Below are 144,179 nucleotides of genomic sequence, written 5' to 3' on the forward strand. Positions count from 1 at the left end.
AATTCTTTCCGTAGTTGAAATAATTCAACTATAAAGTTCATTTATACAGGATGTTTGAAGTCAATCGATTGAATTAAGTCGATATGAGGGTACTTTAGTAAAAGCATCATATGAATAAAAATCTTTTTGAGTATTATTCAAATCAACCATTCAGTCAGTGTATAAATAGTTTATAGCTTATACACAAAAAGCAATGTATTTCCTCTTGAATAGACAATTTGACGACCACTGGAGCTTAATTTATTCATGATATAATTTCTATAATTGCTTATTTGACACGTTTAGCCCAGCTAATTCCCTTAATCTCTGTCTTGCTCTGTGTGTGTGTGTGTGTTCGGTCTAAAATGAAGGTCGTGTACGTGATGATGGATTTTATTTTCTCTCTCCACTGTTCACCTGATAATCAACAAAAACGAAGTATTAACCAATGTAATATATCAAGAAATTATTTAAGTCTTAAACATTGAGCTACTGTATATCACTGTTTCTTGTTGCAATGGTTAAGAACCGAAAATAAATAACTCGTAAACCCTCCAGATGCAGGTACATCCAGTTGACGAATCCCAAATAGCACGAAACGCGCCTCCTGGATTCCACTCCTAGCCACCATTCAATTTCGCTTATAAATTTAAAACAATTACAATATTTAACGTGGATACTAGACTCTACACATATCTCTTTTTAAAAAATAATGAAAGATAAGATTAAGTACACACAAGAGAATGATTGAAAAGTACTAAGATTTGTATCTCAAGAAAATATGTTTATCTAAAATGTAAGCAAAGGGTTCATTTTTTACAATAGTGATGTTGAGTCAAGAAATATAGGAAACGTAAATTACACATACAACTCAATCAGACCATTATTTTTAATTCTTTCACATAACTAATCATATATGGGGGAAATATTCGAAATACCTAGAATGTCGCATACAAATAACTACCATAATAAAATAAACAGGATATCTTTTATGTATTCAAGATGTGTATTTGTAAATAGATTGTTTGGACACAAATCCGTTCACAGGATTTTTTGAGATACATATGTGATTCTTCATACAAGTGCACGTGTATGTTTGTGGGACAGAAGACGAATAAAAAGAGGGATAGCCAGATTGGTGGAGATGGGCCCCTGTCATAAAATATTTTCATAAGCATACTACAATATGAAGAAGATAGTTTCAAAAAAAAACTTTGATTTGACAAATACTTTTAATCTTATTCCCATAAAAAAAATATACATTTTTTAAAGATTTTCCGATCTTGTATGCATAAATAAGCACATATACAAGCAAATACTTAGTGTATATGAACAAAAGGAATGATTGAATAGTGGTAGAAAATGTACCTTTTCTTCTTAAACATACGTGAGAATAGATTGTTCGCTTACTATATGAGAGTGAAACGACAAATACCTTGTTTAGTTTCGATAATTAATCGAAATTAGGTTACAGTGAACAATAACGTATTTATTACCAAGCTTATAGTTGTTGACTTTTAATGTCACCATTTTCGGGAAGTTATTTGGCGTTAAATTGTTGTCATTTCTGTTTTAGATATGATGGGCGTAGGCTTGGCATTTACGATCTACTTTCTGTTGATATGATGAATTGGGGATAGATAGTAATAATTTTAACATTTGACGTTCCTATCTTAACTACATGAAAATATAGGTGCAAATACTTGATGACACTCGAACTCTTTCAGTAATTAAGTTTTACTACAAACTGAAAAAGAAATTATTCATTGTAAAATGAGCTAATTTACCCTTTTGTCTTTTCATGTATGTATTTCATCACGTATATGTTAACTGGTCTATTCATACGAAGTTAAAAAGAAAGGAAGACTTATCTACTTTTAGTCACTCTGAACAGAAGTTATTTTATTACAAGTTGACTAGTCCAGAAATTAAACAATAAATCTTTAATATCAGAAGAGGTTTTGTGGATATTATAGTAATTTTAATAGTTGAGATCATGAGGCTAGACAACCATGGAAAACCTGTAAGCACTGGACGGCCGTTGTGAGGAAGTAACCACTGATGACAATCGTGGATGTGCCGCTCACTTTTTTGGATTAAAGTTAGACATTAACACCGTTGAATGCCGGCTCAGTGGTTTAGAGGTTGAGCGTTCGTACATGAGACCGGTAGGTGCTAGGTTCGAATCTCGCGAGGCGGGATCGTGGATGAGCGTTGCTGAGGATTCCCACAGTAGAGCGAAACGGCTGTCCAGTGCTTCCAGGTTTTCCATAGTGGTCTAGATTCAGTTGACTCATGATCTCAACTAAAATCTTCACAACACGCCTTCTGATATTAAAATAAATCTTTAATGAGACACTTATTCTGTGGTTGGATAATAATTCATTTCATAAACTATATCATTTTAGTGATTATTTCAATATTTTCAATGATTGTGAATAATCATATCATACATACAATGATGTTTCGTTTTAATTTAATATGTTAGTATTGTTTTTGTTTTTTTGTTGTTGTTCGACACAATAACAACACCAATAACAACGATTAAGATAACTGCAGTGATAAAACGGATATCTAGATTTATGTAAGATTATAACAACAATAATTGTTTACTAAATTGTTTTAATATTATGAAACATTTCACTATTATTATCTTTTATTCATAAATGAATTTTTAATGAAAACGGCTGAAATCAAAGGCGTATACCAGAAAAAAAACCAGTGAATAAATTTCAATGAATTTGTGATACATACATGTAAATGTATATTTTTAACATAATGAACTAGTACTTATCAAACAGCCATAGAGAATTGGTGAAAGTTGATTACTTAACAATGATTAGCAATGCTGTGATTTGGTCGTTAAATAATCGATCCTTACGTAAACCAGCTTCTCGATCTTAAAAGTAGACGTCAACTGGATTTTTTATTCGGTTCAATAACACTCTTTTTAAAAGTTTGCATGATACTGAGATTAGTCCAATTTCTTTTTAGCTCTCACACTTACAAGAGAACATGAAACATAATCACAGTTACCTATGTATTTCATTTCAATTCTTCAGCTAGTATGCTGTCTGATTTTGATAGTTTGCCATTCTTGATTCGGCTAATGGACTGGTTAGCTTCTACTGTTGGCGTGTTAACGTCTGTAGGGACGTCTGTATGTGCTGCCTCAATGTTCAGTGGGTTTAATGGTGATGGTCTATTCGACAGTACACACTTACTAAATTACTCAATTGCCTGCGTAAGCCTGGCACCCATCTTAGGCTATAGGTTGCTGACTAGAGATCCCCTAGTAACTTTGATCTGGACTTTCTTTTTCAGTTGTTGTCTAGTGCTATTTGTGGTCTTGATGCTACCCCCTAATTCTCTGTACTGTCTTTTATTAACCTCTTTTGGTTCTGAAGGCATCATATTCTTTTTGTTTATCAGTGGTGATACCTAGGTACGTGGAGGCTTTGCCATCAATTTTAATTTGATTAGCCCTTGCCGTTTTGCAATTTAAGTTCTTACTTTTGCTCTTGCAAATGTTTAGGGAGGCATTTGTCTAACTTGTACTTGTCTAACTGTACTGACTGCCTTCACATACATTCTTTGTTATGTATGCAATATCTGCCTCCGTGTCCAGCGGGTTCAGTAGTAATGGTCCATTCGAGAGTTGTTCAAGGTGTTGCACTCACCTGTTCTGTTCCCCTTGAGCCCCAGTAACCGGTTTCCTTTTTTGTTCCTGACTGGTTGCCCTGGTGTGCCTTATTTCCATTTTGACCTCTTCGCTATATCATATAGTTCTTACGTATCTTCTCTTACAGCTTGTACTGTTGTAGTTGCTCGGTCCTCTATAAATCTCCACTTGTCAGTTCTAATGCTCTTCTTCACTCATTTGTTTGCTTCAGTGTATTCGGCTGTTGCCTTATTGTTCTTCTTTCCTTGAATCCTACCCAGGCTGTCTACAGAGATTTATTGCTTATTTTGGCGCTTTTCAGGGTTCAGTATCTCCTGATACGTTGGAGTTACTACTCCTTCGAACCCTTTTCAGTTGCTTGCCATAATGTTTACAACTTCTTCAATTAAATTTTGCAAGGCTCGGGACTTGTTATTGGAAGCTATCTTGGATTCAAAGATCCCGTTTTCATCTTGAATAAAGAATGTGTCGAACTTTATAGCTCATCTTCGTATCCTTAGATTTATTTTGGCCACCCCCAGGTGATGATGTAAAGCTATACCAGCTGCCCACTTTATTCTTAGGTCTTCGATCGACTTTCCATATGCTTTACTAGTACCTATGTGACCAATCTGTTTCTCTTTAGTGTAGTACGATGAAGGCCATGTATATTTGAATTTTAGGCACCTCATGGCCATGTTGTTGACAGCCTATAGACCTACCATTTTCGTTCGTTTCCCTAATCCATGTGGCCGCTGATGAGATCATGTACTATGATTTTCATCTTAACCTTGCGTTTAGGTCCCCTATCAGAATAGTCAAGTTTCTTCCTGACGATTTATCCAGAATGGACTGCGGCTTCCCATAAAACTAGTTTTTATCATTTTCATTACTACTTTTTGTGGGTGCTTAACAGTGGATGACATTCATCTTGATCCTTCCGTTTTTTTTGTTGGATGCTTTGCTGACCGTAAATCTATGATTTTCTCATCCTACGAAGGCTTTTGCGTTTCTTTCTGGTATTTCGGCGCTACTTCATGTATGTGTGTGGGACATTTGCCTCTTAATGGATAGAAACCAATACCTCTCCAGAAACTAATCTTTTCTTTTCAGCTTGTATCCAATGAGGATTACTTATACCGAACACAGCCATGTAGTACCTTTTTAAGTCTGAGGTCATTTGAATGATCCTCTCGGTCACTTACATTGTTTTGACATCCCATATCCCTTCTCAGATTGTTGGTTCGGTCACCAGAGGGGGGCATCAGCATCGTGACATTCGAAGAATCTCAGTTTTAGCCATGAGGTTTCATGACTATTTTGTGTCAAAGCTCTTCAAATCCTAACACAGAGTTACATTAGTTTTTTCCCGACTCGTTTCTCTGGTGCGGTTCTATTTTACAAGGTAGGGCTAATAACCCTAGACCTAATTATCCTTCATCTGGGTTTAGGTTTGACAGTAAACTATGTGAGCTCTAAGGGAAGTTTCTTTATGGCTATTCATGTTTATTTAAGTAGAAAAAAGAGAAAACTTTCAGTCCACACTTTCGACCAATCACAGAATGTCGTACAAAGTTCTTAACAATGTAAATCACATTTTGTTACTAAATTGTATAAAACAAATTCACTAATAACTATTGAAGTTAATGAAATAAAACAAATAATTTAAAGTTGACAACAATGTGACAAATGAGAAACATCTTTGAATCATATTCATACTTACTTATCTACACATGTATACAATATGGATAATAAGTTTTATGCATAAAAATCACTGTTAAATTAACGTAACATTTTTATTCTCTGCTAATATCTAGAATGTATTAAACAAAAAACAACAACATTCAAATCCTTCCATTCATTCACCCTTTTTGTTCACTTATCATTAAAACGCTTTTATGACATTAATCCTTATTAAGTAGAATAAGCAAATTATTCACTAGAAAGAAAGAAAGAAAGATAAGATAAAATTAGTTGATAATTTTCATTAAGTTTTGTACATAATTAACTTCATATTACAGTAAATTTCAAAATGAGCCTGATTGTATATTTATACAATGATACAAGTTCACAAGACGTTTACTACAAACATTTAAGTTATTTTTCATCACAAAGAAGCTTTCTTTAATATCATCCGTAAGATAAAAATGTTGAAACATTAATTTAATTGATCAGTTTTATAGTTGGATTCATGAGTCCATTGAAACTAGACCACCATGGTAAACCTGGAAGCACTGGACGACCGTTTCTTCCTAGTGTGGGACTCCTCAGCAGTGCGTGTTCACGATCCCGCCTCGCGAGGTTCGAACCCAGCACCTGTCAGTCTTGCGCGAGCACTAAAACTCTAGACCATTTAGCCGGCATCCAAGGATCGTGTGTGCACACTGCTAAGGAGTCCCATAGTAGGACAAAACGGCCGTCCAGTGCTTCCAGGTTTTCCATCGTGGTCTAGCTTCAATTGACTCATGATCTAAACTATTGAAATTACTAAAATCTCCACAAAACCCCTTCTGATAATGATCAGTTTTAAACAAGAAAAAGAAAACTATTTAGAGATTTTTATGATTCTTCATTGAAACATTTATACACTACTTAAAAGTAGACATTCAGTCGTACAAAATAAGCCAATTTTCTGTTCTTTTCTTACCTAAAAATGGGTAGGTCATGATTTTTTTTAAATAAATGGGTTCGATATTTTTTGAAGCTACTTTTCATAAAACTTTAAATAAACATATATGAGAAAAATTCTGCACATCAAAAAAACATTTTTGCTTGTGTGAAGGTCTCTAAATAAACGGTGATAATTTTGTTCGGAACACTAATGATGGAAGTTCGGCAAAGATACTTTTAATAAAACATATCTAAATAAATGCTATAAAAGAGTCACAGACTTTCAATAATCGACGATAAAGTTTTTTCTCACTTCGTTGAATATATTGTCTATTACTGTAACGAATTGTAAATTAATCTAATCGACTAATTACACTATCCAAATTGCTGATCTGGTCAGTATTTACATGTAGCTTGACTGAGCATTCGAATGCGTGGATTTAATAATGACCATCCAGTAATAAGGTCTTCTCTGTTTATTGACATTTCTATCCAAAAGAAATTTTTAAGCATAACAATCTCTACCGAAGTTTACTATTTGTTAAAGCTAAATGATATAATTCACTTAAATAGAATTAAAGCCAAAAATTCATAAACTATATTACTTAGATAAAATTAATTCAGATAGTCAGCAATGAGTTAGATTATAACTTGCGAGAAAACTTTAGATTGAGAACAAATTTCCTCTTTTTAAAATAGTAGGCTAATTTAAATAAATTTTGCATTACATAACTTTTCATTAAAAAATAGTAAAGTTACAAGGAATTCCATGAATGTATACGAAATGTCAAGGTCAAGGGATAATACACTCCTAACACAGAACCTATGATCATCAATGTCATCTATAGTCATCGATCAGTAATTTCCATTATTAGATTAACAGCGCTATGCTTATATATAATCACAAAATAGTTTTATTAATAAGCAAAGAGTAGATATTTCATAAATTTAACATTTTCTTCTTCATTAATCATTCGAATACATTTTGCATCTATTCACTTCATTAATTTCACATTGTTACATAAACACATCAAGATAACATCGATAACCTATGAGAGAGAAAGAGAAAGAAAGAGTGAGGGGGGAACAGAGACTGGTATAGATCATATTTCGATTTCATTTTGAGTATATTTATATATTGTTTACATGCACTTGAATATTTTCAATATATAATCCCCAAAAAATAAAAAAAATGAAACTACATCCAATATCATTTTTCCCAGTGTTTATTTCATAATTTGGTCTGACTTATTGACCTTTTAATATATATATATATATATATATATATATATATATATATATATATATATATATAGTGCTTTTAACCTTCTTCACCTCCTGTCAACTGAGAGAATCTTTTATTTTACAAATAAACCTTTTCATGAAATAAAACATTTCACCAGATTGATGTCAACTGGATAATGACCTATTTTAATGAAAAGACATAAATTTTTCCCCTTTCAAATATTCAGATTCCATTGAAATGTTTTTTTCTCTAATATGGTAATAATAATTATTTTTCTCATACTCCCTCTTTTTGAGCAGAAATATAAAAATATCTCGTTTAGTGAGTTTAACAAATAAAATGTCAACAGTTTTATTGAGTGTTTTGTTCGTTTATTTTCTTTTTAAAAAAATATTATACTGTCAATTTGTACGAAATAAAAAACTTTTTACAAGTTATTGATTGAGACCGTGAACCGATAGATGTTAGACCACCATTGAAAATCTAAAACCACTAGATGGCCGTCTCGTCCTATTGTGCGACTCCTCAGAAGCATGCCAGCTCAGTAGTCTTGAGGTTAAGCGTTCGCGCGCAAGAATGAAGGCCCTGGGTTCAAACCCCGCGAGCGGGATCGTGGATGCGCACTGGTGAGTAGTCCCACTATAGGACGAAACGGCTGCCTAGTGCTTCCAGGTTTTCAATGGTGTTCTAACATAAATCGGTTCATGATCTCAATCAAAAGCTTAATAACCTCCACAACCCTATACTGATTTTTATAAGTTAATTTATATTAAACTATCAGCCAATTCTGAGAGAGAGATAGAGTGGATGAATGAGTGAAAAACAAAAGAAAATTATTCTGAGACATTAATAAAACAACCTTACTAGTTTTGAAAAAAATTAATGTCGATAAAACAAAATACTCGTGAAAATTCAATTTAGTGGTTTTCTGAGATCATTTCTATTTGCAAATATGTCGTAGCATGTTTAATGAATGAGTTCTCAGATGGTACGGTGTATATGCACAAGATTTTTTTGCAAATATATATATATATATATATATATATATATATATATATATATAAAGTACATTGGTAAACTACATTTCTGTTACTACTATGGTGTGGTGAATGGCGGAAATAAATGTAGATGCAAATATAAACAATAATACAATATATGATACATAAAAAAATTTTTATACGATATTCGGTATTGTCAGTTTTGTTCTGTTTATAAACATAATAATAAAAAAACATGTGACGAACATATATATGTATGTATCAGAATGATAGCGACATTAGTAAAGGGGACTGATAAGATATCTGAAAAGGAGCCGAAAAATAATTTTTTCAACCCATATTTGTGATTTAAGTTCGAGAGATGAAGGGAGGTTGTGGAATTAGTTTATGAAATATATCTCAGCTATATAAACAATAAACATACTTGATAGATAATCTTATGATAATAAGTTATTTTCGTTCAAAAATTTCTAGGATCGGTCAAGTAAGTTAGAAGACTAATATACATGTAAATATGACAATTAAAGTAAATTACACACAATTCTATAGGTACTTGTTCTGAATTATGATTTTGCCCCCCTTTCTTTCACCATTTCAATAATAATTCCGTTGAAAATTTACGCAAAGCAAAGTGGTAGCAATAATATTGGTTACAAATGCGTATATTATATATATATATATATATATATATATATATATATATATATATATATATATATATATATATATATATATATATATATATATATATATGAAGAAAAAGGAATACCACTGTACTGGTTGAACATTCTTCATTTCAATCACTGCGTATTTATGACCGGAATTTCCATTTAAATGATGTTATTATCATAAAACAAATATAAGTTTATGATATCTAATCGAAGATTCATTTGTACACATGGACTACTGTCAAATCATTTCATTGTAAACACTTAACTTTTATGTGTTAATAAGTACACATACAACTATCATATCAAAATAGAGAACAAAGAGAATATGTATAAAAATTCATCCCTTGTATTAATATGTACAAACTGTCATGATGTTTACTTTTCTTTTATAAAATAGAATACAGTAAAATGTAAACTGCTGAAATTTACAACTAGAACAAATAGGAAGAATGACATCCTTGGGTTTTTTTTCGGTTTAAATGAATATTCAATATTTAGTCTATAAAAAAAACTTGGATCTTTTTTTATTTTTGTTTTTTTTTCATTAAAACTTTTAACGATATAATGGTTTACGCTGGATGATTAAAAATGCAAAAAAAAGAAAGAACGGTGAAAGTTAGGGCTATGAAATGAATTGTTTAATATTCAGCACTCAACTATTAGGTATACGGAAACCGAAACATATGGATACTATACTCATTTTAAACATTGAAAAGCTTGTGGACAATCTCAGTTGTAGTTTAATGTGACTGAGAACCAAATATTTAATTATTTGGTTATGTTAATACAGCCTAATAGTACTGAATGAATTAATAATTATAGAAGGTATAAATCATTGGTCACAATAAAAGATCTTGATCATTCTATTTAAATTGGAACTCTATGTGTAGTTTACCGAGAATTCTACATTTTATTCTATGTTTAAGGGGTTTGAATGAACTAAAATTCCACTTGTTTTTAGACAATTATGTGTCAATATGACATTTCCATCATATCAGTGTAATGTATTTAAATTACTTTGTTTTTTTTCATTAGACATAAAATGGATAACCACCCTGTCTAAGGATACGAATTCATAGGTCATTCTTATATGGCATGCATACGTTCATTTGAAATGCCAATTCAAATTGACCACAAAATAAATAGATTTTAATTTTCATAATGTAAATCAAAGTAAATGGTTTAATTGTAAAAACAAAATTAAATTCATAATTTATTTCCGTTTCAAATAAACAGAAACTGGGTTTTTTTATTATTTAAGTGGTTTTGTGAAAATTCCGTATAAATTAATGATTCTTATTACAGTGTGATATGGAAGTAAGTAGCGCATAAAAAATAGCCACAGACTTTTTGATGTCTGTTTCACCAAGTTTCGAAATATTAGATAGTACGAACGTGTAACTTGATTCGGTATTGACCATCAAGTTTTCAAGTTTTGGAGCGACCAAAATATAATTCATTAAATAAGTTCATTCCCAGTGGTTCATATTTTTCCCCATTTTCTCGTAATTGTGCTGTACTGAGACTCAGTTCTGCTATTCTCAATATGCTTGAATTCAGGGGCTCCGATCGATTATTAGTGAGAACACTATTATTTACTTAAATAGTGCTTCAAATTATGAAAAAAATCTCCTCCAAATTGCATAAAGTTTTCAAGGACTATGTTTAATTATTGTTTTAGTTATCTGATTAAAATGACAAGACTTCAGGAAAATTTTTCAAAAGATTTGAGTTCACTGGCAATCTTTCCCAAAGGTGCAATATTCTCAAACTAACTCTAATAAGTTTCAGGTAAATAAAAGCCATTCAGAACTAAAGATTATATCTACTGTAGCGCATCAATCACAAGTTACTTTTGAACCATCTTCTAGTAAAGAAACATTTGAAAATTTTAAGTACGAATCGATTAACTGATAGTATTTTCTAAAAAGTCCTATTATTACTATACAAACAGATGGTGAATAAAACAAACTTTTATTATCAGAAGGGGTTTTGTGGAGATTTTAGAAATTTCACTGATTGAAATCATGAGTCAATTGAACCTAGACCACCTGGAAGCACTGGACGGCCGTTTTGTCCTACTATGGGACTCTTCAGCAGTGCGCACCCACGATCCCGCACCCCGCGAGTCTCGAACCCAGGACCTATCAGTCTCGCGCCAGGCGCTTAACCAACAAGACCACTGAGCCGGCATCTAACGGTGCTAATGTCTAACTTTAACCAATCCACAAAGTTGCGCCACCGTACACCATTGTCGTCCAGTGCTTCCAGGTTTTTCATGGTGATCTAGCTTCAATTAACTCATGATTTCAACCGGTGAGACTTTTATTATACATGACGTTTGTCATGTACTAATTACATCAACGATAGAACATATAATGAATATTTACAATTCTTTCTAATAATAATACACTTTTAAAATTAAGTGAAATCTGTATAAATTATTAAAGAAATTAAAAAGACTAATTAAAATATTTTCTAACTGGCATAGTGTGCCTTATTTTCTAAACCATCTGTTTATGTATTTTTTCTTGTTTGCTTGTTTGTTTGTTTGGATTTTGTCTCTTGTAACATTTAGTTTTCATTGCTTATGATTGTTACAGTGGCTTGCTAAACTACTTTAAACTATTTAAATAATTCCTTTCACTACCTGACTATAATGACAGACGTTCTGGTTTTTTTTTATAGAAAAAAAAGCAAACGTTATCTGTAATGTACTTAATCGGCCATGTGATTATTTTGGTTCTCATGATAGGTGAGTAGAAATAATAAGATTAAGATACAATAGGCTAATATCTATACATATATTCAGTTAACCTTTAATTCACTAGGTATATATATATATATATATATATATAAGTTCTATAATGTTAACAATTTTGTATTGTCATCATCAGTCAAATTGTTTGCATGTCAAAAGAAAGTGAATAGAATATTAAATGACTCTTATTTATTTAGGTGATATGTGGAGTTATTGGTAATGTAAAAGTGAATTTCATTAGAATCTTGTATCAGTTTAAGAACTATTGAATGTTAGAAAGAATGGGATAACTAGTTCAACCTAAATTTATATACGTCTTCAGTAAAACATTCACGAATTCATATGAAATCGAGATCAGAATTTTTATTTTATTTTCATGATTTCTTCAGATCATTTAGTCAAAATACTATAGTCTATATTTTCAAGTTCAGTCAACTAATAATAGAGTTTAATCTTCATTCAACATAGTTGATTCCATCATTAATCACTAATTTTACCTACTACCTAAGAAATTTTATGTTAAAGCTAGTCATCATTAAATATATTAATAATATTGTTAAGATAGGAAGTTTCTGACATTTGTCCACAGTTTTAAGTGATTTTAAATCATAAATCGAAATCAGCTGAAGATTGTTATTGTTGCCCATCTGAATTGATTGATCTGATAATAATCCAGTCTGTCGTTTATTATGTGTATTATACCTTGATATTGGCCACTACTCAGTAATCAATCAATGTAAATATTTTAGTTCTACAGAAAGTCAGTCCCTGTTCGTGTAGCTCAGTGGCAACATTTCAGATCATGTAATTCTATCAACAAGGTTGTAATCTACTACAAAGTATCAGTCTCCTCACGAATGAATGTACGTCTTTCTGGTAAATGCCAAGTAATATGAAATCTAGGTTCACAGTTTCTTGTAGGATCACTTTCAACCACCTAACGTCGTTGTGTATTTAGTTGCACATGCTAGTGACCACATAGAATTAAATCGACACCAAGGACTAGACAAACATAATATTTGTCACCACTCAGTGATCACTTAATGAGATTCTATACAAATTTATACTTTATAGGTTAATTATTTAGTATTATACATTTAACTTAGTTGAAAACTTTTCACAATTCACATTTATTAAAAGTGTGGAATTTTCTCTAAGTAAAACAGATTCAGAATTATATTCTTCTTTTTTTAAAAATAAACTATAGAAATGAACAAATTACAATCAAAAGTATTCGTTCATGATCGGTTCTTAATATTCAATATAAGATCAAATAAATCAATGAATACTTCATATTGCATAATGTCAAACAATTGTCTCAAACTTAACTGTTCCTTTTATAAATATCGTTTAATCGTCTCAGATTTCAATGTTCCTACAGAAAATCTAAGACAATTGACTAATATTAGCAGAAGGAACAGTCAAGTTTAAGACAATTATTTAAATTAAATCACTTGAAATTTGTACACGTGTTTAAATGAAACAAAATAGGGAAAAGTTTATTTCATTATTGTCTTACTGAATTTTATTCCTATCATCATTAGATATAAACAAAAAATGGTCAATTAAGATTAATGGGTCCACAAGAAAGCTTGTTGTTTGTTCAAGATAAAAAAACAACAAAAAAACAAGGATGTTCAATTTTATTAAATGACAATTTAAATTTAGTGGATAGTAGACAAACAAAATGAAAAAAAATTTGTGATCATAAAGTGCGATCGTTGAATTGGAAAGATAGCAACTAATTCTTAAAATAAATACTAACCACAATAGAGTTATATTAACGATTCTTCTTGTTAGAAGACTAAACTAATATCTATAGTCAACATGTCAGTCACATAAAGAGTCAATGTATGTCTTAAATAGTTGGATGATAGTCTTTACTAGATTAATATAATGTATTACTCATAGTGAGTATAGATAAGGGGAGGTTGTAGAGATCGTTTTAGTTTGTAATTTGTATTTGTCGCAAATCGACTTCTGATCATGTACTATTGGAAAGCAGGTTGTAATAAATAGCCATTTCATCCCAGTATGAAACAAATCAGAAGTGAATATCTACAAGCTCTTAAGAGATAAAACGCAAAAACTTCATGGGTTACTACACGCACTCAAATATTAGGCCACTTGGTTGGGAGCCAGTGCCACATAATTTCAAAGCTACTCAATTCATCATAGAGCTGGGAGATGTAAGGTGTTAGTTGAAGGTAGTCGACAGGAACCCCTGAACTACCTCCGACTACCATCTTACATCTCAATATAGTGCACGCGATGTTGAGTCATCTAGACTAGTGGTGACATTGTAACCTGGTCGATAGAATTCGATCTGCACTAAGAAGAACCTGACATACATGACATTTGTCACTACCCATTAACCAATCAATTGTAAAAAGATCGGTGATCATCTGGTGATAACGAGTGTGTCATTCTCGAATTAGTTGAACTCCACCAGTTGCAATTTCCATCTAGAGCTTCTAGAACTAGTTTCAAAGTAAATCACTAGTAAACATGCTATTATAGTATTATGAAGAAGTTTGGTAGAGATTGTTTTTATTTGTAGATAATATTTGCTACAATAATATCACATTATTAGCTTGATGACTATGGAGACACAAATGCATTCTATAATGATATTAAAAAGATAATTAAACTTTACGGAATCTGCACTCCTAAATAATCTCGAAATTAGTTTATGAAAACATACATAAAGGAATAAATAACTTCCATAACAATCAAATCTAGCAAATATCACAACGAAGAGAAATTAAAAATTAGTAGTATGGCAAAACAAAAATGACTATCATAGCTCTGTTTATCACAATTTGAGCGAAACCATTTAATAAAAATTAAAATCTGAACTCATAAGTTTGATAGTTCTGGAGTTACCAAACGACTCTGAAAATTATAAACTACTTATTTTTGTTCATTACAAATAATCTTAGTGAAGTTTTGTTCTCTGAGCTGGATGGTTTGGTTATAGTGGTTTCATCTTTCTTCTGAACGACATCATCATCACAAACTTCAGATAGAAGTCTACTAGCTCAGAGAATAAAACTCTATCAAAATCATCCACTTGAGCTACAACTCTTCTCCACCATCTCAATCACAGATAATCTTATAAAATACGTAACCAATTTACTGACTAAAATTAATAAGAATTCGTTTTTAGCACAAACTATTCAGTTGTTCATTCTTCAATTGAAACAAAGTATAGAAGAAACAATATTAGTCAGTTACTAAATAATAATTTAGCGAATCATGAAAAGCTGTTTAATCTTCACCATTCTTATATAACTGATAATCATGCGCTGATTAAATGCGCTTAATATTAGATTAAATAGTTATATATGTTCAATCAAAGCTATTGTTATATTGTTAAAGTGCTCAAGTTTATGTATATATTCACAGAAGTGTTCTCACACAGCTTTTATCAGCAGACATAATTTCGTATTCGGCAAATTTCGAGTAAATTTAGACAGAGCTCAAGTGTAGAAGAATAAGTGGTAAAGTAACGTAATAGCCATTGACTTTTATTAGGCCAAAACCTAGGATTTACCCTAACTTCAGCCATTATATCATCATTCGGAGTTATTTATTTATTTATTAAGCGATCATTAGGCATTTAAATGTAGTGTTAATGAACTTTTATGCTGTACATAGAAAGATATCAAATCAGAAATGATTAAAATCCCATAAATTCATCAAGGACTAAAATTTTTAAGGAGGATTATTAACAAACAACTAGCCTTGTACATCTGCTTTCTTACACATTATGGTTTCTCGTAGTTAGAACCTTTATGTTTCACAATACAGTCTATACCACAAATACTATACCACTTAACTGATGAGCTGCAATTAGATTAGAGTTACATCATATTTCAAATCGACCGCACTTAAATACATGGCTCATGGTTGATTATAAACCCGAAGTAATTTGTGTGTAATTCTTGATTGAGTCATTAAGACAGTGTTAGGGAATCTGAAACCCGTTCTAAATAGTTGTCTAATACTGTTTAGTTTTCAACGGTTCCTTTTCAGTGGACGATATCCTTTAGTCTATTTACTGTTATATGACTTATTTCTCTTCATTGAATATTCTTTGTATGACAGTTTCAACTTTTTTAGATTTATAACGAATCCAAATCATCAGTTATTAGTTGTATGTAAAATTATTCTAGATTATGAAATCATATTGGTGTACAGTCAACTTCTGAATTATTTCAGATAAAAGTATGCTTTCATGCACTTTTTCTATATTCATTACATATCACAATGTTATGTATGAAAATTTCCACTTTCCAATAAAAACAGAATGTTGTCACCCACCACACACACACACACACATTTACAAAAAAAGTGTTCAAACATTTGTTTAGAAGCGTGCATTCATACGTTTACAAAGAATTTAATCATTATAATATAACATGAACACATTGCATATTACAGATAGCCAACTAACTAACTCCGTATGTGTGTATGTATGTGAATGTAATGATAATCTTTTTAAACGTTTATCTTGTTTGTTTTTTCCCATATTCATTTAGTGCTTATTTTACTGTTCATAAAACAAAATTTATCATTACCATTATAATCTCGAACCACTCACTGTCTAGTAATTCTTTGTTCTGTGCTTACATTTCTTTTGTACTTCATACTCCAAATGGAAACATATTATTTTTATGTAAATAAACAAATTCAAGTTCATAAAATCAACATTCATCTAATCAGTTATCTTTTATGTACAATGTATATATATATATATATATATATATATATATATATATATATATATATATATATATATATATATATATATATATATATAATGTTCATACTTAACTTCTGTACGTTATTACAAGAATAATACACGCATTTACCAAATAGTTCAGTGCGTTATCTTTCTATTTATATATATATATATATATTTGTGTGTGTGTGTGTGTCTTTCTTCATTTTATTAGATATCAGTAAAGTTGAAACATACAATACATATGTAGAGTAACTGTTGGACAACACTTACATTTGTATATTCTGTTCAATAACAAAAATAGTATTTTATTCATAAATATAGAAATAACTAATCATGAAAGAATTTTTGAAAAAATATATCTGTGATCTAATTTATACTGTCCTCCTGTTTCTACTTTTTACCCCCTGATTTTCCCCTCTCTCCCTCTCTTCCATAGATATAATAATGCGTTATCATTGATTTTCTTCATATTTGTACAAATAAACAGATAGATTTTGAAACATAATTGACAGTTATATTCTAAATGAGTTTGTTTAGGATAACATGACTTAATTTTTTATAAGATAATCACTATGAATTAATTTCAATCACTTACTGAGAGATCATTTGATGTATTTCCTTTTATTTCAAACTTCATGTACATTATTAAACATATAAAGTTCATCGAATAGAACGATATTTTTAGTAAACATAAAAACCAGTTATTTACATGAAACAACAACAAAAACAGCTAATTATTAAGAGTAAAATGAGTTATATCACTGTTGGTAAGGGTCTTAATTAACCTGTTCTTAATATTTTGACTGAATTACGATTAGTCTTTATAACTATATATATCATCTGAAGAGTCCTATATATTCACTTTTTTACAAGTTTTATAGAATATATAGGTCGTGGCTAGCAGTAGAATCCAAGAGGCAAATTTCAGTTTATTTTTGACACATTGGCTGAACGTAACTGTACCCCAGTGCTGATAATCACATTAGAACTCGAACCCAGTACCCTTTATATCAAACTCCTAACGCGTTATGAATTGAGCTACTAAGTCTAAATAGCCATTAATTTATTCAACGGGGATGGTGTTCGTTTTGTTATTAGTAAGAGTTTGAATTGTTGTGGAATATGGTAATAAATGCAGTGACTTACAATGGAAGTTGTGATGAATATACTATTAATTTTGCATGCCTAAGAATAATCGAAGTCCAATTGTTTAATCCAGAACTCAATCGGGTCTGTTGTGAAACAGTAACTCACTGAAGACAATGGTGGATGTGTCGCTCAATTTTGTGGATTGGTTGAAGTTAGACATTAACACCATTGGATGCCTGTCCAGGGGTTTGGAGGTTAAACGTTCGCGCGCGAGACCGATAGGTCCTGGGTTGGAATTCCGTGTGTGGGATCGTGGATGCGCAGTGCTGAGAAGTACCATATTACGACGAAACGGCCGTCCAGTGCTTCTAAGTTTTCTATAGTGGTCTAGCTCAAATCGACTCATGAGTTCAACTATTAAATTACTATAATATTCATAAAACCCCTCTCTGATTTTAAATTTAAATTATATCTTTAAGACTTTCAATTTTTTATGCGGTCACGCTAAGTAGTTTCAAGTTTTTACTCATCTAAGAAATTGAAATGTACTTTTCAATCCCTTCCAATCGATGATCATTTGTGATATATTCAAGTTGTTTCTTATTAGAATAGAAAATAATTAATGATAATTTAAACATGATTATTAGATTAGTTTGTTCCCCATAACTAACTAATTAAACTTAATATTCATTCCCACTTGGACACAGTTATCAAAATATTCTATGTGACATACTATATGATGATATATTTCTCAGTTAGGTCAAATCGTATTTTGATGATTTGATGAAGATCTCTCCCGATTTCCAACAAATTTGATGATACACTGATATCAGTTAAAAAAAGAACATAAGAAACTATAAACCACTAACTAACCGCTTCATTTATATTTTTATAACTTATCATTTGTCAGAAATACCACATAATACCATTACTACTACTACTACCACCACCACAACAACAACAACAACAGCAACAACGACCTAACTTCAGTACCTTTCGTCGGATTATTATTTTTCTTTGAAATGCCTAATAATAGTAGTGATAAAATGATATATTTATAATAACTTGTATATGCAATTGATTTTGTGTTAAATACACATGACATTTTTCTATTTAAAAAAATCCATGTTTTACAGATTTTACGTCCAATTTTGTTTTTTTTTTCAACTTTTATTTATACACATATTTGAAAAATAATATTTTTTTCATACTGTTGTATAAAAACAAAAGAGAAAAGAAACAGTATGGTCATTTCCAGTTCGTATACAATACCATTCCATTAAGATATAATTATGTGAATAGAAATGGTTACTGTTCAATGAACGAATGAATGAATGAGAAAAAGAGAGAAAAGAAAACAGTAAACAAAAGTCTGAATAAAACTGAATAAAACAATGACAACAGGATAAATAAATTGTAACCTGGGGACCAACTAGTATTATGTCTATTTTTATAGAATAAATGTTAATAAAGCTATGCGTATAATTTGCTGCTTATTGAAACCAAAAAATAGATGTGTTTTTATGTATATTTATACGTATATATCCTTAATAATATTTTTTCGAAAACTTGGATAGGATTATTCAATTATTATTTTTTTTTTGGGTTTATGATTAGTTGTATAGATGTGTTTCATTGGAACCCTGGTGGGGTGGGGGAAGAAGATTAACGGATAGTGTATATTTGATTTGAGTTCTGCATGTCTATAAATAATGTCGAAAGATAAAAGAAAGTAAATTGAGAATTAGTACAAGAATAGAAAAACTGTTTATAAACAGGTAGCTTAATAATGAGACAAGCAATCTGTGGAAATTTTTTTTCAATTTATGAGTAGATTTCATCACAGATTAATACAATCTGGAAAATTATTCAAGTAGTGTTTTATCTCAGTTTGGAACTCCTCAATAGTATTGAGGCGGGACTCGGTAAAAAATTGGACCTAATACCTTCCATGTCTTGAATTTAGCATGGTACACTTTAACTACTGAATAGAATCCCAATGGTTTATTTTTCAGTCTTCAGCCATTTTGCAATAGACTGTGGTTAACACTCAATCCTATTGATAATAACTGTCAAACTCTTGATCCACCTGAACTTCATCCTGTATGACTTCTTAATGAGACTTTAAGAAATTCACTCTGGTGTTAGACACATACCAGGTAAGATAACTAGTTAGTTTCTTATTGATATCTAGTGACTTTTCAGTCGATTTCGTCTGGTGTTGAAAATTATCTTCTGAAGAAGAAGAAATTACCTATCTATTGATTTACATTAACTTGGTGCTTTAAAATCATTCTTATTGTTACTATGATAAATTAATTGGAAACAATTTTAAATCCAAACAACAATGAATAGTACTTCATTCTAAGTTAAAATTTCCAGTCAATTCACAACATTGCTCTGTTGTTGACTGAACCAGTTGTATTTATATTTTGATACTGAGTAGTCAGTGAATGACAATTCAGTCATTTAATATTTCTTGGTTCCATTTAAGTTTCGTGGTCTCGTTCCATGAAACTATCTTTAAACAAAATGAATCTATGAAAAATTCATCACTGGTGATTTACTTCATTTTGTTCACCCATAAATTTATTGACGTAGATGGACATAAGAAAAACATAATGTAGTCTATTTTTGAGAGAGTTCATTTATGCACCAAGACAATGCCATAAATCAATATAGAAATATTCAATTAATGGAGTATGGTATTTAAAACACTGTAATTAGTCTTGAATATTTTCACAGTAGGACCAACAAATATGTTATTTCTAATTCTTTAGTTACCGAGTAGTGACAGCTAACGATATTTCAAGCGGTTGACATGGAATTCGTTTTAATGTCATCAAGTTTAATCAAATGCCGATTTTGTCCTTCATTAACAAGGGTATATAAATATGGTTCTCTTAAATAAAAGTTTAGTCAAAAAGTTTGTTTTTCTACTGAGCAACACAAATTTATTTTTATCATCTTTGATCGTGGTACTGTAGTGTCATAGTTGAAAGTATTCCATTTGACATAGTAAATTATCTAGGTTTGTTGATTTTTTGACTCATGTCAATTGAATTCATATAACAAATTACTGATTACATAATGGTGGGTATTTAAAAGTAATCAAATCAAGAAATGTAAGTGAAATCTTTAGGAATTAATTTATCAAGTGATCAAAATTTAATGGCTGAATTCACGAGTCGATTTAAGCTAGACCACCCTGGAAAACCTAGAAACAGAGAACGACCGTTTCGTCCTAACACGGGACTCTTCAGTAGTACACATCCATATTTAGTCAAAATATCAACAATGGAATAATTAAAACCAATACAATTTAAATTAGTTCATTGAAATCCACATTTTGATCTATTTTTGGCGTTAAATAAAATGCACACTTATCATCATTTCACTGACTTTGAATAGTATATATCCATTTGTAGTTGCTGAAAAGTTATTTTATAATTACTCAAGATAAACTCAAATGTATAAGTAGCAGTTTACAAAGGAAAAAAACTTTGCTTCTTATCAAATATAACACGTCGTATGTTCAATTTGTTATTATTTATTATCAAAGTAAAAATCAAAAGTGAAGTTAATACCATATTCAAAACACTGAATACATGATGTTTGGGCGATATTTTACAACTGTTGTCAGCAATCGTCGGTCAATATATAACATTTTTTTTTGAATCAAATAGCCATTAGTTTATAGAACGCGACATATATCATTCAAACGTCATTAAGAGTTGTCACCTTCTCCAGAGAGATGAAAAATTTGATATTTCAATACCCTGAATGTTAATTAAAAATTGATAAGTAGGAGATTTTAGATATTTGTGGAACTTTTCAACGGGATATACTCGTATTAATACATAAAACAGAATTGAATAACCTTAAGAATAACACTAAACAAACTGTTCTAATCACTATGATAAACACTAACTGGTAATTATAAAATTAATTGACTTTCAAGTTAAAAACGACTTTTCCTTCAGTATCATAATTAATATTTAGAAATTATAAAATCAAAGAACTTCAATATATAATGTTTTTCGAAGTCTTATCCAATTCATATTGTGTATTCAACTTCGGCACCATATTTAATTATGTCAAAGCCTATGAGCATAATTACACTAAGTGTTTGAGAAATATCATTGAAAATAATTGAAACAAGAATCACTTTTGAAGTGTGTTACCATAATTAATTTGTGTGATTATTTCAAATAAATAAGTACAACAACTCACCTTCAATAATTGGAATGCAAATAATTCACAATATTCTTTACTGATTTTCAATACTACTGTCATGATTCTTCACTTGGACTAGTGGTTACTTGTTGATTTGAATGATTTTTATGTAAACATAATGATCTTGCATATTGTTGTGTTTCTTTATTTAATAAATTCAAATTTAATGTATTATTACCCTGAAATAGGCTGGAAAAATGTTCGTCATATTGTAGGAATGGTTTAGTATATAATAAATTATTATTGTTACTTAAATTAGGAGAATTTAAAGATGGTAATTTTTGTCCATTCGATTTTTGTTGATGCCCGGTCAATGGAAATTGATTTGATAAAGTGGTTGTAATTAATTGATTTTGTTCTTGTGCCCGTTGTAAATTTTGTTGATAATACAAATAAAATGCTGCTAATGTACTAGGAGAAAATAAAGATGATGAATCATTTGGAATGTGTATGTTACTATCAATGGTAGTAATAGTACTATTATTATTACTACCACCGGTTGAAGTAGTTAGAAACAATGAGTTCCCTATTAATTTCCGATTTACACTGTCATCATTTCGGTTAATGTCAGGAGAATCAGTAATTGTAGTATTCATTTTCATTTGATGATAAGAAAATGATTCATTTGAAGTTTTCCATAAATTCTTAGAAGGTTGTTGTAAATCTTTATTTTCTTCTAAAGACCAATTATCACATGGATTATTATTATTATTATGTATATTCATTGTTATTTTATCATTGAATAATTCATGTCTAGAATTTGGTGAATTATTTTGTTCATTCATCATATCAACTAATGACCAAATTTTGCGTGTTTCCAATCGATTATTTGTATTAGATTTATTTGTACATAATTCTTTTTCTTGATTTAATGAATTCATTGTAGATACATGATTATCATAGTCTAAATTTGGACGTTTACTTGGTATAGAATCTAATTGATCACAATTATTTGTAAAATTACGTAATCGATTATTTAATTTACTTTTATTACCTTCAATGATTGTTTGTAAACTACCATTTTTATCAAATAATTTACTTAGTGATAATTTACTATAATTTTCTGTATTTTTACTTAGTAAATATTGTTTTAAGCCTTCTAAACCGGTTATTCCTTGTAAATTATGTTCATTAGTATTACTAGTAATATCATCATGATCATTAGTATTAATTTTATCATCATTATCATCATCGCCATCAATATCATCATTTTCAATAGATTGTTCATCGTGTTCAACATCTGATAAACAATCTGTACGTAAATTCCATGTTACTTTATTCTCTTTTTTTAATCGTCTTCTGGCATTTGCAAACCATGTTGATACTTGTGTTAAACTCATTTTTGTAATAAGTGCAAGCATAATTTTTTCACCTTTTGTAGGATATGGATTTTTACGATGTTCATTTAACCATGATTTAAGTAAACTAGTTGTTTCTCGAGTAGCATTTTTACGTCGATTTGTACTAGTCAATTCAACAGGGCAACTGAATATATGAATGGAATAAAAAGAAAGAAACCGATGATTAGTCAAAAGTTATTTGTAAAAATATATATTTATTATCACTATAGAGTGTTGTGGAGATTTTTTTAAAATTCCATAGTTTATATCGCGGAATAATATTAATAAGGCAATCATCATAAATCAACAAGCAGTTAATAGCTGTTTCATTATAGTATTTGCCTCATCAATAGCGCGGACCTGTAACTACACAGTAGATCGAAATCAGGGTCTCCATATCTCGTTCCAAGTGCCTAGCTTTAAGATCCCTATGAACATTTCTAATTTCAGTCAGTTCACGGTACTGCACAGCCATCCTCTAATGTCATCCATAGGTAATTGGCTACTGTTAAACTATTATGTAATGTACATCATGAAATAGCAGTACCAAGAGAATTATTGAAAATTGTAGAGCACCATCCATAATAAAGTCTTGTTAATAGTGCTCAACATATTCTGTATACAAAGTCAAATTCAGTACCTTCAATTTTCATGACAAACAAAAAGTCTGATTGCGTCATTTTGTATGTTAATTGTCATATAGTTTTCTTTTTTAATGTACAAATTATTGTCCACTTGGTGATAACAGTTATTTTCATTGAAGTTATTTTATGAAAACTCAATCATTACTAATACACTAGTCTCGTCACTACTTATTAATACACTTATTTAAAACATACGTCTAGTTGTAACTAGAATATATGTAAAATAACCTTTCGAAAATTTTATTCCCAACAACCCTTCTATGATATTAACTAGCCTATCATCTGATACGAATTCATCAAAAAATTATTAAGATTCTCTATGATTTATTTGTAGACAGATCTTTGAATGTTGAATGAACGAATGTTGAAGGAAAACAAGGTATTTGGCAATCATTTCATCTTGATTTGATCATGGTTAGATATTCTGAACCTTTTAAACCTTTACCACTTGCAACAAGGATAATACAGTTTAAACGCTTAACCAGTTATGAATAAACTAAAGAGTTTAAAGTAAATGATCATATGTTAGATTACTGTGAAGTAGGCTATAAATTTATTTACCAAAAATATTGCACAACATAGAATTTTATTATGTAATACGTTTTAACAAGAAAAAAAGATTTGTCTCGTTATCACTTACCAAGATCCACTATAGAAGTTTAATAAATGAGGATCTATATTAGATGATACTGCGTTTTTTTGAAGATGTTGCCAACTTTCCAAATTTTCCTTTAATTAAAATAAAAGAGGACAAATGTAATGAAATAACCAGCATTAAATATCAGTTTTACACATCATTTATTACCCGAAATTGATATGATTACTAATCCATTTAATAAAGAACGATAGCTATAATATGCTTATATATATAAGAATTAAGTAAAAGATAACAAACCGAACTTTCATAATTCAGCAATATTTTCCGATGAAAAAAAGAAAAGAACAGCACTTCCTTTTATTCCATATATGTATTGGGTGGATGGGGGGGGCTTAACAATTACAAAACATTTCTATTAATAATCATCAAACTCTTATAAGTAAACCGATTTGACTAATGGGATGCAAAGAAGTATTGAACAATAATTATTATTCAATCAAATGGATAATCAAATTAATTGACACTATAGCTAATAATAATAATAATCTCGGTAAATCCATAAACCCTATAATTAATAAAACAATAAATCCTAAATGGTCAGTTTTGTTTGCTCATATTGAAGAAGGTGTAATAATATTGAATAATATCATTGTCACAAATTCATACACAATCACACAAGTGTATAAATAGGAATAATAAAGTTAACAATAAAGAAAAGAATATGACACCGGATCCTTTCACTAAAAATAAAATAACTAAGCCTAGAATTAATCATTTTTACCCTTGTTATTATCACTTATATCATTGATACAATTATTTTTATGAATACTTGTTGTTGCATGGTCCTCAATATTCATTGAAAGGATAATAATTCCATATTATTAGTGAAAAATCTAATCTCAGTAATGTAAGTATTCTAAGCTGATCAAGTGTCTTTCTGTATTTGTCAGTTTTTTAACCTTCTGAATTGAGGTTATTAAATAGATTTACCAAGCAAATAAAAATTTAAAAAATTAAATTGGTTTCCTACACGAACTGACTTCATCTGGGAAGCAATTGAGAATCAGGTAGAGCTGAACAACTGTTTCATCCTCTTTCCAAATTCTTAAGGACTGAGTTCATATAACTCAGTTGTAAATGAAACCCAGGAACCTTAGTTTAAAGAAGAATTCCTATGACCGGTTGAGTTCAATTCTGTTAGAAGTGAGACACATATCACCAACATAAGTGCACAATAATCAAACTATATTGTTAGGTAAGAAATGTTAACCAGTACATTCCGACTAATTGTTTCTGCAGTACTGTACTTAACGCGTTACCGGAATATCCTAAAATGTCATAGATTTAAACCACTGAGAACATGCATACTATGAGGAAACAATTGTCTAGCATTCAACACTACCCTAGTTCTCATCGCTTTATGATGCCGACTAAGAACAAATTGAACAATCTTCACAAACTTGGTTACTCAACAACTGTATATTTACTGTTGGGTGACCAATAAAGTAAATGATATATCTTTACTCATTGTTTAACTATCTTACTACCCAGTATAAATGAGTAGTTGTTTTTCGAACTAAGATGTAATGACAATTGTATTGACCACATATTGTTTGTATAGGGTTTCTAAAATTCCATTTTCTACACAGTATCTCATTCTGTCTAACAACTTAATTTCTTTATACTAAGTTATTTTGTGGAAATTTGTATCTCAGCTTTAGGCTTATATTAAAATGAGGTTTTATTATTCATAATATGACATAGACTTTAACATTATTACGAGAAAACAATGTAATTTGTACTTTGGATATTAAATCGATATTTTGTCGATTCGTTCTCAACTTAATTACATGGTATATTATTAACTTCTGACTAATTCAGTAGTAATAGTAGTATAAAACTCATTACATAAATATTTTATGGGTTATCCGGGTTATTCATACAAAAACTTACAATTAAGAGATCATTCATAATTGCAGGGAAATTCAATTGACATGAATTACTTTCATGTCCTAATATAGGATTTAGGAAACTCTTCTGAACCTGATGAACATGACGTTGACTACTGACATTGTTATTATTTATAATATTATTTATGCTTGGAATAAATGAATTTGATAAATTTCCTGCATTGATTTTTTCTAATGAATTAGCTAGAAATATTGATGATGGTGATGACTGAGCAGTAGATATTGGTGAAATCGCCGTACCTACCGATGCTGGAATTGATGCAGTCTCTGATGTTGAGATCATAGAGTGTTGTTTAAATAAATTCGTAATTGAAGGACGCTGTATGATGGATGCAAATTTATCTGATTGTGGAGTAATACTGCGATGAGTGTTACTATTATTATTATTATTATCGGCAGCGAAAGCGTTTTCATATTCTTTTCCTATACCACATAAACCATTCGCAATTAAAGAAGAATAAGCCATGGACAACGCATTTAATGTAGTTTGACTTTGTATAAAGCTGTCAAGCTGTTTATTCTGTACTAATTGATTTTTGTCATTAATACCAGTATTGTTATTCGTTATCGTACTTGAGAAAAGATTTCTTACAGGAGTTGAGCTCATTGATGGAAATGTATTACTGATAGGGAATTTTCGATGAGTCGATAATTCACTTTGATTCATTGTTTGATTTACAAAATTTAATAAAGATTTATTGAATGGTTCATGAATATTTGTATAATTTATAGATGTTGTTTTATTTTTGTCAATAATATCATTATTACTTGTTGTAATTAATGTTACATTGTCTCTATTTTCAACTCCTGCCGAAAATGTTGATGACAATGGTGATGATGATGATAATGATAATGTTGATGTAATCACCTCTTTCATAATATTATAGTCATTATGTTCACTTTGACTTGTATCATTAGAATTTTTTCGTTGACGATTAACTTGTGTATATTCTGGATATGAAGTAATTTTTTTATTTGGCTTTATCATTCCTGATACAACTGTAGTTGCATTAATATCATTACTACTAGTAGTATTAATAGTATCATTAGTTACATTTATTTCATCTTCACTATATTGTTGCTGATACTGATGCTTTTCAAAACATCGTGTTGAATCATTAGAATTCATTGTTGATATGATTAAATTGGTTGTTGAGAAAGCACTATCAAAATTCAATGTTTCTGAATTGTTTTGAGAAGAAAGCTAATTAATAAATAAACATATAATGAGAAGAAAAAAAGTTGTGAATACACTTAGTTACTAATGGAATTAATTGAATATCATTGAGTTTATTTATTTATGTGATTTGCTTCACTTCATTTGTTCAGTTATATTTGAATTTTAAACAATGAAAAATTATAATTACTATTCATTAGATAATGTATTAGTTTTATACTTTGCTCCTTGTTAACAGTTTATTGTATACATACATATTATTGTATCAAATTTCAGTTATTATCTTTAGAGTTTTAAATATATGTTACCCATTATTAGTTAATCATTTAGAGAAATTAAGTTCTCAAACGATGGTATTAATATTATTAATAGAATATTGAGTAATAACTGCTCCCCCAAGGGGTATTAATTGAAGATTATATGCATTATACCACTAAGTAACTACTAGACTTGAACTTAATGTTTTAAAGTTAACTTATGTATTATATCACAATAGTTCTCGGTTGTTGTTGTTGTTTTTAAATAAAATACCTTTCTACCTGAAGTTTGTGCTGATGATGTCATTCAGAAGAACAATGAAAGCTCTACAACCAAACCATCCAGCTCAGAGAACAAAACTCCGTCAAAATAAATGAGCTGTTTAATATTTGTTTCATGGGATTGTTTTTTAGAGATTATCTTGACTCTTAAACTGATACTTACCAGAGTAGTGAATGAGTTTGGATCCAGACGATATTGTGTGTAATTTTCCCTAATCAGGTATTCTTTGTGATTATAACTACGACTATGCTAACCGAATTTGATGTGATCAAGTTGGCAAAATAAACACAGTGATATTAATATACAAGACCTTTCATTTTGTTTAAAAAAACACAGTGTACTAATAACTTGATTTTAATAATAATAAAAAATCTAATTTCCCATTAATTGATTATTTGACTAACATAGTTATAAACCTATTACACATAGTAACTGAATAAATTGCGTAATGTACAAATAATCACACTATTCCTCGGTAATGTTGCTCAACAAATTAAAATAATTATAGAGCATAACTGATTGTATGTAATGGACATATTTAAAGCTGTCATATGTGCACTCTGTATGGATCGATTCGATCTAGCCAGTATATCACAAATTATTTAGAACGAAATGATGGTAGCATCGGAACTCTAACATTTATTAATAATCACATAAACATTAACTACGCTGAACAATTTAGAAGCTATCTGAACTCACCAGTTCAGCACATAACACATCCTACTATCACAGTGAAAAGTACTAAGTTCAAGTCTCAATGTAAACGTCAGCATTGTGATTCAAGTACATCGGGCTGATAAATTCCAAATGGGACGAGTTGGTCATCCTTGACTTTAGTGCTAGTCACAATTCATCCAAACTAAATATTAAATGACGCACATGGAAAAAATCTTGTCAAAATCCGTTTAATTTTGCAAAAATATGCATACATTTCTAAACGGTTTTTAAGTATTTGATCTTTGTCCGACATTTTTCAGTAAAACGAATGAAGAAAACAATAATAACAATAACATACTCATCAACACCTCGTTAGTTTTTACAATAAAAGATTTTCTTACTTTCATCGTTATAAAACACCTCACCAAATGAAATAATAATAACAGAAACACACATTGTAATTCATTTAAACAATATTTAAAAGGTGATATTGAGTAAATCAAACCTGAGTGAATATAGAAGATTTTATCTAGAATATATCTATCATCCAATCATATGCATAAAAGATGAACAAATATCACACTGATTACAAAACAGAACTTTGTATTGAATTAAACAACAGATATTTTAGTCAAACAGGGGTTTTGTGGATATTATAGTAATTTAATAATTGAATTCATGAGTCGATTGAAGCTAGACCACCATGGAAGCGTTGGATGGCTGTTTCATCTTAGTATGATACTCCTCAGCAGTGCGCATCCACGATCTCGCCTCACGAGATTCCAACCCAGGACCTCTCAGTCTTGCACGCGCTATTGCTTAACCACTAGACCACTGAGTCAGTATTCAACAGTGTTAATGTCTAACTTCAACCAATTCATGAAATTGCGCCACCGTTCATACATACAACCTTATAAGAATACACATTACAAAGCGAAACAAACCAGTTAGTTCTTAAGACAAATGGGTAAACATTGAAAATTGATTAGATAAATTAGTCAAACCTTACGGAACAATTTTATGGATTTGAAACTTCATTGAAATTAAATAAACTTTTTTACAAAATCAATCAATCAATCTTTATTCCAATGCTTATTATGAGTAATGTAGTCTAAGTAACTAAACCGATAAGCTTTATTTATTATTAAGTTAAAAGAGATTAATAAATAAAAAAAAACAATTCAAGACTATAGACATTAATACGAAAATATCCAACTTACATTTTCATTCATGTTGTATTAGTTCTCTGAAAAGAAGTTAGTCAAAGATCTTATTTGAATATATCAGCAAAGATGAAGATCTATTTCAATATATTAAATTCTTAGGGACGATAACCAGTACCAATTAAAGAGATTTCTTGTTTATTATTAAATTTATTGAGTAAAATTATGCAGTTGAATGTTGAAGTCTTGTATTTTTTTGTCTATGTATGTAAATGATTAAACAAGCAAGGTTAATACTTAACTAATATAATCAAATGAACATTTATTTTATTTAATTCTAACAAGGTTATTTCAAAAAGAGGAGTGATGATAATTGTTTCTTGTATCCCTGTTATTTTAATTTTTTTCGTTCTTTACTTTTTTCGTGCTGAATACTTTTTTTGGGGGAGGGGGCTGTTATATTCAGATAATCTACTTAATTGATGACAACAGTAACTGATTCCTCTAACTCTGTTTCCCAAACAACTTGTGTGTTTGATACATAATCCAATAAAACTGGTTTCTTTGTTATCTTACCATTATGATTATTATTGCTCTGTTACATACAACAAAAAACAGTAAAATCAGCTTGTTAAAAGCGATATTTATTCACCCCTATGATTAAAACTGTTACTACAAGTAGTTAGTCCGTGTTCTGTTGTTTTTTGTTCTGTTCAACCAGTGTTTAACACACTTTACTACCTTCCTTATTATTGGATGCATAGAGTTCGTTGCTCAATATTGATTGGCCTGTTATAGGATGGTGGTGGTTGTCATCGTTGTATTAAATACTTGTAGTAGTAGTCGCTTCATTATGATGTGATTTTCACACCTACACAGTATTTTTCTCCTTGTCTTTCTGAACGGGAAAACATCATGTTCTCTCTCTTTACATAAACAAACATAAATACAAAAGTCTGTATGTGTATGTATGAATGTATATGTGTTGTTGTTTTGACGTGTTGTATACACAACATTTTGGAATTAATTTCTAACCTTAATATCCATTCTTTTCAACCAATCAGTGAAGACTACGCAAAATACCAGTAAGGAAGCTAATTATAAACAGCAAAAAAACCTCATTTACATTATAATTAAAACTGATAATAACTCCAACAATGTCAACGATATGGTGTTTCTTTTAAATTTTGCAACGTTAAATAGCAGAGGTCACAATTCATTGACATATGTTTAGCAATTATGCATAGATAGACTACTAATAGATACCTAGTTCACAAATGAACATTGTACTAGATTGTTTTGTTCTTTTATTATTTACACTAAAAGAAAAGATGTTTAATCAGAGAATTATTATTTCTTTATTTAAACATAAGTTAATTAATTCCTATGAGTTTAAACGATACAGTATGTAACATAGTGTTTGTTTTTTTGAAACATTGATACTCATTCTATATAAAAACTCTTGTTTTTAAAAAGAAACAACAAAGAATCTGCTTGGTTTTTAATCTTTTCAGATTAGATTAAAGTGGAAAGATTAGGTAAATAGATTTAAAATTCTTTACACATTTCATATGTTTAAGTAAACATTACTTTCTCTCCATATTACTTAAATTTAACAGAAGGACCGACTGGTGTAGATTTGAATTATTCTATTGTTGATAACCCTTACGAATAACGATTTAAACTGTATACTCGTTGAATAAGTTAGTAGTTATCTGGAATCACTAGTAAAAGGTACAGGGTTCGATTCCCTTGTATGGACGTCAACAATGGGATACAGATATACTCAGCTGACGAGTCGTACATCCTGGATTCTACTACGAACAATTCATCTATTCTTTAGAAGGGACTGACTGTGTTTAAGTGCTAGTAAAGTAACTGTGATTGGTTTTCATTTATCAAACATTAAAGGAAATTGTGTATTGGAATACCAAAGCTTTTTGTATTTTTCCTGTTTTCTAACTGTCAGTTTCGATTAAATTAATTTGCACAATCTTTATTCAATGTCCAGATCATGCGTTATGATTCTGAAAGCTTATTTCCGGAAGTTATGGTAACATTTTGTCTACAAGATCTAAACTTAGATCAAAGGCTTTCCATCTATTAAATCCCGATATTTAACATTGAATGAGATTTATCTAGCTTCACCACAATACATAATTTAGTTAATAGACTTTGATGAATGCTAGAAACCATAAATTGAAGTTGGTTTCTGTCTGATATCCCATGCTTGTTAGGGTTTTCACTTGATCTCGATTTTTCTAATGGATATGTGATACGCTAAAAGAACTAATTTTTACTGGTTTGTATGCATGACAGTGTTTTCTTATAAAAATTGGGAAGGATGAAAACAGTGATTTTTCAGCGTTATTAGTTCACATAATTGAATAAATAGTGTAGTTCACTTTAGAATAGGAAATACTGCTTTAAAGACATATTTATTCTTATACTCAGCCTGATTCATAAATCACTTTAAAAAAACTTGTAGACTGATATTCTCTCAAACAAAATCCTCTATCCAAAGAAAGTGAATATATTTTAGATAAGTCTGAAGCGAATATTTTGGATGTTTATTGGGTAACAATCGAAAATTAAGTTCAGTAGCACTAAGCAGTTTCAAACAACGATAAAACAACTGTCAAGGTCCCCATTTGATTCTCGATTATTCTAAAGCTGATGTTAGTCCATGATGAAAAATATTATAAAGTTTCTGAGATATTGCCTACTACGTAAAATTGCAATATTTATTAGGAATACTAATTAAAATACTTGCACATTTTACAAGTTTGGAGTCTAAATGAAGACTGATATAAACTTATTTGTTTTTTGTATTTTAAGCTTGGTAATTCACTTATCAATGTCTCATCCATCTACCGTTACAAAGTTATACCTACTTCTATTACACCAACAATCACTCCTAATATAACCAGACTGTTTTGTTGATAGGAAACCAGTTATACTCAAACTCTAATTACTGATCAAAGTCTACTAATTATAGGATATAATTTAGACACCTAGTAAAGTAACATAAGATAATCCCTTTCGATTTCAAGCACTATACGGTAAATATGATTAAACTTGAAGTGATAACTAGAAACGAAATCCCAGATGCGAGTTTCGTCTTTTTCGGGACTCTTCACCTGGATGCATAGATACTCGAATACAGTCACTATCGCTTTAAATATTAGGACGTTATCTATCAACCTACAAATTCATGGTAGCCTTCATTTATTCAAGATGTGAGGTTAGTTTGATTCCCTCAATACATATTTATTCTTCGGAATAAACAGTATTTCATGAATTACATTTTAAATCTTAAATCCTTATAAAAAGATAAATCAGATAAATTATTAAAGTTGAGCAAGGCTATCTCAGATCACAAGTGGAACAAAATAATCATTGATGACTTTAAAACCTTTGAGATTGTCTTTTTCGAGGTGGTTTGCGTTCGTCGCCTCGAAGAAAAACATCCTACTTCTGGTATGATAAGGAAGAATCTAGGTATAAGAAAAGGCGCCGATAATTTACAACGTAGTTACTAAACTTCAATGAGTTCGATGTATGTTTCGCACTAATTACTTGACTAGTTTTAATAACATCGATAATAAACGGAATTCACACTAAATTTGATGGAAGTACAAAACATTTAACTTTATGACAAATAGTACGCTTTTCATAATATACAACATGACTGAGGACACTCTCAAACAAGGGTGAGAGTAAGGTCACTTGTGGTGTCATTGTAATTTATACTTCAATTTGAAAGGTTCTATTATTGATGCAAATGTGTTGTATAACTCTGCACCTGTAGCAAATAACTTTTTAACAGCTATTATGTTTCAAAGTTCAGTTTGAGTAAACAACGCTCTCTCCGTTTCATTTCTAGTAATCTTGAAAAGAATGCTTAAACCAGATGGAATTCATGTAAGCAGTGTGAAAATTGCCGAACATAAATCAATCCATTTTGTCCCACAAATACCATTGGTTATTTCCTTATTTTACTAAATATCCTTTCTTAGATATTTGTAATTTGCCTTGATCGTAACCTTAAATAATTGTGACAATTTGTGGAAATCTTAGACTTAAAGATGCAATAGTTTTACAATATCAAGTAGACTGATATGATTTGTTTCAAGGAAAGCATTAAAAACATCTGTATCGATATGAGCTATTATTCAAGTAGACGTTCAAGTTTTTCTGCATTTATATGCATAATCATCACTTGTCTCGATTATTGCGGATTTACATTGTTTGAATCCAAAGTAAGGATGACTGCAGTTTCCTCTGATTTCAAAACCAATTTATGTTGCTAGCTAGAATAACGACTCATGTACAATTGGGCATCCATGATGACAACCGCAAGCGAGTGAGAAGGGAGATGAGACTTTAGGTAAATTTTTATGCCACATGCAAGAAAATTATATCGGTAAACATCATAGTATATTTATAATTGTAAAAAATAAAGCACACAATAAGATATGTGAATTAGGTCGCACTGCCATATTACAAAGACCACAAAGGAATAGGTGTATGCAAAGGTCACAATAATACTAATCTCGGCCAATTGTAACAAAAACTGTGTTGCTCAATCTCTCAAGTTTATCTGTTTCCACTGAAATTTCTGTAATAAGTCGAAGCATAATTAGCTGTTGAATTACGATTTTTTATAGTTGAAGTAATAAAATGACCTAAGCCATACCATTATTGAAAACACTGGACGAGTATCTCTTGCTAATATGGTACTGTTCAGCATTGGGAACCCACTACCCCACTGGGAACCAAACTTAGGACCTTCACTCTCGCAGGCTACCACTTAGTCTTAAGCCTAATAAGCAAATAACCATCTCGAAGGGCCCAATTTGACCAATATACATAACTTATGTCAGTTCTACTCAATTACAATTATCAGTGTAGTTGTTAATTACATTACTGTTTGTCTAACAGTATGTTATCCTTGTGTTGCTCCGATTAATTTCAGTTGTTCTACAACCTGAAACAGATATTCAATATACACTTGCTAGTTCCACAGTTACCAACTCCGGTATACACATTTTACCAACAGGTGTACATTCATATAATATTTTTTAAAAATATTTACCTAACACTTGAACATCCCTCTAAAACATTACTGTTGATTTATAACTATAGAATCTGATAAGAATTCATCAAAAAGAATATTCATAATTCATATCTTTATGCTCTGATATTAAACGAATTTTTTAACCAATCTTTTGACAATCAAGTCAGTTTGTCTAGTCTGTTATTAGCGCTGATGATGTTATCCAGAATAATACTAAATGGTTATTAGTTAAATCATCTAGCTCATGGAATACAATATTACTAAAACAAAATCTATGTGAATCGTAAGCTGATGCTTTGACATATATATATATATATATATATAAACTATTTGGCTTAATATTGATTTGTAGTTAACAATAGAGTCCACGATGTTCGTTTCAATTTAATTTTGTCCAGTGATTATCTCTTAGTTTTAGTTATGTCTTGATCTTAAAATTTCATCTTGTTTACTTGGAAAAAATAATAAAATTATCTTTACATATGAATAAAGTAAATTATCATTTATCGACGGTAATATTCTATTAGCTGAGTAAATGTAAATGTTGTTTAGAGTGGGAAACTGACATTTCATCTGTTTATAAATCACTATTAGAAAAAGTTTTCCATTTTAATTTTAATTTGGGAGAAAAATGTCGTTTATATTTCTAATGTCATAATATTATCCCCTAGTTTAAAACTACATAGTAGTAGTAGTGGTAGTGGTTGTAGTATCAGTAGTATTAGTTTTATATTCATATTTAATAGAGAGAGGTTTTGCGGACATTATAGTAATTTTAATAGTTGAATTCATCTGTCAATTAAAGCTAGACCACCATGGAAAACCTGGAAGCATTGGACGACCGTTTCATCTTAGTGTGGGACTCCTCAACAGTGCGAATCCACAACCCCGCCTCACGAGACTCAAAACCAGGACCTATCAGCTCCTATCAGTTGAGGAGTCTCACAATAAGATAGAACGGCCGTCCAATGCTTCCAGGTTTTCCATAGTGGTCTAGTCTTAAATGACCCATGAATTCAACTATTAAAATTCATATTAAATAATGGAAATCAATGAAATTATTTAGCAGTTCATTAGCACATTTACCTTTCATTGAAATAAACAAAAGTTTCAACTAACATTAATTACATCACAATATTTATTCAAGAAGTTTGAATTTCAATACATACAAAGGTTATTCGTTTGTTTGTTTGTTTTAAATTGTGTGTTCATCTTTATTTACTTTACTTATTTTTTATGCAAAAAAAAGAACAATCGAGAAACAAATGGAAACATGGAAATATGGAGTGAATAAATTACAATAAATGAGTAATAGAATAATAATAAAATGCAATACATATCCACACCAAATATATTTGTCATGTTTCTAATTGTATGTTAATATATTCGAATAAACATTACCTAATTTAACAGTAGTGATAGACTTTTTAATTATTATACAAAATGCAATAGGGAATAGATTATTATTTTCATTTAAAATTAATAACTAATTTAGTTATTATAAGATTGTAATTCCAGCTATTCTTGAAATATTAAACGTCGTTTATCTATTGAACAGTTAGCTTATTTCGTTTCATTTAAGCAAAACCTTAAAGATTTAATTGTCTCACAAATAAAATTCTCTTTATGCAAAAATAAACTTATTTTAATTTTCATTACAATCAGTTCCGTCTATGAATTTAGATAAAGTTAAAACAAAACCAGAAAAAAAAATTGAGGCATTTGTAGAAGAAAATGAAGCAATACTATAATTTATATTTAATAATTAAAATGCTCTAATAGCTCTATCATCCCAACGTGATCTACTACTCAAAGGCATACTTCTCTGTTTCCATTGGCTACCACCGGAAAACAATGGTGGGCTTCGATTCCTTTGAGTGACTACATGAAAACGCATAGGACTTTTGGGATTTTGTTCTGTTTGCTTCCGTTGATACGAATGTGATTTTACTTGTCGAAGAATATCACGTGGTGAAGATTGGTAATTTTTTGAATTTGGTTGAATTATTCTGTTAATGATATTTAATTGAGGTTGGTGTACAATACGACCAGGTCGTACATGCCATGTACTACTTATACGTGGATTTCTTGAATTTATTGCATTTTGCGATAGTAAAGGAGAAACTGGTCGCATAGTTGTACGTAGAAATTCTGCTGGTGATCTACTTTGACTTGAAGTTTGCTTAGATGAACGGGAATTATATGTTGTGTATGACGGACTGGATCTGAAAAGATTATTAGTAGCAGTTATAGTTGATGAACTTTTAGCTTGTGGATAGGTATAAACAAATCGCCAAGGTAATTGGGAATTATCTCGATTAACAGGAAGTCTTCCATCGCGACGTTGATAAATATTATTTTGTGAGTAGATCATAGGATTTGTCTGTTGTATAGTTGATGAGTGTTTTACATGTTGATATGACGGATTATAATTAAAAGGTCGAGTAGATTGATAATTTTCAGTCATTTCAGAACTACGCATATCACCAAAATAACGAATCCTTCCGGTGCCCCATGCTGGTGGAAATAAATAACGATTACCATGAAATGGTTGATATTGCTGTAACATTTCGTTTTTACCATAATAAACTGATGATGGAGATGATGATGAGGAAGATGAAGAAGAAGCGGAAGATGAATGAGATGGTATTTGATTGATTAACACTTGTGAATCGATTTCATGCTTCGGTAATTTAAAATCATATGGAATCATTTGATATTGTGCTTGAAAACCTTTACCACCAATTGTATCGTCGCTAACAAACTGAAGATACAGTTGTCCAGAATTTGACAAAAATGTATTCGGTAACTTTGACAAGAAGAAAATAATATGAAGAAAAGACTAGTAGTTTCATTTATTTGCATATGATAGATAATAACCAGCATAACAAACAAAATTGGAATATTGAACAGGTGTTTTGTATGGTTAGTGTTTTCCGCAAATGCAGAAACATTTAAATACTTGACAAAATTTCTTGAAGTAGATCTATTGAAATATGGTATCTACAAAATACTTTATTGCTTTAACTACGCAGTAATTTTATCTGTAAATCTATTCAGGATCGTCAATTCATTGAATAGATATTCAGGCCATTTAAACGTTGGTATTGAATATACTAGATCCTATATGGAAAATGTCGGCTGGTAATAAATGAAAAAAATCAAGTCAATATTTATTGTTGTACTTTACATTATTGGATCTTACCACTGAAAATCAAGAAGGATAAGAGTTCAATTTCGCCCTACTATAGGACTTCTCAGCATTCATGATTCTACCAAAGAACAAATCTTGGACCTGCAGGCTTCGGTACCAGTAACGAACTTTTGTATCACTAAGCTGTTATCCAATGGTTTATATTTATAACTACAGCTAATTTGTGATATTGCGTGACCATTGGTATATTCAGTTTTTTAAAACAAATTTCCACGAAATGGTACCAAAATCGTTACAACCAACCACCACTACCACTACTAGTTCATCAACATAATCAGTTTAATTTTATCCAAATTTATTATCTTAATAGCAGTAGGAACCATTATTTCAATTGTTTCATGAACTGGTCATTTTCTGCATATATTTCATTTTCATCTCTTAGTGATAATATTGACAAGTTTAATGTTACTATTTATAATCATGGTAATAATAATAATAATAATAATCATGATTTTCTAAATATTCGGAACAAGCACTCATTGGCCAATTGAGCTAATTTTTTTAGCATTCTCTCTTATAATATTTATTACTGTTGGTAAAGTTAGACAGGTAGATTCAGTTGATTATTTTTCCCAATTAATTGTTACATTTTAACTGGTGACAGGAAGTACCCCTGATAGAACGTATTTATGTTACCATTATCAAAAACCCCCCATTCGTATACTACTAAGAAAAACTATGATTGTAATATTAATTGGATTAACAGGTTGACAAATGGGAGCTATTTATAATTTCATAGATTTATTATAAATATTTATTTATTTTTCGTCTTACTTTAGTTTCTGTGCAGTTTACATTGATTGCCATTGGAGATTGAATATAAAAATCGTCACTTTTTAAAAGTGTGTGAAGTAAATAATTGTCAATACTATTTTAGACTTAAAAAAGTCGTTTGTTTACTTGTTTTTTTTGTGTGTGTGTTTCTTTCTTAGATCCTACTAAAAACAAACTTTTGATCTGAACACATGAACAGTATGGTTAGTAAACTATTGAATTTATTATTCAAGCTATTTCGGGATTCAATACTAATGTGTGTGCGTGTGTGTGATTGAGACATATAACTATAGTAGAGATTATTTGTCTAGTCAAATAAAATTATCACAATCCGAGCAATTCATTTAGACTATATTTGTAGACGTTGACAGAAATCATATGTTTTATGGGGGGAAGAACTATTTTTAGCAGTGATTTGACAGTAGTCAAATTTATCAACAGAAATGATCATAGCAACTAAGATCAATTAACTAAGTAACCTGTTGGTCAAAACGATTAAACCATTAATATATTTTCTGAAAAAAAATGTACATTTTACAACATAATAATTTCCAACTAAGTGAAAATCTTGTGAAAACAAAAATTATGTAGTCTGGGAGAATGGTTACGGAATAACAATAGTTTTGAATGATTTTCCATTAAAATTTATGATAATTGATGTTTCGGCTGTTTAGATAAATCATAGCAAGGGTAATCAATGTACATCTCCAAGTGGTTGATATTCTCATTTATTTTCTATAGAAAATAAACCGATAAGCATTTTGGTTTCTGTGTGTGTGTGTGCATTTAATTGTTTGTGTACATGTATGTAAGCTCGTGTACACGTATTAGTGCCCATCTGAAATGATAAAACTTTTTCCTTTATTTAGATTGGATTTTCTGATTTTGCATATGCGTGCATATCCTGGGTGTGTGTAGATTTACACCAATGTATTGAAAAAACATCGATAATAAAGAAAAGTTTAATAAAATTTATGTTTAGACAACTTGTCTAAATAATATCAACAAACAGTCAAATTATACAAATCCTTAGTATATATATATAGGATACATGTTCAACAAAATAATAGCATCTCTCATAGTGTTCCTGGAATGTTAAACAAAGTCATTTATGGTGGTAGTAATAATAATAATTGTAGTAGCAGTATACCGCCACCAGTCAGAAGTAGAATGCCTGCGAGCAGAAGGTCGAGAATATTAAAATGAAGAGAAAAGAGAAGGGAACTGAAAGCCATCAAGATAAAAACAAGGATGAAGGAACAACGAAGCTTGTAAGAAACACTTCAAAGAAGATTTACAAATGATGTATTTGATGTGTGATTTTCACATTTTACTAAACGACCATGTGATTATGCATCAATCAACAAACTGGTCCCCCCCCACCTGAGTGTTTATTCACTACAGTAGTAGTAGTCTTTGTTTCACTGCATTTACAATACATTTGAGTATTTCATGTAGACAATGTATTAGAATTATATGAAAATCTAAAAGAACTAGATACATTAAAGTGGAAATAGGGGAGAGCTCAGTATTTCACCATTGCATTCGTCTTGATAATTAAATAAAGGAATTTATAAAAAACCATCCTATATTATTTTTATTTCATAAACATGATAAATTTACATTCTTTTATGTTTTCTGCTTATTATTATCACCTCCATCATCATTCAAGAGTAGTTATTCCATTGTTAAAATCCATTCACTTATTATTATTTTATTTACATAAATATAATGTAGAAAGTTACTACATTAAGAATATAAATACATATTGTTAAGTAGTATATTGGACTTCTTCAGAATTTTGCTTTTCTTTAATTTCCAAACTCGTTTTGAATCAAAGTAGTTATATAAGTTGGGGTTAGTTCAATCTAAAAGCGGGTTCCCATAACAAAATGATATTAATTGGAGAATCACTGAAGGTGATTGAGCTTTGAACAGATGATTCGTTATATTTTAGAATTTCTAAGTAATATTCGCTTAATACACCACCAGGGATTGAGCGTGGTACCTTTAAGTCCCATGTTGCGCGTCATGCCTTCATACTACTAAGTCGGTGTCCAAAAGTCAATTTTTCTGAGTGCAATCAATTTATAATACAACGCAATGATCATACGATGGCATCGATCAGAAACTGCCTTACATCCTACATGATTCAAACTCGCCAGTCCTAGTTTCTTACTAAAAATTCAAGAACCAATCTTAAAGTTAGCTCATGAAAAGCAAATATTTATTATCCATCAGATATCAGTTCACGTAGAATCATCTGGAAAAAAGAAACGTTTTAATGAACAAGAATAACTTTTTATCGATCGTATTTTTTGTTAAAAAAATGTGAGGGCGAAGAAATCCCTTCTAAATCTAATGACAAGAAAACTCACCAATGATATATTGTCATAATTACTACATATGCTGTGACAAGTATTAATTTAGTTCGGATGGGAACATGTGTACAATATAATGCTCTTGTCATTCAAGGATTTAAACAGATAAATATTTTTAGAATTATTAAACTATCTTGTGAATGGAAAGCAAACTTCAAGTGAAATGGAAGAAATTCCTCCTAACTATAATTTCAATTTCTTATCATGCTAGAATCAAATTTACTTGTTATCTCATTGGGTTTTATCACAACTTCCATCCGAATCACAGAATTATATTAAAACACTAAACACATAAAAGCATCAATTCACACTGAAATTACCATAAGTAGTAAACTGAAGAAAAAACTATAAAAAAGGATTTAAGTTTTTATATCGCTTTATTTTAGGTTATTTAAATAAAGATTTATGACATCGTATTTCGTTTATTTTTGTTGTTATATTTGAGTGAAATTCACTAGTTGTATCGGGTGTCTATAAATGTAACTGAAATGATTTAGTACTACTTGTGAGTAGCTAAAGTTTATTTTGCAAATTTATTGGGGATTATTGCTGTTTGGAAGAACAATTATTGTCAGTGAAGAAAGTGTTTCACCGAAGAGAAAAACTGGAAGAGAGCAGAGCTATAAACAAGAGTGTTCTAAGGTAATAATATAAAGATGGAGTGTTCAGTTCAGTTGGAAATCGAATTCATGAACAAATAAAATATCAATTTAAAGGATATAATTTTCTTACCCCTTCCTGTATGATCTAACTTTATCAGTGATACACTTTGCGAGTATTTCTTCCTAGCATTCGAAAAAATCTACGTGAAATTCACTATTTTCAACATGAAAACAACTGTTGTTCAGATTTGTTATTCACACTCGCCTCCGCACTGATGAACAAATTTCCGTCCCTTCCCTTTTTGCACTCCTCAAACCTATCACCCAATAATATTAATAATTTTAAAAACAGTATAGTCAGTTATTTATTGTTTCAGGACAGATTTAAGAGCCAATAATTTGTACAGTGACTGTCTTTTTATGAAGAATGAGTTCTAGTAACCACACTGTCACCCGTTTAAAATGAAGTTCAAATGCAGTTACAGTCATAGATAATTTGTTACTCAAAATACTTTATATTTGGGTAGAAGAAGCACTCACCTAGACAACACTCAAGTCAAAGACTACAATTAAAAAAAGATAGTTATACCCTCAAAATTTATTGTTAGAGCTAAAATGAAAAAATCACAGTAGTTTTAATCATATCCGGGAAAAAAGTGGATGCATAACAAAAGACAAAGATATGGCTAGTAACTATTAAGAAAAACAATTTTCAAAAAATGCCCATTCACTTACAGTTCTCCCACAAAAACCACCCAGAAGTTTTCCTTTAGGATCACCTCCATCGAAAACTCGAAGATAGTCGTACCTGAATAATACGAGGATGTTAACAAGCATGATGTAATTTCATAACGATTACAAAGAAACAACGAAACAAGAATGAATAATAAATGTTAAAGATAATTTTAAGAATTTCTGGAATGAGAATTTCAGCTTTCAACTAATTTACAGACAAATTATTTCTATACCTTCTCTCATGTTGCTTAAGAGTAAAATGTTCGTTTATACCTAATGATAAGTATATATGTATATAATGAACTACTTAATTCATCATATGGAGCAATGTGATTCAGATGGTAGTTTGGAAATGCATTTCATCCCCCCACAGATAATTCAAACCTAGATTGGGGTACAGACATACCAAAATTCTAAAATAAAATGTATTGTATACCTTACTAAAATACTGGGCAATCGGTGAGACAAAAAAATAAACACTACAAATCTTTTCATAGATAGCTAATAGTCTTTCTGCTTGAGGTTGATTATTTGAATGGGTTGAAATACTCTCGAATCTATATCAAACCAGTAGTAATTTTACGGAGAAATAGGTAAGATCTGATCGATGCTATTAACGGAAGCCGAATATAGAAAATATTTGAAAATTTCGAGAGACCTCACCTTTTGTTATGGACAGTCTAATCAGGATATAAATGTCTTCTGTGACGACGGATTAAGTGTCATTTATAGATCTTCCTAATTTCAATAAATATTGATGAATAAACGGAAATCACTGCTTTCTATCTAGCAACAGGCCCTGACAGGTTTACTCCTGAGATTTTTAAGGATGGAGGTCCAGTATTAGTGGCGAGATTGACTTAGGTCTTAGGTAGAATTTGGGAACTGGACGTAATCCCATCTGACTGGTCTCAATCACTGATTGTGCCAGTCTATAAAAAAGGACATAAGTCTTCTTGTGACAATCACAGAAGAATCAGCTTGACTAAGATAGTGTCTAGAATATTAGCTTCAATAATACTCCGACGCCTAATCAAAGCTCGTGAAGAGCAGACTAGAGAAAATCAGGCTGGTTTTCAACCTGGACGTGGTTGTATAGACCAGATATTCACACTACATCAGGTCCTAGAACATAGACATACATTTAGACGCCCCACAATCGTATTTCTCGACCTTAAGGCGGCATTTGACTCTGTCGATCGTGAGGTTCTGTGGTAGTGTTTGTCACTGGAAGCAGTACCAAAGATGTACATTAACCTTGTGAAAGCTCTCTACTCGAACACAACTGGTCGAGTGAGAGCTTATGGCGAACTGTCATCAGAATTCATTATCTCAAGTGGTGTTCGTCAGGGTTTCCCACTCTCTCCATTCTTGTTTAACTATTTCGTTGACACGCTTTTAGAGATAATACTTTTTTCATCTAAATTTCCAGGAGTTGAACTTCTACCGGGAGATTCACTTGTTGACTTAGAATATGCCGATAACATAGTTCTGTTTGGTGAAGACGCTGACAAAATTCAGTCTTCTGACCCCTATAAGCAACAATGCAAGCATGTTCGACATGCGATTCTCCCCCTCGAAATGCAAAATGTTGCTTCAGGATTGGGTTGCATCGACACCCGAACTAATGATAGGGAGTGAAGTAGTTGAGCATGTCGACCGCTTCGCTTATCTTGGAAGTTCATCAGCCCTTGTGGTCTGGTGTGTGACGAAATCTCAGCACAGATACAGAAGGCTCGACTAGCTTTCGCCAACTTGCGTCATTTATGGCGTGGGCGAGATATCCGTCTATCAACCAAAGGACGTGTTTACTGCCCAACAGTTCGTTCTGTCCTACTCAATGGCAGTGAAACATGGCCGGTAAGAGTAGAGGATATTCGTAGGTTACTAATATTCGACCATAGGTGTCTTCGAAACATCGCTCATATATCCTGGAACCACCGAGTAAGTAATGCAGTTGTTAGAAAACGAGTACTAGGTAAGGATGGCAAATCAATTGATGAAGTAGTGAAACTTCATCAGTTGAGATGGCTAGGACATGTGTTACGTATCCCCAACCACCGACTGCCTCGACGTGCGATGTTCACTGGTGTAGGAGTGGGTTGGAAGAAAGCTAGGGGCGGCCAGACCAAAACATGGCACAAATCCATGAAGTCACTGACAAGTGGGCTGAGCCATGTTGGTAGATGTAGACTACATGGTTGGGGACCGCGAGATGATAGCAACCGATGGTTAGAGACTTTGAATGACACGGCTCAAAATCGTTTGGAATGGCGCAGTGCATCCACTCTTTGTGTCCTTCCAAATTCTAATATGCTGGATTCTCCTTGTCTCTTTTTTTCTCTTCCCAAATTTATTTAACTGGATTATACTCCTTGAATAACATCTTCAAACCCTAACCTTTCGGATTACTGCTTATACTCTTACTACGGGATTTTAATCGACAACTGCACCTCTGTGCTAATGTGGTATGGCAACTCGAAATGATGTACGTACGTACGAAGTTCTACTTTGTTACTGACTGACTGATCTAGCTTTCTGAATTATTTAGGTTCGAAGTACATTAAGGCAACATCGCTGCTAGATCTCCAAAAACATCTGAATATACTTTATTGTCATTTCTGAAAATAGCAACTTGTTTATTATTTTCAAGAGGAAGAGATCACCTCTTATGTGAACATAAAACAGAAGAATATCTTTCCGCTGAGGTATGTGACACAACTTATGAGAGGATTGTGACACCGTCTTGGGAATGTGATTGCGTCTTTAATTTAAAGGCTTTTTCGAAAGGCAGTGAAGTACCTTCAGAAGATGTACTTTTCTTGTAGTGGATGGCAAAAACAAGTTCATACTCCACTCATTCCTCTACAAATGTGGAATACATGTACAACCAGCTTCTACTATATCTTTATTTCAAGCAGATGTGGTTGATATACAGACATACTGGACAGCATCACATCATAAAATAGATAATAACTGTATATAAACAAACCAGTGACTGTGAACTGGAGAGACTGTAAATAATAGACTGAGAAATTGGGAACAGTAAGTCGTATGATAGTAGTTCATGGATGAACTGAAAGCTTATGATAAATGGAATGCATAAACATAGTATTCTAGTTAATAATTAGTTATTCAACAAAATAAAAATCAATAATAACTTGGGAAATTAGTACCAAATTTTATGATATTCATTCTGTTATAGCAGAAGTCATCGCTTTTACTCGATCTGTTCAGGGTATTTGGGAGAAGCCGGGCTGTTTGCCTACTACAGTCAGAGACATCATTCCCGGACTATCCCCATTGTAAATAATCACTAGAATAGATAATTTTTGTTCAGGATTAATAAACTTACGTGCATAGTGTTTCTTCTTCTACTTCAAAATAAAGAAATCTCAGTAGAACAGTATGATTATCTAATTTTGGTGTAATTGTCCAGTAACACTGTTGATTTGATTCGTAATCGAGATCACCAAACTTAGCATGTGAATAAATTGTTTGCGGAACACTGTCAGCAGTTAGATGACCACCACAAACTTTAGGAGAAAGTTATTAAGAAAATCAATACATACTTCTGATATATAAATACTCACCAAACAAAAAAAAACTTGCATTTCTAAAATCTGATTCCTAATCTAAAAATCTCGGCGAGACTAATGTATGGACGAACCTTGAACGAATCCTAAATGACCTTGACAATTATTAGCCAATCAGAAGATAGTATAAAGTAAAAATATATTATAAGAAACTAATGAATTACAGTGGATATTCTTCTTTTACATGATTTAAAAACTTGTTAGGGTTTCATAAAGGTTCAGATGTTCTGAAATCATAATGCATACGATATAGGAACTCGTCCATATGGCTTCATAATAGTCGTCCTCTAAAGCCATGGTACGGTCTTAAAAATTCCTTCAATCTTGACCATATGGCTTCAATGTTGTTAGTATGAACGCCAGTAGTAGGGTCGACAAAATGACGTTTATGCACTACGACATGATGGACGTAGCCAAGTCTATGAAGGCATCTATAAGCTCTCCAATCATCCGTATATACCGTAGTGCCCGACTGCACGTATTCCTGTATAATTGGTATTATTGTGCTTGCATGCCGGTTTCTGACCCTCTGAAAATGTCCCTTTTGCGTTGATCGATCATAAATTCCAAGTACCTGTCAAGTATATTTACGGAATTGCTACTCACCCAATCTTCCTTGATACTACGTCCCCTGTTGTATTTTCGCTTTCTCACTACTGTTTCATCTATCTCCACAATACTTTCTACTCCTCTGAATGATTGGTGTAGACGTGTCATTTTGATTGCACATATGTCACGACAATACTACTCATACCACTGGACTGCTGAAATTTCAGTAACATCTGCAAACGCCGCGGCCAGTGTTACTGGTGTCTTTATTATCCAATTTGCAACTATTATCATGATTTGCCTCAGTTTCAGTCGCGATTGAGCGAAGAAAGTCCCCGTTCGAGCAGACTTTTTCCTCCAACATAAAGAACAACGAAATACAATCTCATCACGGTAGTCTGCACACTTTACTACAGTCATTTGATAACCGCAGTCATAGGTACAAGAACTTCTTAGTGGTCTCATCTCTTGTAGCCGCTCAATAATCACCTCTTCTCTAAAATCCGCTGTAAACCGATCGTATGTGAGCATCAGGTGTTGAACTTGGCCCTGTGACCTTGAAATTGCTCAAACGCTCCTGATTGGCTCGTCCATAAATTAGAGTCTCGCCAAAATCTCATACCATTATTTGTTAAGGTGTTAAGACAGCATAAATTCTAAATAAGTTGGTTTCTTTTAATTTCTTGAAATTTGGGTAATGATGTGTTTTCTGAGTTGGGTGATTTTGTTGTGATGCTTTTGTTACCCTTCTGGACTGTATTATCAGTACTTGATTCATACAGAGATGATTTGTTTACTTAAACAGACAATAAAAGACTTGCAGTTAAACCGCGCACATCATACGATAAGTCACAAGCAAACGCATCCACCTAAGGCACAAATCTTCACTGTTTTAGTATCTCAACTATTTTCAGACTCAGTTATCTTGATGACTGCTAACTTAAAGTAGTCACGGTGTACTAACCGAACATATGTGCCTAAAATATATTGACAAGTGAGGTTGATAACACAGTGTCGGACGGATCATTACCTGTGAATCGAAAGTAGATAAACATCAAGTGACGATCAAAGACAACAAAATAGAAATTTCATCATGATACGATCGAAGCAATCGGTTCGTATCTAGGGTTATATGCTTTTAGCATCTCTTGACCATACGATCTTGGTAAACTTGTTTTCATACCAAGAGTCAATGTGACTATTCAATGGTATCTGCAAAACTAACCCAGGTTGATTCGAAATATAATCAGATACCTGCACTACAAAAATCTATAGAAATAATCACCAGTACTCATATTAGTAACGTTTTCTGTGATCCACAAGTAGCAATCTGTCAGTATTTTTCTTTATTTGCATCTCTCCGACCATATTCGTACTTATTGTTTGGCAACGATATGAGCTATGTCTAGCTACCTTTAGTCATATCACAATAAAGTTATTTGAAGATAAATGTCTTCAGATATGATAAATCATTGTATAACATTTATTTGAGTTTTTACTGATAAACTACCACTGATTAACAAATATCAACCTAGAAACATAAGTAAAACTACAACATGTCACGTTACGACCGATTGAGGCTCATTTTGTTCCCAAGTCTTACAACTTTACAAAGATTATCCTGTCGATTAAATCTTGAAATTGTGAGTGCTATATATAGTTATAACATAGCTATTACATGTATGTTGTCGAAGCAAGCACAGGATAGGAAAGATGTGAGCTAATTTTTAGTTCTTATTAATCGCACAATGAAGAATAATTTAAAAATGACTGGATATGTTAAATATTCTAGTTTTATATTTGTAAATAAAGTTAACTCTAAGTTTAATTACACCAAACAACAAGGTGTAGATTATATTATGTCCTGGAATGGGAATCCTCAGCTGTAGGCAAATATAGCCCCATCAGGGATCAAACATATAACATTAAGGCTTGAAGGACAGTACTTAACCTTCAGACCACTAAGTTGGCGTTCAGTAGTTCATATTTCTAACTCTAATAATCACTATTGTATTTCTTAATAGAATATCACAACTGACTTGTAGTATGTTGAGCTCGAAATCCTTTACGTTGTACAGACGAATCAGAATTAAATGTAAGCAACAACTGATTCTGTGAAGAAATAATTGGGCCAGGTTTTCTACTACCACAGTATTGACCAAGAAAAGCGGAACTATTTGTTGGTCCATCATAAGCTATAACTTGATCATATGTACATTGTTGATGTGACTCAAGTTCAAAATCGGCAAATATCTACAATACAATTATAGTTAAAAGTAAATAAGTAAATCTACTAAGAATCAATAACTCTTTGCCATAAACTACGGTTGATAAACTGCTTAAATCAACTTTTCAAGTCAGTTCGATTATTTTATCCTATTACTGACGATAATGTTTATTGATAGTGATGCTTTCAGTCATATACTTGAAAAATATGTTTACTTCTTACATAATACAACAGTGTTTCTCGTTTGATATCAATGGATTTTTTTTATGTATCAAGGCCTTTTTACTCATTATGCTAAATACTAAATCAGATAGTCGAATTTCACAGTACAATAAAAGGATCAAAATGATTTTGTTGCAATGACTGAAGGTAACTAAAGGTGATTAAATGTAATAGAGGTGCAAAATTAGATGAGGTAATGTCATGAATAAGATCATGAGGATATGAGACATAAGTAAAGGAAAAGGGGGATTACAAAATGGAAAAAATAATAATGTAATAATAATAGATTAAGACCAAAGGAACGATAACGATAGGACGTACTTCTTTGGTACGCACTATTCTATCTTGAGCTCATGGATGGTATGAGCCTCTGTTATTTTAAGGAGTTGGATGCGAATAAGTCTGGGTAAATTGGTACTAATTGAATACATAACCATAAAATCAATCAATGGATCGGTAGAATGATCAGAGTCGATTAGATGCTCAAGGATGGAATATCTAAGTGCTTTCCTCTCACTCTTATAGAACCACACTGGGAAATGTTCTATTATCCGAGTTGAAGGCAAGCATTGACTGTGGCCTATGTACCCAGCTCCACAAGAGCAGGTGAACTGGCAAATGTACATGGAGGCGACCAGACGAGGAAGCTTGTCCTTTACAGATACAGAAAACAAGTTTCCATTAGTGAACTTTATTTGCAGTTTTGCCGCATAGATTGTTATTTTTGTCGCTGCCGTTACCCTATTTTTAGTTACATCAGATGTTCGGTCACCTTTAAATTCCAGATTCGTATAAAGGTATTACTTCTAGACAAAGAACCGGATTCCTTGTCCCAACATCTTTTTTTAAATATTCTTTTCTATGAAGCAACTTGGATAGTCGTTTTCCGCTAGAGTTTTCCTGAGGAACGCGAGTTTTTCGTCGATGCATTCCGTACTACATTTTGATCCTCTTACTGCATTCACATTATGATTCATTGTTAACTTATTAATTTTACCGTTATTACTAAATAATTAACGAGCGTGTCTTCATGTTTATTTAAGCATTCATCAATTCGAATGACCATAATCAGGTGTATTCTATGAAGACAATGTCTAGACTGACGTTGAAACGTTCAACGACTAAACCTTAGAAGCAAACAATATGTCGACTAAAATACATATAAATTCCTGTCAACAATATATGGAAAACGTACCCTATCTAATAATTTATACATCAAAAACTTATAATGAATATCATACACAGTTCTATGGTAAAATGAGATTAATTATGCTAAATGACCACTTACAACTTTCACTCGATGACCAGGTGTTACAGTGATTTTCCAATGACAATTTTGCTTCACGGGATATTCATTTGGCCAATTTGGAGTGATAATCTCCCCATCGGGTGAAGATATATCTTGTTGACATCCAGTTTTAATGTCTAGTTAAACAAAAACAATGATCCATCCAGGTACGTATCATCATACTAAATAAGGTAAAAACTATGACAAGAGAATTTTTCTGTTAATTTTCACTTACAACTTTAAAGAAAGTTTTTTTAAAGCATTATTCAGTAAAAGAATATGATGTGGCTATATATACAAAGAAACGTTTATATTACGCAGTATTTACAAATTAATTTCCCAACATTGTTTCAGCTAAACGCATTTTACCCGTTAGTTTGTCACTTCTTGAGATACAAACTTCTTATCCCATTTTCAAGGTTATTACAAACACACTTATACACACTGGCCGTTTACTTGAATTCATTAAATCTCTTAAACAAAGTTTTTCATTTAGATGAAGTTTAAGGGGGGGGGGATGAATAAGAAGCTGTCTGTATTGATTTAAACTATTTCATTGATCAGTTCAAATGAATAATAATAATAATAATTAAAATTCGAAGTTCATGTATAGTGATAGTATAGTCAGGGGTGAACTGATCATTAATGATCAGAGGAGATCCGGTGATCTCTTTTATTGAATAAAAAAGACAACTAGAGATATATTTCACATAAAAGCAAAGCTCAGCATTTATTGATAAGTTATTACAGTAACAGTAGGAAAAAATATTTATTTCTCATCAAAATCTATGCAGTTTTTATGATATATAAGATAATCTTAAACAGATTTCAGAAAAATGCAAACGAGATAATTAAATACTTTATTTAATTATACTACTTTGAATGCACACTATACTCTGACAAATTATTCAAATAATAATAGTCTCTATTGTTTGTGGACAGAGAGAGAATTCAGGATGATCATCTCATTCTGCTTGTGACTTATCAATTGGATGTTGACACTAGGGTAAAAATCCAGTTCCACTAAGCTACTAAGCGATTGGTGTCACTTATTGCAAAAGATGTCGGATGCTACGTATCACCTTAGATATAAATAGAAATACAACTATAATTACCTTGTGTATGGGTTTAGTTCCCTTTAGAATAATTGTCAACAATGCAATTGTTATTGAGTTCATTAAAGTTGACGTATTGGTATCTTTATAGCTACATATTAAAAGAGTAATATTACCATAAAGAAGTAAGTTGCTTTTGGTCATTAAGTGTTCCCTTTAAATTATATGTTAATTTTACATCACATTAAGAGTAAAAGATACTCGTAAACTACTAGTATTTGACCACAGATGCCTTAGAAATATTGCTGGCATCTGCTGGGATCATCGGGTAAGTAATAGTGAGGTTAGACGCAAGGTATTAGGGAATGATGGTAAACCAGTTGGTGGGGTTGTGAATCTTCATCGACTGAGATGGTTGGACCACGTGTTGCGTATGCCTGAACACCGGTTACCACGACGCGCAATGCTGACTAGTGTAGGGGATGGTGGGAAGAAAGTTAGGGGCGGCCAAACCATAACGTGGCATCAGTGCTTGAAGTCACTAACTTCTGGTCTGAGCCATGTTAGTAGATGAAGACTACTTGGTTGGGGTCCGCATGATTATCGTAACCAATGGTTGGAGACTGTGGGTGACATGGCTCAGAATCGATCACAATGGCGTAGGTGTATACACTCTCTGTCTTCCCTTAAACTATGAGATTAAAATTGCTTCATAGCTTTCTTTCTACGAACTAATTCTTCCTTCCTGTACTTTAACCTTATATGCAATCTTTCTTTTATATATTACTACCATTGAATTAACTACTATGAATTCAGTGTTCATCTTGTTGTGGTTATGAGGTATGACAACTTGAACCGATGTACATATGTGCTTGGTCCTACGTTGTAGCTGACTGACTGGCTTTACATCACACTGTTGTTCGCAGTTATTGTATTTTGTCTTATTTATTAAGTTACAATTATTCAAGACTTTTACATTATAACCAAAACTTAGTTACCGCTTATTCCAGATGTTTAGTGATTTGATTCTTCAAATCGGCATATGTTGAAGAAGGGAGGATATTTTTAAAATATTTGCAAATTGAATGATGATTTCGATAATTTATCACCAAGTTTTGTGATATGATATCCATATTCACCAGAAACGGATAAAAAGACCAATGCTTAGTAGCTGATTTAATAAAAATTCGATAAATATGATTCTCAACATTAGATAGTCGGAATAATGCTACAAACTTATTACCAACATCTGTTGAAATGTTAATTAAGTATCTTCTTTCGATAAATACCTTTTTTGATGGTAAATAATTTTAGAAAAACAACTATTAGTAGAACTCTGTTACCTAGTCGGCACCTGTATCTATCAAGCTCAGTGAATTATACGATATCAATTAAAACAAATTCTCAAAAAAAAGTGAAAAATGCACTTATTCTATCAGACTAATCATCATTATTGATATGAGTAGATTGAAGAAATTATTCACTTATGGTATTTAATTTTAATCATAGTATCTAGTTAATTAGTTAATATAGAGGATTTAATATAAACTATTAGATGACTACTGAGTAGTTGTGACTGATGGAATTCAAACATATTGGGAGTGAAACACATGTTATCAGTGACATTAAGTGATTTTCATAATAAATTGGTAATTGATTGAACTTAGGATTTTACCATTGGGTTATGAATCACTGGCTCTAATGGTTAGGTGTCCGTTGAGAAATCTGATTGTCCTGAATTCAACACTTGACGGACGAGTGGATGAGCACTGCTAAGGAAAGAAACTAGACCATTAGATTTCAGTCTAGTGGCTCATCAGTATGATGTTTACTTTGAGATCTTCGAGTTTTAAACTAAACCTTGTATGGAGTTGTTGGTACAGAATGGTGAAGTATCTTAAACTAAGATAAAATTACTGTCTATTGTTCTTTGTATTTCAAGAATTCTGCGATTGGTGTTAATTACTGACGACAACCAGTCTTAAATTACTCATCAAATAATTTGGGAACGCAGATGAAAATAAGTAAAAACGATTAGAAAATGGGAGTCATTCATTAAAAAAAATACTTTAACTCTTTAAACGCTAAATTTCACTTAGATTACTTAGAGACAGCAATTCAGTAGTACAAACATATGATCATTTAATAGTGGTAGTGATAATGAACAGTTTATTATCACTGATAGTGACCAAATCATGAAACACACATATACACACACTCTTAATTCAATGTAACATTATATAAATATATTATCAGGAATCATATCACGCAATTAATGAACCCCAATTACTTGACAACTTAATATTAAACCGATCATTTTTCATATTACAAAGATAAAAAACAATTATATACTAATCGTAAAATGATAATCTTATTCATATTGTTGATATGAGTTGAAAAAAAATTAGATAAGTATCAAAAATACAAATAAACTAATTAATATTTGCCTATTGTTTAACTTAATTTTGTCGCCAACGATGAGATAATTTAAACAAAAAGCTATTGAACTGTACAATGTTTCAATCTAATAATAATAATAACAATAATAATAATGATAATAATGGTAATAGTAATCGTAATGATAGTTGTATTCTTGTTTAAAATAATAATCACACATACAGTATATTAATAATGACTATCAATTGTGTGAAATATGTGTGGCCTTTTATAAAGGTTTTGGTAAAAAATGAAATACACGTAGAGTGTTAAACTGATGAATTTGTAACTTAATGACTGTAGAGTAGTATGATCTACAATATCATTTAACAAACTTCCAAAATAGAGAAAAGATAGCTTAAAGAAGGCCATACATACAGAATTGAGATTCGGTAATCGATTGTACAATAAAGAAGACATAATTGGAGATTTTGCGACCACTAATTCTAATGTTCGGGCGTCTAACTCTCTTGGGCGCAATCATGTGAGTTAATATGTTTGTGGTATGGTTGAAAAAGATACCAATGGTATTGGTTGTGGTCAAAATGCCCAATTGTTCACAAGACTAGGGAGGCATTTAAAGCTATATATGGTATATGTGGATCCAGATTAAGACAATAGTGGACGCTGAGAACGACATCTCTTTCCAGTTCTCTTATTATCATTTTGATTAAAATATTCTGATATTTTTTTCCAAAAAACTTCACTTTTACTGAGATACTGACTTGCTCACATTTTAGAGAAAATCAAATTTATACCAGACACCATGAACAATAAAAAAATTGTTCAAAACTGTACACTGTATACAAGAGTTAGCGATATTGACCTCAAGAAAAATCATATTGTTTCATGTTGATGTATCAATATCAACCATTATTACGATGTAAAGTATTTGAAGGTGTGGTTGTCTTTATTAGGATTTTATCAAAATTATACCATACTTCGCATCGTTAAATATAGAAAAGACTCATTGTTCCACTGAGATAAAGTAAATCAACATGAAACAAAACTCTCTGGTTCAAATGTATTAATGGAGTAAGTAGGAATTAGAGATTCACTTCCTGGTCAATCAAAAAATTAGTGATTTATTGATTAGGGGGGGGGAGGGCGAAAGCGTCATACATGAAGGTTTTGTTTGCTGAATATTGAACGATCTTAGATTAAAACGTTTAGTATTTGGAAAATAAATAATCACTAATCTGTTTTGTGTTCAATCTTATATAAATAATTATTTAGTTCTTAATAATATCTCAAGTCCATAAATAGTAATTATATTACTTGTTAATATAGCTTATTAATTAAGTTCTTTACAAACAATAAAGTCTAAATGAAAGACATATTTTATCAGACCGTATCGTTCATCTAGGAATTCAGTTATAAAATGATAATACACTACTTTAAACCTGATGAAACCCAGGAACACATTAAAAATATCTTAAAAGGGCATTGAAATCAGTAATTTGTCTGTGTTAAATGAAGCAGAAACTTGACTAGAAAGGTGGAAATATAATATATTCATTTTCAAACATTAAGTTATATTCATAAAACATAGGAGGGTTACATGAATGATATTTGGAATAATAATTTATAGATTTTTACTTTTTTGGTTTGAGGCAGCCTTTGAAGTAAATTCTTTGAATTTAACTAAGCAGCACGTTAAAGAGTAACTTCTCTTTCTATAACTCTTAATTCAGTATGGCTCAAGCCATATTCCACTGACGATTTTTCGATTTCTAAAATGTCATATTTAAGCTGTGTTATGTAAGCGACTCACTACTCGCTGAATGAGAATCAATTAATCCTGTTTACAGAAATCTTAGAACATGTTTGCTAACAAAGAAATATACACTGATTGATCACTGGGTATCCTTGTAGAAAAGGTTAGTTGACGAATACCGAAATGCACGATACCTGGATTCAAGGTCTATAGACGATTAGATCTAACCACCTAGCATCGAAACATAGCGAACTCAACCTTCAGTTACCTAATATAGTGGCTACATTGCAACATAACCGATAGAATTCAATCAAGGCTAAGGACTAGAGAAGTTTCACATTGCGCACTGATCAGTGATTGATTGTGGTGAATACTCCACTCATGATGTACGGATATTTCGAATCTGATGGCCCCGTTTTAACGCCTCTGAATTTGATACTAGTTGGTTCAAATCTCACAAGTACTTGCTGTTGACGAATATCATCTAACACGAAGCATACATTGATAAACTGCTGCTGATTATTTGAAACAACCCAACATCTAAAGTATGCAGTGAAAAAGTTCATTATCATCCAAAGGTGTGGTGCTGATATTGAAAATTCAGCTTTCACTTTTTCTAAGGTGGACCACCTAGGATAGATATTGTCGTTCAAAATTTACTTCGAGGAGGCACATATTTCTCACTGAACTAAAAGAAATTACAACCGCTACCAGAAATGTTTTTAAAGTGAAAAATAATCATTTACCGTAGTAAACTACTTACAATTAATATAGTAACATCCACAAACTAAAAATATAAATTTATAAAGACAGCATAAAGTAATGTTGAGTTTTCTATGGTGAGCAGTTTTATGGCAAGACTTTTATTGCCAATCTGAACTAAGTGAACAATACCTACCTGGACTAGAAATCAACATTTTAGAATTATCCCTTAAATAAAATATCAGTTCAACGTGATTACCGTATTATTGTTTGTTTGCTCATAAAGACTCTAGACATTTGAATTTCTTTCGAATTCTGTATCCTTATCGATTGGATATATGTATACTTACTGTCAAGTGGCTTACTTGCCACTCGTTGAGTGAATCTAAAATGCTTATTTCCAGTTTAGATAGATACCGATGGTCTATGCTTCTCAATTAAACTATCCAGCGCAGAGAACTTAATGATACTGAATACATCCATCTCGCTATAATTTAAAACACTGAATGAAACCTACTCTCTTTGCATTCATATCTGCCGTAAAGATTAAAACCCGGTCGACAAGCGCAATGGTATGATCCTATTGTATTTCGACATAAATGTTGACAACCTCCGTTATTATCAGCACATTCATCTCGATCAGTAAAGAATACAGCTCTGAAACCAGTACGCTGTACAGATGTATCTGAATAAAATTCAATACTGAGTTCATTTGTATGGGATGTAATAGGCTCTGGTATTTGATCACCACAAAATGTACCAATTTTCTGTTGATTATCTGTTGAACCATTGTAAACATTGATAAAATCATATCGACATGCTCGCTAGGCAAGGAAAAGAACAATTGTAAATCAAGCTGTCATTGTTAGTTTTGACCGAAACGATAGTCAAATAAAAACGACGGATTTACATTTAATACAGTCTGTGTATTTAATTCGGAATATTTATAAACAAAGAAAAACGGTAGAAAGTTTTATCCTAGCACACTTAGTCAACACAAGCTGTAAGACCGACACATATATTACATTCAAAGTTACGTATCTAATTCCATTCGGCTTGTTCTTTTTTATCTAGATGTCGCCTCCCATACAAAGTAGAAGCCATAGGAATTCACCTTAATAAACCTATTCTTTATATAGAGAAAACATTTCTCTCTTCTTTGGTCATCTAACTAATGTTGAACTTATCCTTTCATTTTTTCATCTGTATTGCTATTAACAAATTACGAATTCCAAGTCCTGCTCTAATTTCTTACTTTATTCATCTTTATTCCCATGTAATCATTTTGAGTAACTAACTGATTCTTAAAACCTAGACTTCAAACTTTACTTTTCTGTAATCATCGCAAATAATTAAGTGATTCCTAAACCCAGAACTATTTGCTGATCTGTCTTAGTGATCACTCAATTTTATAAACCGTTTCCTTATTATTAGTATTGAGTTGCAAAGGCTTCGTTGTCGATTTTTGTATTCAAATGCAAAATTATATTAGCATTGCTCATTCTTGACCCATCTTGATGTCTGATCAAGGGACTTTAATAATGGTAGAAATGATGGAGTGGAGTACAGAAATTTAATATCAAATTACTTTACAAAAATTTTCGAATTCCAAATTCAATTCGTAAAAGGTTACATAATGATTTTCTAAATGGTGCTTTATTACACAATCTTTAAAGTAATCACTTCTCTTTAGAACAACTAATGGAAATAAAGTTGTGTGCATAAAACTAGTAAAAAAACAATAAACTCGTAGCCACGTGGTGGATCAAATAACTGTGTTGATTTGTCTAATTCAAATCATTCTATATGATATGTTAAAGAACGAAGAAATATGGTATTATACAATGTCTTGGAAACCTTCAACGAATAGAGACAGAACCAAATGAAAATAGAACACAATGATTTCCCGAATATGCCTAGTAAAAGTCTTATAACATTTTCGATTGGATAATTTTAATATTTATTTATGATGGGGATCTCAGCTTTGTAAGTCTTACATAAAATACAGTAATTTATATGTTCGAATATCATTCATTTCATAGAATATTTTATTGAGCACTCAATTAACACATTTCTGACCTAAATCCATCACCTGTATGGTTTCAATAACAAGCACTAGATCAAAGTGTCATCGGTTGTTTTGAACTAACATCTAATGTGTAATTTTGTACTGAATTTCACAGGAATCAACAAACTGCTTTGGTATAAAAGATTCTAATAGGCCATTTAACCGATGAAACAATTCACTCAACAAAAAAATTATTTCTAACCAGTTTATATATTCAAAATCAACGTCACTGAAGAATTTTTTAGTTTACAAATGAAAACATTAGGACATAAGAAATATCTGTAAGTTAACTCACATTATGACCTTCTAAATTAAAATGTGTAAAATTAAGAAAAATTGTCGTTTTAGGTGGTGCCAAAATTTTCCAGATACAATTTTTCTTAGGTGGATATAAATCAGGAAACAAAGGCGTTTGAATAGTACCATTCGACTCATTGATTACCCCTCCACATGCATCTAATTTATGGAAAATAATGTCACTTGTATAATCAATATTGTTATTGATTAACGAATATAGTAACAATAGCAACATAATATTCTATAATGTTATGTAGTTGAAATAATAAAATAACCTAATCTCGACTGAACTTTGAAATCAGTTCTATAACTTTCTTCCTAATACATTTTGCGAAGTGTAAACGGAAATAATTCAAATTTTTCTCATTTTCAAAACATCGTTCAAGTTGTACATAGCTGAAAATTAATGTCTTAACAGAATCAAGATAGACATGGAATTCAGTTGTAGTTGATTTTGAACATCTAGATGTATAAAATATTCTTAATAAGAAATTCCTGGTCCTTTTTAATGGAAAAGAAAAACAAAGTCATTTTGATATGTTTCTTCTCATGAGTATCTCAAATACTAGGTTTCAAACAGTGTTTCCATGCATCATTATGCACTACTTTAAATATCCAGTCAATTACTATAGCATTCGTAGGTAAATACTGAACTGTTTTACATTATATTTCATCAAAATACTCTTTAAAGTGAAATGGAATCAGTTAATTTAATTTATGCTAATTCGAAATGCGACAGTAACCAGTGGAGCTCGACCGAGTCTGTTGTGACATAGTAACTCACTGATGACAATGGTGGATTCGTCGCTCAATTTCGTGGATTGGTTGAAGTTAAACATTAACACCGTTGGATGCCGGCTCAGTGGTCTAGTGGTTCAGCCCTCGCCCGCGAGACGGGATCGTGGATGCGCACTGTTGAGGAGTCCCATACTAGGACCAAGTGGCCGTCCAATGGTTCCGGGTTTTCCATGGTGGTCTAGCTTCAATTGACTCATGATCTCAACCATTGAAATTACTAAAATCTTCACAAAAAACCCTTCTGATATAAATTCTATATGGATATATGTTAAACTTGAGTTAATATCAAATGATCCTTTATATTTCTGTATAATTCCTGTCTTACGCTGACAAAATGACACTTAACACAACTATCTATGAATGATAAAAATGGGAAAATGAACTGGAAAAACTCCATATTTTAATTTACATACTGATGAGATTTAAAATGTGTGAGATGTAATACACATCTATTTAATAATGATTTTACGAAAATTTGTTTTTATCGCGAAGACATGAATTTGAATCATGAACAAAAATCAAGGTCAGATCATATCCATTCATTTAAAAGTCATTACTATCCATAACCCTGGTAATATCACAACAGTAAATCAACTGACATTTTAAAATTCGTTTTAATGCTACTGATAAAATCACAAATAGTCTTCTTTAGTCAGATGAGGAATAAAAGTTTGAGAAAGTATAGTGATAAAGATAATGTGTAAGTGCAAACAATGTTCGCTGTGGTAACAAGTTCACTACTAAATCTGAAAATAGGGAACATAATTCATGATATTAAATATTTGACGATTGAACACAGTTAATAATAAGCTATTTTTACAAACTTTTATAATGAGTAAACTCGACCATAAAATACTTCACTTTATAGATATAGGAAACAAGTGAACTATAATGTGAAATCAAATAAATCATTAAATTTCGTTCATTATATAAATAAAGTTTATTTTTAGTCATTTGATTGGGTCATTCTAATTACCTTCACAACGTTTCCCATCTGCATGTAGTTCATAACCAATCTCACATTGACATCGATAACCTCCAAGTGTATTGACACAAGTATGTGAACAACCATGTTTCATAGTTTTGCACTCATCAAATTCTATGAGAAATCAAACAAAATAATTAATATTCTTAACTATTAAAGTTCTGTTGCACATAGACTTATGACTTTTTATTGTAACAAAGAATAATTTTAAAGTTCTAAGTTGAATAATAAATTGGAGTATCGTCATAACCCAGAGGATTGAGATGATACAAAATTATATCGATTTTGAAGATCTAATTTCTTCAAATGAGAAAACTTTGTGTTTTTCTTAATGTATAGGAATACTATATTGTACTTAAAACAAAAATGATTTTACTATATAATGTTTGATTAACATATAGATAGTTAAAGATGTATAACAATTTCATTATGTTCCTAGTGGCTTTCTTCTATTATTAAAGGGTGAGTTCAAACACTTTTTACTATCATGCACTAAAAGTACATGATTTCAGTCTAAAAAAAACATTTTATCGACAAGTTGACAGAGTCACTATGGGTTGCCCATTGGAGACAGTCCTGGCAGATATATTCATGTCAAAAATGGAACAAACAAAAATGAATCCGATAGTTGATTAAAAAAAACTCTACGTCATGTATGCTGACAAGAGAAGTCTTGCTCACGATATTCATAGATATGCTTATCATCTACTGAATCTTTTAAATAAAGTGCGCCCTAATATAAGGTTTACACACAAATATTATGACAAATTTCTTTTTTTAAATTGGCATTCAGATCCATTCAAAAGACTATCTAGAAAGATCTACTTATTGAAAAGATACATGGAGTGCATTTTATTTGAATTTCAATAGTTCCTGTCCAATAAGCTACGAAAATGTTCTGGTTAGAACACTATCTAACTGTGTACGGAAACTATATACGGAAGAGAAGACTAAATAAGAATTAATTGTAGTCAGAAAGCATCTGGTAGATATTGTTTACCCACAAAAGTTTAGCAATAAGTATAGGAAAACAGAAAAGAGGGAAGTGAAATTTGTTGAAGTCGATAAAAATCTAGCCCTTTAACCACTTAGCTTTAAAAGTGATGCAATAGCTAGGATGATAAATTCTAGACTAAAAGCTTCACTTAAAAGGACGTGTTCATCTACTAAACAGGTCCGATTGTATTAAACAAGTTGCTTATTGAGAATGACAAATTGGTTAAAATCCTACCGCTTGTTACCTTCACTTCTATTTACTAGTTCATATGTTCATGCCAGGGCACTTTAAATTGGAGAATAGGAAGAAAGGTGCTCGTTCGCAACTCTCAGAATATCCTACAAAAACTAAGATTAAAGGGTTAATGTGTTATCAACATTACCATTGCCCCTCATCTGCTTGATAGTGAACAAAATGTTAGCATTTTAAAATTGTGCAAAATAATTGAGACTCAAACAAATAATTTGCTTCGTTACCCTCTGGTCATTACTATTAAAATGTTGAAAGTGATTGTATATACTCAAATGAATGTAGTTGTAAATCTCATTACCCTGGTAACTTTTATTTTTCATTATTCAGTGACGTAATATCTTATTTCATATTCCCAAAAATAAGTTCCTTCCTTCTTGAATCATTTTTGAGCTTAATCCATCTTAATGTGCTAATTCATCCAATTTCAAGGTTGTTTTAAGATGACTTTAACATCAATTTTCATTGTCTAGTAACATGTTTCCATGTTATTAAAAAAAAATTTATTCTAAAATTCCTCACATTTATTAACATTTAAGTATTCATCTACTCTACCATTTTATAGTTCAGCGATACTTGTTGTCATTATTCTACTGATCTTGATTAATATGGCACAAAGTAGGTACATTAGTTATAAATTATTATTACTATTGTTTCTAGGTTATAAACAGCTGAAGAAAACCTACGTTTTTTGTTCTTACTTTAATCAAATTTAATAATGAGAAAAATTGTATGAAAAGTGTTAATCTTTTTAATGCGTATATTCCCTCAAAGCTCTATTACCTATCCAACTTAATATTCTGCCTTGAACAATATGGCACAATATTTTGTTGAACATAAAGTACACACTGGACAAAACACTTTAAATTCAATTAGAAAGCCAATCTTAGTTAAATAATCATTTTGTCTGCTGTGTCATTTGGATCACTTTTATTTATATTATTTTAGTGTCTCTAGACGAAATTTAGAGCATAAACATCAAACTGTAGGTAACTCTTAGTTGGTCTTTTTGTTAGATAATTTACAAAAGAATTTTCTGATTACTCTTTTCTTCTAGCTAATAAAGAATTGGTTTTTACGAATCATTTCTTGATTACAGTATTTAGCTTTGAACACTTGAAGTTCAGTTTTGAATAAACGACAGGTGAGAATCAACAATTTTATATCATAGGAACATTCAAATTAATAATCCTAAAGTCGACTGTTGTGTAGATTCCATTCTCGCCTCAATAATCAGACGTGATAAATTGCCTCTAAAATGTTAGTGATATGAATTTTTTTGTAACGCTAGTGAATAATCCTACAGATCAAGATTATCTCTAATATTCTTGACCGTTAAACAGTATACGTAACTAAATACACAACGAAATGATTTAAATATCACACACATAGTCAAGGAATTGAATTCTTCTATTCCGGTAGAACCAAAATTGTCTTAAAAATTTATGACAGGTCATTTATAGACTGGAATAAATACTTAAAATACACAACCTTTTATGAATATCAATAGTCCCTTCGTAAATGTTTGTTAGTCAAAAATTTCATTAGTTCATTGGTGCCGAGCAATTCTTTTACTAAGGTAAAAGTGTTTAATGACTGACAGTAAATGGATAATACATAATTAGTATAATATTCTATTGAATAATTTAGTTCCTTACAGATGTATAGATTATTTCCAATAAGGCCAATAATATACATAATTTGGATATTCAGGTTTTCGTAAATCAATAATTTTCAGAGTTTATTCATTAATTAAATTTTTTACGTAGTTTCCAAAACTTTAAAAAAATAAAATAAATTTGTTTCTGTTGGGGAGACTTAGAAAATTCCTCGAAAAATGCCATAAAAGACTCTGAAAACTCTGAGAAACCCCTTATTCAATCAGCATTCAATAGACGTTTTGCCAGAAACATCTAGAAAGTAAAAAGTCACAGGTCGCGTTTCTGATTGGATGATTAATTATACTGCTACTATGTTTAGCAGGGTTTCAGAATTTTCTGGAAGCCTAAGGCCATCTAAAATGTTATAAATACCTTGGAGTAATGCGTTTCTTCTATATTTCATGCCTTTTCTATCGTGTTCAGGTTACTGTGTAGATTTAGCCTGAGGGTTAATAGAAGTGCTTAGGAACCGAATCTAGCGTTCACTTAGAAGACTTATCAGTTTCAGTTTTACTTAGGTCTCTCAGCAAATTAATCACACTTGTTTACTGATTTGTGCTTTTTTTAAGCTGACTTTCTCTCACACTTTATTTACACAACCTAGCTATGCAGATATTGTGGACGTCGAAACTTTAAAGAAATTGGTCATTACAATTATACTGTTAAGCAGTTTAAATTATTAAAGTAAATCTCTCACTAATTTTGCTGTAAATATATTATCAAATAACTAATTTTAAATTTTAAATTACCTTTCTGAAATGTGGCCGTAAATCCTTGTTTTTCTACTGAGCTATCTGATACAAACTTTACATACATCACATTATTGGTCGATTTAATTGGAGTGGGTAGATGTGATCCACATAGTTTTTTCAGCAGTGGGGATGTATCTTTTAAACCATCACGTACCTCTAGGTAATCGTATACACAGGTATCATGTTTTTCTAGCTGTGAATTATCATTTTAGAAAATGAAAAGATCAACAATCCAGGTTATGAATGCTTAACTCAAGAAAAAATATAAGAATTAAACAAACCAGCTGAAAATGAACATTTATTTAGTCTGTTCACTTATAAGCCAACAGGTATCGAGCTAGAATATAGATCTAAAAATAAGCTATACTCAAATTTTCATCATCAGTTGACTTGATGATATAGAGCACTTTTACTGCATGATAAACAGGTTAATTGAACCATTTTGATTACTTTTTTCTATTTTTTTAAACATTATTTAGCGACAAATAATCAATTTAATGTGTCTACAAAAGTCTCTATAGTTGTATAGTTCTACGATTAGCATTGTACCGTAAATACTGATTGTGATGAATTCTAATGATCTATCTATGAAAAATCAACCCCAGAAAATATTTAGGCTAAAAGTAATATTTGCAGACCTAAATATAAATATTTATTATCATATCAATGTTTATAGATTATCATTCATACAAAGTCAGTTAAGGATCCCTGTATTACAACCTTACTAAAACAGACTTAATTGTTTTGTTATTGTTAAAATAGCTTTTTATGCACTGGAAACACTCAACTTGAAGCTTAAGGTTGTAAAATGTAAAAAAATGACTGAACACTATTTAAATCCACACTGGGTGCTACATCACAAAACATACACAGAATTTCTTAATCATAGACTTTTAACTCACCTGAAATGAATGAAATATCAATGCAACAGAATAACCAACGGGAACAATAATTTGCCAAACACACTCTTTACTTGGTCGATAAAATTCAGGGTAATTTGGACTTGTTAGTGTCCCTTCTTCCATTTGTAATTCTCCACCACATATAGCTAAAGGGGAAAATATTTATGAACATGTAAACTTCAGAGTACTTTTTCTACACATTTTGTTTGAAATCTTAAGAAGTAGTGAAATAGAAAGAGTGAATTGATGGTTTTATGTAAGTTTTAGTGCTCTTCCTATCGGAGCCATGAAGTTTTAAATAAATGACTGTTTTCTTTCTGAAACCTCACATTGATACTTACATGAAGAATTCCTGTTAACGCTACAGCTAAGATTTATTTATGAGTAAGTGTTATAAATATTGCTGAAATTCATGAATGTTTATCTTACACCAGAAGACACAAATTCCAATTGAAATTCAGATTTTTCATCACAGAATTCTACGCAATAAAGAGAATTTCAAAAGGTTAACATAATTCATTATTCAAATGTATAAACTTAAGAAGTATGAGTTGGAAAATTATTTTTTCTGGAAAGGACTGCCCAGGACAAGGTTGGATGGAGAATGCTGGTGAGCGGCCTATGCTCCTTCACGAGGAGTAACAGGCGTAAGTAAACATGAGTTGGAAAATAGTGTTCAAAATAATTAGGATACTTTAAGTAAATGAAAAGGACAGTATTAAATCATTTAATTATCACCTTCATAATCAGCGATAAAACCTGTAGTCATACTCCCAGCAGATCTTCTATATTCTAACCAAAGACGTGATCCAGTTGAAATTAACTGTGGAGGTAAATTTTGACCACAGTAACGACCTAAATAAAGATCGGAATAAAAAAAATTTGCAAAATAAGAATATTGTATACAAATTGATAATAACACACTAATGTTAGATCTATAGGAAACAACATGTAAACTAATCTATTTCTGATGTAGTTCATACGGAAAAAGTTGTGAATAATAAGCTTTGAACATTAATCAAATACGTATCTCTCATAATATTACCGATGATTTATATTATAAATGAACATTATTTGAACTTAAGACTTATGGATGAAGTATAATCACCTTTCTAACTTTTATCAAAAATCTTCATATTTGAACAGGAGATTTTAACTTATAAAGTAATCTCTTGGTATATAATCAGGTTATTAAAGTTTAGTAAAAGGGTGTCAGTAATCATAAACATTGTAGTTAACTGGCAAATATTAATGATTAAGTTAAAGTGTATGTTACATTTAAAGATTCATCCTTATTTCTCATTGGACGAATGCATAAAACTAGATTTAAATACAATGGTCAGAGATAATAATTTACTTAGTTATGAAATTACATTATTTAATTCAATACAAAAACTTTGATTAGAGTCAATGGTTAAAGTCTGAATCTTCTAACAAACAATTCTATATGCTGAATTGGTTGAAGTTAGACATTAACATTGTTGGATGCCGGCTCAGTGGTCTAGTGGTTAAGCGCTCGCGCGCAAAACTGTTAGGTCATAGGTTCCAGATTTTCCATGGTGCTCTAGCTCCAATCGACTCATGATCTCAACCATTGAAATTACTATAATATCCACAGTTAGTATCAAATGATAAGTATTGTTTTATATTAGAGTTGATTAACGGTGAAACAATTCAAAATGAAAACCTCCTAGCCCTGTGAAATGAAGTAAATTATTTCTATAGTAAATTCAATTTATCAACATAATTGATAAGATAGTTTCACATTAAAATGAAAAAAAAAATTTGTTTTATGAAAATGCATTTATGATTTAGATTACGTGATTATTGACAATTATCATAGTCAAATTAGCTCCCACGATATCATAACATGATTGGTTCAAATCTTGAAAACAAATTCAATTCTCTCAAGATTACCGATAAAATATACTGATCAATCATAACTAACTTAAAAGTTTAATCCAAGAATTTTCACCTATACCTTCAACCTTATAATACATACAGTAAGATTTCGAGCTATTTCGCCTAATCATTGAATGGCAACTTGATTCATGGAACTTTATCATCACTAATAAGTAGATTAGTTAATATTGGTCACTACTGAGTAATTAGTTAATAGGAGGAATGATAAATTGTTTGTCTCTTATTTAAATATTCGTAGAAAAGAAGTTAACTTACCAATTAATGGTGAACCAGAATAATATCCATCTCTTATTTCTACATAATCATTAATACATGAGATACGATTGATACTTTTTTGATTTAATTCATATGCTTTATGTAAATTATTTAAATTATTTGGTGTATGTATAGAATCCTGTGTTATCGGTCCAGATATATCCATGTGTGTAAAATTTAAACGTATCCGTTCACCTGATGCAGCATTTATTCTCCATTGACAAAGTATAGGACTAGCTGATGTGAAACCTAAAGTAGATGATGAACTTGTTTTTGATAACTTAGATAAACGACTCATTGCTATCAATGGAACTTCTTCATTATTGAATGATCCTTTGAATGGATTATATGGAATTGTTTTTAACTGATAATTATTATCATTGACCATACCGATTAAACTATGATCTTCACCACCATCAATTGTATTACCATTTGTTAATGATCGATAAGGATGATACATATTCTCGTTATCATCAGGTAAAAGATGATCAACTGATATAGCATTTCCTAGTTGAATGGACTGCTCCAAACCTATCGGATCGGGAAATAATGAAGAGTTGGCATTACCACCGAAACGATCTTCTAATTTCCATGCCATTTGTGGTGAAGACAAACTTCCTACTGGTTCTAGAAGCGTACGACCACATGCTAAAATGTAGCGAAAAATATTTCGTTTAAACAAATGAACAAAATGGCACCAAAATAAATAAAATAGACCCTAATGTGTAACAAATAAAGGAGAATGAATATTTTGACGTGTTAATATTAATATTAACATAATACATAAAACCTAACTTAAATATTTTGAGTACCGATAGACAACAGAAACCTTTTACTAGTTAAATTGAATTGATTTTATGGTTTTATTAGCCGAACCTACATACTGTAGCAAACTTACGAAACAAAACAGTTACGTAACAGCCATTTTACTCTAACGAGTGATATTGGTTTATTATTTGATTGTAAAACCTAGATTTTGAAGTCAAATTACATTCATGTTAACACTAAGGGCAACCCTGAAAATAAACGGAGAGTAAAACATTTTAAATATTTATTTGGGTGGTTTGAAGGGATAAGTTTTATTTGATGATAATCTTATTTAAAAACTGATATCAGCTGGACATTATCTTCACTCAAGACTCCTTGGTAGTACAAATCTACGGCACCGCATAAAGTCGGGCTTCTGGTCTCCAGATATTATATCAATTGCAACACATTTAGACTAATGCAATGAAATCCGGTAGTTTTCATTTCCAGTTATAATCAACTTGCAATCATTTAATGTCGTCGAAAACTGGTTCGTTCATAACATGGTTGAGTTCTGCTAATCGCGGCTTCTCAATGGACCGTGGTGAAAACTATCTTCAAATCGAACATATCTCTACAAATTATATAATCGAACAATAACGATGTACTCGAAAATAAGTAACCTTGGAATGGTTTTCGAAGTTCGAATTAAAATACGTCGTTCATAACATTCAAAAATATTATCTAGTGACTGAATCACATATGATTAGTTTAAATTTATCATCCACACAAAAAGACCCAAACTTTCTGAATATCATCCAGTGTAAAGTCTGTATGTGGCCCTGTTAACGAGTTTTAAACTGAGAACTAATATTAACTGATTCGTGCTCTTAGAAAGGTCTCCAATTAATTTTGATTTCAAATGGTCTTCCAATCAAATTTATCCCTTGAAACTATCCAAATAAACATGATAATTTTGTTCTAGGTTTATTTTCGATATTCGGTTTGTAAAGTACGTAACAATTCACTTTGGTTCTAGTCTCTAAGTATGAAAACAAATAGGTTGGAGAATGCTGGTTGGTAGCCTATGCTCCTTTGGGAGTAACAGGCGTAAGTAAGTAAGTAGACCAAAGTAAATAAGTAAACCGTTGCTTATTTCATTAAATGAATTTTACTTTCCTACAACTATTATTATTATTGCTAATTTCAAGAAAATCTCTTCTCTCTGAAAGATAATCAAACTATCGTAGCTATACAGCTCTCGACAATACATACATAATACGTCAAATGGAGGTTGTTTCAAATAATTTGAACGATGGCTTATTAACATTTGTGAAGCTTCGTAGGAGAAAAGCTGGAAATTCTGAAGTAAAAATGCAGAGTTACGTTAGAAATTCAATTAAAAATATGAGCATTTTCAGCATGAATATCTGAATTAGAGAGAGGAAAAAAGTACTAACAAGTTATTGAATACACTAGAAGAATGGTACCAAATTAATAATAAACCGCGATACAGACAGAAATAACATACAGCTCCTTGGACACAGTACCAAGTAAAACCACATGAAACATAAAATGTTTGAGGAAATATTTATACCGAATGCTTGGATAATCTAGTTTAAATAAAGAGAAATATTCAAACGGGATATTCTATCATTGGATTTAGTTTGTATACTGAACACTTTAATTACCATCAAAACATATGCAGTAGTGAAATTTTCCCTAAAGATTTGGATAGCTTTAAAATAGTCTCCATTATGAAATAACGTTAATCAAGGAATCATTGAAAAAAACAGAAAGCATTAGTCAGCTGTTACATTGTTGTTTAGGAACTCCTTAGTGGTTCGAACTTATGACACCACACATGATGCACTTTATGACCTTTAGATGTCTCGCCCAATGTTATATCGTCATTTTTATGTACTTTTAATATCTTTCAATCTTCATGTCAATAGTTATAACAGTTGATGAAGTGAACAGTTGAATTAGTTAAAATGACAGAAAAAATCCTACAACTTAGAGGTAATGCTCGCCATAAACTGGTAACAGATGATCAATCATTGAAGATTGTAGAGTAATTTATAGTTGTTTATTTTGTTCTTAAATCCCTTGGAAACGGGGAATTCCAAATTTACGTGACATAAAGCTAAGTAATTTAGTATCTCACACACAATAATGGAAAACAAAGTCAGATAATTATAGTACTGTGATTTCTGGTATAAAAATCTGTATAAAAATAGAAATAGTCTCATAGTAGGACAAAAACAGTTATCCACCCATCTTCAGTTTGCAGTGGTTCATTCGCACTTTGTTAGTCCATGATGCAAACTAGTTTTAGACTGAACGATCTTTACAGAATGCCCATTTTAACAGAAACAATAACGTGTTATCATAAATTTAAATAATTACCTGGACATAAATAAAGTTTATTCGTTTGTCGAATATCACCAGGACTTAACTGAATACGTTGACCAATAGGTGGTCGTGGACAACAAGCTTTTGGTCTAATTGTTTCATCTTTATTCGCTTTAGCAAATGTTCCTTTAGCGTAATGCATAATAGAACTATAGTCATATGGTTCACCAAGAGAGTTCACTTCACCTGGATCCATTTTTTTAAAATTAAAATCTTGTCCTTCAACAACATTATCGAGTAGAATATCTACATGTTCTGTAAGTATATGTAGAAGGAAATATTTCTGATAATTTTAAAGAATTATTGAAGCATAAATTTAAAGAATGGAAATTCTTGTGTTAGTAAACTATCTAAAGGTATTAGGTAACAGATTATATTCGTTATTCTGATACCTGAAACAAACATTATTTATCGATTTCAGTCCGATCCCGTAACTCACTTACCAAGTAAGGGTTTCAAGATTAGGTTGCATGCCACGTTGTTATACGTGAGACCTAATGATAGTACTCATTTGCCTTGACGAATATAGTTGAAGTTGGGTTCGAAACTCCGACTTAGCTGTTGGAGGTTGTATAAAGTTTGTAGCAGTAAGATTATAAAAAAATCTAGAAACACTAAATTAGATAAACAAATACAGACAAATGAGATAGCCTACTTACAGAGTGGGATGAAGGAAGAAGAAATTGATTTTCAGCACAGGCATTTAACTTGAATCTCTAGAAGTCCTCGTTTTCATCTATCATGGTCAAAGTTTTTCAACCGACTGATACAAGCAGTCAAGGACCTAATTGTGTTGTGCTTAACATCAGTTTTACCATCCAGAAACCTGCATTTGACAATGATATAAATAATTTACCACTGGCAAACATATTTCATAGTTTTTAATGGAAAATCGAGGAAACTATTTCCTAAGCAGGTAGAATAGTGAGTGGTCTGTGGTCACAAATAAGCGACGTGGAATATCACATATTTGTTATTTTCGTTAACTTGAATGCTACTACTGATTTGTCTTACTCGGAACAGAACAAAGAATCAAGGATTCAGAGACTCGATAGGCTATACTGGTCCGTTGTCCCCGACTCAGCTAACTCGATCCAGAAGTCCTGGTAAGATGTAGAAAGTGTATTCTACAGGCAACCAGAAAATACCAGGTTCATCAAGCACACAAATCAAGTGTATTAATACATATATATATATATATATATCGATATTGCCATGAAAGTCTTTAAACATTTAATCGATAAGTTCGTCAATCGACTATGTGCGTGGGTGATAAGAAATGCACAAGCATACATCTTCATACAAGCTCCAAAAAGATAAAATTACAAAATATGAGTTTTGGGGATCTAACGTCCCCAACAATATTGTTTGTTCAGAGTCTTCAAGAAGTATCTGCATTATTAATCACATTATTCTTGTTTAATCCAAGCATTTCTAAAAGTGGCGCGCCTGATAATGAAATAACTTACCACCTATGTCAAATAGGGAGTTACTTGGAACCAATTTTGAAGTGTTGCCCTATATGTCATACGGAGCCGAAATTTAGAGTAGTTTTGCAACCATCATCAAAAAGTACAGGTATTTATAAACGATTGTTTAAGCAAGATACTCCAGATCCGTCGGGTACCACCAGCAGTAACACGATGTGACAGGGAACGGATTAGCTTCTAGCTGAAGAAATTAGGAAAAAGCTCTGGAGGTGGATCGGACACACATTGCGGAAATAATCAGACGGCATCTCGAGCCGAGCCCTAACTTGGGATCCTCAATGTGAAAGAGAAAAGGCGGACCAAAGAACACAGTGTGCTGGGGACTGGGAGCAGGTATCGAAAGAATGAAAAGGACATAGAGACAGTTGGAAAAGAGAATCCAGAACAGAGTTGGTTGGAGAATTCTGGTAGGCGGCCTATGCTACTACGAGAGGTAACAGGTGTAAGTGAGCAAGCTCAACATTTAGTAGTTGACTCTTGTAAAACAGTTCTTTGTTATCCCTTCATATAAGAATTTACTCCAAAATTATTGACACCACTTTTTTGGAGAACTGGCGACTTTTAGTGTCCCCAAATTGTTAAGTGAATACTAAACAAAACAATAAGGTATTTCCTATTGTAGGTCATAATTGAAAATTTGATACTAAAGAATTTTTAAACATTTGAACTATTGTGGGTTTATTTTTATTTAGAATGTACAATTAGTCTAAAATAACAAAGTGGAACTAGTACGAAACCACAGAAATACCACCCAACGTGAAAACGAAGTCAATCAGTATTAAATTATGGACCAAAATTATTGTCATTATCTCATGATCTATCTTTGTGATAGTTTTATGCTTAGAAATTAATAAATACTCAATATAGTATAGGGAAAACATTCAAGGTTATGTTAATGGTCACCGGATCTGAAGACTTGACTTACCATCTCGATCAGGTCTAGTGTGTTCATGCCAAAATCCAATCACATGACCAAGTTCATGAATTACTATCCCTTTCTTGTCACAATTTTTTCCGATTGATATGGCTTGTGGTTCATCTTCGCTACGTCGTCCCACGTATGAACAACACCTATTATTATTATTTTTTAAAATTGTAAATAATAATGAGTACTTTAGAAGAAATAATATTTTACAGCAACTCTCCTAGGAAATTCAAAATCATGGATGTGCACTGCTGAGAAGTCCCATACTAGGACGAAACGGCCATCCAGTGCTTCCAGTTTTCAATGGTGGTCTAGGTCAGATTGACTCCTGAAGCTAAAATTATGTTTTTGTGTTACTAGGTATTAGTAAGTAGTATGATTCATTTGTTTTTATTTTGTCACATCTCGAATGATATATCATCAATGACAGTTCAAATAAGGAAAGTTAATTTTTTTTTCCTAAGACTTCAGTTTGCTGTTCATAGTCACATCCTAATAGACTAAATCTCCCACATCATTGGCATTAGTTTTCATAGATCAGAAAACTGATCATACAAAAGGTGAACGCTCGCATAATTATGAATAAGAAGTAAAAAATTATTCACTTACTGCATTCTATTTGTAATGAGACTAATGAATTTCATGAACAGTAGTGATCATAGATAAGTTATCAAAGGAGACATAAATCATAAACTTAGTATCTGACCTCACAATTTGGTCACATTAGTATGGATTCATTGTTTAACTTGATCAATTATAAATGTGATCAAATAAATTAACCTACATCGTAATCTTATATCCAAAAAACCCACACTGTGTTGATATTCAAAGTTGGCTATATTCATTTGGAATTATGCATAACCGAACAGTAAAACTGAACACGAAACATTAGTGTTTTGAAGACGAGAAATAGAAATTACACAATCTAATCAAGACTTTAGTAAACCAAAATTGCTGCAGCCAAAAACAGTATCTTTCAAAATAATTATAAAGTTCATCAAGTAATACCTTCCTCAATATTATCTACATAATTCTATCATCGATGCATAATTTGTGGAAACCAATTTTTACGGATACAAAATTTGTTTGAACAAATTGGACGAATTATTAATTCACAAACGGTTGCATTTGTCTAACTATTCAAAATCTTCAGTTTTTGAAGCTATAAATGTACAATTAAAATTACCCTCAAATCTTAATCTTTTTCTCCTTCTTTAAACACTTACCCACATGCCTTTTCAGTGAAGATTATGTAGGATCTGTGATGTGGTTGCCTTTCAACAAAACTAAGACAGGTATAATTTTCCCAATGTCGCATAGCTTTCATAATCGTAGCTTTAGTTTCACCTAAAAAGCAAATAAAGTAAAAGAATTTCAGGACAGCATCTATAACCATTCTTACAGAATTTAAGTTTCATTAGTCTCTTTAGCGCATCTAAGGTTTATTCGTTGAAAACAAATGTAGATCGTTAAAAAAAGCAAGTCATTTACTTCAAAAACTGGAATTGAATTAAACATAACTGTTTTCAGCTCCCCTAAACGTTTTGTTTATCGACATTTGGCTACTTTCAATAAGTATAAGTAGCGCAAATAACATAACGAAATTCAATGTACATATTTCAGCATCATTATTACAGTGATCTAATATAACAGATTAACTATTCAGGTATTAATGTAAAGTCGAGTATTTTTCTCTGCCACATATTCAAATAGCGAATTCCTCATGGAGGACAGACAAATCAGTAAGTGTTTGGACTATTCAATAGCTGTTCAGTACTATTACTTCCATTGCATATGAACTGAGTGAAACGATCTGCAGAAGTATCGAGGTGTCATCTCATGCATTACTACTACTTACTAGTGACAGAGAGTAATATTGAACAACTAAATTTAATGAATTGCTTCCTACATTTGAATAGTACACATTCCTTCCACTTCAGCTGGTTAAATAGTGAAATAGTTCTTCTAAATCAGTAAACTCTGATTCAAAATATAGTCAAGTTTGATATATTTCAAATACTGTGGCTTACTAAAATTCATGAGCTCAGTTAATGGATTTATATCTTCAAAGTGTTCGAAATGATCAGAAGTAAAAAAGCTGGTCTGAATCATCCCGGTTTAATAAAAAGTCACCGAGAATTTGTCAGTGACATGAACTTAACCTGTAACAATTAATATTGTTATGTGACTTAATCGAACAGATGAACTATACAATTCTTTCAATTCATTTTACAACCCATAGATTCTTTCTTGTTAGTTGCTCACGTGTAACCATGATCTTGTTTTATACATGCATGTACAAAAGTGCCTATGTGTTCCTCTCTTTTTCGTACTTTTTAAATAACTTATAAAAACTGAATCAGCTTATTATTCTCCGAGCCAGTGTATTACCGTGCCCCGATGATTTATACAGTCACTGTGTCTTTTGTCGATTTCCTGCCGTTCAATATTAGCGTGTCTGAAATATAAGTATCCTAAATACCAATTTCTTGGCTTTTGGTATACTGTCATCATAAATGTGTTAAGTTTATAGAACATATACGAAATGAAATAGGAGAAATATTTCATTATCATTGATCATATTAGGATGTCACAATGGGTAGTAAAAACCTCTTTAGAAAAATATATAGAGTGAAAAATTGATCACTGATATCATTATCTACTTCATTTACCCTGCCCCTTTTAATGAAAATTTCAAAGTTAAGCATATGGATTAAAAGAAACTTAAATTTACTTGAAAAATTTGCTTGTATTATGTATGGAATAACTCCGTTTGTCCATGTTCTTGAAACATAAGCTGTAGCTGCCCTTTTAGACCTTCTTTTACCTTGAGAAAACTCTTTCTTTTTTCTTTGTTCAGGAGTAAACATTAATATGTCAGCTTTCTGCTGATAAAATTTATTTAACTGAATAAATGCTTGTGTTTTGGCCTTAAGTTGGCGATATCTTCGACGTTTAAGTAATTCATTCCTTTTTCTCTGCCAGTTTTGACCAAACTTTCTCGATTTTTCCCTTCGTTCACTTGTTAATTTTTTGAGTTTGTTTGGGAGACTTCTGTCTGCCATATCTTTGTAATTTTGAATATGCTTTTGTTTCAAGTGACGTGAGTTACCACCTAAATGAGTGCTGAATATTAAAAAAAGTGTTAAAGATATGTGATGGATATGCTTGTAATGACGTTTCTTATGTGGGTTCCATTAACAATTTTTTAAAAGGACATGACCAATACTAAGATTTCTCTTGGACAAATAATAGAAAACTTTTGTTGCAAATATCAGAAAACGTGCTTGCGGAAACTCAGTTTAGATTAAATAAAGTCGGATTTCTAGAAAGGAAAGTATCAACTTTTTTGATTGAGATCATGAACCGATTGATGTTAGACCACTTTTGAAAACCTGGAAACACTGGACGGCCCATTCGTCTTATTGTGGGACTCCTCAGCAGTACGCATCCCCGATCCCGCCCGCGGGGTTCGAACTTAGGGACTTAGGTCTCGCACCCGAACGCTAACATAAAACGCTGACACAAAACAGTGAAACAAGGAAGATGAAACTACTGACTGAAAATTGACAATATTTGCAGTTAAGATATTGAAGAAAATTTAATAAATATCAGCAATTCTATTTTCGTAGTTAAATATGATCTTAAGCATAAATCTGACTTAATGAATTAAAAAGAAAATCCAACGGTATCTAAACCTAACTTATATAATTATATACAAAAAGTGAACCAACCTAATACTTTCATAAAACATCTTTCTACAAAAGTAAATTATCTTGACTCTATATTTTGCAAAGTACCTTTGAGAGTTTGGTGATCTATACGGATGGATAGAAATTCTGTTAGTATTCAATCTCGTTCTAGGAAATTACTTACAGTTACCTCCATAGAATATTCCGAAAAAAGAATATGCAAGTGAGCAGTTGTTGTTTTTAGTAACTTTATCAGGTTGTTCAATTACAAGTCCATAATCGTTTTGGTGTAGTGCTCGAAATTTCACGTATGAATATAATCAAAAAGGGGTTTTGTGGATATTTTAGTAATATAGTAGTTGAATTTATGGGTCGATTGAAGCTAGACCACCGTGGAAAACCTGTAAGCACTGGACGGCCGTTTCATCCTAGTATGAGACTCCTCAGCGATGTGAATCTCACGAGGCGGTTTCGCATATATGAATAATTAAACTGAATAGTGTTATATGTTAAAATTGTAAACTTTTGCATCATTTAGAGTTTAAATATATCTAAAATCTGTCAACTGTAAATTTAACATATTATTTCGAAAATGTAGCCGGAAAACCCATTGTAAGTTATCGGATTCCAACCGATTTAGTAAATTAAACCATCTGAATAAAATGTCTGATAATTAAGTTATGGTAAACAGTTGTTCACATAAATATTCTTTATCATAATTATCCCTTTTATAACTTCGTTTCTGTAACTTTGTATACTTGGTAATACCCACCAAGCTATCAAACCTTAATATATTTAACAATGACTAAAGCATCTGATCATAAACTCTAATAATTGATCTTTCAGTTCATTCAAAAATCACTAGGTATCGACTGCATAACCATTTATAGTACAGTGCTTTAAAAATTGTCACCAAGTCTCAACTTCCCTTAGTCTTGTTATAATTGTACGGATTTAGTTCGTTTCTAACATAACTCGTAGTTCACAGTTATTTATGTGAAGAGGTAAGATATCAACAGTCAAACTCAAGAAACGATATACACAACTTCGTGAACTTGTTTAAGTAGGACGGAAATCTTTTACTTTGGATTAATTGCATTGTAAAGTTTTGCTATTTGTACGAACAATTATACAAGATATTCTAGTAGACTTGTTTAATTTAAAATATCCTCAACAATATTCTTAGTTCTGTAGAATAATCATTTAACACATACGTATTTCATCATTATATAATCAGGATGGTGTTGCAGTTTTATCTTATACTGTAGGTGTTAACAACATAGATGTATCTCAAGAAAGTCATTATATCTTTGAAAACTCTCTATATAGTAGTTTGTTAAGGATTTATATAAACTTCTAAGGAGAACTGCAGATATAAAAGGTGTATTAATCAAAACCTTGCTGCATTTTTTTTTAAAGGGATTTCACCTACTGTCCTCTATTTTATCATCTAATTCATCCATTATACACTGAAAAAGGATATTAGATATCTAGATTTTTTCACTTTTTCTATACTTGTCAACTGAACTAAAGTAGTTTTCTGTATTTATTGATTAGTTGAAGTCAAGTTCGTGGTTGATAAAAACATACACCGAATGTTATATAATAGAATAAACCGTATTCAATTATCTTCAGAAATGCATCACAAGCAACTTATCAAATAAAAGTGTGAACATATTTCATGTACTTTATTTAATCCGAAGAGAAAGCTTACAATAAGTCGCCAAATGTCAGGAATTCAAATGTATATTCAGCAGAATAATATATATATATATATATATATATATATATATATATATATATTATTGTGATGTAAATATATATGATTTATTTATGAACGTTTGCATTATAGTTGAACTATAAAGTCATATGTTTAAATGAGAAATATCGTCATTGTATATCGGCAGTCATATGCAAAGGATTTTCTACTACAACTGTATCTTTTTTTAAAAGTTCTTCATATGAAAATTTACTATGCAGTAAAAAAAATGTATTTTCATTTTAGTAAACTAACAGCTATAATGAAACTGGAACATGATATTAATTCGAAGAAATCTCATCAATATTATTCACCGCGTAAGAGTTTCAATACGTGAGATAATGAGTCAGTTGAAGCTAGACCCCCATAGAAGACCTGGAAGCCGTTTCGTTCTATTATGGGACTGCTCAGCAGTGTGCATCCACGATCCCGCTTGCGGGATTCGAACGTAGGACCTATCAGTAAGACTTTGTTTCCTAAAATATTTGACTCACATTTGTCTGAATTAGTTTTGATAAGATCTGAATGGGAAGCTCGTGTAGTGAACTTGCTTTAAATAATATTCAGATCAAATACATGGTGATTGAGGTGATATTTAAACCTATTCAACAGATACTTATCAAAGTCTAGTGAATGGAGAACTAGGACCAACAAATAGAGTCTAAGTCTCATGAAGTACTTAGCGAAATAACTTTTTGTTTTCTAATATCTTACAGTCTTCATTGCGCAAATCTTCATAAGTTTAAAAATAGACAAAAAACAGTTTGTAATGGCCAGTTAATACCTGGTTTTCTAGTATAAGTCTTCGGCCGATGTAATTTCATGATAAAAACTATCTTGAGTTTGTAACAAATCTCCACAGATATTCAATTGGCATTACGATAAATAGAATAAGATTTCGGTTATTTAAACTTTGAAGTGCCATTTTCATTAATGTTATCACAATGAGCAAACAAATAGTCAAATATTAATCATACTCCATAATATAAACATCTCTTATTAGTAATACTCCGTCTTCATTTTATCCATTCAGAACATCTCTGAAAGTTTCCAAAGGTCATTATGTTTCACACATCTTCCATTTCAAGGTAATGTCAGTGACATCCAAGCATAACTTTTGGATTTTCGGAATAAAGAGAACTAACAGAAAGCTGGATTTAAGAAAAAGAATAAGTGATCACATGACGAGCTGAAAACTTTAGGATAATCGCTGTTGTGTGTAGTGACTTACTGTCACACGTGTATCAGTATAAAATAAAATTTGATCATTCAAAGTTCACATTGATCCATTGAACTCATGATAATCTCTAACTACAATCATCAGCTGTAACTCATTACAATTGGAGTGGTGATTTATTAAGTGATATCCATAATAAACAACATTCGTAATGGACAAACTTTATATTTTATATTTTTTTGTACAAAATAAGATTATTATCTGTAGTCTTACATATTTGATAGCTTTTTGCATAAGTTTTTAGCTCAAAAGTTTAGGCTCTTAAATCTCTTAACAATTTTGTACCGATTCGGCTGTGGCGTGATTTTAAATAATAAAAAAATTAACTATCCTTATAATCATGTTTGACTCGGAAAATAAAAATCCTGCTTACCCTTATTGATTTCATATACACTATTTAGAATTTAGGAAATTATTATGGTAAAAAATAAAGCACCAAAAGCCTTAAAACCTTAATGAAAATAAAATACAACTTGCACACTGTATAGTGTCCGATTTATTTTAATTATACAAGAGTCATACATACTTTGATTATTAAACATTAATGACTCTTTATGATATACAATAGACAAGTTGACCATTAGTTTAAATACCAGTTGAAAATTTTCCCTGGTCGAATTGGTTACATGCCATTTTTAATAATAACATCCTAGTCACATGAAAAGTTAAAAAAAGAATAATCAAATGATTTTCTATGATTGTACAACCCCTCCAGATATTTCAATTATTAAGTTAAATATATATATATATATATATATATATATATATATATATATATATATATATATATATACGTGATTTTTAACTGTTGATTATACTGATTATGATTGTTTGACATTTGAAAAGAAAGAATATATTTTAGTTTTATTGAATCAGATCCCAGATTTTGTTCTTTGTAACTTATTTCCTCTTTGCTTTTTTCTTTTTCTTTTTCTTCTCTCCCCCCCTCGTGTTTTTAACTGTCCTTTGTTTGAATGTATATATATATGTCATTGTGTGTATATGTCCATATGGAATTTACGTATACAGGATTTTTAGTGTGTTTTATTTTATCATTTCTTTCAATTTCCAAAAATGAGATACTTTTCAGATTTCTCCCATATTATGTGAATTTTTAATGTTGTCGTGATGAAGAAAAACCAAAATGAAATGTTACAAGACATAACTAATCTAATTAAAATGGAACTCATTTTTCGTTATACTTTATCTATCTCCTACTTATATGTTTATGGCTGTTTTCGTGACTGTTATTGACTTTATTTCACTCAATAGAATTCTGGCCCTTTATTACTGAAAAATTGACAAAGACGATTAATATATAAACGTATTTGAATCTATTGAAGTTAATGGTATTTGGTTTCAATTTTGGCATGCTGGTATTTTACAGATTTTTTATTTATGTATTAATAAGATATACGATGTTATTTCTGTATTGTATCCCGACGAGAATTATGAATGGTAACTCTTCAGAACTATTTATGGACAAATACGATACATATACTTTTATTGTATAATTATTAAGTAGCTAAACTATGGATATTCATGTTCCCCTTATTAAAAGCTTTATTTCAACCCACAGACTATTATTATACGATTTACCATTCTTGAGTTATGTCCAGTTTACTAATTACAATCTCCCACATTCACAGCCACTTTTGGCTAGGTCTTGTACAAATATTACTTTCTATTTTATGGTACGATCTGGTCTGTTTGGTTTGTATACAAACCCAGTGTGTTTGAAATACATGAGTCATATCGCATAGGCTGAGATTGGTGTTCTGGACTTAACTGGCTGGGCTAGGTAGGAAGCAAGACCAATAAGGACTCTAGACTGCTCGTGAGGGTTTACACGTCATTGATCCGGTCAATCAGTCACTGTTCTCTAATCGCCGTTATCATTACATCATATATTGATAAGGGCACAAGGCCACAAGATATAACAATTGATGGTCACAATTCTTTTTCTTTATTAGGAGTTATAACTAGGTCAATAAAAATAGATTAATTAAAATCTTTCTTGGAAGCAATGCCAACATCAGAATGGTTGCTATGATCAAAACTAATACCATTCCGAAAATTCTATTCCAATTGTAGTGTGAATATTCTGTTTCCCTTAGTTTAATTATAAAGTTTCTAGAATACTTAAATTACTAGTATTGTCTGCTATTTATCTTTTTTTTCTAGATTTATATATGAAAACATTAGAGAAAGTGTTTTAATTCTTACAAGTTGAAATGCAGATGAACATTTTGTTATTGCTGTCAGTGTTCAATAGAGCTCCTTTAAATGAAACAAAAATAAAAGTACAGTTTTAGAAGAGAAGAAAAACATATACATGTATACAACTTATGGAACACGTAAACTTTTGGACATGATGACAATAAAAGTTTATACACAATTGGTCTACTTAATATTCAATAATAAAGTCATTCATTTGTCATAGTGATTAATGAAAACAATCGACATTTTGATTATTTTTTTAAAAATTTGTGTTGGTCAAGTAGACACAAGCCTACATTATTTTTTTAGAAAATATAGTGGTTATCTATCATTTTTTGAACTACAAACAGAATTATTGATTTATAAGAATCTGTTTTTTTTCCGGTCAATTTATAATTTACCAATGTCTATTAATCAATATAACTCATTACACAATATTGGGATACAGTGAACTTTATTCTGAATCTATGTTCTTACTGCGTCACTAAATAGTTATATAAGCCCAACTGTTTTTTTGCTGCTATCCTATTTGATTTTCAAAGCCTGTCTTCGCATTTCTTTATGTAAGTTAAACCGTATACATTCATTTTATTGCGAAATCTATGCAGGTTATTTGCAATTGATGTGATCCAAATGGAACGAAATGGTATTTGAATTGTTTTGTTCAATGTCTTGGTTGTTCACTTTTCAAATTATTTACATAAACTCTGTGTAAAACAATTAATTCAGAAAAATATAACTGTGTTCAGTGGGAACAAATGGCTTTTAGACATGATGGAATGTAACAATTTCGCTCATTATTAAACTATCTAACATAAATTCATTTCATTAGGATTTATAACTGAATGCTCGTTAAGTAAACCGAAAGGTATGTCAGATATCTACCTCAGATCCTGTTAATTCTTTAAATTAAATTAAATACAGAATAAAGTAATTTTCTATGGCTGCATAAATATGCTGACTTTTAAATCTGTCAATGAAAATATAAAACATCTCACTGACTTTCACTCGCATTATTTTTCTAAACTTATGTTGTAGAAATTTTACGAAAGTTTATTTGTTTCATCACTCACCGAATTCAATTAAAGAAACTCTGAAACCTAGAGTATACAAAGAGATGTAATTGATGGAGTCTAAACATTTGGAAGATATAATTACCGTTGGTGATAGTGAGTAGTGGCTGTGAATTAAATAGCGTGAATAATGTTAACCCAATGTTCTGAAACTTTTGTTCTCGTTACATGATCTAAAAATCCTGGATTTGCATCTAAAGAGTCGCGCGCTCATACTTATCAAGATTTATAGATTAAGACAAAAATGTTATTCAGTAATTCTTAATTATCACTGACTGTCCTGAATGTTCACACGATTTATAAGAAACTCCGGGTAGAAGTGAAGTATTAGAATTCCTGAACATATGACTCGTCAATTTAAGCTCCACTTCTAAACCATCCATTTTATGAATGAAACTTCAATAAACTCATCCATCTAAGCTACAAATGTTCACCATCTTGAAACAAGACATGACAACAAACTAGAAATCAGTTTTAGAATTTCATGTATAATATTATATGCATTAAAAGCATTATATTAAACACTTCTAATATAAAGGGAAATAATTGTGTGTACAACGTGATGAGTAACTTAGTTTTACGAGTATAAAAAGATTGGAACTTAATTTGTAAGTATTAAGATTTGTTACACATTTTTATCTACCAATCTGTTCCTGAACGTCCAATAGTGTTCTATGTTTACAGAATTCTGAATAAGGCCTAAAATGTATTAGAATTCAAAACCTCCGATAAAAATTCGTTTTGTTTAAGAATTTATTATGTTGAACAACAATCGCAAACGTTGTTGAATATAATGTAAGAATTACGAGAAACTATACAATAAACCGACAAAAATTCGTTGCAACTCAGCACATTTATTAGATAGTCCATTTTTCTGCAAAAAATTAAAGATGACGAGAGATGTCATTTCGACACTTTCTCAGTTGGAAAAAAACCCTATTTATTAACGCATCGAACTAACATTACATTTAAAGATACCCATTCAACATAATTTTAAGAAGAATCAGTATTTAAGTTCAATTCGAAAATCACGATGTATATTAAGGTAGATTCGATGTCCAAAGATAATGACCGACTATAAATGTTCTGAACAATCCATCAAGTTAAACACAATGTATTTATAATTTAGTCTATTATGTATCTGAATCATGATTAGAAAATGTCAGCTAGATTACACTGTCGTTGGAAACAATTTCATTTGGTCTATTTAAAAATTACATTATTCTTCAAATTAAAAGAGGTTGAGATTTGGTGAGAATGAATTGATGTCAAAAAAGCCCCAGAGGGGCTCCAGGCCGAGTTAATTATTAAACTGACTAACAGATTATACATTACGTTCACGTGAACTAATCTCTGAAACACACTAATACGTCTCATGAATTTAATCATTTGGTTCAGTAATTAAAAATGACTGCTATATAATGCATTCAACATAACTACCAACTACAATAAATCATTAGCCCAATAAAAAATTATTTACGGCAAATACATGTAGTGTATCACTTGAGCAAATAATAATACTCGTAAAGTGTAAAAAATCAATGTGTGAAAATCGGTTTACAGTTAGGGTAACATTAAAATAACTCTGATACTTGGGGACGACATTAACATTCCATTTATGTTAGATATATTAAATTATTGACGAACTATTATTCTTAATCAGTTTAAATTATAAAACAAAACTAATTTCTTTTAATTATAGTTGCGCACTAATGAGGAGGAAGAAACGGCCGTCCAGTGCTTACAGGTTTTCAACGGTGGTCTAGCTTCAATTGATTAATGATATCAAATATTAAAATTACTATAATATCTACAAAACCCCTTCTGATAAAGATTATAGATGTACAAAAATCATTAGAGATTGCATTTATTGATTCGAAATAATATAATGTTTTCAACTAGTGGTGTGAGAAAACAAATAAACATGTACCACTGAGAAAATGAATCCATTTGGTTAGGATTTTAGTGATTAGTAAAGTTTGATAAAGAGACAAGGGGTAAGGTCGTTAATAAATTATTTGTCTAATAAAAATAAACAAACAATCGTTCACGAAATTTAAGGTCAGTCAAACTAATTGAATCATATTGATTATGAGTGATGCAATGAAATCTTAGTTACCTATAAAGTAAACGAGCATTTTAAATATGACTGAAACTTCAAAACGAATACTTATACTAATAGTATAATCCATGACCAGGTACGTTTGAAAATTACTTCTTTATAGAAATGTACATAATTATTTTGAATTATAGCTCGATAATAACTTCCCCTATTGTGACAGTGATTTATATATTTTAAAATCTAAATGAGGCACTTCAATCCTTTCAAAATCACAGGGACGTCTTAGTGATAAGTCTCAAAAACCAAGAAACTTAAGGAAAAGGTTTCTAAACGGTTGTTTTCAACAACAATAAGTCCAAAAAACCCATTATAATGTATAACCATTTAAACTAATATCATAGTGGCTACTAAGATTGATGTAATTCAAATTGATCTAAGGAATAAATCAGGCAACATTATTCATAATTATTTGATCAGTTTTACACTATTAAACTTTTTGTATGATTCATGTGAATTCGCTTCAACTTGTTTCATGATAACCTTTTAAAATAGATTGTTTCAGTGAGTTGCCTTCAAGGTGATATACAGTTGAGTTATCACATCGTGCAAATACATTGTTGATCTAATTTATCTTTTAATGGTTGTTATTAAACTTATATTTAAAAACCATATTGATATTACTGGAAAAAAAACTGTAAAATAACTAACTCTGAATTGATGAATATTTGGAGCTTAAGCAAAGAACTTCAGTCATGTTGAATTTTCTGTATTAAATAATTTAATTATACCTAAACTTATGAAATGCAGGAGGGTAAATACTCCTTCTGACATTTCCTGCTGAAATTCTGTGTCAGCATTTTAGCACTGGTAATGTACATTACTGAACATTATATTTATCAACAAACTTTCATTTTTTTCAACTACTGCCCATTCTAAATTCATTTGGTATTGTTTGTTTGAATATTTTCATTGATGTTTAGAACTACAATTGATCAGTCTCTTACTGGCGTATGTGCATCCTTTGCATATTGCCTTAAGTCACAAGCATTATAAGCAAAGATGGATGGTAGTTAGCAGTGGAATCCAAGGCGAGCGTTTTGTCCTATTTAGGACTCGTCAGCTGACAAAATCATGATCTCAAATTGGTACTTGCTAATAGACACACGATGATAATTCAATTGTCTAAATGAATGAATAGAACACCACTCAAACGTTTGATTTGAACATATATGCACAATATTGACTCTATCAGTTATGTATTTGTTGTTTGTTCCGTTCTAATCGAACGGTACACGTTTACATTTTGAGTTAAAATCTTTTTTTGTTGTTATTAGTCTCTTAATAACCATTCCATTTCTCCTAATATGCGTGAAGGCTGTTATTAAATTGAATTATTTGTCTCGTTATTTTTCAATATTTGTATGACGTTTATTTTTGTGTGACGATTGTGAATAGAACAATTAACGATTCCATAGGTAAGACATGCTTATTAATGTTCATCAAATGTTTATTGAGTTTCATAACTTGTCTATATTTTATTGGTTCAGAAATCGGCTGAACAAAATGAATTTATTCTGTCATGCAAACATTATTCAAACTGCGTTGTTTATATTAGTTATATAAATTAAAATGAGAATTTTTGAAAAAAAATGTCGAAAATACTGACTTTTATTCACGAACATCATCCAAATGCGAACATTTCTGATCATCATTAGATTTAAATTCAATGATCCAAACCTATCATGTTCATCATGTTACCTCAAGGTCTTTATCCCGATGGCTCACGAGATCGTGATCACCTAATGATGAATTCGAAACTTAAGTAATGTAGTCGCGGCTTTAACAGTTATGCACATGACGTCAGTTTATAATAAAACTTGGTTTTGAAGTATTATTATAGCTAAATACATTAATTTTATTTTCAAGAGGGTGATGATGAAGCAAGTACTGATCACAAGTACAAAAACAGTACAATAATTATAAACAAATAACTTTGAAAGGGTTTGACTTGATAATCTCAGATTAATTGAGGATTGGGTAGATTGTTAATAAAAAACTATATGACTTATTATTCTCACGAGTACGAAAATATTCTTACAGGTATTTATAAATATTTGTCTACGCAAGATACTCCATATCCATTAGCCAAGCACCATCAGCAATAACCTGTTGTGGCAGAGAACAAAACAGCTCCCAGCCCAAAAAGTAAATCAAAAAGGACACTAGAGATGGATAGGAAACGCTTTTCGGAAATCGTCCAAGCGTAGTACAGGGAAGTCCCAACTCGGAATCCTAAATACAAAAAGAAGAGAGTCAGACCAAAGAATACATGGCTCCAGGAACCGGAGATAGACATCAAGAGCAAGGATAGCCACTTAGCAACAACTAAAAAGGAGGACCCAGAACAAAGTAGTCTGGAGAATCCTGGTCAGCAGCCCATGCTCCACAAGGGGTATTGAGTAAAACAATTAAATTTTCTACCAATTGAGAACGAAGTTTAAGCGTCAGAACCAATCTGGTTCAGAAAATTCCAAAAGTTATAATAGCGTTTCAGTCTCTCCTACCATTGGATGAGTCCTCATGTGACTCAATAACTAATGTGATATTTTTTACCATTATAAGGCCTGTGTTCAGCAACAGTAAAGGGGATAGAGACCTGTAGTTAATTTGATTCCTTGTCATTATGCTACTTCAGTAGGACGATTTACAGTGTATTCTAGTCAGTATTATCATAAGCGACTGATCATGCACGCAGAACTATCAAAGGCGATGTAGATGATGGGTTGTGGTTTAGTAGGAAGGATGAAGTCGACCGATGATCACGCCTGAGTGTTCCTCATAATCTTTTATGGTCTAAACGATGTAGGTTTCTTTGCAATATTCTATTTTGTGAGGACAATAACGGACTATGATACAGATCGAACCATTCTATGTAGTATAAAAGTTGCATAAATAAGTAGCATATAAAAATGTAAGATTCGCACAGATTCAGTGAAATTTTGCAACAATAGTGTTGACATCCTGTTCCATATTATATGCACAATATGAGTGGAAATAGTGAACCACTTACTATTATATTATGAAATCATGTATCAGTGACTAACAATAATCTAAAAAAGAACTTTTAACCCTAGTAACAAATAAGTACAGCTGTGAACTTCTTGTTATATCAATGTAAATTTCTTCAAATAATACAAAACATTTAAATATTTGTCTTTCTTTGCATTTATATTTAAACACAACAGCTGTTTACAATAATAATCCTTTTTTTTTAAAGTAAATATATGTAAGATAAAGCTGGTATTATCTGTCAAACTGCAAATGTACTAATAATACTAATATCATACCAGTACTAATATATAGTATTATCAACAGACCTTACATTAATCAGTATTACTTATAAGAATAGAATTGGAAATAGTGAATCTTAAACAAACTATTCATGACAAAATAGTTATGTACATTATTGTTAATAAAAGCAAATTATGTAATAAGCTCATATCTCTAATAGATAAACATCTATATATTTCTTTTTTCTTTAAGACTATTATTTGTAATTTATTTTTCCTAGGTAGTTATAGTTCTATGCTAGGGTTATTTGTCCTTTTAATATTGTTACTTTTCTGAATAAGATAATCTCAGCAATAAATTAAATAGGGCAGAATGTAAATGTAAAATTATTACAATGATGATGAATAAAAATCGTGAAAATGACTATACTTGATATGTTTATCTGTAAGCACATGGTAACATGCACATACACAAACATACAGTTCTCAATGGGGAAAATATATGCTAATAAGGAATTTGTTGAATTGATTATTTTATATATCTTGTACCATGACGTAATATTTGTCACCATCTTGGTATAAATTAACTCTATTCTGAAATATGACGGGAACAAGTTAAAGAAGTACTAGACAGTTATTTTTTTTATGTTCTGAAACTTTCGAGAAATACAGACATTAAGATTTTGCAACTCACAAGATAGTGGTTAAAATAGCAAACTGGAATTTATTGTGGAAAACACTATCCTACTTCTAGTTTCTTATTATGAATCTCATTGGATTACCAAATAATTGTTCATAAACCATTTAAAAATCAATATAGAAAACTACTTTTGCCGTAGTAGCTTTAAATTGCTCAATTCAAAAAGAAAAACAATCTTTATCATAAGTCTATGTCAGATGAAAAAGACTTAACACAATTAGAAACCGTTTATGCTGGTTAGTATTTTATAGGGAATATGTCAAAGACAAATATCACATGAAAAAATATATCTTGAAACTTAAAGCAAACGACAGAAGTTTGTTCTACTTTTGGAATAAAATATGAACAGTAAAATGATTCAATTGTTTAGAAATTCTTGACTTTCTATGTTTCTTCAATTCACTTTTGTTTTAAAGACCAAACAGAATGTACTACTGCGAAGTCCCACAATAGGACGAAACGGCCGTTCAGTGCCTCTAAGTTTTCCATCGTGGCCTAGGATCAATTGACTCATGAACTTAACCACTGAAATGACTATAACATCCATAAAAACCCCTTTTCAGAATTTTTTCATTGGGTCAGTATGATGCAGTAAACATGTTTTAAAGTAACAAGAGTAAACTTTATTTATCTTGAAAATGAAAATGTCTTTTCTTTAAAATAAACCTACTTTCATAAGGCATTCAACTTCTTACAGTGTTTATGAATATACATAGAAATAATACACATGGTAACTCTGTTAATTTATGTGAATATACTTTCAAAACAATGTTAAATCTCATTTAGACATTTGCATAATCTATAAAAAATTGAGTAGCCAAGAGATTGGAATTATGTCATTTTTCAAGAATTCATGTATTTATTGACTAAACGAAAATACAATAAACTTTGACCAATCATTTATCTTATTTTGTCAATCTCTCCATTACATACATAACTAACTTATGTATCCTGGTTATTAATATTCAGTCTAGAAATATAGTTCAATAATATTCTATAGACAAAATTGATATCTCTTAAATAATTCAAACTAATACAGTAAACAAAAGAAACCTGATGAGTCATTTGAAAAAAAAGAATGGAAAAAAAGAACAGTTTAACGAAGAAAATATTTTTTCGGACGAAATCATTTACAATCATAAATATAGTTAACTAAAATACTTAAATCCATAATGAAATTTAAAAGAAGTGGTGCATCATGTAAAATGTGATTGAAAGTGTTTCCAAGTATCAAAAAATATTCAGTAATGAACCAAAGTAAGAAGCGCTGGAAGTGGATAGGACATATATTGAGGAAGGCACCTAACTGCGTTGCAAGGCAAGCCCTCACATGGAATCCTCAAGGTCAAAGGAAGATCAAAGAACACATTACGTCGAGAAATGGAAGCAGATGTAAGAAGAATGATCAACAATTGGATAGAACTAGTAAGAAAGGGCCAAGACAGAGTGGGTTGGAGAATGCTGGTCAGCGGCCTATGCTCCATTCGGAGTAACAGGCGTAAGCAAGTACGTAATGGACCAAAGTGAAAATAAATTACAAAGAAAAAAATGTGTGATAACTGTTAATCAATTGTTTGAAATAACTAGATATAGAAAAGAAGTTATGCAATGACCTAATGCCGTATGAAACATTATCGAGATAATGACACTTTATAGAACACATGTAACTATTCGCTCCGTGGATATAAAGAACGGAATAATTAAATTTTGTAACAGCCAAATGATAATTATGGAAAAATAATGAGGGAATGATTAAACCTCAGATTTATGTGATAATATACGTACAATAGTTTTTATCATCCTGCTCTTTTATGCGTTACATACATAGAAATAGTACACATGGTAACCCTGTTAATTATGTGAATATACTTTCAAAATAACGTTAAGTCTCATAAAATTTTGGTAGTCAAGCGATTCAAATTATGCCATTTTTATACAAACATATGATTGTACAGCTTGATAATAAATTCATTAAAAAGAGACCCCAAAGCTGAAATTCTTGGTTTAAATGTTTGAAAGAGAACTATGTATCAATAAATTATCAAATGTTTTGAGTAATTTTTAATGTTATTAGTTGAATTCATGAGTCGATCTAAGTTAGACCACCGGAAGTGCTGGACGGCCGTTTTGTCCTAGTACGGGAGTTCTCAACAGTGCACATCCACGAACCCAGGACCTATCACTCTTACGCATGAACGCCTAATCTTTAGACCACTGAGCCGGTATCCAACGGTGTTAATGTCTAACTACAATCAACCCATGATCTTGCTCAACCCTTCATTCATTGTGTGTGGTAAATAATTGTCTCCATCCGACACCGATTAGGCTTTACTGGTCACCGCTTCTCACTAGAACTCTAGGAAATTCATCTTGAAGCTAGTCACTAGTAAGCACATGACTGTTATCAGGATGAGGTGTTGTAGAGATTGTATCAATTTTAATAGTTCTATGAACTCATTTGTAACAGTTCCTACAGTTAAACTGTTTTCTGATGAATAGTTTAAATATACATATTTGCTGATAGACAAAATGTGAATTGAGCAACAGTTGCTTTGTTACTATTGTATTTAATTCGTTGTCTCATTAATATGTTTAATATGATCAGCTTTGTACTATAGATTTTAGTTACTGCAAGAAAAAAAGATACTTTGGATATAAAGACTGATGTAATTGAAATACACCACATTTAACAATCACATCATTCACTTAATGGTCATTTTAGGCAAAAACGAAGAATTATCAAATAGCGATAAGAGAATTTATATCAAAAAGCATAAATTTCATTCTGATAACACCTTTAGACAGTGAAAATGAGACTAAAAATTACCAGGGTAGGTTCAAAGTCGGAACATTTTAAGAGAGCATAACTATTTGTGCTTAAACTTGAAAAAAAAGCCTGATAATAGTCTTTCTATGAAAAGAACAGTGTGCTTATTTTAAGACTAATCCTACAACATGTTCCTATTATATGTTTGGATGAAATGCCAACTCCTTTTGTAATACATCAAACAAATAAATACAGTGATGAGAATAACTAGACCTACCTCATTTCACTTTTAATATCATCCAATGGTTTTGAATTAGGGATGTTAGAATATTTATTTCTCCGATTGTTCGTTTCCTTATTATCTTCCAAATCCCATATTTGTAATGGATCATCAGATAATGCCATGCCTTTTGACAACATCATCTGAGATTCGTGTTCATCCAACGCTATATCCCCATAGTATGCAGCTATAAGTGGAAAAAATGTATACAAGAGACTAAACTATGCAGTAATTGAATACGAAAGTGAAGAGTAGTTCAAAATAAATACAGCACATGTTTAGTGTGCTACACATAAACTGGAAGGCTATCAAACTTACCAAAGAACATAACTCTGTAAACGGTGACTTTGATTGATATCAAACGAATTAATATAATCATTTAGTACACTATAAACCTCTGTAATTAGGTTGACTATATGTCAGCGATTGCACTATTAAGTACTTCTGTAGTAAGATTCTTATTAACATGAATATTTCTGGAAAAAAAATTGATATAGTGCAATAAACATTTTCTCTGTTATTATTTTCAACGAAATATGCTATCAAACAGCAAATTTGATTCATATTGTACTCTTCAACAGAATAGATTAATCCTAAAAGTTTGTTGTTTCATTAGATTAATTTTAATGATCGAGTTTGAAAAAAATATGATAATACTGATACGGATGGATATTCAACAGCGGTTAAACGATTACTTTTGAGATTATTTTCAGAAATATCATTATAGAGTAAATGACAGGACTGTATTGAGTATCCTTTGTGAATCAATCTCATTTAGAATACCGTCGAAATCCAGAGGGCAGTGGACAGATGTTTTACCCCTCATAATGCCGTACTCAGGACCCTACGAGGATAAAACTCAGTGTTTTGGAGGAGCAAATATCATGGAAAGTGCAACTCTTGGAATGTCATCTGTACAAGCTAATGTGAATGCCTGGGTGTGTGGGTGGATGAAATATAATAGTAAGAGTTTGGCTGCAGTCTTTTATTTTGAACTCAAGGCTGTGAAAAGAGATAATGGGTAATGACGGACCAATAGGAGGTTCATTGCATCATATCATTGGTCGAGTCTAAGAATGATTAATTATAGACAGAATAACAGACAAGTTGTAAAGTTATAATGGAAATCCTGATTGGCGAACCTAGCATGTGGTGTAAATCAAATCGCTCAGGCTTAACAGTCATCGACATAGTGTTCAGAATACTTGGGTGTTGAGGTGAATGTTTAAACATTAAAACCGAATTGGCGTGAAATTGAACAATTCTAAGTTCAATCGATTTCCGATATAGCTCGACGACCATTCAATACAACTGTTGACAATTACTTCATTATCGATAAGTGTGAACTGATCAAATTATTGCCATTTTCTGTTTTGGCATATCAATGTTCTTTTAAAGGCAGTGTTTGGAGATACACCTTTCAGCAATCTCTTTCCACTTTACATGTATATAACTTTGAGATTTTGTAACCTTAAAAGATATTTGAATGGTTTGTTAAGAAAATGATTACTTTTTACTACATGGATAATTTTAAAACATGTAATAATATCTGACGTGTCTGTGTATTTGTAACTGAACATAGGATAGAATGATAATGATTATAAGGAAGAAGAATTGCATTATTATCTATCTATAATATGAATTATAGTGTTTGATTTCAAAAAGTCTGCCAAATACTTACAAGATGTTTCTTGATCCAAATCATTTAAAATACTTGCTAACAATGTAAAGTAATGAATAATCTGTAACTTCTACCTGCAGAGAAATTTAATTTATACCTATGTTTGTATTAAAACAACTTCATATCCTTCAAATAAGTGTTTTTCATGAAGAAGGAAAACCATTTACTACGTTACAGTTCTTCTTAAATATAATTATAATTACACTTCAAGGCTTTGATACTTTATCTTGATATAAATGAACAGTAAATACTAGGCGCGTATTTAAAAATAATCGAAGAAGTGGTGTATCACCGATAGGATTTTCGAATAGTGAGTAAGAAATTAATTCGCTATATGACTGCTTATATTACTAAAGAAACTATGTGTATAGTCTAGCTTGACCTATCGGTTACTAAATTCCCGTAAAGTCATACTAGACAAAGTAACCAATGTCTAAAAAATACTTGCACACGTTAGGTCTTTCAACTGTCTAGTTTTAATTTTTCTTATCGGTTATTAAATTAATGAACGGTTATTTACCAAGTATACAGAATACTCTGTTGTTCATGCTTTATAAACTTAAATCTAAAATAGGTCCACTACAAATACTAAACTAGAACCCTCATATACTTATTAATAACTATTTGATGTCATTTAAATTTCCTCCAGTGGAATTTCAGTTAACAAAATATCTATTCTGTATAGGAATCATTGCTAATCTATTAAGGCAGTTACGATTGTTGCTGCTATTCTAGTACTTGCGTGATACACGATTAATGTCACCTTACTTACTAAATGTAAAAACTTGCTCTTAAGAGTAATTACAATGAAACAAATTTACATTTAATCTTCCGTTGAAGATAACAATCATGGGCATAATGATAAATGAATAATATTTCCAAGTGATTCACTTTACTTCTTAGATGATGTACAAAATATATCTCATAATTTCCCACCCCCTCCCTATGTTATCAATCATAAAAATTATTATGATCGTTGTGCTATCAGCAAATTGGCCATCCTTAGTAAGATTAATTACTTTCATAGATGCTTATGGATGATACGTTTTAAAAGCCATTCATAGTTAAAACCATTAGCTACAACCCATTTAGCTGTGTCCTACAATACTAATATTTTCAATAAATTACTGTAGCTCTAAATAACAGAAAGGCTCATCCATCAGTCTACCGAATTATCATAGCTACATTTTACACCAAAACTTACTGAGAACATAGAATATCCAGGCAATAAAATTACTAATTTACTAAGTGAAAGTGTTACAACTTTCCAAATAACTTGCAAGTAAGAAAAGTATAAGTAATAGATAAAATTCTATTCTTGGCAGACATAAGGAACCTCTGATAAAACTGCTTTTAAGTAAATTCACTATGTTATTTGTATACCCGTTTATATACAATATTAACGCTGTCCACATCAAACACTAATAGGTGATGTTCCCTTCGGTAATGATTTTAAAACACATATTTCCATTGTATCTAAGAATAGTTTATTCATAGCGTAAGTTCCTTATAATTCATTGTTTCAATGCTGAACCATATCTGAAAATTAGGGAAACGCTGTTAATAAATAACATTTCATCAAACACTTTGAGATTTAGTTGGGTTTACGATATTAAGCATTTAGTTGGTTAAAGCATTTTTGTTGTTGTTATTATTAATAACTTTATACATTTACATCTACATCAACCACCTCCTTGTATAGTTGCACCAGAGATATTATCTAAACTGACAAAAATCTTTTCTTTACTACGAAAGCTTGAATTAAAGAAGGTTAAATATCCAAAAATGTCCATATATATTTCCGATTGGTTCATGTAATAGAATAATTGAAGCATGAATTTATACATTTTCATATGTAGTTGAAAACTAAGAATATAACTATGATATGATCAACTTATTCTTTCCTGTCAATACAGTAGTGAATTTTCTTCCCAACAATTAGTCACTCTTTGGATAAAGACTAAATCGAAAGTGCAAATGATTAAAATTTCTAATAACAAATTTCTCAATACAGAAACTTAAAAATGTAAATGAATCCTTCTGTTCTTCCTCCATCTAACCGATCAATAATAATTTATGAATCGTGCAGTCAAAAATCTTCTAGTGAGTATTACATAAGTCATCGTTTTAAGATTATGTAACCATTTAAGAGTGTGTGTGTGTGTTCCTTTCAGTGGCTTCAATCAAACGTGTTAATCGTGATGTAATGAAATTCTGAAAATTTCAAAATTGTAAAGCAAAAGCATTCTTTACTATCTCCTTTAAATGGTCAATATGATGTGACAAAATAATTTCTTTTACACGTTATGTTATGACATAGATCATCATATTTCGTCAACATTTCATCGATTATTCTATTTGTTATAATTTTCATCGGATTTCAGAAAGTACTAAAGTTTTTGATGTTTACGTTAAGATGGCTCCGAAAAGCACGGCGAAGCCTTCAAAGGCTCTAAAGGAGTCTAAGAGACTCCGTCTAATCAGTACCTGATAGAACCCTCTAGAAAGTTAATGTGGCATGTTATGATTGAACATTTGCATAACTTTCCTCCTTGCGGATTGGTTGGATTATAATAATGTTATAGCCAAGACTAAAAATCACAAATACTCCTGTTTTTATATGCATCTCTGATTCCTACCGAATAATCGTTTCCCCTGCCTCTTCCGTGTTTTCATATGCGACTGTGAAGTTCTATATGTTCGAGTACGGTTAGTTGTATACTGTACTGTGTCATAATCAAGGAGAGAACGTAACAGTTTAGCAAGCAAGAAAACTGGTGGTAACTTCATTTCCCTCTTTTCTGAAGTTGTAATTTTAATGTTATCCAACTAATTAAATATTTTTAATGCCAGTACCTTTTAAAATTCAACCAATTTCTAATTTAATACTAAAAGAAAACACAAATGACTCCTTAAAAGTCACTTGTATTTATGGAATATTTTAATATGACATTGTAATATTATCGAATAAAAACTAAAAATGGAATGACCTTCTGAAAGACTAGAATGCAAGATCTAACTGGTATCGTCTAATTGTTAGAGCTTGTAAACTTATACCAATCAATCTATAACCAAACCACTAATCTAAATTTTAATTAGGCTAGTTAATAAAAAATACTAGGTTTTCTGACAACAGCTTTATCCACCTGTTAATTCATAAAGAAATATTGGTGACAAATATTTAACATTTTATTAATTCATTTGACTTTTAATTATTGAATTCATGAGTTAATTGAAGCTAGACCACCATGGAAAACCTGGAAACCCTGGATGGCCGTTTCTTCCTATTGTAGATTTCTTCAGCAGTGCGTATCCACGACCCCGCCTCTCTAGATTCGAACCCAAGACCTATCGGTCTTGCGCGTGAACGCTTAACCTCTAGACCACTGAGCCAGTATCCAACGCTGTTAATGTTGTTGTTGTTGATGATAATAAAATGTTTTGTCGATGTCTGGTTATTTCAACCTATTTCGTGTCTGATGTAACAATCAACATGTAGATAAATAATTCTTATTGAATGACAAAAGGTTAACAAATTGAAATTGTTTTTCTGTCTGTATTATATTTTACTTATTATAAAACATAAATTTATTTCATATTCTTTGTTTATAAGTTTATATCATGTGAAAATTTGAAAAATAATTTCCCCCTTAGACTCATTGAAAGAATCCCCTATCAAAAGCATGTTAACCGCAAGAAAATTGTGGGTTTCCATTATTTAGAGGAAAAAAAACACTTATTATATATGTAATGACATTTCACATAATATAATTGAATTCATATTATTTCTCTCGATTAAATGTCACTTGTGAAATCTCAAATATTCACAAACAATCAACCATTTATCCTACCTTCTTCCCATTGATATATTTGGTAACATTAAACTATGATGTTGGATTACTAAAGCTTAGTCTAACATTTAAGTAGAGAAAAGCGAAAAATAAGAGAAACAAACAAACAAAGGGACATATCTAATCAATGTAATAATCACAGTGTAGATTATGGATCACTTATCATGTCTTATAAAGTTATTACAATTTATTGTCATTTCTTCTTTGTAAATACTAAATTAGTTTGTGTACATTCTCGTTTACAGTTAAATGTAGCATGGGTATAAAACATGGATACAAGATTTTGAAAACTATGACTTTCTAATGTTGTACTCATGATCTAATTGATTTGTTTTGACATTCAATCAAGAGCATTAAATGAAAGTAATGGTAGGTCTTGTATAACAACTCTCTTACTAATTATTATTTTCATTAAATAATAATTTAATAATCTTTAGGTCCCACTACATAATGATGACATACATTTGTGGTTTATTGAATAAATAATAAAATTTGTTGGTATACTACAGTTAAAACAAAGTTAAAGTTGGTTTTTCATATTGCACAACATAAATACTCAAGTGATAACTCAATAAGAAGATCAATTCTGAACTGCATAAATTGATAATCTGTTTAAAACATTTTCATAACCAGATAACACTGAAAAAAAAAGCTAAATCCCACGATTCCTTACTTCCTTCCTCACATAATTAGTTAACTTTAATGTTTTGAGGAAAATCTATGACGAAAATAGTATTTGGTTGAACTTCACGGGTAACGGCTTCTCATTAGAACTCCAGGAGTATCTCTTGAAGTCAGTCACTAGTGAGCAGATGATTATTATCAGAAGGGGTTTTGTGGAGATTTTAGAAATTTCACTGGTTGAAATCATGGTCTAGCTTCAATTGATTCATGATTTCAACCAGTGAAATTTCTAAAATCTCCACAAAACCCCTTCTGATAAAAAATAGTATTTGTTATTATAGAATAATAAGCAAAAGATAGTTCATAACTAGAACAAATCAGTTTACTGAAATTATTTAATTACATAAATAAACAATTAGAACAAAACGCGCGTCCTCCATTCCACTGCCAACCACTATCCATCTTTGCTTATAATGCTTGTGAATTAAGGCAATATCGAGGCAATACACATAGTATGCACATATGCCAATAAGAGACTGATCAATTGCAGTGCTAAGCATCAATCGAGAGATTCAAGTAAACAACATCAAGTGAATTTCAACTTCGCCCCAATACACAAACAAATGGCTATCAGGACTCAGTAGCTATGTGGATAACGCGATGGCGTTTGAAGCGAACGGTACAGGGTTCGAGTCCCAGGGTGAACATCACCTCAGATACAGGTACATCCAGCTGATGAATTCCAAATAGAACGAAACGGGGTCCTCGATTCCACTGCTGGCCACTATCCCTCTTTGCTTAAAACGCTTGTGAATTAAGGCAATATCGAGGAGCAGCACCTATGCTCTACGAGGAAATAAACAACACATTTATAAGTAGTAAAAACCACGGCTTTATGATCATCAAAGGATTTTTTAAAATAAAGAGGGGAGGAATTACAGTGAATGTCATCCACTATTAGACATCCATCGATAATTGTAGTAAAAATAATAAAGACCGGTTTTATGAGAACCAGCAGTATGTTCTAGAGAAAATTACATGAAAAGGATTGACTATCCTGATGGATGACGTAAATTCCAAGTTTGCAATGGACACCACTGTGTATTGAGCGCATCATAGGGGTACTGAGAGAAAGAAACGAGAATAGTGAGAGACTGGTAAATCTATGTGCATACAACAATATGGTCACAGGCAGAAGAGGTTTTCTTGAAAAATACATGGCATAACTGGTAATCGTCAGGTGGTGATGATGATTCGAAGTCAAAGCTAAAGAACCTTCGAGTAATTGGTCAGGGAATACTTCATTAGTTTAAAATAGCCTTCTTTTGAGATAATAACAAGCTTAGTGAGTTCAAGATAGCTCTCATCAACAAGTTTAAGGCCATACTAGGGCTACTATAAAACAGGGAAAAAACTTCGTAGAAAAATTGGAAAGAAAAAAATTGCCAATAACTCCCACATGCGAGGAAGTGCTGATGCCAAGAAGCACTAGCAAAAGAATGAATCGTTATCAAGGCTGTGGGCAAGACTCAAGTTGCGAAAAGCAAGAAGACAGCAGTCAACAAGTGTCGAATAAAAGCAAGGAAAGCCAAGACACAGGCTGGATACACAGAAGCAAACAAACTGGTGAAAAAGAGCATAAAAACTGACAAACGCAAATATCTAGAACATCTAGTAAAGACAAAAGAAAAACCTACAGGCGAAGGAATTATGAAAGAACTATACGATAAACCAAGAAGCTTGCAGGGATATATGTTAAACCAGAACGACCAGTCAAGAAAACAGAAGGCAAACAAATTACTAACGGAACAGATGCGTAGAGGAGTTTTAAGAGCTCTTCCATAACCTTTAGCTTGCGACACATGACTAGCTTTAACTACAAATCCTCGAACTGAAAAGAAAAGAGACAGACTAAAGAACCTACAAAGTTGTTTGCTGAAGTTATTTGCCGACATCATGACTATGAATAGTACTGTGCAAAATCTAGAAAGGAGAACTCAATGAAGAGTTAGTTGGAGATCGCTAGTATACGCCCTGTAACTTAAGAGAGGTAGTAGGGTTTATTAAGTAGTGTAATAGGTATGTACACATATTCGTGCCATTATTGCACGTTTTAAGAAAATTTATTCCAGTGAGTTATTTTAAATGCAAAACACCACGTTACGTCTGATTTATATTATGATGAAAACATGACATCATGGTTATTCAATCCAGGATTTTTCCAGTCCTGTAACTGTGGCGTGCAATCTACGGATAAACGATTCTGTCAACGTTTCTTTATATACGTTTGATGCTGTATCATATATTGGCTATGAAGTGTTTGAGTTTAATACAAAGTCAATGGCCTTGAACGTATGCAAAATATACTGTGAAACTACCTGAACTACTGGTTTCAAATAGTTTTATATACTCAGTTCGGATTCATAAACCATCTGTTAGATGATGGGAAAAACCAATAAATACTCTCTTTCATGAAATTATTTAATAAAATCCAAAATGTAAACAAAATATCTGTGACTATCTATGGATAGTTAACTAAATAGTCAGACAAAAATTACTTCATTTACTTGTACCCTGATTATTACTATGAACCATAACTACATCTATTCTTGTATCTTGTCTGTTTATATATATAAGTTAAAGTACAGAGGTTGTTTGTTTATTTTTATAGGAAAAAGGACCTATAAGTTAATAATTCTATAGAACATCCTAAAACTGGAGTGAAAAAATGGAATAACGTTTAAAAAGTAGTGTTTAAATCTTTTGAAAATTGATTCGTACGTATTCTACAATCACTAAGCTTTATTACTTACTTATACATGTTACCCATTGCGGAGAAGCATAGGCCGCCCACCAGCACTAAATATATATATATATAATCTTACTGTCTTTTATTTGTTGTTATCTTTTTTTGCTTTTATCGTCATTAAAAACATTAAAATACATTTGTGTGATGAGCCTCACAATTTAGTTACCCCCTTTTTTATTGAATTTTATATTTTACCATTGCATAGAACTTTAAAGTATAAATCAAAGATGTTATCACCTGTTCCGGTTGGTAATACTTTTTCTTTTAATGGACTGAGAATGAATGAATTATTGGAATGAAATATCTAGCGTTCTAAACAATTGAATACTAAATTGACTGTTTTTTTTTTACTTTCTAAACAGATTTATATATTTTGATAAATTTCTAATGTAAGTTTGCATGTAGTATTTTTTGCAAAATAAGAACTGGGATTAAAACACTTTCACTGACATATAGATAAATATTAAGGAAAATTGTAACTAGTTGAACAGGTATATCAGGTGAACACTGTTAACAGCTGAAATCAAATTTACTATTGATAAAGACTATGGAATACAAAATTATGAAAAAACCATCTTTAAATATTGTAGTGTTAAACATGTAATTCCTTTCTTATAGATAAATAGTCGTGTAAAATAGAATTTATAAGATCGGTAAACAAAAATACTTAAATACTATACCAGGTGGATACTTTCAAGGGTAGATTTCATCATACTGAAGAACCAATCAGATTTAAGGTAGGGTTTATTGGAATTTCGAGCGGAATTCAAAACACAATGGCCGATAAGTTTTATTTTATTAAGAGCTAGGTAAAAATATACCTAGATTTAGTTTTGAAAGCATTTAAGATTGATTAGTGTAATTCTTGTATAGTTACGCAATGAAATGGTTTGATATTTAACGCTAATTACTTATTCAACGCAACCGGTTTGAGTCCATAGAAGAAAGTGTAACTCAAATCCTTTTACAATAAAAAAATAAAGCATTTCATTTTGTACACGATTAAAAAAAACACAGTGATACACGAAGTAATAAACTGAATAAATTTGCTAGTTGTCATATACGACTTTAATTATGATCGGTCAAGTTGAAGATGCATGAACAAATTGTACATAGAATTCAGCGCTTTTGCAAGATTAAAATCAGTTTAATGATCAAAGTGCACTAAAAATCCGTTTCTTTTACAAGTTACACTCTCTTAATTAGTATGAAACTATGACCTCACATACGGAAGACTCAATCAGCATTGTGACCATGATGTTGATGGATAATTCTTAATTTTAGTAAATTTTAATCCATACCCATTTATGTCTTTAGGCTACAACTTCCTTAAGAATTGGTTCGATGTTATAAACTGCGACTTCCTAGGAGAACATGGAAAAATTCGTCATGAAGCTATTCACCCATGAAATTCATGTCGATATAAACATAAAATCTTACTTCACATCCATTCACATGATCAACTTAACATTAAGGAACAAAGTGAAAATAATACTTTTAGATCAGTTAATCTGAATACATTTCTTAGTTTTTGCTTGGGTTGAAACTATCACGAATTCACTTAATCTGAGAACGAGAAACAAGACTCAGTGACCAAAGACCAGTAAGCTAGGTATTGATGCGTCCCAGCCCCACTAACTAGAGGGAGAAGTTCAAGCTTGGAATGGGGAAGTATATTCATCAAACAGCCAGAAACGAGCGGTAACAACAAACACAATTCAAAGCGTATGTATACAGTACAAAACCGTCCTTGGGGATAGTTACCAAATAGCATAGTAAAAGACGCAACGGACCAGTATCATTTAAGATATTTCCCAGTGGGAAATACGACATGGTAACAAGAGCACCTTTGGCGCGATAATAAAGAAATTCAAATTTTCTAAATAAAATTACAAAATTAGGTCCTTTCTCAAGTGAGTTCTGGGGATCTAACGTCCCCAACAGTTTTAAGTAAATTCCAAATTATCAACCAACTTATCAATGATCATCGTCAAGACAATTTCACCGGAGAATTTCTTAATACCATAAAGTGTTGTTTCTAATTAGAATATGCTGAAAATCTATTTCGAAAATAAACATCTGCTTTCAAAGCCTTTAGAAAATTATACAATATCTCCACAATACCAAAAGTCCATAAAACTACGCTGATGTTTTCTAGATACTTCTTTTTCAATTACCGATGGAATTAATCTTGTATTTGAAAAAAAACTAAGATGTTTCAAATACTTCATACAAATAGTTCCAGGAATTATCTCGAATAAAGGCAATAAATATTTGAGCAGAATAATGTCTGTTACATATGATAGATATTTGCACTTTTTATTCCATCTATTAACTTTATTTACATTGTTACTATGTTACGTTTATATGTAATTACAAGGAATTTCAACCAAATTCACTTATCTAAGTATTTCCAACCCAATTTATTATTTTGGCTTTTAAACAATACAATTTGTAAGGAGTTGACAAGAACGAAATAGAAGGAATTGGTTTTATTCTGTTTAACTCTTTGTTCATGCATTCCTCAAGATTTCAATCGGATGTTCACGGCTAAAAAATAAATGGCAACATATTGTTACACTCATTCATTACGAAGTTGATAATATATCCTAACTAGAATTAATACAATCGTGCATATTAGTTTCTATTATAAAAATTGTCCTTTTAAGCTCCTCAGAAGATAAACACCAAAATTACAAGCGAAATTACTCTTCAAAATCTTTAGGAACATTCGTTTAGAGTTAGTCAAAGTACACAATACGAAATAATTCTCTTCAGTTGAAACACCATATTTTAGGAAATCAGGAAGAACTAGATATACGTTTCGTCCTGGTACGGGACTCCTCAGCAGTACGGAGTCGTGGATGTTGACTGAAGAGTCTCATACTTGAAAGAAACGGCCGTCCAGCGCTTCCAGTTTTTCAATCGTGGTCTAATATCGTACGGTCCATGATCTTAATTAAAACTCAACAATCTTCACAACCCTATACTAATATTTTCAAAAAACAAAATGAACATTGAAAAATTAATCACTTAATGTAAGTTATTGTAGTGTCCAAAAACAAACAAACAAATCAATCCAACATTATAATCAAATTTATTTTTATGTGATTTCATAAATCTGTTTTTTAACTCTTAATGGGTTTCCCATTTTTTTATTTTCTTAAATAAAGAATTTCCATTAACAACCAAATTACTAGATGTTAATCTGTCGTTCATTGTTCTTAGCTTATCTAACCAATGTGTTGATTATCATTTCTAATGTTTGTTTTTTTTGCAAAAAAGCAAACATAACTACAATTGAATAAGATGTACAATAATCAGATTGTACATTTCGTCGACTTGAATAGTCTTTACTTTGCCTGCCTACTTAACTATCATTTTTATTATATGAAATTCAAAGAATAATTGCTTACATTTAATCTCTGTATACCTTCTTAGTGTTGTTGTTTATTTTTATTAAAAAAAATTTCATTATGATTGGCAATATAGAGATAAGTTTTTCAACCATTTGAATGTGTAACATTGAACCTGAAATCTTCAACAATACACTACACCATTAGTAGTTACTAATTATTTAGCAATTAATTCTTTCGTTTTGTTTTTTTCGTTTTCACTTCAGCAAAGTTTTTTTCTCTCTCTCTGTTTTCTTTCTTGTTATTTCAATCAATTATTTTGTTTTCGGATATTGTTTAGTTTCTGTTAATTGGCTTTTTGTGCCTTGTCCATTTTTGATGGAACTATTTAGTTTATTGATTAGTGGTGACTTATTGTGGCAAAAATATTTGATCAGCTGTACATATTTTATTTTCTAGTATGTTTACAAATGAATTAAAAGAAATTATAAAGCAAAAGAAAGTTGTGAAATTCGACGATAATAGTGACGATGATGATGATGATGATTCATAATTTTAAATAAACCATTAATGTAAAAACTATGTAGTAAAACAATATCCATGGCGTGCCTTGCATTAACAAAACAGTTAAATGAATAAAGCTGAATAATAACTTAAACTTAGTATTCTTAACTTTAGGACATTCTCATAAAACTGCAAACACTATAGATGTCCCATTATTAGACTGAATATCTGATTCCTTCTGCAAAACATAAAATACATACATTTTATTAGTAACCGTAGAATTGAAAGTAACACCAAAAAAATCATCTATTTGTTTCTATTGATATGGTAAATCCTAGAGTTGTTCTCTATACTTAGTAGCGCTTTTTGATGTGAGATATCATGTATATTTGAACGTAGTTCTCAGTATAGACTTCCATCAACCAAATAGCATATAGATATTCTTTGGTTCTGGTGTAGTAACAATAAGCGCTACTATTATGAAACATAAAACGGTAATGCACACTGTATTATAACGATTATTTTCTTTTGGAATGAACAATTACATTCATATCATATTAATCATATTCAATAGCTACGTGGATGATGTTTGAAGCAAACAATACTAGGTTCGTGTCGTGGTGTTAACTTTAACTCTGGGATGCATGTATATTCGGCTGACGAGTCCCAAATAAGAAGGAACGTACGTCGTGAATTCTACCGCTAACCATCACCTATCCCTGCTTATAATGATTATCATGAGTGTTTTTACTTTTGGGAGAGTGATTAAATTTTGAACATTTGTAATTGACTAGAACAAGTACACTATGGGACTTTTAATAATTAAGGGAATGAGTCTACACTAGTAACGTGAAACACATAAACTTCCAGAAAATAATTACTCACTCAGCCTCTTTCAGTCAGTATTATTTGTTTGAGAATTTTAGGCAAGATGATAAATCGATAGCTTTCTGATCACTGATGCCTTTTTATCATTATGAAGTGTTACCAAGACATTGAAAGTTCAAGGTAAAGTTAAAAAGTATATTGGTAGTTTCTTAGAGGAAACATTCTCAAATAAATACGAAAAAGATTGATCTACAACAAGTAGTTTATTAATTATTCAGAATGGATCGTGTTAAAAACAACATAATCATTACTACGAACTTATCACGAACTAGTGAAACAAATTGCCAAATGGCATAAACGACATAATCCGATACTATATTATGCTAATATTTTGAGTCTGTGAGTTCAGCTGTACTGATTACACTTTGAAATAAGAAATCCGCTAAGAGGTGAAATTTTTGTTTGATTTGAAATATGTGTCTTGAAAAATCCGTATATTAGAAAGCTTAGTGTATAACGTCTTATTCAGCTTCATATTCCTTCGTTTCATGAAAGTTGCTTCTCAGTGGTCAATACACTAATCACCTATCAAATGATATAATTTTTTCAAAAAATTAGTTTCGTGTTATGTTTGTTACCAAAATTGTTTTTTTCTTTATTATATAAACTTGTTCAGCCCTATCGATATTATTTATCAGTGACTGGTGCTAATTAAATTTGATTTCCAATCGTTTTTTCTTTTCTGTTTATCTCGAATACCCAAATAAATGAGAACAATCAGAATTATTAACCCTTTTTAATAATTAAAAGGCTATTCATTGAGTCATTTCAACTGTTGAGCATCAAAATAGATGAATTAGGGTGTACTGTAAGAATATTAAGGTTTTAATATGATTGGTCTATTAAACAGTGTTTGTTACGCTGAAATTTTGTCAAATGTTGTATATATCATTCATGAATTGTTGAACTAACATTAAAATCCACTTAATCAAATGATAATCTAACAATCCTTAGTCGATACAGTATTAAAGGAACTTCCCAAAGTTCTAGAAAGATCGACTAATCTATGAGGTCATGGAAACGTAACGTGGATGTCAGCTAGTAACAGTGAGTTATGATAATTTCATATCAAGAAATCTCCAAGAAATGTAGTTCATTCGGTTTCAACCGAGTAGCTGAATGATATTGCATACGTTGTCGGAATTAAAATATCCTCAGTTAGATTTCTTTTTGTTGGGTCATGCGTGTGTCAGTGTTTTATCGGAAACCAAAATTAAGGAGAAACAACTGATTTTTAGAGATTATTTAGCCGGTAATAGTGCATGATATGGACCACCTTCAAAAAAGTACCGTCCCGAATTCTATAGTAAAGTGTCTCCAGTCAACAGTACTCAATGTATAAAACAACACTTTAGCACAATGGAAGTCGATCATTATTTACTCAAAGTGTAATGTGCTTAGTGAAACTATTTAATTTTTCTGTTTTAGTAAACAATTTCAAAGTTGGTTGTTTGTAAAAATGTGAACAAATGCTATGGGTTGGATTGTTAAGAGAAGCGAGTTTATTTATCTCACTTCATGTAAAAATGCAAAAGACTCCCAGTATTATTTGAACTAATTTTTACAGACTATGTCAATGTGTTGCGTGATCGCTCCTCCAACAGTGATCTTTAACAGGTCATTTTCCAAGTTACTAATTTTATTACATTCTATTAATATATATCAATCCAAAGACATCTTGATTGCCTTCATTCACTTTGTATTGATACAGACTATAATTGAACTCAATTTCATTTCAAAATATTCATCAGAACGAATGGCTTATTAGGATTCTATCAAAAGAAAGCAGATTATTAACATTAGATGTATTTTTTTAATTAAGTACTTCATACAGGTCATGAATCCTATCCCAAACTAATATCATAAACTGTTTTCGTTTCCGTATCCTTCATCTCTATTAGGTCTTAAAATATTTTGAAAGATACTTAAAAGATACTTTTCTTATTTAAAGTTTGATATACTACTAACCAGACTATTGAATCGATCATCTAGACATTCAATTAACTTGATATCAATATCATATACTCATATAAATAGGAGGCTAATATCATTGTCAATGACACAAAAACATATCATCAAAAGTTGAACTTGTCTACTGAATTATCATTAATAATTTATCATTATGAAAAAAAAAAACACAACTGTTACCATCTATTTGATATAAAAGTTATTCAGATTTCTGACTTAAGGTTAAATTTAGTTAAATAATAATTTTGAATGAAAGATCATAATATTTCTGTTTATTCACTGGAATCATTTTATGCTTTTGACATACTTTATATTTGCTAATGGCATATATATGTATATACTACTGAAATTACTACAATCTCCACATAACCCCTTCTGATATGTATTTTATTCATATTTTCCAAATTATTACTATGATATATACAATGTGAATTAATTTTTGCTTTCCTTCACTTTATCAGTTATTATTTAGCTGATTAAGACATATTTGAAATGGTTTTCTTTTTGTGAATTATAGATTAAGGTCATGATGCATGTTGGTACATCAAGATCATTATTGAATGAATGACGTTACTTTATATTCTGTTCTATTTTTTTTTCTTCTTTAGTATCCATAGTTCACATTGAGTTTTTTTTCCGTCCGTAGGTAACTATGGGTCATAAAAATATTTCACCTAATTTTATTATTTAACTTTTATGTATGTACTTTGATGTTTCATGGAAGCAGGAATTTCGGTATCCTTTTATATCATACTAAAATGATTTACCTGGTAGTTCATTTTTGTATTGGTTATTTGAATCTTCCCATTGATGTCTATCAATGCAATTGATTCATTTCTGTTTATAATACTTGGTACTATAATTAACTATAGCTAATTGCATTTTGGAACAGAACTGGAAGAATGTGAATAATTCCATTCTGTCGTAAGATTAGAGTTAGAAAATGTAGTTGATGAGTGGCCAATATATTGACAAAAGTTTCAGCAAATCTCCATGATGAGAAACTGTTTACCATAGGATTTATATTAGGAATTCATATTTATATCCAATAAATTTTTACAACTTAATATATTGTATAAAATGATGGTTTACATTCCTAAACTTTAGTATAAACACCAAAAATTCTAAGGAGATTAAGTTATTAGTCAATTTCGAACATGTAACTTACTGACTGATCATAATGGAAAATAATGAACTAGATTCTACTAAAACATGTAAATACTAAACGTGAGGTGATATCTAACTTAACACTGATTTCAATAAAATTTGAGGAATGTTTGGCAGGTACTTTATTCTATTTTAGAGTGACTTTTGTGATTAATATATATCTATTCAGAAATCTGTACACAAACTGCAGTTAGAATTGAGACAATGAATGATATGTCATTCAGATGATTTTTAACAATACTAGTCAATCTTGTGTAAGGCCTTGAATTTTAAAATCATTGAAATATTTCAAAGTATACATCACCGAGTGATCCAAGTTAAATGATCACTGAAAACCAAGAATGACTGTACAGTTGTTTGGTCTTAGTATAGGTTTCCTTAGCAATGAGCATCAGTGACCCTGTAATAGACACCAATCACAAGACAGTTTGTAAATAGTATGTAGTAGAACGTGAGTTCTGGGTTGCTGCAATTGTCAAACGGAGTGAAGAGGTTCAGTGCATTGAAGGCACATAGCTGGCAGAACACTTGAAGACCAGACTAGAATATAATTCAGAACAAAGCGAAAGATGCAAATAGAAGATTGAAAGCTATGTATAATGTATAATATGAGCACTATGTAACTTTTCACTATTGATGCATTCTTCCTAGGTATTGTTGTGTTCTGTAACCCCAATGAAAGCTGAAAACGTCGAATCGGCAAAGTGGATCCTAAATATCACATTTGTCTGCAGACAAGAAGATCATATGCTTTTTTCTACATGACGCAGTGAATATATACATGTGAATAGCAGCGATTGCGAACGAAATAACTGTTTAGCTTCACACAAAGCGTTTTCTTGAAATACATTTCATTGTCTTGTCAAGCGATATAACGTTTCTTTTTACGATGATTCTATATGAAAACTCAATTTAACTATACATCTTTAGACATTCTTTGCGTACAGTAAAATAGGGGTTATTGTATTTGTATTCTATTATAAGCGACTCAATAAAGATTGGACATTAAAAGTCAAGAACAATAAAAAATATCTACAATAATAGGGTGAATAGAATTGTTGTGAAATATCGAAATTATAATTAATATCAGAAGGGGGTTTGTGGATATTATAGTAATTCTAATAGTTGAGATCATGAGTCAATTGAAGCTAGACCACCATGGAAAACCTGGAAGCACTGGACGGCCATTTCGTCCTACTGTAAGACTCTTCAACAAGGGGGCATCCACGATCCTGCCTTGCGAGATTCGAACTCAGCACCTATCGGTCTCACGCGCGAACGCTTAACCTCTAGACCACTGAGATGGTATCCAATGGTGTGAATGTCTAACTTCAACTAATCCACGAAATTAAGCGACACGTCCACCATTGTCTTCAATGAGTTACTATCTCACTACAGACCCGCTAGAACTCCATTGGTCACTGCTTCTCACTAGAACTGCAGGAAATACCTCTTGAAGTCAGTCACTAGTGAGCATTAGTTGATTAGTATCAGAAGGGGTTTTGTGCAGATAGTAGTAACCTCAATAGTTGAGATCATAAGTCAATTGAAGCTAAACCAGTGCTTCCAGGCTTTCCATGGTTGTCTAGCTTCAATTGACTCATGATCTCATCTATTGAAAATTATAATTACTGAGAAAGGTATTTAAACTATGGAACTGAGGTATTTTCATATATGAATCTTTAAAAATTTTATTATTCGAAATAAGTAGTAAAACTAATTTAATTTTAATTTTCAATATATCTGGAAGGTGGTAATAATAATATCAACTTATTATTCATTTTGATATACATAAATGATTAATGCTATTGATATCTGTTTGTTGAACATGATATATTTTATTAAATACATTTGTTAGGAACAGGAAGCCAATTATAAATGAATAGTAGATTATAAAGTAACATAAAGTGTTGTTAGGTAAATCAAGCAAAATTCTGAATGTTCAAAAAGTGAGCTTGTTCTTTAACATATATGATGATGATGATTAATTACCAAAAGGCGGGAATATGCATGTAAACATTAACACTAAGCAAACTGTACAGACTTTTATCGGACAACTGCTTAAAACAAGGTTAAATATGTTTTCTTTGTGGAAAATGTGTAACTCCATTTGTATGTTTGTTTGTTTTTTTTCGTTACAATTTGCATAATACATAAATGAACTAGTAGTCTATGTAGTATTTTTGTTGTTTTAACAAGAGTTTTTAGACATTCTCTTAGTTAGATACAATGTATATCAGTAAAAACCAATTCGTTACAGTTAGTATTGGAGTATTTAAAAAATTATCTTGAACCTGAACATGCATTAAGTGCTTCTTATACCCAACTCAAGGAAACCACAGAAAAGAGGATGAAATTAAACACAGGGAAAAGGACAAAAAAATGATAATTTGCAGACTTTTCTGTATTTATTTCTAATCGATTATATAAGTAACAGTCATTGGTTTAACACAATTGATTAATCATAACCAATATGGGAGATTATTTATATTTCCTAGTATGGGGATTTGAGGGGATTGTTGAATGTTACTGAGATTACAAGATAGGTATCTACCGAAGACAACTGAAAATGGTTGCTCATTGACGTCAGTTGTCTGAAGTTAGAGATGTAAATTATTAGATGCTGGCCTAGTGGTTTGAAAGTTAATGTCTCGACGTGAGAAATGCAGGTCATAAGTCGGATTCACGTTGGATTCGTGGCTACTCACTGCTGAAGAGTTCCATACTAGAAAAAAAACAACTGTGTAGCCATCCCGGGCTTTGACTAGTTATCTGACTTAGATCGGTTCATGATCGTAACAACATGTATGTCTCTCTTTTAAAATCTGAGGATATTAATCAACTAATTTGACTGGGATAATAATTGATGTCAGTATTCAAACTAAAGAAATTTTTAAATTGATGACTTGATGTTCCGTTAACTATTACAGTAACTGACAGTGACTCAGGTAAGAAAACCTAATTTGAACGATGTAATTTTGAGCTTTTGTGTAATGATAATGCAGACATACGTTACTATCTTTGGCATTTATCACAACACATTTTACTTGATTTCTTTCACCATAAATCATAACACAAATTTTAATCTCTTTAGTTTGCTTCTTTTTTTTGTATGATCTCCCATTTTCTAAAATCATATTTTTTCATTATGCGGATGATCTTACAATAGATATGTCAGTTTCTTCTTCATCTGATTGTTCCGACATGAACGAGTTATGAATAAATCTTAAAAGGGAGTCCATCATAAAAAGTTTTATAAGTAAGCTTTCCAAATTTTTAAATTTAGACTGATATCAAAAAGCCCTATACATCGTACTGGAATAGCATGAACTTTGTACTATTGGAAGATCTGTACTTAATTGAAACCAAATATCATCTATTTCAGTATAAGTTCCACCTCCATTCTCTTCTAATCTTCTTACGTTTTATTAGTATCGAAGAAAGGTTTATTATAGGGAATGGCTACATGTTTTTGACTTTATACTGGACTCATTTTTGCCATCTTCAATTCATGTATATTAACATACTGGTCCCTATTTTTGCTTCAAAGACCTTAAATAAATAATAACAGTGCGTTGTATAGGGTATTGATGACTATTGTTTGGGTAAGTGGTGAACCTTTTGACGTTATTAAGAATAAAGTTGAATATGATTGGCATTAAGATAGCCAGATCTAATGGGATGCGCATTAAAATTAGACAAATAAGTCACTAACTAATAGCCAGAAAACAAGTGAAAAATAAACAGCACTGAGTATCATTCACGTCTTTATTGACAACTCATTATTCAACACCAGGAACAACATATGAGAATAAATTCAGAACATACGTGTCCAACATCGTGAACAACACAAATACGTCGTGATTTAGAAGGTCATAAGTTTAATGTCCATCGTAAGACGTGAATGTTCTAGTTTCAAACTCGTAAAGAATTGTGAATCCGCTTTGCTGAAGAGCTTATATATTACTCAACAAATCTTTTGAGGTAAAGATAGGATTATTTAATGATTTCGAACCAGATACTGTATTGCTTAATAAATAAGAACATTTTATTTATCTATTTCTTGACATATCAGCTACACTTACTATTATTTTTAAAAACCGTATTGAAACCTGTGAGGCATGAAAACTGAGATTTGTCATCACGAAACCAAAAACGTGAATTTTTTTTATCTAAGGCTTAAAATTAGTCAAACTATGAGGTGGAAATAGCAGTCTGAAACCAAACAGCTGTTTCATTTTAACATGTTAGTACTAAAAATCAAACACTATTGAAGTGGTTTAACTCTCAAGTCAAAATACTCACGTGAGCTCGCTAATACAATATTTCAAACCGCGACTTTAATAAATTCAGTCACGTTTTTTCTTCTCAAACAACTATGACTCTGAAATACATGCTGACTTTCAGAAATTGTACAGTGTAAAATGTTTTTAATAAAAACACTTAGATGAGATTTTCAGAACAAAACTGAAGAGAAAATGTTATCTAATTTTGAAACTAGTCATGTCTATGTACTAACATCTTCAGTGCTTGAACTAGCTCAATAAGACTTCAAAGCTTGTTTGTTTACAGTGTTCGGTCAATGATCAATGTTTGTTCAAATTCTCATAAAAGTCTATTTTTTAATTAACTAAGATACCTCTAGAGATTATTTTCATTAAAAAAAGAAACTTTATAAAATAGATGGAACGTGGCTAGTAGTGGAATTCAAGACCTACTTGGGACTCATTGGATGTATGCATCGCCAACCCAGTGTTGATGTTTACACTGGGACTTCAACCCAGTATCTTTCGCTTCAAACCCCAACACGTTATTCACTGAGTTACGAAATCCAGATAACCGCTCACTTGGGCAACGAGTATGTTATTTACATCGTTATTAGAATGAATTTGAATTATCCCATCGTTGAAACTGTTGCCAACCAAGATTGATCAAATTCAGTAAACATTATCACCAACGGCATAGGTCAAACCCATTCTGATAATAATGTAAAAATGAAATTATTTAAAAGACGACTTAAAACCAAGGACCACTCGACAACTGCTTCAGTCAAGTTCCTGACTCAACAGACGTACGAAACGATGGTCAGATAACGGATTAAAAACATGACCTACATAATATCACGTAACCTATCAGTCGATGCACAGTGTACAATATAGCCAATGAATTACTATATCACTTCTTACTGGTCTATTAATGAAAACAAATTTCAAGTTATATAAATCCATTCGTAAAATAACACCTTAACCTTGGTAAGCAAGAAAATGTTTAAATAACCGGTAGATAAATGTACTTCATTTATGAACATATAGCTGGATAAATTATATATATATAAGGTTTCTGGTAGGTTGGTATTGATGTAACAGTCTCAACATAGTACATCAACATAAATAAAAGCACAATCTTCTAGAATATAAACTAACTTAGATGTTTATAATCACTATAATGTGAAAGGATACTCAGGATATCAATGAATACAAGTTGATTTTTTATATAAAAATATTATGGCTTATCTTGCAGCTTATCAAAATACTGTTCCTGGTATGACTACTTGCTACAATTATGGAAAAAATGTTACTTGTCACTTCTTACAATGGAACAAGACTGATATGACTGGATGTAAGCAGTAAAGGTAAGACTATATTCATGCACTTTATTTATGCACTAACCACTGATTTACAACAGATCAAATTCTAAAAATTTATATAACCATTCTTTATCTATTTCAACTTTATCACCTGGATACTACGACTATCCTCTATATCATTCATGATAGCTTGAAACTATACTGAATGAATAACCACCACTATCATTATTCAATAAACCTTTATGCTACAAAGAGAGAAATTATACCTCACAACTCATAACTGTTGGGACAATTATAAATCTTGACATTTTCAGATTTCTAGAGAATTCTTGTATCTAGTGTTTTATTTAGATAAATGATAATGGATAGACAGCATTGGAAAATAATGGAAAAATATATTTCTTATACTATTAAATGTAGCACAGTTCTTACTAATCATAAAATCTGAATAACAAAAATGACATATGATTATAAGTATATTAAATATACTACACATTTTCCATTGGTGAATACTATGAATGTAACAGCTGAAAATACTCTGACAGTAATTCCATCGTGATTTATACAAAGTAATTTATCGGCTATTAAATAATAACTTTACATGAATAGCTAGAAACAAATTATAGTTTACTATGAGAAAGCAAAGATTTTACCAGTTTTCTAAATCTATCATAATAGATAAGTACCAATTCATATGTGACTCGGTTTAATTCTACCTATTTACGACTATCATAAAAATGTTTAATTTAGTTAAAACAATCAAGCAAAAGTCCGTTTATTATGCTCAATTATCAATTTTATCAAAATTATGTATGGATATAATCAATTTAAGAAACAAAATATATAATCTTGTCTAGTATGCTGCAATTATGTAACCAAACTTATATCCAGACGAGAAGAGAAAAATTCCACCCTACACGTAAAATCCTTTTTTTTACAAATAACTAACTCTAGATATTTCGTAGATATGCATAAAGGTTTAAAGTAAACTAGCTACTTAAAAAAGAAAAGTAGCAAGTAAAACCATAAAAGTTATTTGACTAGGAAAGAAGAAACTAGGAAAAAACCCATTAGAAAATAAAGTATAAAATATGCGACAGTTTTTGTCTATTCCATTATGTGTGTGTATCCGTTGTAAAGCATAAATCATAGTTTGAAAAAATATCTCTCCCAACCTATTCTAGTTCCTTTTTTTGCTTTACTTGAGGATTATTAGCAATCAACATTAGACGATTGTCACCGCCCGTCTAATATTGGGCTGATGCTTAACTTATTAGTGGAATTAGTCAAATTATATTTTTTCTTTATTTTATTTTACAATATCTCAGTCTTTTAATATATTTAGTAAAATGATATAAGTGCAGGAATATGTAACTGATACAGTTGGACTTTAGTTGCCCAGTTCAAAACGTAATCGTGCTGTTGGGACGTAACCGTTTTAGGGTGGATTTTGGTGTTTTGAAATTGCTTAACTAAAAGTATTTCATTTCAGCAGAGTAAATATACTAATGATAATTCATGTAAAATAAGTTATGTCCAATGATAATTCAACGTCACTTCAAGATACCCTATGAAAAGAATAACTTTCCTCTGGCATAATAAATCACATTCTAAAAAGCAATGTACAGGAAAAGTCTTAATGGATTACCAGGTCAGTTGATGAATATTTGCCAGGCACGTGGTACTAGTCGGTGTAAAATAAAATCACTCAACTTTATGCAGCTAATGTTAGGTCAAGATAGAGGAAAATGTGAAGTAACAGTTATTAGAACATAATATAACATTTTCATGATAATTTTGCTAGTTTCTAATTAAAATTGGTCATAAAGTAATTGAAATCCCCAAGTCACAACATCTAAATCAATGAAAATGTAATGCTCAAAAGTGATTAACTTTAAAGTAAATTCTACAAAGTTTTAATCTGAAGTCATAATTTGTCAAGTAAACTGGGTCAAGACAGCACTTCACAGGTAAAATTTGATAAAACATCGACCGATACCCGGACTCGATTACACTTGAAAAAAAAAGACAAATTAATGTCAACCTAATCGCTTGAAAATATCATACTCTTCAAAAGACGCGGAAGACCTGCTTTCTCTGCTAAATCTTATCGTAAATGGTCATTTCAACAGAATCCTAAACAGGGATGAATCGATTAGCTTATCTTACGTGTTTTCCAGTTGCCCATCGCTATATTTCAGATCGTAGTGAAAATTACCGCCGGCTTCTATACAACATTCACAGTACCACATAATGCAAACTTTTAATTTTCCTAAAACCATATTTTCAGTAAATGATATTTTAAGAAAATGATACATAAATTTTCAATAAATGTTACTTTTGTACATTTTGTCTCCCTGTCCTGAAGTCTGTTTCATAAAGTTGAATAATTTCAATTTATTGTTGCTTGTAGTATAAAGATAAGTAATTTTCTAGACGCTATAACTTAAAATCAAGCGAAGAATCCGAAACTATTTAGGTTATCGACAAAACGGCTGGTCAATACGGTCTCAAAAGCATTACACTGGCCAATCAACATCAAAAACTCATAATCTAAACGTGATTAATAATTTGAATATGCTTTTTACTGTCTTTAAATTAGTTGATAAAAAACATAGTTAAGAAGCTGATTTACAATTATTAGGATCTAGAAGGACTGTTGTTACGCATTAGTTATGGTATTGAAGCGAAATTTAAAATCATGCTAGCGAATTCATATAAGTACAATTCAAACGACCATCTCACTGCTTTACTGCCATATCTGCACGATTTGATTATTACGACATAAATCATTTTAAATAGACTTCAAAAAACAAATCGATGGAAGTCATGGAATTTGAAATGGGAATACCATTTAAGTATATTAGGCCATTTATGATGACATTATGATAAATTCATTGACCAGTTCAACAAATAAACCGTGTTCCTACTACGATTTTGCTAGATAAATGCATTAACTTTAAATAGTACAGGAAGATGACAGGTTCTAGAGATCACCAGTCAAATCACTGATGAACACCATTTGTTGTAAGCATTCAACTGAATTATAATCGTGAACAACATGATTTCTTTAATAAAATTCCGCCTATAGTTCTTCTAGAGTTACTGCCGGTCCCAAGCCCGGGTAAAGGAGGAGGGTTGGGTAAGGGGTCGGCAAGTCCATCCCGTGGAAAAGAAACCTTGTAAAGAAAAAACGCCAACCACAATGAAATAAATATCTAGTATGAACCTATAGTACAGAAAAGGAAAAAACATGTCATCGAAGTTTACTGAAGCTTTTATTTCTCTTCATTGCTTTTCCTTAATTCAATAATAACCATAAGTCGATAAACGATAATTGATTATTTAAAAGGAAAAAGGATTAATAAACTTACTGGCTTTGCATGGGTCAAGCCAATTGCTTTCTGGATATAATATGGCCAAATCTTTCTCTGGCTCAAATTTTAGTGACTTTGGTATAAAATAGTTTATTTTTTCATGTAACCTTTCAACGAATAATGTGTTCTTTGATATGTTATGATCTTTAAAAATCTTTTTGTGCGTCGATTTTGAATCTGTTTGAGTTACATTAGAAAATCTACTATTATGATTATTAGTAGTATTAATATTCATTTTGTGCTTTTTGACTTTGTAATTATGTGGTTTCTGAAAATATGAACCATTATATGATTGAAATTGATTCTTGATTAATTGACTCCCTGAAACAGATGGACCAGGATGAATGAAATATACTTTCGGTATATTTATTATTGTTTCTTCAGTTACATGTGGATTCAGCCAAACCAACTGTATGTTTACAATTAAATGTACAAATGCATTTATTAAGACAAAGAAATGATCAACAGGAAAATTCATTTGAATAGTAGTGTATTCAATATATTTGTGTGTGCGTGAGATATAAATTCCGGTACAAATTGGTTAATAAAATCTTGATTGCAAACTGAGCATAAACTCAGTCATCAGTACCCTCTCATTCTAAATAGTTTTTTTAATAGTTGATTTCTAATCTATTTACTTGTGGATACACTGACTTATCTTTATAATTATTACTGATACACCTGAAGGATATATGGAGTCATCGAACAATTTACTTGGATGCATCAACTATTAGAAAGCAGAAATTCCAGTACATATAAAATAGCTTGCTTTAGGATCATTTTCGGACTTCATAATTGTCGATGAATAAGCGCATATTGATTAACTGATATGTGTTGTAATCGTGATTTCAGTCAATACAAAACTGTACAGAAACAATTTTGAGATTAGATGAGATAATGCTGTTAGAGTTACGTAGGGTATTATCGTCAAAAGGTCATAATTTATGGCATTGACCAATAGAGTTACTATCTCGACCCTATCACATATACATATATAGTGGAGCTTTAGACACACTGACTACACACATATATACGTATGTTACAGGCTTACAAGTCAGTCTCCCAATCAATCGTAAATTTTTAATAGTTTGCATTATTTGATTGTGTATACGTACATGTATACACCAGTAGTGTATGGCAAATTTTTTATTTCACTCAACACACCCAAGAGACATGTGTGTACAAAGACAGCTGACGCATATCAATTGATATTATATTATACTATAGGCCTTAATATTCGCTAACAATTCATTGAGTCCTTAAGAATAGAAATGTTCATGTATTGGTACAGTACAACATCTCAAAAATCGGTACAAACGAAAACTTAACTACAAAGAAAATGCTTGAACATATTGTTTTATGTTGTCTTCATTTTTCTCGCAACCATGTATATCAGATTATTGGTTTTTATATTCATGAGATAAAACAAGTGTTATCGACATTATGAAATGAGTCACATACGGTCTAATGTTATATAATACGTAACTTCATTGTAGTGTTTTATCCTAAGATTTTAAGTTATAGAAGTTGAGGTGATCGATTCCTGTCTATGGAATCAGTTTCAACTTGGAATGCTAATATTCAGAGAACCATTGAATATCAGGGTAAATTGTTTCGTTCTACTACTCAAGTTCTTTAAATCGAACAACAAAGATTTGTCATTCAATCGAGTCTCAGGATTTCAAATTTCTGGGAAAAGCACGATACCGTTCAATAATTGTGAAGTGACCAGTGTATTGTTTGTCTAGTCCTTTTAGTGCTGATCGAACTTTATTCATTAAGTTGCAATATGACCATCAGTCTAAGTGACTTGACATTTCATGAGCTATGTTGAGATATCAAGTGATTGGTGCTGCGAAACAGAGTAGAACAGCATAGAATCATTCAGAGAGCTCAAGTTCCCTCAAGATTACAGATACAGCTTACTGACGAGTGTCGGATAGCTGGAAATATAGGATGAGGGTGCGCAATCGACTACCGTTAACCGTCTAACAACTAATATTCTTGAATAGATTACTTTTTGATGGAGAATTTCCGTTTGTGTTTACAAGTTTGAATGTACACAAATCGATCAACATATAGTTCACATTTTAATCGTTTAAAGATCCCCGTCATATTAAAAGACTAGTATTTGAAAGCAGAATATTCTCTTCGATAAATTCTCTTCAGGTTCTACAATTATATATATCCAAATTAATAATCCGAAGAAATGGCCAAGTTAAGGGCAAAGTACATCGTTAAAAGAATATGAATTTAGGATTGTGATAAACAAGATACAATAGAATTGTTAATGTTGATATGACTCCTACAGAATGTTAACTTGAATCTGCGTATATGTTAAGTGAAATTTTAAGATCCATGATCAGAGTAAATATAGTTCAAATAGGGTGACCTAATTTGATTATGGCCTTTCTCAGTCAATTGTATTGTCTCTGTTATCTGTATTCATAAATCTTTGCTTTATTATTATTATTATTATTATTATTATTATTATTATTATTATTATTCGTATTATTCGTTAAACATAATTAATCTCCCCCATACATGATTCATTCACTTCGCATTCATCCCTCCGTATTACGTCTTATTTATTTGATCGAATTGTAATTGCACTATTATTTCTTTCTCACCCTATTTGACCCATATTTACTCTGATCATGGATCTTAAAATTTCACTTAACATATACTCAGATTCAAGTTAACATTCTATATGAGTCATATTAACATTAACAATTTTATTGTATTTTGTTTATCACAATCCTAAATTCATATTCTTTTAACGATGTACTTTGCCCTTAACTTGGCCATTTCTTCGGATTATTAATTTGGATATATATAATTGTAGAACCTGAAGAGAATTTATCGAAGAGAATATTCTGCGTTCAAATACTAGTCTTTTAACAGTTCACATTGTTATGATCTAGGTCAATCAAAATCAATTATGAATATCACTTAACGAAAAGTACAAGCTCACACATTTGGTAATAAACATAATGATTGAACGTGTTAGTGTATATTGTGACTTCGTATATCAGTCTATAATATTCTTGAGTTTGAAGCGATGATGACTGATTTTGATTCCAGCTGAAACATGAACAACAGAATACAGTTACGTACAGCTTATAAGTCCTAAACAAATGAACTGTGAGTTCTAGATTTGACTGCTAACTACCATCCAAAGCATAATCAAGCCGCTATGTTGTAAGACTGCTTAATATATAGACCACGTCCAGCTTGCTTCAAATGTCAAGAAAAAGTTCATTCTACGCAATACAATTGACTTTTAGGTGCTAAACGTGCATATACTATGAAATATATGTCTATGACATTTTTTTCAGATATTAAAAGATATGAGACTAAGCTATTATTATTATTATTATTATTATTATTATTATTATTATTATTATTATTATTATTATGAGTTAGTTGACATTTAACAAACCGATGATCAGAGATGAAATTTAAAAGTACAAAATCACTCATGATTATTTACTTCATTCAACTGTAACAATGTCCAACAAACTAATATCATATATTTACTAATACGCAACATAAAACAATTATAAAAACACTATACTAACGATCTTTAATGAATCGAACAGGTTTACTATAGTTACTTTAAGAATTTGTCGCGAAACTCAAAGAGCAGTGAAGGATTTCATGTATTGTATTTAAAAAAAATACTTAGAAATTGTCTATATCTAATCCTTAAAATACTGAAGATTGGTAGAAATATCTTTTCGTTAACCACATCAAGAATATGATGTGATAAGTTGACGAAGTTACAAGAAATACCTACACCTGATACAGATTGTGTTAGGTCCTGAGAAACATAATGAATGGTAACTTTGGGATCCTTTTATAAACCAATACTAAACGTATATTTTTATCGTATAATTGTTAAATAACTAAACTATTCATATTCATGTTCCTCTTATTATAAGCTTTATTTTTACCTCTGGACCATTATTATGTTTTACCATTGTTGAATTATGCCCTGTCTATTAGTCACTGACCTCTAATCGGCGGTCACAAGTTATAACAGATTGTATCTGAGAGTACTTGATATGATTCAATAAGTGTCAAAGATGATTCTGTGAGTAAAAAAGCAATCCGATCTTTACACTTTCAACAATTACACACTTAACTTCACACTTCTAACCCTGGTACTCCTAATCGTAATACCTAACCCTAATACAACTAACCCTCCAAAATCTAGCTACTAACATTAATATAACTATGGTTAAACTTTTAATGTCTAACCCCCACCTAGTTTCATTCACCATCATAAATAACTCAACATGTTAGAGTTCATTATTATCTCAAAATTGTTTATCCTCTGCAATTTTATTGTTTTATTTTTAAGTTTACATTAATATTTACTTGGTGAATATTTAAATATTTCTTCTGTATTTACAAATTTAGTATTACAAATGCTTTATGAGATGATTTATACTCATAATACTAATCACTAGTTTGATATCTTTATCAATATCAGAAGGGGTTTTGTGGAGATTTCTAGAAATTTCAATAGTTGAAATCATATGTAAATTGAAGGTAGACCACCATGGAAAACCTGGAAGCGCGAGACTGATAGGTCCTGAGTTCGAATCTAGTGGGGTGGGGGATCGTGGATGAGCACTACTGAGGAGTCCCATACTAGGACTAAACGGCCATCCATTCAACATTATCTAGTAAGAGACTTGTTACATTTGTAAATATTTCATAGCCTTAAAACCAACAAAATGAACATATAGTTTTCTAAAAACTGAAACTTGTACGCTAATTACTTGTTCTGTATTTTTTGTTTTCTTTTTCTCGAAATTAAATGGGTAAGGTAACCTGTAGAAAAAATGTTTTATAAACCAGAATTCATATTTGATAATAAAACAAAAAAATATTTAAATTAAATAAATAAGCAAAATAATATTTTTCGAAAGTAAGTAAAAGTTATGATGTTTAGTGGGAAAATCTTTTTCTGTCTTTGATTTTTACCGAACAGAGAATCATTGGAATGAAAGAAAGATGTACATATTCATTATTTTTGTTTAATGCATAGAAATGACACTAGCTGGAGAACTGTTTATAGTTGAAAAAAACGAACATTGGTAAGCTACCTTATCTGCTTTAGACTCACTAAAAAGGGGAATAGAGAACTCAAGTCAATGTTGATTCTCCCGGTCTCCCACATTATCTAGATATTCCATATACCTATATTAATTGTTGCTCTGGTTGTCAGTAGAGACATAGGTCTAATGACTTTCAAAGAAACTCGGCTTTCACCATGAGGCTTCATAATTCTTTTGAATGAATATCCTTCAATTCAGAGGTCACAGTTTAAATTGTTTATTCTGGCTAGCGCTTTTTAAGCATGGTTGTTTTCTACGGGATGGAGTTGTTAACGTTATACCAAATCCTCTTTCTTTACCCAGGCTTAGGACTTGCAGTAACCCCAGAAGAGCTACAGGCTGAATAAAGCCAATACATGATTGGAGTAAATATTTTTTGTAAGGTCAAAGTCTCATTGAAAGTTATTATTATTATTGCAAACAATTAATTTCACTGCATAGTGTTTATAAATAAATATCTATCAATGATCAAATAAGAGCCTATTTTAAGACAGAGTTTAATCATTTCCATATACATATGAGACGAATTATTTCACCAAATATCTTATTATACATGTCCTTATCCTTACTAACATTTTACTTTTGGTCATGTAATTTTATTGTCTTTCTAGGGAGAACTATCAATACAAAGTTATACAATCCTTTATATATGGGTTATATAATTATAAATTTCAAGGTTTTTTATATTTAATTATTTATCGCTAGCTGCTCTATACAACTATAAGAATGATAGGCGATTATAATGAATTCATTAAAGGAAAATAAACTTGATTACTATTACTTCGATTCATTTCATGCCAGATATCTCTAGATGTTATTCTACTAGCTTTTAGTTTAATAATGAATAGTACCTAGTTTTTGTATATAGCGTTCGTTATCATGTTTACATAATCGACTGGTACAAAAGACAGTAAACAAGAATAATGAATGAAAGTCATTATTACTTCTTCACAATCATCATCATCCTCATATATGGGTAGACCGTTCATTCAGAGCTGAAGATCAAAATACGGTTTTACACAATTTGTGTAAATCATTTGCTATTCATTCAATGGAGATGTGAAACACCTCCCAAATTAAATAAACTATCATTAACCAAAGTATTTTATGACTGGACACATTAAGAAAAGTTTGGTAGTAATTTTTACAAATTGTTTTTAAATCGGTTTGAAAATTCAAGTTGGTATCACTAGAATTTCGAACACGAAAATACAGAGAAGGTAATTTACATGAAATCGCTAGTTCGCAAATTTGATTTATTACAAATTATACCTTCTAGGCGTCAATCGGGAAACTGTGTACACTACTGAATACTTTTTGGACAGCTACTTATCGGGAAAGATAGAATCCAATAGCTATTTTTCTCTTTTTAATAATAGTATTAGTAGTATCTGTTCTATTCAATACCATATGTTTGATTACGGTGAAAAATTCGTCATGCGAAAAATGTAATGCCGCAAATTGTGAAAATTAGAGAAAAACTGAATCTAAAATAAGTTTTTCAACAGCGAAACTGTTAGTTAATATATCTCGTTTCTTCAATGGAGAAAGAAGAATGAGAAATATACGGAGCACTGTGGTAGTTCAGCGTGAACTTCTGCAGTATTTGGCCGTGTACTACATTGTGATTTCTATGAAAACATGTGAATCTATGAGATTAAATGAGAGAATTGGTCACTTTAATAAAAACTTGATAAATAATAGGGCTATTTACTAAGTGGTAACATAAGTGGACCATAATTATGGCCAGACTTCTATTTTCATACTATAGGTTTATGTGAACAATGCCTGATAATCACATCTGTATTACCAAAATGAAAATTATCACTTTTCTAGATTTCAGTAAAATTATTTGGTGTGTGTGTGTGATAATTTTAGAGGTAAGAAAGGATTCATGTAATTGAAAACTGATAAGATGTGTATTTTATCATATTTTTCTTCTTTGTTACGGCTTATCTTTAACCTATCTAGTTGACCTTTCAATTTTCATATAAAAATGTTCTTCACAAGTATATATGTGATCAGATCCATCATTTGATTATTTGCCATTTTTGACATTATGACCAAATAATTGATGATACACTGTTGTCAGAATAAATCTTCAGAACGTTAGAAATTAACAGATTTAAGGAATTACCGCTCAAGATATTTAAATGCTGTGTAAATTGTATAGAATTAATTACTGTGAAATCATTTAAAGTTTGCGGAATATTCTGTTCATATTTTTCATGCAACCAGATCACTTTATGAATGTAAACAGAATAAGAACAACAAATCTAGCAGAATAAAAGAAGTTTTATTCTATTTCTCGGCTACTCATCAGCTGCAAACAGCCTAAGATTGCAATTAGCAATATAAATATAAACAAATGTTTAACATACTATAGTTAGTGAAGTTTAGATGAATGTTTGAGACGGGACTTAAAAAAGTCATACTAGTAAGAAGAATAGGGGACAGGATGTATCAATAAACATAGGTAAGATTGATTCGTTGTTATATGTTGGAGAGTAGTAATGCAAAGGAGAATAACGGATGATGACAAAACAGTTATGTGAGAGTAATCAAACTAGTAGATAATTGCATAATAATTCAACACGATTAGAAACAAGATCAAATTAGTATGTGAACATCGATAAAATTATATGTGATATAAATTAAATGACGAAAAATTAAAAAGGTTATTCGATTGACACTTAGTTACCATGATAAAGAAAGGCTAATCACACTTTAATTCTGCATACATACGTCAGGTCGGAGAAGTCTGATAGCAATCGCTTACGTAAAACGGAGCAAAATCAGTGTTGATTGTCTGTTAATTTCAACTGCATTACTCATATCCACTTTGTGTACACTATCCAGAAGATGCCTGGAAATCACATTTGTGTTAAATCAGTTTTGTTTTTCCAAATTAAAAACAAGCAAACTGTAAAACAACTTGTTTATTTTCGTTTCAGATAGCTACTTTAATGCTTAATCATTAGAGATTTGTGCTATTTATAATATTTTTAAAAAATTAATGAGATTTTCCTTATCGCGTTGTCTTATTTATTAGATTTGAATTTTTGTGTATATTACCTACCGCATCCGAACAGTACAAGGGAAAATAATTTTAAGGTGAATTTCATACGACTGAGTAAACAGCTAGATTATGAAAAATAGATTGTGATTAACTATTGAGGATAATAAACGTAATTTTATTCTACTCCCTCAAGGTATAGAAGAAGATCTGTACAAACAGCTTGGATATTTAGATAAAACGTTTGTTCTTTCAAATAATAGTTAGCAAATTCTGAAAGTACTTATAGATTAAGCAAAGAAACATCCTAACAAGACTAATATGTAGTATAATATGACAGCTCATTTCAGTCACGTAAATGGTGAGTACTCAATCCATATTTGATTTGAAGTTCTTCAGTGATTAATTACTAAAAAGAAACAAAAGTCATGATTGTCTACTGCACCGGTGATTTTATTGATAATCTTCAGAATATTTTAAAAACTATAATTACGAATATGTTGTTTAATATGGGATTCTTTATGTTCAGCCGAATAGACTGAAGTAATTATCACTCTCATTATTAATTCAGAAAATCCGAAGGATGAACTAAATCTAGAAGCGACCAAGAGTTCTAGGCCGTCATGTGATCACTTTAAAGTAGGGCGTTAACATGTCATCAAATGATTATTTAATCCTATACAACATTTTCACCGATGAAACAGTTAAAGAAGCATCTTCGATAATACCTTCTGTTTCATTGAAAGGTTATTAATCTACTTTCTTCTATCAAAACTCTTTTATAACAAAAAGGACTTCGGAACTCACACCCGATCGCTTCTTAAACATCTAAATAAATATACGGAACTACTATACCTTGCTTGGATATCACTCTAAAAACGGCATTATAAGTCCGTCAGAAAACTATTCCAATTTTTTTTCAGTTCAGAGTTAATTCCCCTTTACTTTGATAATAACAGTAAGCTTGAAATTAATTAGATGTAGAATTTAAAATAAATCCATAAGAATACATTTCATGAACAGCTAATTCAAAAATTTACCCATACTGTGGTGCGTGCTACTAATGTCGACAGATATAAGTAGTATGTATTACCAGTCGAAAGTGAAATACCTAGAGACAGAAGTTTAAGAATATTAAAGAAAAGAGAACGAGAACAGAGAGTGATTAGTATGGAAACGAAGGAACAATCAAGTCTGAGAGGGATGATTGACATTTTGAGAATGAAGTATTTACTTTATGGTTCTTAGATTTTACTAAGATGTTCTGTAATTTTGTGTTCAAGTACATCAGATTGTCCCCACTTGTGTTCTCGTTCACTACAATACTCTTTCAAAGTAGAATATACTTAACTGCAGAATTCGAGTTAATGTCACAAGTTACATAATTGTCATTTGATCGATTCTAGTGTGGAGGCTCGTTAATTTTGTCGTCATTTAGATCGGACGATGTTCGTCGAAAGGCTCTCCACTTTAGTGGCCCGGGATCTGACTCCAAGTAGATCGTATGAATGTTATATTATCGCCTATCCTCGTGTATAATCATCGACTTAAATCGCGTTAGTCAATAACGCAACTGAATAAGTCGAATAACGAGAATGGACTAGTGAATACATATATTTTGTATATAAAGCGAAAGGAATAGAGAGAAGAGAAACAACGCAGGGTGGAGATGGCTGGTAAGCCGACTCCCATTTAACCAAGCCTTAATCAATATTTATAGTTACACAGAAGTAAGTTACAGACATGTGATGAGTAATGGGATGAGAAATGTTCACACACCTACGCGCTCATATAAAAACAGTCAAGATTGATAAGCGAATAAATAACAAGGTCAGAATGTGACTCAAGTAGAATGAACAGAATAGGTTGTCTGAAAGCTAGAATAATGTAATATGGGCTTAACATAATAACCGACATTACACTAGTTTGAACATTCGGTTCACCCTACTTATTCGATCTAAGTGGTAAAATAAGAATTAGTATTCTGATTCTGATATGATGTAAGTAAGATAATTCATTTTAAGCAATGTTCTCAGTAGAAAGAGAAATTTGAATCAATTTAAAACCACAATTTAAGTTACTACATCAATCGAAAACTTCTTTTCAGAGGTCTTACTAATAAACTGAAATTTATTTACATTTAAACATTTTGATTATCGAAATGGAGTAAACTTTGTCTTTGAAAACAGTATGGGTTTTAATAATTCCGTTGTGAATACTTTTTTGCATGTACTTAAGAGAAACTGAGGAAAATAGCTAGTGTAGTTATTGTTCAGTTGTTCATATTTTGACTGAAACTTCAGCAGTTTTATTTGACATATATCCATATATGCCAGTTCAACACCTTTAAGTGTTCAGTATGGAAATGCAAAATAACATGCTTTTCTACTATCTAGGGATGAAAGAGTCCAACGTATTCTGACCTCAGTAACAAGATTAAACCAGATTAGGAATTCAAGTTTCATCGTGAACAGATCTTTTTACTCTAAACTGCAATCCTATTGAATTGATGAATATAAGGTAAATGGATAGTCAAAAATATTAGGTCACATTCTATCACCTGTGTAAAATATTAAATTATTCAACTATTCATTTAAATAAATAAAGATGAAAAGTTAAGTAAGTTTCGGAATACATAACAAATGGCAGTATGGTAAAGCATTCATTTATATCAGTATAACACATTGAGTTAAAGCGATTTACAAAGATTAAACAATACACAACGCTGTTGGATGTCGAAAAGATGTTTTACTTGTTATGTCTTGTTATTACCGACCTAGTTAGGCCTATCATTCCCCATAAAACATAAACCACCGACCAAGGATATCCAACCAACTATATACTGGCTCTCTTTTACAGGCGTTGTCAAGTGCTACTGTTGATCTTGATGTTTTCCTCAGATTCATGGTGCAGTCTCTACTTCAGTTTGCCTCAAGCATTACAGGTTAGGAACTGCTTTGAGATGCAGTTTGACAACCTTCACAATGTGTGTCTTATCCATTTCAAGAATCTCTTCTTAGTTTCCTCTTTGACCGGTGGCTGGTTTATTCGCCACATGCACAAATTACTAGTGTTGATTCCAGATCAATGCGTCTGGAGTATATTAAATACATAGCTGTCTGCAAACACCGGTACATTTTTGATGGTTGTGGTAGTTCTCCGAGTTTTAGTTCAGTACAATAGAACAATTCCGACATTGGTGTTAACAATCCTGACTTTAGTCTTGACTGGCAGTTATTTTGAGTTTCAGATATTCTTCAATTGTAGGAATGATCTCCTTGTTTTGAGACATTTGTCTTCATATCTGCATCACATTCTTCTTGTTTAGCGACGGCATTGCCCATTTATGTAGAGCATTCTAGCTTGAAACAAACGAGTACAATTTTTCAGTTTTTAGGTGTAACACTTAAATGAATCATTATCTTGACACTAAGGCTTAACAGCCTGTCGAAAAATACAGATAACTAGTTTACCACTTCTCTCATTCCTAATTTTGGTTAATTTACCTTAAAATAAGACTGATAAATAGACTGTAGAATTTTTGAAGAAATTGCTCAGAGAAGTCGTAAAGCATAGTAAACATGATAGTCTTTTAATTTTTTAAAAAAATTTTAAATTTGAAGATGAACAGGAATTTTATTATATCACTGGGTGTACCATCACGAAATTTGGCAGAAGCAGTTTATTTCGCTTGTAGTGAGCTACCAAGTAGACGAGGATATGTTAGTATTATCACTTCCTACTTGAAAGAAATGATCCTTATATGCACCATGAACATACATTTTCTGTTTAATAGGGATTTATATTTATTGTATAACGGTTTTGATATGAGTTCTCTACTAGATCCAGTTCAAGCAGTGACAATTTCACATTTCTAAACATAAGAGTGAAGCCCAAAACCTATTAGAAACATGTAATACAATTCAACAAGCAGTTTGCTTCACAAAAGAAAAGGAAAACTACAACATCACCCTCCTTCCTAGCGTCTTATTGACAAGAAGGCCTAACGGCAAAATAAAACAAAGTGTTTACCTTAACCAACTGAACCAAGTCAATATTTATATTTTTGAGTTCTTATCTATTGCAATATAACCGACATTTAGGTAAATGCCTGATCCATAAAGCCATAGTCATTTATCCCGATGACGAGTTTGGAGTTGAATTAACAATTATCTGTGATCTACTGAACCAAAACAGATATCCGTCATAGTTTGTAGCAAAACATATCTAACAAAATCTAGAGTAAAATCATCGACAGTGTCAAAGAAACAATTATTTTTGTGAATACAATTTGAAGATTATATAGACAGTGAGATAATGACACGACGTATAGGAAAAGTCAGAAAACGAACTCAGCGAGATTATGCCCTTCTTTCTCCAGCCAGCCATTAGCGAGTTCACAAAATAAATAGAGACTATCTAGTTCCACTGCCTCCATGTAAAATTATCAGTTTAACTACTCTTGTGTAACCAGTTGTAGTTGATATGTAACCAGGCAAACACATAATCGTATTTCCAAGCCTAATCTTCGTGATTGATCAAAGGACGAAAAAAACAATGAGAAGCTATGTCTTGACGAATTTCGTAGATACCTGTCACCACACTGACATAAATTTGGCTTTCGAAATATTTTATGGGATATTATTAAAATTAACTAATAGTTCCAGAATATGTCTTTTATATATACACACACCAGAGTCTGTAGGTGTGCACATCAATCAACCCAATTTTAGTGTACAGAAAATGTTTTTACAGCTTCTTAATTTACCATGGTCTTTTTCTTAGTTACTCTTAATTTTAGTAAAATTTCAGTTACTCCCAATTTTAGTTTACAATCTTACTTTCACATAGTTTTTCTTACTAATCTGATTACCCGATTTTCTTTGTATCCCTTTTACTAATTATGTATTAATACAGTTGATTGCTGGCTCAGTGATCTGGAGGTTAAGCGTCCGTGTGCGAGACAGAAGATCCTGAATTCGAGTCCGGCGTGAGGTATCATGGATGCACATTGCTAACAAACGGCCGTCCAGTGCTTTCAGGTAGTCAATGGTGGTCTAATATTGATTAGTTCATGGTTTCAACGAAACCATCAATCACTTGGTATAAATCATATTACTAATTAAATAGTGTTTTTAATGTCTTGATGGGAATATTTACAACGTAAACAGTAAACGAAAAGTGAGACCCAAGCACATAACAGCAAAGTCAATGATGAATTTTCTTAAAGACTTCCCCACAAATCAGGACTATCCTATGTAATGTATGAAACACGTGTCGTACTTTGTTACTTATTTTTGTGTTTCATTTCGAAATTTCGTGATTGTTGCTATAATATTCGTTACTCAATCAACTTGTAAAACAATATTTTGATTATAGATTAGCAGATAATTAACAACATTAGCATCATTCTGTTCTTATAGTGTGAAATCGGATTTATATACAAGTAGAGGAAAGTTAAACGTGAAATATTTTGCTGAAATTTTGACACATTGTTAAATTAGTGAAATGACATCTATTCAAGGCAAATTATACCTAGTGGAAAGGCAAATGTTGTCTAGCAATATGATATACAACAAAAGGTATGCCGAGGAAAATAAAATAATAAAAATATATATCGAGTTTTTTTTACAGTTTGACAAATTGACTTTCAGACAAGTGTAAAATATTCCTACTTTTCGAGTTACCAAATGGTAAATGTTTATGTTATGCAATATGTATATATATGGCTATGTTTTATGTTCGTTAGGAGCTACGGTGATTTAAAACTAAGAACCATGAACTACTAGATAGATCAAACAGCTGATACATACGATACTAACGGTTATCTCTAAAGCGGTGGGGCAAAAGTGGTCAGAAAAAGCTTGATATTAAAGAAGTCACAGTTAAAATAGAATAACTTCGTATATATATCAACCGAAAATCACCTTGAGATTCAGCTGAATTATCAAACTAAAAGGCATAACAACCAATCAAACAGCGTCACAGGTCAGTGCAGAAATTTGAATTGGAAAAAAAGTCATTGAGGTTATCTTTCACGGAAGAACTAATATTTATTAGCAAAATAACAAATAATCATGGGTTTCCCTAGCGTATATCTAACAGAGTAACCACTAGATCAGATAATTAATTAGACCAGTTCATTAAGCGACAACTTTAGACAACGTTTTCAAATAAAATTACAAAATATGAAAGTGAAATATGATGTGTTATCCAATCTTTAACAGGAAGTAATATAAACTTCGGGATTCCTTGAAAAGAGATAGTCACTAAACAGTTGTTTCACTTCAATTTGACTTTGCTTAGCTATGAGCAATCCTAAGACAAAATATGTCACAACATTCAATGTTATACTTATTTTAGGATATAGTGACTGGAATTAAGCCAAACTAAATAAAAGAATATCATAGTACATTCTGTTTTATTTAAGGCGGCTTTTTAATATTTCTGTTTAAAAATACAATAGATTGATATTTATTCTAACGGGAAACACAAGATCTCAAATGTCGCTACGTTAACTGACTGATATAATAATAATAATAACAGCCACGATTTTTAAAAGTCAATGTGAATTGATGAAAAATGTGTTTGTGATCATTGGACATGCGCCACAAATGTACGTTACTATATACCAAAAATATAATATTGAATGAAACCATTAATAATAATAATAATAATCAGTCAGTTGGTAAAAGAAAATTAAATACCTGGGACAAATATATGTAGATTGAAGTTACGATACTTCTTTCCAGAACAATGATAGACTGACAAAACGAAATTTAGAGAAATGAAAATGTTAATTTCAAATGAAATGCCGAACTAGTTCTAAGAAATGTCATAAGACATATCAAGAAGGAAAATTAATGCTTTGAATCTCAATAGGAAAAAGGCTATGATAGAGATCTCACAACTGCTTTCAGGCTATCCCAGAAAATATTTCCAGAAGTCTTTATCTCCCCCAATATATTCGAACCAGGTAATTGCTGACTACAATGAATAATGAGAGATTACTTTTATGTGATCCCTTCTGCTTTATTCTAATGAATTACTACTGCTAATTGAAAATGAATATTTCTTCACACACTGTGTTTTCAATATTTTATTTTTGTCTCAAGACCATACTTATTGTTATAACAGTGGGGTTCCGTAACAATTTTAATCTTTTTTAATATCCAGAGCGACCAGTCGATAACAAAGGAGACAGACCAACCAACGATATTTAAGAGCAACGAACAGACGGGTAGAAAACTTTAAAGAGCTCTTGAATAAACAGACACCGATGAAACAATCGAACTTCAAAACAGCATGCACAGCCGACCTCCCTACAAATGAATAGAGGAATACTGTGAAATCCTCTTCAACACTATGGAGTCTCTGAAAAGATCGTCAACGTCACACGGGACTTCAAAGAGAGACTGAGCCAAAATGACATGCATTGAGGGCAGGTCACAGATCCCTTCCAAGTGAAGACTATTGTCATATAAGGCTGACTACTAACGTTTTTCCTCTTTATTTCTGGTTGTCGACTGGATTATGAGGACCTTCAAATCTCAAAAGAAGCACGAATCACAGTGGAGAGCTCCAAGGCAACTGAAGTATTCAGACTTTGTGGATGACTTGGCTCTGTTATCGTACATACGGCCAAAATTGGAGACGAGGACACCCGGTGTAATAGCGTCTCCCAAAGAAGGAGGCCCCAATATTCGCGAGAAAAGGAGCAAAACTCTAGAACACAACTCAACAAGTCGAAACAAAATCAAGTTTGATCGCGAGGCTATAGGAAAGGTAGAAGGCTCAAAACAAATGAGCAACACCGTCGCTATACATGAAGAATCTGATGTAGATGTGAAGGCGAATTCCTCGAAACAAGGAGATCATTCCTGCAATTGGAGATTATCTGAAACTCAAAATAACTGTCAGTCAAGGCTAAAGTCAGGATAATTACCTGATAATTACCATGTGCTTACCGATGACTAGCCTCGTGAGTGAATTCTCGGAGTTCTAGTGAGAAGCCGTGACTAGTGGAGGTATCTACTTCAGTACAGTGGAAGATGGTCGCACAATTTCGCGGATTGGTTGAGGTTAGACATTAACTCAGTTGAATGCCGACTCAGTGGTCTAGTGGTTAAGCATTCGCGCATGAGACTGAAGGCACTGGGTTTGAATCCCGAGGGCCGGGTTGTGGGTGCACACTGCTAAAGAGTCCCACGATAGGACAAGATGGCCGTCCAGCGCTTCTAGGTTTTCAATGGTGGTCTAAAATCAATCGGTTCATGTTTTCAATCAAAAACTTAACATTCTCCACAACCCTATACTGATAAAGTCAGGATTGTCAGTATCAATGTTGGAATGGTTCTATTGTACAGATAACTAGTACAATTATCACCAAAAATGTACAGGTATTTATAGACAGCTTTGAACGTAATATACTCCAGATGCATTGATCTAAAATTGTCACTAATACTTTGCTCACGTGGCGAATAAACCAGCCACCGATCGAAGAACAGACTAAGAAGAGATGCTTGAGATGCTCACGTAAATTTTTATGTCCATTAAACTCTTCATTCACTTTAGTAAACCCATATGCCTCTGTAGTCACAGAATGCCTGGAGAAACTCGAGTCAAGTAAGCGAAACCTTTCTCAGACTTACAAAAATGTTACTAGTCACACTGATAACATCAAACAAACGTATCTAATATTCATCTACATATTTTGGCGGACTGGCTTCTAACCTTCAACCTAGCTTAGTTTGATACTTAGTTGCAACAAAAACTACAGCTTATTTGGTTATATCAATCAGTTTAGGACGAAATATTGGCTGTCTACTAAGGCGCGAGATGAGCTTGATGCGAACCGGATCATGAACAGAGTCCATATGAGTAATGCAAAACGAGCGATAGTCTTACACACAACCACGACGTTTAGATGATCGCGTTGTGATTAATATGAATCCAGGCTTGACTTGTAGGGGAGGATGCCAGACAGCACACTGGCAACCGATGAGGCCCCTTTGGTTACCTTAACGACTTTCCTCTGTGCCAAGACGCCAAATTTGAATATTTAAATTCCAGGTTAACACCACAATCTCTGTAGAACGCTTTAATTGAACGCTTCAACTGATAATAGAATTAATATTTGGTTACATCCGAACTTTAATCACGTGAACTTAAGGGGAGATATGAAAAAGACATGATTTACCTCACTGTTAGACTAGATTTTACTAGTATAATATAACATCTCTTACTAATCGTATAAGATTTATTAAATTAAATGATAAGCATTGATAAAAGTGGTTAAAATTTATTTTTAGTGATAACTGGCGTTTGTATTAAACTTTAGGTGAATCTGTTGCTCGATAGAGCTGTTAATGTGTAATTTAAATTGTTAATGTTTAATCATACATATTATCTATAGAATGAAACCTTTCATCTAATGAATAGTTCATGATTTAAGGCAATAAAATAAAGTAAATTTTGGTCAAAAGCGGGACTAAATAGAATAAAAAACTAATAACCTTTAAATAGGTCATTATTTTCATTGAGGTCATTTTATACGTTCGTTTCACTTTCTATTTCGTGTTGGCTTTCTTTCCTCGAAACTATTTTTTTTTTACCATCAATTACGTAAACATCTTAATTTGGCGCCAAACAGTAGATAAAACATTATTGAGTAATAAAAATATCCCTAATTTACAATACTGATCGTACCAAAAATAAATGGAATGAAATCAGTTGACGGTTTATTTTTAATCTGTTACTTTTATTATATGACATTTGCTTACTTTTTGTTAAATGATAAAAGGAAAATAAATGACAGTTGAATGTCGTAAAAAAAGAACCTTTTTTTTGATACCTTCTTTGTGTTTATAGCTTAGTGGCTCTTTAAGTGAATTGGAGCAATACATATAAACGGTGCATCCATATGGTTAGAACGCTAAATAAATTGAATGAGTCTTTTTTCTATCAAATTTCGTTCCCGATTATTTAGTATTGGAGCTATACAATCAATCCTCTAAGTATTTGAAATTAGCAGCTATTGATTTTGATATTTGACTGATTTTCTGCGTGTATCATCCAATGAGCGCTTTCACTCTTTATCAGCTTCACTCATTATATTACGTGTATATATTTATGGACTGTTCATTAGCTGATATTACCAGAATACTTAAGTTAAAACAGGTTGGAGAAATTGAATTCAATATAAATCCTACGTTCATAATTGAAAATAGAGTAAAAAATCGTATCATAGCTTCTGCATAATGTCATCATACATCATTCTAACGTCGAATCGTTAGCACATTGATAAATGATTAACATACGGTTTAAGTAACTTCTGTTGAACAACCGATAAATGCACCTAATATTTATAGAATTCTACTAAAACAATATTACACTTCAGGAATAATATATTTAGTGGAGACTGAGTTATCTCACTTGTACTAATATTAGCTCATGAAATTGAGTTTGAATGAACTTGTGAATCATAAGCATTTAAATTATTTACAGTAATTAGGTAGTTACGAACTTAATTTATTAACGGTCAGAGGAACTCGACAACACTATTGGTTCACGGAACAACATACACATAATATTCAAGAATAATCAGATCATAGATTTCTATCCTCTACAACAACCCAGGCCAAAACAATTTTCGTTTGATTACTTGTTACAAAAACGATATCGTCACCGAATACATTCGGCGATAACTTAGATGGTATTCGCTAGGAGTAACTCTTTTTGTTAAGAAAAGTAAAATTACATTACGTACGTTACTCATTTCGAAACATTGTAATTATGCTGCATTTTCAACATTTTCCTGCACACGTTAGTGAGAATTATCTTCTAGGATATTTTATAATTTGCCAGAAGAATTGAATCCCATCCTAAAAACAAACAGAGTTAAAGCTTTGCACAGAACATCCAACACTTGAAAATGCTTTGGTTATAATAAAGGAAAATATTCTGTTTACATCCACAAAAAATTGTGTCTACACATTAGGTTGTGTCGATTGTAATACGTTCTTTGTTGGAGAGTGTTTTCGTGAAATATGGACTTGCTTCTGCGAACACTTAAACGACATCAAAAGATCTAATAATCCTGTGGAGTTGGAAAATCTATAAATTAAACAGGCAATAGCAGTACAGGTTATTTTGAATAACCACCAAGTCGAGATTACAAATATATAGATAATCCTAAAAGGTCTTTCCAATTATAAAGAAAGCCGAGTAGCTTAAACATTTCGTTTGATACTAAACTCCCCTGTCCTCAACAGGAAAGAAGGACTGACTACTTACTCATCCACCTTGATCTATTTATTATAACAATAAATGTGGCTTTGTTCATATCTTACACAACTAATACATGCCTACACACAGATTACAACACTGCTACTTCATATTGGAAATTTCACATTTTTCATATCCATACAAATAGACAAATCGATGCATCACACAGAATTATTGACCCAAATTTAACATGACATTGACGTGACCAGACCTATTCTAACTTTAATATCGACTGAACTAAATATTCTGCCTTGTTCATTTTTTCTAGTTAAACTTGTGTTAATTTAAAACGGTTATTTCTTCGCTCAATTTGAAGTAGATTACACTATGTCAGAAAACATCAGAAATCCAAATTTCTATTCATTAGAATATCACAAAGATGTTACCATTTTATTATTACCTTTCTACCATTGTTCAATCGATTAGAAATTGCATTTTTCAGTTTATAAACTAAAATCTCTTCCTATCATTCTGATATGTGATTAAGAATTAGAGAGTAGGTCCCCTATGGTAATATCTTTTAACCCTAATAATTTATTTATTATTGTAGCAAAATACAATAGAATTACAAGGTGACTTTTTATTTGTATATCCCATTTGAGGATTAATAGTAATCAAATACGGAAGCCATATTGTCGCTTTTTCAGACTAAAAACAATAAATGTTAATTAAAAATGAAGTCAATTATAAATCATAGTAATGATCTTCGTTGTAGAAACAGGATTGCATATCCTGGTTATGTTGTTTGTAAGTGTCAGTTAAACAGTTAAAAATGTACTGTGGTTGGTCTAACCTGAAATTATCCACCTTTTTAATAATGATTCTGCATTTGCATTAGGAAATTAATTTTATTTTAAGTAAATATATGACGCTCCACTTACCATAAATTATAGATGAAATTTTAATGGACGAGAACTCAAATGGAGAAAACCAGTTTCCTGGTTGAATGCAAAATTACACAGTGGGTTCATAAAATATGAAAATCATACATTAAATACATTATTGGCACATCTTCCATCAGTTGTCCTTCATATACATCATGATTCTTCCAATTCTGTCCTTATTTCAGTTGCTCTCTGTTCTCCTCAACTTAATCTCATTCTGGCGGATATTCCACTCTCGATTGCTGGTACATACTACTTATATCGTTTAGTTCAAGTAGTATATACCATAATATAAGCACAGTTTGCGTAAAATACAAAATGTTAGTCGAGACCAATAATCCAAAGTATACTGATATATTTCTTAATCAATACAAGAGCTGTTAATTGTCAAAGAAAATTTAGCTGTTTATACTTCGATCTTATGTTTGACTGTGAAAGAATGCAACACAAAACTAACGATATTTGTCCATCTCGTCATTGACTTGAATCTCCTCTTGAGCTTATGATAGTAAGTGATAGAAAGCTATTTTTAAACTTCATCACTTACGCCTGTTATCCCTCGTCAAGGAGTATAGGCCGCTCACCAGCATTCTCCATCCAACTCTGTCCTGAGCAATCCTTTCCAATTGTTTTCAGTTGCTATTCATTTTCTTTATGTCTGCGTCTAATTCCCGGTGCAATATGTTCTTTGACCTTCCTCTGTTTCGTTTCCCTTTAAGTATCCAAGTTAGCGTTTGCATCCTGATGCAGTATGATAATTTCCACAATGTATGTCTTATCCATCTTCAGAGCCTTTTTCTAATTTGTTTTCTCCCACAATAGGTTGTTGGTAATGGTATTCGGTTAACGGACATTGAGTATCTTAATAATCTTCTTCACCTAACAACAAATGAAATGACATTTTTAAGTTCTCCTATATAAATTGTTGTTTTCTTTTCGGTAAATATGTTGTTTTCATCTAACAAATTGGAAGGTAGAGTTTTAGCAACAATTTGAATAATTACGTCTGCCTAATATGAACATGATTCATTGAATCAGTTATCATTACATTTCAAATAAATAAGTATAGTGGGAAAAACTCACTATAAACACTTGAACAAAATAACCATCGTAATAATAAAGAAATTAATTGCAAAATATCTTTTTAGCAACACATATTGTAATCATAGTCTGTTTTGAACATTGTTACTTATAAGTACACTGCAACAGAATTGTTTTTTCCAGTCTAAAATAACAAATTTTCGAGAGCAGAATGAAAGAAACATGTTTTTTTTACGATCTAATATTTCTGTTTTTTTCTTTTCCCCATTTGTCAGAAGATAAATATTCATCAAGAAGACTGAATAACAAAATGTTTTACTCAGTCATAGTCAATCATAGATACACTTTAATTATTACTTAAAACCATGAGCGTAAACAAATATTTTAAAGCATAAACATCCAGCTATATGGTATAAGTATTACAAATCATTTTGTCTAGGATATTAATATTTCTAATTAATTACTATGTGGACGCATGAATTCTGAACCATACATAATACCGGAGAATGAATTCATAACTGACCGATTGATTACCAATGATCTTAAATTTTATATTTTCCTTATCCCAGTAACGAATAATGAAATATAATAATAAAAATAAATCACCTAAAAACCCCTATACTAGTAATGATCGTACGTTCACTAGTGAGTGACTTCGAAATACAACTTTTAGAAGTCTAGTGAGAAGTCGTGACCAGTGGAGTTCAACGATATCAGGTGTATGGTAGTTATTCACTGTAGCCAATGGATAAGAACTGGGAAATTTGTTTGAACCTTGGCTCAGAGGTCTAGTGGTGTAGGGTTCAGGTGCAAAACTGAAGGTTTTAATCAGTTACGTACGTTGATAATTGAAATCATCTGGGGAATAACAAGAAACTAGGAAGTAATAGATGGTTTTTTAAACTACAGTTTCTTTAATAATTTCCATCTGTGAATAACCATGTGGCCTAACCAAAGACATTTAATTTATGTAACGAACACAATAACATCCATCTTGTTAGCTAAATCTTAATGGTTTAAACTTACGACTTCATTTAATCCACGATATAGCCAAACCATCATCTAATGTCTTCGGTGCAATTTGCAAAATGATTCTTTTCACGGGTTACAACATCCCTTAAGAACATCAGCAAAATAATTTCATAGTTAACTACCAACAAATAACAAACCTTTGTTTTCCTAAGCGTTTCAAATGTGTTTTATATAAGCTGGAGATAGTCTATATCATCAACTAATATGAAGTGGACAGAACCTGGAAGACACTGAATGAATAGATTTATAAATTGTAAACAATGGGATTTCAATAACATAATTGTATGAAATGAAGGTTTAAGTGCGTAATTCCTAGACATTTCTCAATCAAAATTATAAAAAAACTTAGACCCAAATTTTATAAAACGCCTCAATTGAATTTCAGTTCTTTTTTTAAAATTACACATTCGAATATCGAATTGTGTCCACTATTGATTTTCAGAGTCGTAGGTTTGTTTTATTTTAACTATAGATTTTTCTATTAATGTTAATACTATTAATTTAAATGAGATATTTATTTCATTGATAATTTACGCCGTTGTAAGTATATGACTATACAGTACATGATTATTTAATCAGTCTAAGAGTCTGATTTCAGGCTTCTGAAATCGTAATGCAAGATTGATACATTCTGTTTAGAATTATGCATGAATATAGCACATAAGTAAACAACTATTATGAACAGACAACATTCGATTGAATTCATTTGGTATTGTTTATTTGAATTAAGGTAATATCTTGGCAATCCACACAGGATGTATATATGCCAATAAGAGACTGATCAATCACATTCCTAAACATCAATGAGAAGATTCAAACAAACAATACCAAATGAATTTAGACTTCATCCCATTGCACAAGCAATTGGCTATCAGGACTCAGTAGCTAAGTGGATGACGCGATGGCGTTTGAAGTGAACGGTACTGGATTCGAGTCCCGGAGTGAACAGCAACCGTGAGATTCAGGCACATTCAGCTGACGAGTCCCAACTAGGACGAAACGCGCGTTCTGGGTTCCATTGCTGGCCTCCAGCCATCTTTGCTTAGAAAACATTCAAGTTTAGCACTATTAATTACCTTCTTCTTTCTTAATTTATTTACCTAATGTACATGGAGATAAAGCAATGTTATAAAAAAAAATAATTTACATGCAAATGCAACAAAAGTAAGTGTTTCATTCATGTAATAAAAATAATGAAGGAAAAAGTTGTAAATAATGAGACAGGTGCTGTGAATTAAGAATGCAAAATAAAACTCTCTCTTTATCTCACTCCATCTTTTCGAATAGTGAATTTTGAAAACAGAAGTTATGGTTATGTTTATTATTAATGTTAATAGTAGTTGTAGTAATGGTATCTAAATTAATGTAAATCTAGTATGTCATATTAGATAAAATGTTTTTTACAGCTAACTATCCAAATTAATTCGACGAGTCTAAAATTTGTGGACGAACCAATCAAAATTAAGATTTAAATAAGAAAGATTAGTTAAGCGAAGAGTTCTCTTTTCGGCAAATTCATTTTCAACGCTGTACAATCGCAAATTATTTGCAATGCGTGTATTCCGTTTACAAAATTAAGATGACAGGTATTGGATTTTCATTAATTCATACGAATAAATAGCATTTTGGCAATATAGCCGGTGTCAATTCGTCATGAAAACCCTAACTTTAATTTCTGACATGGCGTCCAACAGTACGTTCTAATCCCGATTCCTTGCAATAATTTACAACCCACATTTGACCCTTGTAAGTAGGTGGACATTCTCAAAGTTACTTTAGCATCGCTCGAAGGTCGTCCATAAATTGTAGTCTCACCATTTATTCTTACTTATTGTTAATGATTATTTTGTACTACTAGCATTATTTCATTACCACCACTAAGACAAGTATATATATACTAGTCTTTGATTAGTAATAGAGAACGTGCTTTTAGTCATACCTCCAGTATCAGTCGATTTCATATCCACTTGAAGGTACTGATTCTCTCTGATTAGTCGGAACACAGGCTAATTAATATTAATCAGACACACTACTGCCGAAATGATTAAAACCACTTATCTCTTTTTTAATAGTTAAGTGGTAAAGTCGGTGACTTTGAAACCGGGTGGCACCAGTTATAATCCATTAAGTACACTCAATTACCTTAAAATTATAGGTACATCTTGTTGAGGAGTACCAAACTGGGTTAAGGGTTTCCTGTCGACAATCTCCAGCTAACATGCAGTCTATGAGTTACTAAGTGTCGATATGCTTAACATTGTCGATTAAAGGTATGAATTGAATTATTAGGTAATTCATAATAAAATTAATTACTGATGGACAAGTGATTATTGTTCAACTAGATGTTTTATCTAAATTTATAGAATATGAATATACTTTGAAGAAAATAAAGTCAACTTAATAATGAAACATATGAACCTACACCATGTATTCCACATACACGGATAAAGTAGGTAACCAACAGTTGAACAATGTTTTTGCTATACATCAGCAGAATACACTAGATCTAGTACATGAGAATAATTGGCGTTATTTCCATCCCCATATTTAAATCAAGTGAATCGCATTGGAACGAATATGAACCAGATTATAGCAGGATATATATACATATATATATATATTTGTACCATATATATGGTACTTTTATCCAGCATGGAACGAAAATCAGTATCTAAAGCGAAATCGATCACGATTGTTTATTTTATAGACTGAAATTGAATTATTATTTAATACGATTATTATTAAATAGGAAATGATAATGTATGATTATATGTACTGAACCGGTTATTGAATGAATAGTTCATAAAGTGCATTGAATGAACATTACAAAATTCAACGCATATAAAACATATGAAAAATGTTTGATTTTATACCGAAATGGATGCTGTTGTTGCCAGAGGTTTTCGTTTATTGCTTTAAAATATCCAATGAAAAATTAGTTTGAATAATTTCGACTATGAAATCACTCAACAAATAATCACAAAATATATTGTCATAATGTCCATATGACTCAGATTTACGTAAAAGACAATTGACTGATCACTGGGCGATGATCAATGTCAGGTCCTTCTTAGTGCAGATTGAATACTACCGACCAAGTTGCAATGTGGCCAGTAGTCTAGGTGACTCGGTATTGCGTGCACTATGTTGGGATAAAATCGTGGGTACATCTCAGTTCTACAAGAGGCCGGTCACTGCTCGGATATCTTAGTGGTAACGTCTCTGACTGTGAAGCTGGGTGGCACGATATCAAATCCGTTAGGGAGCATCAGTTCCCACAAGATTATAGGTACACCTTGCTGATGAGTGCCAGATAGTAAGAAACCTATGTATAGCGTTTCCTGGCGACTACCTCCAACCACCATCTTACGTAAAAAATCCCATCAGTAGAGAAATCACAACCATATCTAACTGATATTGGCAGAAGTTATTTATCACGTTTTAAATGTTTGAAAATTAAGTCATATCAAGCACTAATGGTGATTTGTTAGTTTATTTAGTGAGTGACTGCTGCATATGAGTTGTAACTCCCACAAGACTTTTGATTTCAAGATTTACCTTTCAACATATTTGTGAGTTTCGTCTTACATTTTAAACTGTACTATACTGACATGTTCATAGTACTTAGTTGTGGAAAACTCCAGGTGATTCAAATTAATTATTTAGCGAGATTTACTCTCTGAAATGCAACACCCCCCTGACTGAATAGATGAGAAAATAACGGAAAGTACTGAATACAACACATTAATTGAACTTGGGATAAGTGA

At 31.2% G+C, this 144,179-nt stretch overlaps 1 protein-coding gene across 1 annotated transcript; it reads right to left on the reverse strand.

Annotated features, from left to right (window-relative positions):
* Positions 1-36,092: 36,092 nt before the first annotated feature.
* TLL1 (Dorsal-ventral patterning tolloid-like protein 1) lies at positions 36,093-118,977 on the reverse strand. The gene is made up of 19 exons (XM_051210636.1): positions 118,022-118,977; positions 113,779-114,037; positions 92,210-92,399; positions 75,867-76,258; positions 74,359-74,479; positions 73,133-73,278; positions 70,712-70,972; positions 67,556-68,203; positions 66,116-66,232; positions 65,378-65,523; positions 64,473-64,668; positions 60,808-60,930; positions 59,032-59,192; positions 57,186-57,492; positions 50,759-50,956; positions 49,061-49,274; positions 46,232-46,412; positions 42,877-42,949; positions 36,093-40,062 (listed from the first exon to the last, which is right to left on the reverse strand). Exons 3-15 carry the CDS (start codon positions 92,353-92,355, stop codon positions 50,889-50,891), a joined length of 2,832 nt encoding a protein of 943 aa, XP_051070650.1. The 5' UTR covers positions 92,356-92,399; positions 113,779-114,037; positions 118,022-118,977; the 3' UTR covers positions 36,093-40,062; positions 42,877-42,949; positions 46,232-46,412; positions 49,061-49,274; positions 50,759-50,888.
* Between the last annotated feature and the right edge of the window lie 25,202 nt (positions 118,978-144,179).

This window comes from Schistosoma haematobium, chromosome ZW (assembly GCF_000699445.3).
Source record: "Schistosoma haematobium chromosome ZW, whole genome shotgun sequence".
NCBI lineage: Eukaryota > Metazoa > Platyhelminthes > Trematoda > Strigeidida > Schistosomatidae > Schistosoma > Schistosoma haematobium.

Coding starts and splice junctions, on each gene's coding strand:
- TLL1 (XM_051210636.1), bottom strand. CDS start 92,355: ATGATGTTGTCAAAAGGCATGGCATTATCTGATGATCCATTACAAATA. Junction 68,204..70,711: donor TAAACTTTATTTATGTCCAG/GTAATTATTTAA, acceptor GCTACATTTTAG/CATGTGGTCGTACGCTTCTA. Junction 50,957..57,185: donor CAGATATGAATGCAAAGAGA/GTAGGTTTCATT, acceptor CTCTTGTCATAG/TTTTTACCTTATTTAGTATG.